The sequence below is a fragment of the Antennarius striatus genome, chromosome 14 (genome assembly GCF_040054535.1).
Source record: "Antennarius striatus isolate MH-2024 chromosome 14, ASM4005453v1, whole genome shotgun sequence".
Taxonomy (NCBI): domain Eukaryota; kingdom Metazoa; phylum Chordata; class Actinopteri; order Lophiiformes; family Antennariidae; genus Antennarius; species Antennarius striatus.
The window spans coordinates 20836616-20980794 of record NC_090789.1 but is presented as its reverse complement, the minus strand read 5'-3'; the positions used below and the strand labels follow the sequence as shown (position 1 = coordinate 20980794).

The following is a 144179-nucleotide window of genomic DNA, read 5'->3' as shown; positions in this document are numbered from 1 at the left end:
CCTTTAAGGTTATTAACATATTTTTCATTCATTCATGCCGTAAAGCAGCTTTTGAGAAAAGACTGAAATAAAAAGATGATACAAGATGATTTGAAATTCACAAGGGATGTGGTAAAAAAGTGTATTTTCTTGAGACTGTAGAAAATAGCAAACCACACCCCCATGTCCTGTCTTGGATTTTTGGCTGCCGGGGAAGGGCCCTCCTGCGACAGCCGGAACCCATGAACAAGGACAATAGTTTTACTGATGATAGGAGAGAATTTTTAATTTGAAAAAATTGGTAATAATCCATTCAGAAACATGTCAACTCAAGCAAGAGAGAGAAAGAGTGGAGCATGAGATGTCGAGACGATGATAAAGTCCAAAAGAAATTCACGAAAACTACAGTTGCACTTAACTAAAGCTCAACCACAAAACTAACAGACTAACACCAAGACACAAATGATTTCTTGCCCCAACCTGGGCAGGGAGATGTGTGCTTGTGTGTCTCATTTCTCCCAATCAGATTTACGTGTTGGAGGCTGAGGTGATGACACGGTCACACCTGAGGTCATACACCGCGACACCAGAGGACAGTCCACTTTACACAGATGCTATTGGCATCCCAACTGGAGTTCCAGATGAGTATATAATGACTGATAAAATTGAAGGTGGTTTTGAGTCAATCTCTGTTTAAATCACCTCCGGAAAAAATAAATAAATGAATAAATAAAAACATTGACAGGATTAATTAGGTCCATCACAACATTCAATGTCTGACAAATTTCGCTAGAAACAGATTTGAAGCTGTATTTGATTAATTGTCTGCCACCACATTAGTTACTTATGAAAATAGAATTGCTGTTTGTTTTCTGTGGATGCTGTTAGTTTGCTTGCATTCAACAGTTGTTCCTAAGAAGCATCGGTCGGGCGGTGGGCAGACTGGAAACGCCCCCGTCATATCAGAAGGCAGAGCGGGAGGCCCTATTGGCGCCCGACTCCAACGAGAGAAACGCCGCAGACTTTACCTGTCCAGACATCGTCCATCCCTCTGTTGGAGAGGAGGGGCAGCTTAGTCAGGTTCTACAATTCACATTCACAATGTTGCTAATGCTAATGCTAACACATGATCATGCTGCTGCAGGGACAGTTTTGTTGGTAATTCTGTGCTCATTGCTCATGTGAGGGCTGTGGAGGTAAAAGGGTTGGTAATATTGTCTTAGCTACCACAGACCCCGATAATGAAGCTTTGCTGAGTCCCTAGGGCTCATAGGGAAGGTTAGCTTCCATTGTTCCAGCTGAAAACACATGGCTATAGACATTTCCATATTGTTACATACACTCTCCACTGCCTGTGGAGCGGGGTGTACGCTAAATCCCTTTGGGGGGGGGGGGAGCCACGTCCTCAGCAGTTGGAGTGAACATATAGGATACATATAGGATCGCCACACTGAGGTGAGTTGTTGGGAATCTCCATTTAACAATGGAAATGACCACAAAATGTATCTGCTTACACAAATATAGGTAACACAACACGTAGTTCTTGTCTACCACATAATTTTCTGAACACAAAAGTGGCACGAGCCACGGAAAGAAGGGCCATACACCGTGGTGGGGGTGACCCCAACAGCGGTCCAAGTCGAGGGAAGCACCACATGGTATCAACTGAGCCACTGCACCAAAGAGACTTTGCCAGAGACAAAGGGGAGAATGAAACTGAGAAACAATGAGGAAGATGATGTGGTTGTTGACAGGGGTCAGGGGACTGTTCTGAGGAGCCCGACTCAGATTCTGAAGCTAAAGAACAAGAGACATCCGCTGGAGTCACAGCCGCTCCAGGAAGCACCGCACAGCCATGATCAAGATGAGTATGATGCAACCACAAAATTCCCAATTCACACTGTGTTGAAGCCCATGCTGGCATTCTCATCTCATGTTCATGATGACACACAACCAGTGAACCAGGAGCAAGATGACAGGAGAAGTAAGAGATCTTCACACTATGTGGAAGTGGACAGGAACAGTGATCATTTCCGAAGAAATTAGAGAGAAGGGGACAAAATGTGAAATAAGTGTTGAATTAAATAAAACCATTTTATGTAGGAGGAAATCGGGGGAAGGGCAGATAAGTATGAACAACTTTTCATGCCACATAACAATTACCATAGATCAAGAAGCTCGAGATACAAGCAAAATTAGATAGGAGAATGAATCCTAATGATGCGTTCTTTGCCGACGTAAAATGTAGGAACGATGAGAGAGCCACAAACTTTCAAACATACACTAAACTGAGTCGAGTAGATAATATGGATCCAGTTTATCCGACAGAAGCAATGTTAGCAGGAACACAAGTGGGTAAGAGAATAACCTTAAAGATTCCAAGTAAGAACATAACTGCCAGTGTTACACGACGAACATTTAGGGTGTTGGAAAATGATATACTGAACCAAGAGCAGAATGTACTCTGTGGCACCACACATGATTTGCAAGCTAGTGTGGCGCTACGAGCAGCGTGGGGAATTGAACAATGTGGGACAACAGCAACATTTGAAAAAGGGTTTTGGCAGGTTCAGCTAGACACAAGTATTGTTAAGCCCAACATGACCTATGCGATGGAGATGATCATAACGGTTGAAGAGGGCCCCCGTTTAATACAAAAATCACAACAATACCTTTTGATAATATTGAGTGTGTAAAATGTTTGGAACACTTTGTTGTACATTTATCTCAAATTACAATTTATCACAGAGATCTCTCTGTTGCCATGAGAAAACCTGAAGCTTTTGAAGTTTGAAATGAATGACAATGCTGGTAGGGGTGGAAGCATTAAGTGGGATGGGCTAGAGGAAATTCTTGGAAAATGGGGAGCTGTTTTGGCTAAATCTGGAATAATTATACTGATAATACTGATACTATTCTCTTTATTGACATGTTGCATCATACCTATCCTGAGGAAATGGTGTGTGAGAACAATGGACGAAAGGATGAACCTCATTAAGGACACACAGGACGCATAAAATGCTAAGTATGCTACCAGCTGATGCACTGGTGCGCAGAATTCTTCTGACGCAGAGGAGGGAGAACATGCCAGATGTGTTCACAATCTCCAACTATGAGGAAGTACTGTTATAAGGAATGATGGACAATGGCTGATATGGATATACATTACAACTACATACGGATATATCATCAGGATATCACTATGACATTATTCTTACTATTCTGTGTAACCATTGTTTAATCATCAATTTTATCAGTTAGATCATTCTGTTTATTCTATATTCAATGTTGTGTTCTATAAAAGAAGAGGTAATCTAATTCATACCATTCAGAATTATTAGAATGACTTCTGTGTTTCAGTAAATGATTTCAGTGTGTGATGTATTTGGTCAGTCTGTTAGGATGTATTGTTTAAGGTCGCCCAGCGGGAAGGGGGCCATGGGGGGCTTTTCCTGGTTAAAAAACAGCCGCCAGGTTTTTCACCCTCATCAGGGAAGTGATAACAGATGACCAGTTATGTTAGTATATTCATGTTAAGTTCATATATCAGTAAATGGAATGTTTTTGTCGCTTATCACTATGTTTAGAGTTCACACAACCATATATTTAACCCTAAACTTACAGCGCCACCAATCCTAGTTACACACATACAGACATATAGGCTGATTCACCATACATTATTTCGACGTGTAGTTTATGATAATCTCATAAAGAGGAGGGATTATGTGGAAGCGAAATAATGCATGTGTGGGTCACATTTCAAATCAGAGGAAACACATTTTCAAGTTTGGCAGCGAATAACCAGATTGTCCGAAAAACAGGAAGACAGGAAGCGGGTCAACCTGACATGGGCTGGTTACCTAGATTTGGACAGTTGCCGGGAACAATTGGTTTCCTGTTTTCTCATGAATAGGACACGTACAAAGCTCACATACACACAAATGGACAACTGTGACTATAAAAGGGTCAGGAGACATGCATCCAGTGGCTGTTCCCAATTGATCTGTACTGATGATCTGCGTATCAATAAAAGAAGTCCCGTTTTGGCTGTAACATCATCCTCGTTGTACTTTGGTTTTATTTTGGTATTTTGCTGGACAAAACACTCTCACCACACTCTCACCACATGATCACATGTTTTGGGGTTGAATTGATGATCACCTGGTTCACGGTTAGATTGATAATCACATGGTTCAGGGTTGGATTGATGGTCATATGGTTCAGGGTTAGACTGATGTTCACCTGGTTCATGGTTCGATTGATGATCACATGGTTCAGGGTTAGATTGATGATCAAATGGTTCAAGGTTAGATTGATGACAACCTGGTTCAGGGTTAGACTGATGATCACATGTTTCGGGGTTAGATTGATGTTCACCTAATTCAGGGTTAGATTGATGATCACCTGGTTCAAGGTTAGTTTGATGATCACATGGTTCAGGTTGGATCGATGATCACATGGTTCAGGATTAGACTTATAATCACCTGGTTAAGGGTTGTATTGATGATCACCTGGTTCACGGTTAGATTGATGATCACCTGGTTCACGGTTATATTGATGATCACATGGTTCAGGGTTGGATTGATGATCACATGGTTCAGGATTAGACTGATGATCACCTGGTTCAGGGTTAGACTGATGATCACCTGTTTAAGGGTTATATTGATGATCACGTGGTTCACGGTTAGATTGATGATCACATGGTTCAGGGTTGGATTGATGATCACATGGTTCAGGATTAGACTGATGATCAAATGGTTCAGGGTTAGACTGATGATCACCTGGTTAAGGGTTATATTGATGTTCAACTGGTTGATGGTTAGATTGATGATCACATGGTTCAGGGTTGCATTGATGATCACATGGTTCAGGGTTAGACTGATGATCACCTGGTTCAAGGTTAGATTGATGATCACATGGTTCACGGTTAGATTGATGATGACATGGTTCAGGGTTGGATTGATGTTCATATGTTTTATTGGTTAGACTGATGATCCCCTGGTTAAGAGTTATATGGATGATCACCTGGTTCACGGTTAGATTGATGATCACATGGTTCAGGGTTGGATCGATGGTCACATGGTTCAGGATTAGACTTATGATCACCTGGTTAAGGGTTAGACTGATGATCACCTGGTTCAGGGTTAGACTGATGATCACCTGGTTAAGGGTTATATTGATGATCACATGGTTCACGGTTAGATTGATGATCACATGGTTCAGGGTTGGATTGATGATCACATGGTTCAGGATTGGACTGTTTATCACCTGGTTAAGGGTTATATTGATGATCACCTGGTTCACGGTTAGATTGATAATCACATGGTTCAGGGTTAGACTGATGTTCAACTGCTTCAAGGTTAGATTGATGATCACCTGGTTCACGGTTACATTGATGATCACATGGTTCAGGGTTGGATCGATGGTCACATGGTTCAGGATTAGACTTATGATCACCTGGTTCAGGGTTAGACTGATGATCACCTGGTTAAGGGTTGTATTGATGATCACCTGGTTCACGGTTAGATTGATGGTCACGTGGTTCAGGGTTGGATTGATGATCACATGGTTCAGGGTTCGATTGATGATCACATGGTTCAGGATTAGACTGATGATCACCTGGTTCAGGGTTATATTGATGATCACATGGTTCACGGTTAGATTGATGATCACATGGTTCAGGGTTGGATTGATGATCACATGGTTCAGGATTGGACTGTTTATCACCTGGTTAAGGGTTATATTGATGATCACCTGGTTCACGGTTAGATTGATAATCACATGGTTCAGGGTTAGACTGATGTTCAACTGGTTCAAGGTTAGATTGATGATCACCTGGTTCACGGTTAGATTGATGATCACATGGTTCAGGGTTGGATTGATGATCATACGGTTCAGGGTTAGACTGATGATCCCCTTGTTAAGGGTTATATGGATGATCACCTGGTTCACGGTTACATTGATGATGACATGGTTCAGGGTTGGATCGATGATCACATGGTTCAGGATTAGATTTATGATCACCTGGTTCAGGTTTAGATTGATGATCACATGGTTCAGGGTTGCATTGATGATCACCTGGTTAAAGGTTGTATTGATGATCACCTGGTTCACGGTTAGATTGATGGTCACATGGTTCAGGGTTGGATTGATGATCACATGGTTCAGGTTTAGATTGATGATCAAATGGTTCAGGGTTAGATTGATGATCACCTGGTTCACGGTTAGATTGATGATCACATGGTTCAGGGTTACATTGATGATCACCTGGTTCACAGTTAGATTGATGATCACATGGTTCAGGGTTGGATTGATGGTCATATGGTTCAGGGTTAGACTGATGTTCACCTGGTTCATGGTTCGATTGATGATCATGGTGGTTCAGGGTTAGATTGATGATCAAATGGTTCAGGGTTAGATTGATGATCACCTGGTTCAGGGTTAGACTGATGATCACATGTTTCGGGGTTAGATTGAAGTTCACCTAATTCAGGGTTAGATTGATGATCACCTGGTTCAAGGTTAGTTTGACGATCACATGGTTCAGGTTGGATCGATGATCACATGGTTCAGGATTAGACTTATGATCACCTGGTTAAGGGTTGTATTGATGATCACCTGGTTCACGGTTAGATTGATGGTCACATGGTTCAGGGTTGGATTGATGATCACCTGGTTCACGGTTAGATTGATGTTCACCTGGTTCAAGGTTAGATTGATGATCACATGGTTCAGGGTTGGACTGTTTATCACCTGGTTAAGGGTTATATTGATGATCACCTGGTTCACGGTTAGATTGATAATCACATGGTTCAGGGTTAGACTGATGTTCAACTGGTTCAAGGTTAGATTGATGATCACCTGGTTCACGGTTAGATTGATGATCACATGGTTCAGGGTTGGATTGATGATCATACGGTTCAGGGTTAGACTGATGATCCCCTTGTTAAGGGTTATATGGATGATCACCTGGTTCACGGTTACATTGATGATGACATGGTTCAGGGTTGGATCGATGATCACATGGTTCAGGATTAGATTTATGATCACCTGGTTCAGGTTTAGATTGATGATCACATGGTTCAGGGTTGCATTGATGATCACCTGGTTAAAGGTTGTATTGATGATCACCTGGTTCACGGTTAGATTGATGGTCACATGGTTCAGGGTTGGATTGATGATCACATGGTTCAGGGTTAGATTGATGATCAAATGGTTCAGGGTTAGATTGATGATCACCTGGTTCACGGTTAGATTGATGATCACATGGTTCAGGGTTACATTGATGATCACCTGGTTCACAGTTAGATTGATGATCACATGGTTCAGGGTTGCATTGATGATCACATGGTTCAGGGTTAGACTGATGATCACCTGGTTCAAGGTTAGATTAATGATCACATGGTTCACGGTTAGATTAATGATGACATGGTTCAGGGTTGGATTGATGGTCATATGGTTTCTGGGTTAGACTGATGATCCCCTGGTTAAGGGTTATATGGATGATCACCTGGTTCACGGTTACATTGATGATCACATGGTTCAGGGTTGGATCGACGGTCAAATGGTTCAGGATTAGACTTATGATCACCTGGTTCACGGTTAGATTGATGGTCACATGGTTCAGGGTTGGATTGATGATCACATGGTTCAGGGTTAGATTGTAGATCAAATGGTTCAGGGTTAGATTGATGAACACATGGTTCAGGGTTACATTGATGATCACCTGGTTCACAGTTAGATTGATGATCACATGGTTCAGGGTTGCATTGATGATCAAATGGTTCAGGGTTAGACTGATGATCACCTGGTTCAAGGTTAGATTGATGATCACCTGGTTCACGGTTAGATTGATGATCACATGGTTCAAGGTTACATTGATGATGACCTGGTTCACAGTTAGATTGATGATCACATGGTTCAGGGTTGCATTGATGATCACATGGTTCAGGGTTAGACTGATGATCACCTGGTTCAAGGTTAGATTAATGATCACATGGTTCACGGTTAGATTGATGATGACATGGTTCAGGGTTGGATTGATGTTCATATGGTTTCTGGGTTAGACTGATGATCCCCTGGTTAAGGGTTATATGGAAGATCACCTGGTTCACGGTTACATTGATGATCACATGGTTCAGGGTTGGATCTATGGTCACATGGTTCAGGATTAGACTTATGATCACCTGGTTAAGGGTTGTATTGATGATCACCTGGTTCACGGTTAGATTGATGGTCACGTGGTTCAGGGTTGGATTGATGATCACATGGTTCAGGGTTCGATTGATGATCACATGGTTCAGGATTAGACTGATGATCACCTGGTTCAGGGTTAGACTGATGATCACCTGGTTAAGGGTTATATTGATGATCACATGGTTCACGGTTAGATTGATGATCACATGGTTCTGGGTTGGATTGATGATCACATGGTTCAGGATTGGACTGTTTATCACCTGGTTAAGGGTTATATTGATGATCACATGGTTCACGGTTAGATTGATAATCACATGGTTCAGGGTTACACTGATGTTCAACTGGTTCAAGGTTAGATTGATGATCACCTGGTTCACGGTTAGATTGATGATCACATGGTTCAGGGTTGGATTGATGATCATACGGTTCAGGGTTAGACTGATGATCCCCTTGTTAAGGGTTATATGGATGATCACCTGGTTCAGGTTTAGATTGATGATCACATGGTTCAGGGTTGCATTGATGATCACCTGGTTAAAGGTTGTATTGATGATCACCTGGTTCTCGGTTAGATTGATGGTCACATGGTTCAGGGTTGGATTGATGATCACATGGTTCAGGTTTAGATTGATGATCAAATGGTTCAGGGTTAGATTGATGATCACCTGGTTCACGGTTAGATTGATGATCACATGGTTCAGGGTTACATTGATGATCACCTGGTTCACAGTTAGATTGATGATCACATGGTTCAGGGTTAGATTGATGACCACCTGGTTCAGGGTTAGACTGATGATCACATGTTTTGGGGTTAAATTGATGATCACCTGGTTCACGGTTAGATTGATGATCACATGGTTCAGGGTTGGATTGATGGTCACATGGTTCAGGGTTAGACTGATGTTCACCTGGTTCATGGTTCGATTGATGATCATGGTGGTTCAGGGTTAGATTGATGATCAAATGGTTCAGGGTTAGATTGATGATCACCTGGTTCAGGGTTAGACTGATGATCACATGTTTCGGGGTTAGATTGAAGTTCACCTAATTCAGGGTTAGATTGATGATCACCTGGTTCAAGGTTAGTTTGATGATCACATGGTTCAGGTTGGATCGATGATCACATGGTTCAGGATTAGTCTTATGATCACCTGGTTAAGGGTTGTATTGATGATCACCTGGTTCACGGTTAGATTGATGGTCACATGGTTCAGGGTTGGATTGATGATCACATGGTTCAGGGTTAGATTGATGTTCACCTGGTTCAAGGTTAGATTGATGATCACCTGGTTCACGGTTATATTGATGATTACATGGTTCAGGGTTGGACTGTTTATCACCTGGTTCACGGTTAGATTGATAATCACATGGTTCAGGGTTAGACTGATGTTCAACTGGTTCAAGGTTAGATTGATGATCACCTGGTTCACGGTTAGATTGATGATCACATGGGTCAGGGTTGGATTGATGATCATACGGTTCAGGGTTAGACTGATGATCCCCTTGTTAAGGGTTATATGGATGATCACCTGGTTCACGGTTACATTGATGATGACATGGTTCAGGGTTGGATCGATGATCACCTGGTTCAGGTTTAGATTGATGATCACATGGTTCAGGGTTGCATTGATGATCACCTGGTTAAAGGTTGTATTGATGATCACCTGGTTCACGGTTAGATTGATGGTCACATGGTTCAGGGTTGGATTGATGATCACATGGTTCAGGGTTGGATTGATGATCAAATGGTTCAGGGTTAGATTGATGATCACCTGGTTCACGGTTAGATTGATGATCACATGGTTCAGGGTTACATTGATGATCACCTGGTTCACAGTTAGATTGATGATCACATGGTTCAGGGTTGCATTGATGATCACATGGTTCAGGGTTAGACTGATGATCACCTGGTTCAAGGTTAGATTAATGATCACATGGTTCACGGTTAGATTAATGATGACATGGTTCAGGGTTGGATTGATGGTCATATGGTTTCTGGGTTAGACTGATGATCCCCTGGTTAAGGGTTATATGGATGATCACCTGGTTCACGGTTGCATTGATGATCACATGGTTCAGGGTTGGATCGATGGTCACATGGTTCAGGATTAGACTTATGATCACCTGGTTCAGGGTTAGACTGATGATCACCTGGTTAAGGGTTGTATTGATGATCACCTGGTTCACGGTTAGATTGATGGTCACGTGGTTCAGGGTTGGATTGATGATCACATGGTTCAGGGTTTGATTGATGATCACATGGTTCAGGATTAGACTGATGATCACCTGGTTCAGGGTTAGACTGATGATCACCTGGTTAAGGGTTATATTGATGATCACATGGTTCACGGTTAGATTGATGATCACACGGTTCAGGGTTGGATTGATGATCACATGGTTCAGGATTGGACTGTTTATCACCTGGTTAAGGGTTATATTGATGATCACCTGGTTCACGGTTAGATGATAATCACATGGTTCAGGGTTAGACTGATGTTCAACTGGCTCAAGGTTAGATTGATGATCATCTGGTTCACGGTTAGATTGATGATCACATGGTTCAGGGTTGGATTGATGATCATACGGTTCAGGGTTAGACTGATGATCCCCTTGTTAAGGGTTATATGGATGATCACCTGGTTCACGGTTACATTGATGATGACATGGTTCAGGGTTGGATCGATGATCACCTGGTTCAGGTTTAGATTGATGATCACATGGTTCAGGGTTGCATTGATGATCACCTGGTTAAAGGTTGTATTGATGATCACCTGGTTCACGTTTAGATTGATGATCACATGGTTCAGGGTTACATTGATGATCACCTGGTTCACAGTTAGATTGATGATCACATGGTTCAGGGTTAGATTGATGACCACCTGGTTCAGGGTTAGACTGATGATCACATGTTTTGGGGTTAAATTGATGATCACCTGGTTCACGGTTAGATTGATGATCACATGGTTCAGGGTTGGATTGATGGTCATATGGTTCAGGGTTAGACTGATGTTCACCTGGTTCATGGTTCGATTGATGATCACATGGTTCAGGGTTAGATTGATGATCAAATGGTTCAGGGTTAGATTGATGACCACCTGGTTCAGGGTTAGACTGATGATCACATGTTTCGGGGTTAGATTGATGTTCACCTAATTCAGGGTTAGATTGATGATCACCTGGTTCAAGGTTAGTTTGATGATCACATGGTTCAGGGTTAGATTGATGTTCACCTGGTTCAAGGTTAGATTGATGATCACCTGGTTCACGGTTAGATTGATGGTCACGTGGTTCAGGGTTGGATTGATGATCACATGGTTCAGTGTTCGATTGATGATCACATGGTTCAGGATTAGACTGATGATCACCTGGTTCAGGGTTAGACTGATGATCACCTGGTTAAGGGTTATATTGATGATCACATGGTTCACGGTTAGATTGATGATCACATGGTTCAGGGTTGGATTGATGATCACATGGTTCAGGATTGGACTGTTTATCACCTGGTTAAGGCTTATATTGATGATCACCTGGTTCACGGTTAGATTGATAATCACATGGTTCAGGGTTAGACTGATGTTCAACTGGTTCAAGGTTAGATTGATGATCACCTGGTCCACGGTTAGATTGATGATCACATGGTTCAGGGTTGGATTGATGATCATACGGTTCAGGGTTAGACTGATGATCACCTGTTTAAGGGTTATATTGATGATCACGTGGTTCACGGTTAGATTGATGATCACATGGTTCAGGGTTGGATTGACGATCACATGGTTCAGGATTGGACTGATGATCACCTGGTTCAGGGTTAGACTGATGATCACCTGGTTAAGGGTTATATTGATGATCACCTGGTTCACGGTTAGATTGATAATCACATGGTTCAGGGTTAGACTGATGTTCAACTGGTTCATGGTTAGATTGATGATCATATGGTTCAGGGTTGCATTGATGATCACATGGTTCAGGGTTAGACTGATGATCACCTGGTTCAAGGTTAGATTGATGATCACATGGTTCAGGGTTAGATTGATGATGACATGGTTCAGGGTTGGATTGATGGTCATATGGTTTCTGGGTTAGACTGATGATCCCCTGGTTAAGGGTTATATGGATGATCACCTGGTTCACGGTTGCATTGATGATCACATGGTTCAGGGTTGGATCGATGGTCACATGGTTCAGGATTAGACTTATGATCACCTGGTTCAGGGTTAGACTGATGATCACCTGGTTAAGGGTTGTATTGATGATCACCTGGTTCACGGTTAGATTGATGGTCACGTGGTTCAGGGTTGGATTGATGATCACATGGTTCAGGGTTTGATTGATGATCACATGGTTCAGGATTAGACTGATGATCACCTGGTTCAGGGTTAGACTGATGATCACCTGGTTAAGGGTTATATTGATGATCACATGGTTCACGGTTAGATTGATGATCACATGGTTCAGGGTTGGATTGATGATCACATGGTTCAGGATTGGACTGTTTATCACCTGGTTAAGGGTTATATTGATGATCACCTGGTTCACGGTTAGATGATAATCACATGGTTCAGGGTTAGACTGATGTTCAACTGGTTCAAGGTTAGATTGATGATCATCTGGTTCACGGTTAGATTGATGATCACATGGTTCAGGGTTGGATTGATGATCATACGGTTCAGGGTTAGACTGATGATCCCCTTGTTAAGGGTTATATGGATGATCACCTGGTTCACGGTTACATTGATGATGACATGGTTCAGGGTTGGATCGATGATCACCTGGTTCAGGTTTAGATTGATGATCACATGGTTCAGGGTTGCATAGATGATCACCTGGTTAAAGGTTGTATTGATGATCACCTGGTTCACGTTTAGATTGATGATCACCTGGTTCACGGTTAGATTGATGATCACATGGTTCAGGGTTACATTGATGATCACCTGGTTCACAGTTAGATTGATGATCACATGGTTCAGGGTTAGATTGATGACCACCTGGTTCAGGGTTAGACTGATGATCACATGTTTTGGGGTTAAATTGATGATCACCTGGTTCACGGTTAGATTGATGATCACATGGTTCAGGGTTGGATTGATGGTCATATGGTTCAGGGTTAGACTGATGTTCACCTGGTTCATGGTTCGATTGATGATCACCTGGTTAAGGGTTATATTGATGATCACATGGTTCACGGTTAGATTGATGATCACATGGTTCAGGGTTGGATTGATGATCACATGGTTCAGGATTGGACTGTTTATCACCTGGTTAAGGGTTATATTGATGATCACCTGGTTCACGGTTAGATTGATAATCACATGGTTCAGGGTTAGACTGATGTTCAACTGGTTCAAGGTTAGATTGATGATCACCTGGTTCACGGTTACATTGATGATCACATGGTTCAGGGTTGGATCGATGGTCACATGGTTCAGGATTAGACTTATGATCACCTGGTTCAGGGTTAGACTGATGATCACCTGGTTAAGGGTTGTATTGATGATCACCTGGTTCACGGTTAGATTGATGGTCACGTGGTTCAGGGTTGGATTGATGATCACATGGTTCAGGGTTCGATTGATGATCACATGGTTCAGGATTAGACTGATGATCACCTGGTTCAGGGTTATATTGATGATCACATGGTTCACGGTTAGATTGATGATCACATGGTTCAGGGTTGGATTGATGATCACATGGTTCAGGATTGGACTGTTTATCACCTGGTTAAGGGTTATATTGATGATCACCTGGTTCACGGTTAGATTGATAATCACATGGTTCAGGGTTAGACTGATGTTCAACTGGTTCAAGGTTAGATTGATGATCACCTGGTTCACGGTTAGATTGATGATCACATGGTTCAGGGTTGGATTGATGATCATACGGTTCAGGGTTAGACTGATGATCCCCTTGTTAAGGGTTATATGGATGATCACCTGGTTCACGGTTACATTGATGATGACATGGTTCAGGGTTGGATCGATGATCACATGGTTCAGGATTAGATTTATGATCACCTGGTTCAGGTTTAGATTGATGATCACATGGTTCAGGGTTGCATTGATGATCACCTGGTTAAAGGTTGTATTGATGATCACCTGGTTCACGGTTAGATTGATGGTCACATGGTTCAGGGTTGGATTGATGATCACATGGTTCAGGTTTAGATTGATGATCAAATGGTTCAGGGTTAGATTGATGATCACCTGGTTCACGGTTAGATTGATGATCACATGGTTCAGGGTTACATTGATGATCACCTGGTTCACAGTTAGATTGATGATCACATGGTTCAGGGTTGGATTGATGGTCATATGGTTCAGGGTTAGACTGATGTTCACCTGGTTCATGGTTCGATTGATGATCATGGTGGTTCAGGGTTAGATTGATGATCAAATGGTTCAGGGTTAGATTGATAATCACCTGGTTCAGGGTTAGACTGATGATCACATGTTTCGGGGTTAGATTGAAGTTCACCTAATTCAGGGTTAGATTGATGATCACCTGGTTCAAGGTTAGTTTGACGATCACATGGTTCAGGTTGGATCGATGATCACATGGTTCAGGATTAGACTTATGATCACCTGGTTAAGGGTTGTATTGATGATCACCTGGTTCACGGTTAGATTGATGGTCACATGGTTCAGGGTTGGATTGATGATCACCTGGTTCACGGTTAGATTGATGTTCACCTGGTTCAAGGTTAGATTGATGATCACATGGTTCAGGGTTGGACTGTTTATCACCTGGTTAAGGGTTATATTGATGATCACCTGGTTCACGGTTAGATTGATAATCACATGGTTCAGGGTTAGACTGATGTTCAACTGGTTCAAGGTTAGATTGATGATCACCTGGTTCACGGTTAGATTGATGATCACATGGTTCAGGGTTGGATTGATGATCATACGGTTCAGGGTTAGACTGATGATCCCCTTGTTAAGGGTTATATGGATGATCACCTGGTTCACGGTTACATTGATGATGACATGGTTCAGGGTTGGATCGATGATCACATGGTTCAGGATTAGATTTATGATCACCTGGTTCAGGTTTAGATTGATGATCACATGGTTCAGGGTTGCATTGATGATCACCTGGTTAAAGGTTGTATTGATGATCACCTGGTTCACGGTTAGATTGATGGTCACATGGTTCAGGGTTGGATTGATGATCACATGGTTCAGGGTTAGATTGATGATCAAATGGTTCAGGGTTAGATTGATGATCACCTGGTTCACGGTTAGATTGATGATCACATGGTTCAGGGTTACATTGATGATCACCTGGTTCACAGTTAGATTGATGATCACATGGTTCAGGGTTGCATTGATGATCACATGGTTCAGGGTTAGACTGATGATCACCTGGTTCAAGGTTAGATTAATGATCACATGGTTCACGGTTAGATTAATGATGACATGGTTCAGGGTTGGATTGATGGTCATATGGTTTCTGGGTTAGACTGATGATCCCCTGGTTAAGGGTTATATGGATGATCACCTGGTTCACGGTTACATTGATGATCACATGGTTCAGGGTTGGATCGACGGTCAAATGGTTCAGGATTAGACTTATGATCACCTGGTTCACGGTTAGATTGATGGTCACATGGTTCAGGGTTGGATTGATGATCACATGGTTCAGGGTTAGATTGTAGATCAAATGGTTCAGGGTTAGATTGATGAACACATGGTTCAGGGTTACATTGATGATCACCTGGTTCACAGTTAGATTGATGATCACATGGTTCAGGGTTGCATTGATGATCAAATGGTTCAGGGTTAGACTGATGATCACCTGGTTCAAGGTTAGATTGATGATCACCTGGTTCACGGTTAGATTGATGATCACATGGTTCAAGGTTACATTGATGATCACCTGGTTCACAGTTAGATTGATGATCACATGGTTCAGGGTTGCATTGATGATCACATGGTTCAGGGTTAGACTGATGATCACCTGGTTCAAGGTTAGATTAATGATCACATGGTTCACGGTTAGATTGATGATGACATGGTTCAGGGTTGGATTGATGTTCATATGGTTTCTGGGTTAGACTGATGATCCCCTGGTTAAGGGTTATATGGAAGATCACCTGGTTCACGGTTACATTGATGATCACATGGTTCAGGGTTGGATCTATGGTCACATGGTTCAGGATTAGACTTATGATCACCTGGTTAAGGGTTGTATTGATGATCACCTGGTTCACGGTTAGATTGATGGTCACGTGGTTCAGGGTTGGATTGATGATCACATGGTTCAGGGTTCGATTGATGATCACATGGTTCAGGATTAGACTGATGATCACCTGGTTCAGGGTTAGACTGATGATCACCTGGTTAAGGGTTATATTGATGATCACATGGTTCACGGTTAGATTGATGATCACATGGTTCTGGGTTGGATTGATGATCACATGGTTCAGGATTGGACTGTTTATCACCTGGTTAAGGGTTATATTGATGATCACATGGTTCACGGTTAGATTGATAATCACATGGTTCAGGGTTACACTGATGTTCAACTGGTTCAAGGTTAGATTGATGATCACCTGGTTCACGGTTAGATTGATGATCACATGGTTCAGGGTTGGATTGATGATCATACGGTTCAGGGTTAGACTGATGATCCCCTTGTTAAGGGTTATATGGATGATCACCTGGTTCAGGTTTAGATTGATGATCACATGGTTCAGGGTTGCATTGATGATCACCTGGTTAAAGGTTGTATTGATGATCACCTGGTTCTCGGTTAGATTGATGGTCACATGGTTCAGGGTTGGATTGATGATCACATGGTTCAGGTTTAGATTGATGATCAAATGGTTCAGGGTTAGATTGATGATCACCTGGTTCACGGTTAGATTGATGATCACATGGTTCAGGGTTACATTGATGATCACCTGGTTCACAGTTAGATTGATGATCACATGGTTCAGGGTTAGATTGATGACCACCTGGTTCAGGGTTAGACTGATGATCACATGTTTTGGGGTTAAATTGATGATCACCTGGTTCACGGTTAGATTGATGATCACATGGTTCAGGGATGGATTGATGGTCACATGGTTCAGGGTTAGACTGATGTTCACCTGGTTCATGGTTCGATTGATGATCATGGTGGTTCAGGGTTAGATTGATGATCAAATGGTTCAGGGTTAGATTGATGATCACCTGGTTCAGGGTTAGACTGATGATCACATGTTTCGGGGTTAGATTGAAGTTCACCTAATTCAGGGTTAGATTGATGATCACCTGGTTCAAGGTTAGTTTGATGATCACATGGTTCAGGTTGGATCGATGATCACATGGTTCAGGATTAGTCTTATGATCACCTGGTTAAGGGTTGTATTGATGATCACCTGGTTCACGGTTAGATTGATGGTCACATGGTTCAGGGTTGGATTGATGATCACATGGTTCAGGGTTAGATTGATGTTCACCTGGTTCAAGGTTAGATTGATGATCACCTGGTTCACGGTTATATTGATGATTACATGGTTCAGGGTTGGACTGTTTATCACCTGGTTAAGGGTTATATTGATGATCACCTGGTTCACGGTTAGATTGATAATCACATGGTTCAGGGTTAGACTGATGTTCAACTGGTTCAAGGTTAGATTGATGATCACCTGGTTCACGGTTAGATTGATGATCACATGGGTCAGGGTTGGATTGATGATCATACGGTTCAGGGTTAGACTGATGATCCCCTTGTTAAGGGTTATATGGATGATCACCTGGTTCACGGTTACATTGATGATGACATGGTTCAGGGTTGGATCGATGATCACCTGGTTCAGGTTTAGATTGATGATCACATGGTTCAGGGTTGCATTGATGATCACCTGGTTAAAGGTTGTATTGATGATCACCTGGTTCACGGTTAGATTGATGGTCACATGGTTCAGGGTTGGATTGATGATCACATGGTTCAGGGTTGGATTGATGATCAAATGGTTCAGGGTTAGATTGATGATCACCTGGTTCACGGTTAGATTGATGATCACATGGTTCAGGGTTACATTGATGATCACCTGGTTCACAGTTAGATTGATGATCACATGGTTCAGGGTTGCATTGATGATCACATGGTTCAGGGTTAGACTGATGATCACCTGGTTCAAGGTTAGATTAATGATCACATGGTTCACGGTTAGATTAATGATGACATGGTTCAGGGTTGGATTGATGGTCATATGGTTTCTGGGTTAGACTGATGATCCCCTGGTTAAGGGTTATATGGATGATCACCTGGTTCACGGTTGCATTGATGATCACATGGTTCAGGGTTGGATCGATGGTCACATGGTTCAGGATTAGACTTATGATCACCTGGTTCAGGGTTAGACTGATGATCACCTGGTTAAGGGTTGTATTGATGACCACCTGGTTCACGGTTAGATTGATGGTCACGTGGTTCAGGGTTGGATTGATGATCACATGGTTCAGGGTTTGATTGATGATCACATGGTTCAGGATTAGACTGATGATCACCTGGTTCAGGGTTAGACTGATGATCACCTGGTTAAGGGTTATATTGATGATCACATGGTTCACGGTTAGATTGATGATCACACGGTTCAGGGTTGGATTGATGATCACATGGTTCAGGATTGGACTGTTTATCACCTGGTTAAGGGTTATATTGATGATCACCTGGTTCACGGTTAGATGATAATCACATGGTTCAGGGTTAGACTGATGTTCAACTGGCTCAAGGTTAGATTGATGATCATCTGGTTCACGGTTAGATTGATGATCACATGGTTCAGGGTTGGATTGATGATCATACGGTTCAGGGTTAGACTGATGATCCCCTTGTTAAGGGTTATATGGATGATCACCTGGTTCACGGTTACATTGATGATGACATGGTTCAGGGTTGGATCGATGATCACCTGGTTCAGGTTTAGATTGATGATCACATGGTTCAGGGTTGCATTGATGATCACCTGGTTAAAGGTTGTATTGATGATCACCTGGTTCACGTTTAGATTGATGATCACATGGTTCAGGGTTACATTGATGATCACCTGGTTCACAGTTAGATTGATGATCACATGGTTCAGGGTTAGATTGATGACCACCTGGTTCAGGGTTAGACTGATGATCACATGTTTTGGGGTTAAATTGATGATCACCTGGTTCACGGTTAGATTGATGATCACATGGTTCAGGGTTGGATTGATGATCACATAGTTCAGGATTGGACTGTTTATCACCTGGTTAAGGGTTATATTGATGATCACCTGGTTCACGGTTATATTGATAATCACATGGTTCAGGGTTAGACTGATGTTCAACTGGTTCAGGGTTAGATTGATGATCACCTGGTTCACGATTAGATTGATGATCACATGGTTCAGGGTTACATTGATGATCACCTGGTTCACAGTTAGATTGATGATCACATGGTTCAGGGTTGCATTGATGATCACATGGTTCAGGGTTAGACTGATTATCACCTGGTTCAAGGTTATATTAATGATCACATGGTTCAGGGTTGGATTGATGTTCATATGGTTTCTGGGTTAGACTGATGATCCCCTGGTTAAGGGTTATATGGATGATCACCTGGTTCACGGTTACATTGATGATCACATGGTTCAGGGTTGGATCGATGGTCACATGGTTCAGGATTAGACTTATGATCACCTGGTTCAGGGTTAGACTGATGATCACCTGGTTAAGGGTTGTATTGATGATCACCTGGTTCACGGTTAGATTGATGGTCACGTGGTTAAGGGTTAGATTGATGATCACATGGTTCAGGGTTGCATTGATGATCACCTGGTTAAAGGTTGTATTGATGATCACCTGGTTCACGGTTAGATTGATGATCACATGGTTCAGGGTTAGATTGATGATCAAATGGTTCAGGGTTAGATTGATGATCACCTGGTTCACGGTTAGATTGATGATCACATGGTTCAGGGTTACATTGATGATCACCTGGTTCAGGGTTAGACTGATGATCACATGTTTTGGGGTTAAATTGATGATCACCTGGTTCACGGTTCGATTCATGATCACATGGTTCAGGGTTAGATTGATGATCAAATGGTTCAGGGTTAGATTGATGACCACCTGGTTCAGGGTTAGACTGATGATCACATGTTTCGGGGTTAGATTGATGTTCACCTAATTCAGGGTTAGATTGATGATCACCTGGTTCAAGGTTAGTTTGATGATCACATGGTTCAGGGTTAGATTGATGTTCACCTGGTTCAAGGTTAGATTGATGATCACCTGGTTCACGGTTAGATTGATGGTCACGTGGTTCAGGGTTGGATTGATGATCACATGGTTCAGGGTTCGATTGATGATCACATGGTTCAGGATTAGACTGATGATCACCTGGTTCAGGGTTAGACTGATGATCACCTGGTTAAGGGTTATATTGATGATCACATGGTTCACGTTAAGATTGATGATCACATGGTTCAGGGTTGGATTGATGATCACCTGGTTCAAGGTTAGATTAATGATCACATGGTTCACGGTTAAATTGATGATGACATGGTTCAGGGTTGGATTGATGTTCATATGGTTTCTGGGTTAGACTGATGATCCCCTGGTTAAGGGTTATATGGATGATCACCTGGTTCACGGTTACATTGATGATCACATAGTTCAGGGTTGGATCGATGGTCACATGGTTCAGGATTAGACTTATGATCACCTGGTTCAGGGTTAGACTGATGATCACCTGGTTAAGGGTTGTATTGATGATCACCTGGTTCACGGTTAGATTGCTGGTCACGTGGTTCAGGGTTGGATTGATGATCACATGGTTCAGGGTTCGATTGATGATCACATGGTTCAGGATTAGACTGATGATTACCTGGTTCAGGGTTAGACTGATGATCACCTGGTTAAGGGTTATATTGATGATCACATGGTTCAGGATTAGACTGATGATCACCTGGTTCAGGGTTAGACTGATGATCACCTGGTTAAGGGTTATATTGATGATCACATGGTTCACGTTAAGATTGATGATCACATGGTTCAGGGTTGGATTGATGATCACCTGGTTCAAGGTTAGATTAATGATCACATGGTTCACGGTTAAATTGATGATGACATGGTTCAGGGTTGGATTGATGATCAAATGGTTCAGGGTTAGATTGATGATCAACTGGTTCACGGTTAGATTGATGATCACATGGTTCAGGGTTACATTGATGATCACCTGGTTCACAGTTAGATTGATGATCACATGGTTCAGGGTTGCATTGATGATCACATGGTTCAGGGTTAGATTGATGACCACCTGGTTCAGGGTTAGACTGATGATCACATGTTTCGGGGTTAGATTGATGTTCACCTAATTCAGGGTTAGATTGATGATCACCTGGTTCAAGGTTAGTTTGATGATCACATGGTTCAGGGTTAGATTGATGTTCACCTGGTTCAAGGTTAGATTGATGATCACCTGGTTCACGGTTAGATTGATGGTCACGTGGTTCAGGGTTGGATTGATGATCACATGGTTCAGGGTTCGATTGATGATCACATGGTTCAGGATTAGACTGATGATCACCTGGTTCAGGGTTAGACTGATGATCACCTGGTTAAGGGTTATATTGATGATCACATGGTTCACGTTAAGATTGATGATCACATGGTTCAGGGTTGGATTGATGATCACCTGGTTCAAGGTTAGATTAATGATCACATGGTTCACGGTTAAATTGATGATGACATGGTTCAGGGTTGGATTGATGTTCATATGGTTTCTGGGTTAGACTGATGATCCCCTGGTTAAGGGTTATATGGATGATCACCTGGTTCACGGTTACATTGATGATCACATAGTTCAGGGTTGGATCGATGGTCACATGGTTCAGGATTAGACTTATGATCACCTGGTTCAGGGTTAGACTGATGATCACCTGGTTAAGGGTTGTATTGATGATCACCTGGTTCACGGTTAGATTGCTGGTCACGTGGTTCAGGGTTGGATTGATGATCACATGGTTCAGGGTTCGATTGATGATCACATGGTTCAGGATTAGACTGATGATTACCTGGTTCAGGGTTAGACTGATGATCACCTGGTTAAGGGTTATATTGATGATCACATGGTTCAGGATTAGACTGATGATCACCTGGTTCAGGGTTAGACTGATGATCACCTGGTTAAGGGTTATATTGATGATCACATGGTTCACGTTAAGATTGATGATCACATGGTTCAGGGTTGGATTGATGATCACCTGGTTCAAGGTTAGATTAATGATCACATGGTTCACGGTTAAATTGATGATGACATGGTTCAGGGTTGGATTGATGATCAAATGGTTCAGGGTTAGATTGATGATCAACTGGTTCACGGTTAGATTGATGATCACATGGTTCAGGGTTACATTGATGATCACCTGGTTCACAGTTAGATTGATGATCACATGGTTCAGGGTTGCATTGATGATCACATGGTTCAGGGTTAGACTGATGATCACCTGGTTCAAGGTTAGATTAATGATCACATGGTTCACGGTTAGATTAATGATGACATGGTTCAGGGTTGGATTGATGATCATACGGTTCAGGGTTAGACTGATGATCCCCTTGTTAAGGGTTATATGGATTATCACCTGGTTCACGGTTACATTGATGATGACATGGTTCAGGGTTGGATCAATGATCACATGGTTCAGGATTAGATTTATGATCACCTGGTTCAGGTTTAGATTGATGATCACATGGTTCAGGGTTGCATTGATGATCACCTGGTTAAAAGTTGTATTGATGATCACCTGGTTCACGGTTAGATTGATGATCACATGGTTCAGGGTTACATTGATGATCACCTGGTTCACAATTAGATTGATGATCACATGGTTCAGGGTTGCATTGATGATCACATGGTTCAGGGTTAGACTGATTATCACCTGGTTCAAGGTTATATTAATGATCACATGGTTCAGGGTTGGATTGATGTTCATATGGTTTCTGGGTTAGACTGATGATCCCCTGGTTAAGGGTTATATGGATGATCACCTGGTTCACGGTTACATTGATGATCACATGGTTCAGGGTTGGATCGATGGTCACATGGTTCAGGATTAGACTTATGATCACCTGGTTCAGGGTTAGACTGATGATCACCTGGTTAAGGGTTGTATTGATGATCACCTGGTTCAGGATTGGACTGTTTATCACCTGGTTAAGGGTTATATTGATGATCAACTGGTTCACGGTTAGATGATAATCACATGGTTCAGGGTTAGACTGATGTTCAACTGGTTCAAGGTTAGATTGATGATCACCTGGTTCACGGTTAGATTGATGATCACATGGTTCAGGGTTGGATTGATGATCACATGGTTCAGGGTTGCATTGATGATCACCTGGTTAAAGGTTGTATTGATGATCACCTGGTTCACGGTTAGATTGATGATCACATGGTTCAGGGTTAGATTGATGATCAAATGGTTCAGGGTTAGATTGATGATCACCTGGTTCACGGTTAGATTGATGATCACATGGTTCAGGGTTACATTGATGATCACCTGGTTCACAGTTAGATTGATGATCACATGGTTCAGGGTTAGATTGATGACCACCAGGTTCAGGGTTAGACTGATGATCACATGTTTTGGGGTTAAATTGATGATCACCTGGTTCACGGTTCGATTCATGATCACATGGTTCAGGGTTAGATTGATGATCAAATGGTTCAGGGTTAGATTGATGACCACCTGGTTCAGGGTTAGACTGATGATCACATGTTTCGGGGTTAGATTGATGTTCACCTAATTCAGGGTTAGATTGATGATCACCTGGTTCAAGGTTAGTTTGATGATCACATGGTTCAGGGTTAGATTGATGTTCACCTGGTTCAAGGTTAGATTGATGATCACCTGGTTCACGGTTAGATTGATGGTCACGTGGTTCAGGGTTGGATTGATGATCACATGGTTCAGGGTTCGATTGATGATCTCATGGTTCAGGGTTAGACTGATGATCACCTGGTTCAGGGTTAGACTGATGATCACCTGGTTAAGGGTTATATTGATGATCACATGGTTCACGTTAAGATTGATGATCACATGGTTCAGGGTTGGATTGATGATCACGTGGTTCAAGGTTAGATTAATGATCACATGGTTCACGGTTAAATTGATGATGACATGGTTCAGGGTTGGATTGATGTTCATATGGTTTCTGGGTTAGACTGATGATCCCCTGGTTAAGGGTTATATGGATGATCACCTGGTTCACGGTTACATTGATGATCACATGGTTCAGGGTTGGATCGATGGTCACATGGTTCAGGGTTGCATTGATGATCACCTGGTTAAAGGTTGTATTGATGATCACATGGTTCAGGGTTAGATTGATGATCAAATGGTTCAGGGTTAGACTGATGTTCAACTGGTTCAAGGTTAGATTGATGATCACCTGGTTCACGGTTAGATTGATGATCACATGGTTCAGGGTTGGATTGATGATCACATGGTTCAGGGTTGCATTGATGATCACCTGGTTAAAGGTTGTATTGATGATCACCTGGTTCACGGTTAGATTGATGATCACATGGTTCAGGGTTAGATTGATGATCAAATGGTTCAGGGTTAGATTGATGATCACCTGGTTCACGGTTAGATTGATGATCACATGGTTCAGGGTTACATTGATGATCACCTGGTTCACAGTTAGATTGATGATCACATGGTTCAGGGTTAGATTGATGACCACCAGGTTCAGGGTTAGACTGATGATCACATGTTTTGGGGTTAAATTGATGATCACCTGGTTCACGGTTCGATTCATGATCACATGGTTCAGGGTTAGATTGATGATCAAATGGTTCAGGGTTAGATTGATGACCACCTGGTTCAGGGTTAGACTGATGATCACATGTTTCGGGGTTAGATTGATGTTCACCTAATTCAGGGTTAGATTGATGATCACCTGGTTCAAGGTTAGTTTGATGATCACATGGTTCAGGGTTAGATTGATGTTCACCTGGTTCAAGGTTAGATTGATGATCACCTGGTTCACGGTTAGATTGATGGTCACGTGGTTCAGGGTTGGATTGATGATCACATGGTTCAGGGTTCGATTGATGATCTCATGGTTCAGGGTTAGACTGATGATCACCTGGTTCAGGGTTAGACTGATGATCACCTGGTTAAGGGTTATATTGATGATCACATGGTTCACGTTAAGATTGATGATCACATGGTTCAGGGTTGGATTGATGATCACGTGGTTCAAGGTTAGATTAATGATCACATGGTTCACGGTTAAATTGATGATGACATGGTTCAGGGTTGGATTGATGTTCATATGGTTTCTGGGTTAGACTGATGATCCCCTGGTTAAGGGTTATATGGATGATCACCTGGTTCACGGTTACATTGATGATCACATGGTTCAGGGTTGGATCGATGGTCACATGGTTCAGGATTAGACTTATGATCACCTGGTTCAGGGTTAGACTGATGATCACCTGGTTAAGGGTTGTATTGATGATCACCTGGTTCACGGTTAGATTGCTGGTCACGTGGTTCAGGGTTGGATTGATGATCACATGGTTCAGGGTTCGATTGATGATCACATGGTTCAGGATTAGACTGATGATTACCTGGTTCAGGGTTAGACTGATGATCACCTGGTTAAGGGTTATATTGATGATCACATGGTTCACGGTTAGATTGATGATCACATGGTTCAGGGTTGGATTGATGATCACATGGTTCAGGATTGGACTGTTTATCACCTGGTTAAGGGTTATATTGATGATCACCTGGTTCACGGTTAGATGATAATCACATGGTTCAGGGTTAGACTGATGTTCAACTGGTTCAAGGTTAGATTGATGATCATCTGGTTCACGGTTAGATTGATGATCACATGGTTCAGGGTTGGATTGATGATCATACGGTTCAGGGTTAGACTGATGATCCCCTTGTTAAGGGTTATATGGATGATCACCTGGTTCACGGTTACATTGATGATGACATGGTTCAGGGTTGGATCGATGATCACCTGGTTCAGGTTTAGATTGATGATCACATGGTTCAGGGTTGCATAGATGATCACCTGGTTAAAGGTTGTATTGATGATCACCTGGTTCACGTTTAGATTGATGATCACCTGGTTCACGGTTAGATTGATGATCACATGGTTCAGGGTTACATTGATGATCACCTGGTTCACAGTTAGATTGATGATCACATGGTTCAGGGTTAGATTGATGACCACCTGGTTCAGGGTTAGACTGATGATCACATGTTTTGGGGTTAAATTGATGATCACCTGGTTCACGGTTAGATTGATGATCACATGGTTCAGGGTTGGATTGATGGTCATATGGTTCAGGGTTAGACTGATGTTCACCTGGTTCATGGTTCGATTGATGATCACATGGTTCAGGGTTAGATTGATGATCAAATGGTTCAGGGTTAGATTGATGACCACCTGGTTCAGGGTTAGACTGATGATCACATGTTTCGGGGTTAGATTGATGTTCACCTAATTCAGGGTTAGATTGATGATCACCTGGTTCAAGGTTAGTTTGATGATCACATGGTTCAGGGTTAGATTGATGTTCACCTGGTTCAAGGTTAGATTGATGATCACATGGTTCAGGGTTGGATCGATGGTCACATGGTTCAGGATTAGACTTATGATCACCTGGTTCAGGGTTAGACTGATGATCACCTGGTTAAGGGTTGTATTGATGATCACCTGGTTCACGGTTAGATTGATGGTCACGTGGTTAAGGGTTAGATTGATGATCACATGGTTCAGGGTTGCATTGATGATCACCTGGTTAAAGGTTGTATTGATGATCACCTGGTTCACGGTTAGATTGATGATCACATGGTTCAGGGTTAGATTGATGATCAAATGGTTCAGGGTTAGATTGATGATCACCTGGTTCACGGTTAGATTGATGATCACATGGTTCAGGGTTACATTGATGATCACCTGGTTCAGGGTTAGACTGATGATCACATGTTTTGGGGTTAAATTGATGATCACCTGGTTCACGGTTCGATTCATGATCACATGGTTCAGGGTTAGATTGATGATCAAATGGTTCAGGGTTAGATTGATGACCACCTGGTTCAGGGTTAGACTGATGATCACATGTTTCGGGGTTAGATTGATGTTCACCTAATTCAGGGTTAGATTGATGATCACCTGGTTCAAGGTTAGTTTGATGATCACATGGTTCAGGGTTAGATTGATGTTCACCTGGTTCAAGGTTAGATTGATGATCACCTGGTTCACGGTTAGATTGATGGTCACGTGGTTCAGGGTTGGATTGATGATCACATGGTTCAGGGTTCGATTGATGATCACATGGTTCAGGATTAGACTGATGATCACCTGGTTCAGGGTTAGACTGATGATCACCTGGTTAAGGGTTATATTGATGATCACATGGTTCACGTTAAGATTGATGATCACATGGTTCAGGGTTGGATTGATGATCACCTGGTTCAAGGTTAGATTAATGATCACATGGTTCACGGTTAAATTGATGATGACATGGTTCAGGGTTGGATTGATGTTCATATGGTTTCTGGGTTAGACTGATGATCCCCTGGTTAAGGGTTATATGGATGATCACCTGGTTCACGGTTACATTGATGATCACATAGTTCAGGGTTGGATCGATGGTCACATGGTTCAGGATTAGACTTATGATCACCTGGTTCAGGGTTAGACTGATGATCACCTGGTTAAGGGTTGTATTGATGATCACCTGGTTCACGGTTAGATTGCTGGTCACGTGGTTCAGGGTTGGATTGATGATCACATGGTTCAGGGTTCGATTGATGATCACATGGTTCAGGATTAGACTGATGATTACCTGGTTCAGGGTTAGACTGATGATCACCTGGTTAAGGGTTATATTGATGATCACATGGTTCAGGATTAGACTGATGATCACCTGGTTCAGGGTTAGACTGATGATCACCTGGTTAAGGGTTATATTGATGATCACATGGTTCACGTTAAGATTGATGATCACACTGTTCAGGGTTGGATTGATGATCACCTGGTTCAAGGTTAGATTAATGATCACATGGTTCACGGTTAAATTGATGATGACATGGTTCAGGGTTGGATTGATGATCAAATGGTTCAGGGTTAGATTGATGATCAACTGGTTCACGGTTAGATTGATGATCACATGGTTCAGGGTTACATTGATGATCACCTGGTTCACAGTTAGATTGATGATCACATGGTTCAGGGTTGCATTGATGATCACATGGTTCAGGGTTAGACTGATGATCACCTGGTTCAAGGTTAGATTAATGATCACATGGTTCACGGTTAGATTAATGATGACATGGTTCAGGGTTGGATTGATGATCATACGGTTCAGGGTTAGACTGATGATCCCCTTGTTAAGGGTTATATGGATTATCACCTGGTTCACGGTTACATTGATGATGACATGGTTCAGGGTTGGATCAATGATCACATGGTTCAGGATTAGATTTATGATCACCTGGTTCAGGTTTAGATTGATGATCACATGGTTCAGGGTTGCATTGATGATCACCTGGTTAAAAGTTGTATTGATGATCACCTGGTTCACGGTTAGATTGATGATCACATGGTTCAGGGTTACATTGATGATCACCTGGTTCACAATTAGATTGATGATCACATGGTTCAGGGTTGCATTGATGATCACATGGTTCAGGGTTAGACTGATTATCACCTGGTTCAAGGTTATATTAATGATCACATGGTTCAGGGTTGGATTGATGTTCATATGGTTTCTGGGTTAGACTGATGATCCCCTGGTTAAGGGTTATATGGATGATCACCTGGTTCACGGTTACATTGATGATCACATGGTTCAGGGTTGGATCGATGGTCACATGGTTCAGGATTAGACTTATGATCACCTGGTTCAGGGTTAGACTGATGATCACCTGGTTAAGGGTTGTATTGATGATCACCTGGTTCACGGTTAGATTGATGGTCACGTGGTTAAGGGTTAGATTGATGATCACATGGTTCAGGGTTGGATTGATGATCACATGGTTCAGGATTGGACTGTTTATCACCTGGTTAAGGGTTATATTGATGATCAACTGGTTCACGGTTAGATGATAATCACATGGTTCAGGGTTAGACTGATGTTCAACTGGTTCAAGGTTAGATTGATGATCACCTGGTTCACGGTTAGATTGATGATCACATGGTTCAGGGTTGGATTGATGATCACATGGTTCAGGGTTGCATTGATGATCACCTGGTTAAAGGTTGTATTGATGATCACCTGGTTCACGGTTAGATTGATGATCACATGGTTCAGGGTTAGATTGATGATCAAATGGTTCAGGGTTAGATTGATGATCACCTGGTTCACGGTTAGATTGATGATCACATGGTTCAGGGTTACATTGATGATCACCTGGTTCACAGTTAGATTGATGATCACATGGTTCAGGGTTAGATTGATGACCACCAGGTTCAGGGTTAGACTGATGATCACATGTTTTGGGGTTAAATTGATGATCACCTGGTTCACGGTTCGATTCATGATCACATGGTTCAGGGTTAGATTGATGATCAAATGGTTCAGGGTTAGATTGATGACCACCTGGTTCAGGGTTAGACTGATGATCACATGTTTCGGGGTTAGATTGATGTTCACCTAATTCAGGGTTAGATTGATGATCACCTGGTTCAAGGTTAGTTTGATGATCACATGGTTCAGGGTTAGATTGATGTTCACCTGGTTCAAGGTTAGATTGATGATCACCTGGTTCACGGTTAGATTGATGGTCACGTGGTTCAGGGTTGGATTGATGATCACATGGTTCAGGGTTCGATTGATGATCTCATGGTTCAGGGTTAGACTGATGATCACCTGGTTCAGGGTTAGACTGATGATCACCTGGTTAAGGGTTATATTGATGATCACATGGTTCACGTTAAGATTGATGATCACATGGTTCAGGGTTGGATTGATGATCACGTGGTTCAAGGTTAGATTAATGATCACATGGTTCACGGTTAAATTGATGATGACATGGTTCAGGGTTGGATTGATGTTCATATGGTTTCTGGGTTAGACTGATGATCCCCTGGTTAAGGGTTATATGGATGATCACCTGGTTCACGGTTACATTGATGATCACATGGTTCAGGGTTGGATCGATGGTCACATGGTTCAGGATTAGACTTATGATCACCTGGTTCAGGGTTAGACTGATGATCACCTGGTTAAGGGTTGTATTGATGATCACCTGGTTCACGGTTAGATTGCTGGTCACGTGGTTCAGGGTTGGATTGATGATCACATGGTTCAGGGTTCGATTGATGATCACATGGTTCAGGATTAGACTGATGATTACCTGGTTCAGGGTTAGACTGATGATCACCTGGTTAAGGGTTATATTGATGATCACATGGTTCACGGTTAGATTGATGATCACATGGTTCAGGGTTGGATTGATGATCACATGGTTCAGGATTGGACTGTTTATCACCTGTTTAAGGCTTATATTGATGATCACCTGGTTCACGGTTAGATTGATAATCACATGGTTCAGGGTTAGACCGATGTTCAACTGGTTCAAGGTTAGATTGATGATCACCTGGTTCAGGGTTGGATTGATGATCATACGGTTCAGGGTTAGACTGATGATCACCTGTTTAAGGGTTATATTGATGATCACGTGGTTCACGGTTAGATTGATGATCACATGGTTCAGGGTTGGATTGATGATCACATGGTTCAGGATTGGACTGATGATCACCTGGTTCAGGGTTAGACTGATGATCACCTGGTTAAGGGTTATATTGATGATCACCTGGTTCACGGTTAGATTGATAATCACATGGTTCAGGGTTAGACTGATGTTCAACTGGTTCATGGTTAGATTGATGATCACATGGTTCAGGGTTGCATTGATGATCACATGGTTCAGGGTTAGACTGATGATCACCTGGTTCAAGGTTAGATTGATGATCACATGGTTCAGGGTTAGATTGATGATGACATGGTTCAGGGTTGGATTGATGTTCATATGTTTTATTGGTTAGACGGATGATCCCCTGGTTAAGAGTTATATGGATGATCACCTGGTTCACGGTTACATTGATGATCACATGGTTCAGGGTTGGATCGATGGTCACATGGTTCAGGATTAGACTTATGATCACCTGGTTAAGGGTTAGACTGATGATCACCAGGTTCAGGGTTAGACTGATGATCACCTGGTTAAGGGTTATATTGATGATCACATGGTTCACGGTTAGATTGATGATCACATGGTTCAGGGTTAGACTGATGTTCACCTGGTTCAGGGTTAGATTGATGATCACATGGTTCAGGGTTAGACTGATGTTCACCTGGTTCAGGGTTAGATTGATGATCACCTGGTTCACGATTATATTGATGATCACATGGTTCAGGGTTGGATTGATGATCATACGGTTCAGGGTTAGACTGATGATCCCCTTGTTAAGGGTTATATGGATGATCACCTGGTTCACGGTTACATTGATGATGACATGGTTCAGGGTTGGATCGATGATCACATGGTTCAGGATTAGATTTATGATCACCTGGTTCAGGTTTAGATTGATGATCACATGGTTCAGGGTTGCATTGATGATCACCTGGTTAAAAGTTGTATTGATGATCACCTGGTTCACGGTTAGATTGATGGTCACATGGTTCAGGGTTGGATTGATGATCACATGGTTCAGGGTTAGATTGATGATCAAATGGTTCAGGGTTAGATTGATGATCACCTGGCTCAGGGTTAGACTGATGATCACCTGGTTAAGGGTTATATTGATGATCACATGGTTCACGGTTAGATTGATGATCACCTGGTTCACGGTTAGATTGATAATCACATGGTTCAGGGTTAGACTGATGTTCAACTGGTTCAAGGTTAGATTGATGATCACCTGGTCCACGGTTAGATTGATGATCACATGGTTCAGGGTTGGATTGATGATCATACGGTTCAGGGTTAGACTGATGATCACCTGTTTAAGGGTTATATTGATGATCACGTGGTTCACGGTTAGATTGATGATCACATGGTTCAGGGTTGGATTGATGATCACATGGTTCAGGATTGGACTGATGATCACCTGGTTCAGGGTTAGACTGATGATCACCTGGTTAAGGGTTATATTGATGATCACCTGGTTCACGGTTAGATTGATAATCACATGGTTCAGGGTTAGACTGATGTTCAACTGGTTCATGGTTAGATTGATGATCACATGGTTCAGGGTTGCATTGATGATCACATGGTTCAGGGTTAGACTGATGATCACCTGGTTCAAGGTTAGATTGTTGATCACATGGTTCAGGGTTAGATTGATGATGACATGGTTCAGGGTTGGATTGATGTTCATATGTTTTATTGGTTAGACGGATGATCCCCTGGTTAAGAGTTATATGGATGATCACCTGGTTCACGGTTACATTGATGATCACATGGTTCAGGGTTGGATCGATGGTCACATGGTTCAGGATTAGACTTATGATCACCTGGTTAAGGGTTAGACTGATGATCACCAGGTTCAGGGTTAGACTGATGATCACCTGGTTAAGGGTTATATTGATGATCACATGGTTCACGGTTAGATTGATGATCACATGGTTCAGGGTTAGACTGATGTTCACCTGGTTCACGGTTAGATTGATGATCACCTGGTTCACGATTATATTGATGATCACATGGTTCAGGGTTGGATTGATGATCATACGGTTCAGGGTTAGACTGATGATCCCCTTGTTAAGGGTTATATGGATGATCACCTGGTTCACGGTTACATTGATGATGACATGGTTCAGGGTTGGATCGATGATCACATGGTTCAGGATTAGATTTATGATCACCTGGTTCAGGTTTAGATTGATGATCACATGGTTCAGGGTTGCATTGATGATCACCTGGTTAAAAGTTGTATTGATGATCACCTGGTTCACGGTTAGATTGATGGTCACATGGTTCAGGGTTGGATTGATGATCACATGGTTCAGGGTTAGATTGATGATCAAATGGTTCAGGGTTAGATTGATGATCACCTGGTTCAGGGTTAGATTGATGATCACATGGTTCAGGGTTACTTTGATGATCACCTGGTTCACAGTTAGATTGATGATCACATGGTTCAGGGTTGCATTGATGATCACATGGTTCAGGGTTAGACTGATGATCACCTGGTTCAAATTTAGATTAATGATCACATGGTTCACGGTTAGATTGATGATCACATGGTTCAGGGTTGGATTGATGATCATACGGTTCAGGGTTAGACTGATGATCCCCTTGTTAAGGGTTATATGGATGATCACCTGGTTCACGGTTACATTGATGATCACATAGTTCAGGGTTGGATCGATGGTCCTATGGTTCAGGATTAGACTTATGATCACCTGGTTCAGGGTTAGACTGATGATCACCTGGTTAAGGGTTGTATTGATGATCACCTGGTTCACGGTTAGATTGATGGTCACGTGGTTCAGGGTTGGATTGATGATCACATGGTTCAGGGTTCGATTGATGATCACATGGTCCAGGATTAGACTGATGATCACCTGGCTCAGGGTTAGACTGATGATCACCTGGTTAAGGGTTATATTGATGATCACATGGTTCACGGTTAGATTGATGATCACATGGTTCAGGGTTGGATTGATGATCACATGGTTCAGGATTGGACTGTTTATCACCTGGTTAAGGCTTATATTGATGATCACCTGGTTCACGGTTAGATTGATAATCACATGGTTCAGGGTTAGACTGATGTTCAACTGGTTCAAGGTTAGATTGATGATCACCTGGTCCACGGTTAGATTGATGATCACATGGTTCAGGGTTGGATTGATGATCATACGGTTCAGGGTTAGACTGATGATCACCTGTTTAAGGGTTATATTGATGATCACGTGGTTCACGGTTAGATTGATGATCACATGGTTCAGGGTTGGATTGATGATCACATGGTTCAGGATTGGACTGATGATCACCTGGTTCAGGGTTAGACTGATGATCACCTGGTTAAGGGTTATATTGATGATCACCTGGTTCACGGTTAGATTGATAATCACATGGTTCAGGGTTAGACTGATGTTCAACTGGTTCATGGTTAGATTGATGATCACATGGTTCAGGGTTGCATTGATGATCACATGGTTCAGGGTTAGACTGATGATCACCTGGTTCAAGGTTAGATTGTTGATCACATGGTTCAGGGTTAGATTGATGATGACATGGTTCAGGGTTGGATTGATGTTCATATGTTTTATTGGTTAGACGGATGATCCCCTGGTTAAGAGTTATATGGATGATCACCTGGTTCACGGTTACATTGATGATCACATGGTTCAGGGTTGGATCGATGGTCACATGGTTCAGGATTAGACTTATGATCACCTGGTTAAGGGTTAGACTGATGATCACCTTGTTCAGGGTTAGACTGATGATCACCTGGTTAAGGGTTATATTGATGATCACATGGTTCACGGTTAGATTGATGATCACATGGTTCAGGGTTAGACTGATGTTCAACTGGTTCAGGGTTAGATTGATGATCACCTGGTTCACGATTAGATTGATGATCACATGGTTCAGGGTTGGATTGATGATCATACGGTTCAGGGTTAGACTGATGATCCCCTTGTTAAGGGTTATATGGATGATCACCTGGTTCACGGTTACATTGATGATGACATGGTTCAGGGTTGGATCGATGATCACATGGTTCAGGATTAGATTTATGATCACCTGGTTCAGGTTTAGATTGATGATCACATGGTTCAGGGTTGCATTGATGATCACCTGGTTAAGAGTTGTATTGATGATCACCTGGTTCACGGTTAGATTGATGGTCACATGGTTCAGGGTTGGATTGATGATCACATTGTTCAGGGTTAGATTGATGATCAAATGGTTCAGGGTTAGATTGATGATCACCTGGTTCACGGTTAGATTGATGATCACATGGTTCAGGGTTACATTGATGATCACCTGGTTCACAGTTAGATTGATGATCACATGGTTCACGGTTACGTTGATGATCACATGGTTCAGGGTTGGATCGATGGTAACATGGTTCAGGATTAGACTTATGATCACGTGGTTCAGGGTTGGATTGATGATCACATGGTTCAGGGTTCGATTGATGATCACATGGTTCAGGATTAGACTGATGATCACCTGTTTCAGGGTTAGACTGATGATCACCTGGTTAAGGGTTATATTGATGATCACATGGTTCACGGTTAGATTGATGATCACATGGTTCAGGGATGGATTGATGATCACATGGTTCAGGATTGGACTGTTTATCACCTGGTTAAGGGTTTAATTGATGATCACCTGGTTCTCAAGTTAGATTGATAATCACATGGTTCAGAGTTAGACTGATGTTCAACTGGTTCAAGGTTAGATTGATGATCACCTGGTTCACGGTTACATTGATGATCACATGGTTCAGGGTTGGATCGATGGTCACATGGTTCAGGATTAGACTTATGATCACCTGGTTCAGGGTTAGACTGATGATCACCTGGTTAAGGGTTGTATTGATGATCACCTGGTTCACGGTTAGATTGATGGTCACGTGGTTCAGGGTTGGATTGATGATCACATGGTTCAGGGTTCGATTGATGATCACATGGTTCAGGATTAGACTGATGATCACCTGGTTAAGGGTTAGACTGATGATCACCTGGTTAAGGGTTATATTGATGATCACATGGTTCACGGTTAGATTGATGATCACATGGTTCAGGGTTGGATTGATGATCACATGATTCAGGGTTGGACTGTTTGTCACCTGGTTAAGGGTTATATTGATGATCACCTGGTTCACGGTTAGATTGATAATCACATGGTTCAGGGTTAGACTGATGTTCAACTGGTTCAAGGTTAGATTGATGATCACCTGGTTCACGGTTAGATTGATGATCACATGGTTCAGGGTTGGATTGATGATCATACGGTTCAGGGTTAGACTGATGATCCCCTTGTTAAGGGTTATATGGATGATCACCTGGTTCACTCTTACATTGATGATGACATAGTTCAGGGTTGGATCGATGATCACATGGTTCAGGATTAGATTTATGATCACCTGGTTCAGGTTTAGATTGATGATCACATGGTTCAGAGTTGCATTGATGATCACCTGGTTAAAGGTTGCATTGATGATCACCTGGTTCACGGTTAGATTGATGGTCACATGGTTCAGGGTTGGATTGGTGATCACATGGTTCAGGGTTATATTGATGATCAAATGGTTCAGGGTTAGATTGATGATCACCTGGTTCACGGTTAGATTGATGATCACATGGTTCAGGGTTACATTGATGATCACCTGGTTCACAGTTAGATTGATGATCACATGGTTCAGGGTTAGATTGATTACCACCTGGTTCAGGGTTAGACTGATGATTACATGTTTTGGGGTTAAATTGATGATCACCTGGTTCACGGTTAGATTGATGATCACATGGTTCAGGGTTGGATTGATGGTCATATGGTTCAGGGTTAGACTGATGTTCACCTGGTTCATGGTTCGATTTCATGATCATGGTGGTTCAGGGTTAGATTGATGATCAAATGGTTCAGGGTTAGATTGATGACCACCTGGTTCAGGGTTAGACTGATGATCACATGTTTCGGGGTTAGATTGATGTTCACCTAATTCAGGGTTAGATTGATGATCACCTGGTTCAAGGTTAGTTTGATGATCACATGGTTCAGGTTGGATCGATGATCACATGGATCAGGATTAGACTTATGATCACCTGGTTACGGGTTGTATTGATGATCACCTGGTTCACGGTTAGATTGATGGTCACATGGTTCAGGGTTGGATTGATGATCACATGGTTCAGGGTTAGATTGATGATCACCTGGTCCACGGTTATATTGATGATCACATGGTTCAGGGTTGGACTGTTTATCACCTGGTTAAGGGTTATATTGATGATCACCTGGTTCACGGTTAGATTGATAATCACATGGTTCAGGGTTAGACTGATGTTCAACTGGTTCAAGGTTAGATTGATGATCACCTGGTTCACGGTTAGATTGATGATCACATGGTTCAGGGTTGGATTGATGATCATACGGTTCAGGGTTAGACTGATGATCCCCTTGTTAAGGGTTATATGGATGATCACCTGGTTCACGGTTACATTGATGATGACATGGTTCAGGGTTGGATCGATGATCACATGGTTCAGGATTAGATTTATGATCACCTGGTTCAGGTTTAGATTGATGATCACATGGTTCAGGGTTGCATTGATGATCACCTGGTTAAAGGTTGTATTGATGATACCTGGTTCACGGTTAGATTGATGGTCACATGGTTCAGGGTTGGATTGATGATCACATGGTTCAGGGTTAGATTGATGATCAAATGGTTCAGGGTTAGATTGATGATCACCTGGTTCACGGTTAGATTGATGATCACATGGTTCAGGGTTACATTGATGATCAACTGGTTCACAGTTAAATTGATGATCACATGGTTCAGGGTTGCATTGATGATCACATGGTTCAGGGTTAGACTGATGATCACCTGGTTCAAGGTTAGATTAATGATCACATGGTTCACGGTTAGATTGATGATGACATGGTTCAGGGTTGGATTGATGTTCATATGGTTTCTGGGTTAGACTGATGATCCCCTGGTTAAGGGTTATATGGATGATCACCTGGTTCACGGTTACATTGATGATCACATGGTTCAGGGTTCGATTGATGATCACATGGTTCAGGATTAGACTGATGATCACCTGGTTCAGGGTTAGACTGATGATCACCTGGTTAAGGGTTATATTGATGATCACATGGTTCACGGTTAGATTGATGATCACATGGTTCAGGGTTGGATTGATGATCACATGGTTCAGGATTGGACTATTTATCACCTGGTTAAGGGTTTTTATTGATGATCACCTGGTTCACGATTAGATTGATAATCACATGGTTCAGGGTTAGACTGATGTTCAACTGGTTCAAGGTTAGATTGATGATCACCTGGTTCACGGTTAGATTGATGATCACATGGTTCAGGGTTGGATTGATGATCATACGGTTCAGGGTTAGACTGATGATCCCCTTGTTAAGGGTTATATGGATGATCACCTGGTTCACGGTTACATTGATGATGACATGGTTCAGGGTTGGATCGATGATCACATGGTTCAGGATTAGATTTATGATCACCTGGTTCAGGTTTAGATTGATGATCACATGGTTCAGGGTTGCATTGATGATCACCTGGTTAAAGGTTGTATTGATGATCACCTGGTTCACGGTTAGATTGATGGTCAAATTGTTCAGGGTTGGATTGATGATCACATGGTTCAGGGTTAGATTGATGATCAAATAGTTCAGGGTTAGATTGATGATCACCTGGTTCACGGTTAGATTGATGATCACATGGTTCAGGGTTACATTGATGATCACCTGGTTCACAGTTAGATTGATGATCAGATGGTTCAGGGTTAGATTGATGACCACCTGGTTCAGGGTTAGACTAATGATCACATGTTTTGGGGTTAAATTGATGATCACCTGGTTCACGGTTAGATTGATGATCACATGGTTCAGGGTTGGATTGATGATCACATGGTTCAGGTTGGATCGATGATCACATGGTTGAGGATTAGACTTATGATCACCTGGTTAAGGGTTGTATTGATGATCACCTGGTTCACGGTTAGATTGATGGTCACATGGTTCAGGGTTGGATTGATGATCACATGGTTCAGGGTTAGATTGATGTTCACCTGTTTCAAGGTTAGATTGATGATCACCTGGTTCACGGTTAGATTAATGGTCACGTGGTTCAGGGTTGGATTGATGATCACATGGTTCAGGGTTCGATTGATGATCACATGGTTCAGGATTAGACTGATGATCACCTGGTTCAGGGTTAGACTGATGATCACCTGGTTAAGGGTTATATTGATGATCACATGGTTCACGGTTAGATTGATGATCACATGGTTCAGGGTTGGATTGATGATCACCTGGTTCAAGGTTAGATTGATGATCACATGGTTCACGGTTAGATTGATGATGACATGGTTCAGGGTTGGATTGATGTTCATATGGTTTCTTGGTTAGACTGATGATCCCCTGGTTAAGAGTTATATGGATGATCACCTGGTTCACGGTTACATTGATGATCACATGGTTCAGGGTTGGATCGATGGTCATATGGTTCAGGATTAGACTTATGATTACCTGGTTAAGGGTTAGACTGATGATCACCTGGTTCAGGGTTAGACTGATGATCACCTGGTTAAGGGTTATATTGATGATCACATGGTTCACGGTTAGATTGATGATCACATGGTTCAGGGTTGGATTGATGATCACATGGTTCAGGATTGGACTGTTTATCACCTGGTTAAGGGTTATATTGATGATCACCTGGTTCACGGTTAGATTGATAATCACATGGTTCAGGGTTAGACTGATGTTCAACTGGTTCAAGGTTAGATTGATGATCACCTGGTTCACGGTTAGATTGATGATCACATGGTTCAGGGTTGGATTGATCATCATACGGTTCAGGGTTAGACTGATGATCCCCTTGTTAAGGGTTATATGGATGATCACCTGGTTCACGGTTACATTGATAATGACATGGTTCAGGGTTGGAGCGATGATCACATGGTTCAGGATTAGATTTATGATCACCTGGTTCAGGTTTAGATTGATGATCACATGGTTCAGGGTTGCATTGATGATCACCTGGTTAAAGGTTGTATTGATGATCACCTGGTTCACGTTTAGATGGTCACATGGTTCAGGGTTGGATTGATGATCACATGGTTCAGGGTTAGATTGATGATCAAATGGTTCAGGGTTAGATTGATGATCACATGGTTCAGGGTTAGATTGATGATCAAATGGTTCAGGGTTAGACTGATGATCACATGTTTCGGGGTTAGATTGATGTTCACCTAATTCAGGGTTAGATTGATGATCACCTGGTTCAAGGTTAGTTTGATGATCACATGGTTCAGGTTGGATCGATGATCACATGGATCAGGATTAGACTTATGATCACCTGGTTACGGGTTGTATTGATGATCACCTGGTTCACGGTTAGATTGATGGTCACATGGTTCAGGGTTGGATTGATGATCACATGGTTCAGGGTTAGATTGATGTTCACCTGGTTCAAGGTTAGATTGATGATCACCTGGTCCACGGTTACATTGATGATCACATGGTTCAGGGTTGGACTGTTTATCACCTGGTTAAGGGTTATATTGATGATCACCTGGTTCACGGTTAGATTGATAATCACATGGTTCAGGGTTAGACTGATGTTCAACTGGTTCAAGGTTAGATTGATGATCACCTGGTTCACGGTTAGATTGATGATCACATGGTTCAGGGTTGGATTGATGATCATACGGTTCAGGGTTAGACTGATGATCCCCTTGTTAAGGGTTATATGGATGATCACCTGGTTCACGGTTACATTGATGATGACATGGTTCAGGGTTGGATCGATGATCACATGGTTCAGGATTAGATTTATGATCACCTGGTTCAGGTTTAGATTGATTATCACATGGTTCAGGGTTGCATTGATGATCACCTGGTTAAAGGTTGTATTGATGATCACCTGGTTCACGGTTAGATTGATGGTCACATGGTTCAGGGTTGGATTGATGATCACATGGTTCAGGGTTAGATTGATGATCAAATGGTTCAGGGTTAGATTGATGATCACCTGGTTCACGGTTAGATTGATGATCACATGGTTCAGGGTTACATTGATGATCACCTGGTTCACAGTTAGATTGATGATCACATGGTTCAGGGTTGCATTGATGATCACATGGTTCAGGGTTAGACTGATGATCACCTGGTTCAAGGTTAGATTAATGATCACATGGTTCACGGTTAGATTGATGATGACATGGTTCAGGGTTGGATTGATGTTCATATGGTTTCTGGGTTAGACTGATGATCCCCTGGTTAAGGGTTATATGGATGATCACCTGGTTCACGGTTACATTGATGATCACATGGTTCAGGGTTGGATCGATGGTCACATGGTTCAGGATTAGACTTATGATCACCTGGTTCAGGGTTAGACTGATGATCACCTGGTTAAGGGTTGTATTGATGATCACCTGGTTCACGGTTAGATTGATGGTCACGTGGTTCAGGGTTGGATTGATGATCACATGGTTCAGGGTTCGATTGATGATCACATGGTTCAGGATTAGACTGATGTTCACCTGTTTCAGGGTTAGATTGATGATCACATATTTTGGGGTTAGATTGATCTTCACCTGGTTCAGGGTTAGATTGATGATCACGTGGTTCAGGGTTAGATTGATTATCACCTGGTTCAGGGTTAGATTGATTATCACGTGTTTCAGGTTTAAACTGATGTTCACCTGGTTTAGGGTTAGATTGATGATCACATGGTTAAGGATTACATTGTTGTTCACCTGGTTCAGGGTTAGATTGATGATCACATGATTTGGGGTTAGATTGATGATCATGTGGTTCAGGGTTAGACTGATGTTCACCTGGTTCAGGGTTAGAATGATGATCACATGTTTTAGGATTAGATTGATGTTCACCTGGTTCAGGGTTAGATTGATGGTCACATGTTTTGTTGTTAGATTGATTTTCACCTGGTTCAGGGTTATATTGATGTTCACCTGGTTCAGGCTTAGATTGGTGATCACATGTTTTGGGGTTAGATTGATGTTCACGGTGTTTAGGGTTAGATTGATTGTCACGTGGTTCAGGGTTAGATTGATGGTCACCTGGTTCATGGTTAGATTGATGATCACGTGGTTCAGGGTTAGATTGATGATTACATGTTTTGGGTTTAGATTGATGTTCACCTGGTTCAGGGCTAGATTGATGTTCACCTGGTTCAGGGTTAGATTGATGTTCAACTGGTGTAGGGTTAGATTGATGATCATAAGTTTTGGGGTTAGATTGATGTTCACCTGGTTCGGGGTTAGATTGATGATCATGTGGTTCAGTTTAGATTGAGGTTCACGTGGTTCCGGGTTAGATTGATGATCACAAGGTTAAAGATTAGATTGATGTTCACCTGGTTCAGGGTTAGATTGATGATCACATGTTTTGGGGTTAGATTGATGATCATGTGGTTCAGGGTTAGACTGATGTTCACCTGGTTCAGGGTTAGATTAATGTTCACCTGGTTCAGGGTTAGATTGATGGTCACATGTTTTGTTGTTAAATTGATTTTCACCTGGTTCAGGGTCAGATTGATGTTCACCTGGTTCAGGCTTAGATTGGTGATCACATGTTTTGGGGTTAGATTGATGTTCACGTGGTTTAGGGTTAGATTGATGATCACGTGGTTCAGGGTTAGATTGATGGTCACATGTTTTGGTGTTAGATTGATTTTCACCTGGTTCAGGGTTAGATTGATGTTCACCTTGTTCAGGCTTAGATTGGTGGTCACATGTTTTGGGGTTAGATTGATGTTCACGTGGTTCAGGGTTAGATTGATAATCACGTGGTTCAGGGTTAGATTGATGTGTGGTGGAAAGTTTTTAATACAATAAAATAATATAATAAAATAATATCATTTCTTGACCCAAAAATCTAGAGTGTGTGTTTCAAATCTTTCAGCACTTTTTTTTTAATTTAATTTTTAATTTTATATACTGTTTTGATCCCCGAAGGGAAATTAAGAATGCACACTCTAGCTACTGATTCAAACGCATGCATATATATATTAGTGTGTACAGGCCCCTGTAGCACACACACACATACACAAGGGGGCCTGTAGGCATGCATGGGAGGTAGAGTGGCAGGCAGCTCCATCTTGGTGCGCCTTAAATGAGCAATTTGTAAAGGGGACGGCACCTTGCTCAAGGGCGCCTCAGCAGTGCTCCAGAGGTGAGCTGACACCTCCCACTGTCAGCTCACCTCTGGGTATTTTTTTTGGGCGGGAGCGGGAATCGAACCGCCGATCTTGAAATCATAGGACGACCCGCTCTACCGCCTGCTTTACCACTGAGCCACTGCCGCCCCGCACTTGGGAGAAACTGCCCCAGGAAGTCTCGAGGTCATGAAGGATTCTGCAATAATGTAATCTGTTTTTAGAAGTGTTTGTGTAAATGTCAGTATCTGTTAATAATTTTGTCTGCACTAAATGTCTGTGTGACTGATTAGGTTATGTCCTCAGCCTTGTGAAACTGTCCACTAGACATCTCTGCTAAACTTCTTGAGGTCATGATGTACCTACTGAAACTGGGGGAGAGATGAGTGGAGAGCAGAGGGAATGAAGTTAAACAACTGATTCACACCTCCCATAGTTACGCCTTTAGAGTATAAAAAGAGATGTGATCCATTATTTTAGTTTGTACTTGAAGTTTTCATCTACCCAGAGTACTCTGCAACAACACACCGGAGGACTTTTTCATCACCCCCAGAGCTCTCATTATGCTTAGATAAGTATTTGTTGAACCTGTCTGTCTGTCAATATCATCGATGATGTTATTGGACTCATACTCAACCTATTGATGATATTATTGTACTGCTACTCAACCTAAACATGATTTGAATGGACAAATAAATATCTTGTATTTTACACTGTCTCCTGTCCTGAAAAACGAAACCCCAACCACAAAGTGGCGTCACGAACAGCGAGGGTTTCAAGACTCCATCCGCCGCCCATTTGCCCCTCTTTCAGGCAGACAGACTGCACTGTGCACACATATGAAGTAAGCTTTTTGGCTTAAAAATTGCATTACTGTCTGCCTGGAAGAGATGCTATGGATTCTGGTGAGATCTGTTTTCTAAATATAATTTTAAAATAAATTTGTTTAGTTAGTCTTCCCAAAACTACCTGTGTGGGTCATCATGGGTTGAGTATTTGTCTGAATACATGTTTGTCTGCTTAATATCTGTTTGCTTTGCATGAAAATATTTGTCTACTCTTTTCTCTTATTAAATGGGTGACTTTCAATAAACTTTAGAAAACAAAAACAAAAAGGTGAAGGTTGAGGTTTTAAAAGACAGTCTGTTCGGCGAGAAAGTTTTGTGAAGATGTCAGATCCAATATTGAATCGGTAAATTATGGGTCTTTGGTGATTGGCTGTCAGTCTATTTGTACACATAAATTATTTGTTTGACTGTTAATGTCCGACGTTTTCCGTCCTGGTGGGACACAGCGGTAAAAGCCCACGGGTGGCCTTTGTTTGAATCGTTAAAGAACAAACAAAGCTTTGAAAGCCACAATAAAATTAGAGACTTGTTTGCTGTTGAGGATGGAAGTTCAGATCGGGTGCTGCACGATTTTCTAACTTCAGGGTTGGTGGAATCGTGTGGAACTGCGCCTATGAGGCATGAGTCACAACGTCTTGTCGAGCTGATGATTGATGAAGAGTTTTGACGCCGTTCAGGCCGGTTTCCATAGGTGACGGGGTGAACACATGGAGTGCGTCAATGATCGATTCATCTCCGGTCGTTGCGTAGAGCCTTGAGCTGGATTCCCATGTGGAGTGTGAAGTACGGCCGGTCCACCTGAGATCTCTGTACATATTTGTCCGGACTGGGGTGGGATAATTTTATGTTCCTGTTAGACTCTTTCTAGTGCCATACAGATTGTTTAAGTGCTTGTGAAGATTGATAAATTGGTGATTTGCCTATAAATACCTGTCTATTTGTTCTTTGTCTGCTCTATTCTCTATTTGTCTCTCTCTCTCTCACCCCCTCTGCAGTTCTAGACAGGATGTCTCTGCTAGAGAGACGTGTCCGTGACCTAGAGCAGCTCTTAGCAGGTAATGTTAGCATAGATAGCACGGACACTGTAGCTAGCGTTAGCTGCCAGGACGTTAGCACGCCCGTTAGGCCCAGTGATAGTTTATCCTCGTCGGCAGTGGCTCCGCAGTTTGTCACTGTGGATCGGTGGGGGGGGAGCCGCCGGGGCCGGTGGTCTGGTAAGCGGACCGGTCCGCGCTTGTCTCCCCCGGCGGCTGGCCGGTCTGCGGTCCCGGCTCGCCCGGTTTCCTCGGCCTCGGCCTCCCCCTCTTCCGCCTAAACGCGGTCAGCCTAGACAGAGTAGCACATTAGTCATAGGCGACTCCATTACCCGCAATATTAGATTAGTGACGCCAGCAACAGTACGCTGTCTACCAGGGGCCAGAGCTTCCGACATAGAAGCTAACCTCAGGGTGTTGGCATCAGCTAGGGAGAAGAAGGGCAGTCAGAAACACTCCACCAATACACCTAGGAATATTGTTATTCATGTTGGCACCAATGATATTAGGCTCCGGCAGTCAGAGGTAACAAAGAATAGCTTGGTTAGGGCTCTGGACTGCGTTAGGAAGATGTGTCGGCATCCAGTAATAGTCTCTGGCCTCTTGCCTGTGAGGGGAATGATGAGACTTATAGTAGGTTAACAGCTATGAACTGCTGGCTGGCGCTACTGTAGGGAACAGGGTTTAGGCTTCGTAGATAACTGGCCTTCCTTCTGGGGCCGCCCCGAGCTGCTGAGAGCTGACGGCCTGCCTCCTGCTGGGGCAGGGGCAGCTCTTTTGTCCAGGAATATAGACAGGGCCTTACAGCGTCTTTAACAATAGCCATACAGCGCTCTGGCTGCAGGTGATTAGAGAACCTGCTAGGGTAGTTGTTGGTGCGGTTGTGGAGTCTAGACTAGGAAACCATCAGACTGATGGAATAGTTAGTAACACTGAGACTGTCTCCTTCCCTCAGATTTTTAATAAAATGGCCCGGGACATTACGCATGAGAATCTTACTTCTGCTCCTATCACCATTGACAATGTACTGTTCAGTGAAGCACCTGATCAGGTTATCCAAGACTCTATACCTGAAAGCATCCCAGTTATTGTATCACATCGTGTTTACAGGTCTTTACCTCCCAGATTTATTGAGACGCGGCATCTGATGAAGATTAATACATCTTCAGCTGTTAAACCATCTAACAATCATGTTAGTGACACTACCACATTTCAATTTGGCCTTTTAAATATTAGATCAATGTCATCGAAGGCCTTGCTTGTGAACGATTTAATTCTTCAGCATGGCCTGGATATGATTGCTGTATGTGAAACATGGCTAAAACCAAATGTCTTCTTACCGTTAAATGAAGCTTCACCACCTGATTTTACATATGCTCATGCCGCAAGGGCTGTTAAACAGGGTGGAGGTGTTGCTTTAGTCTACAAATCTATTCTGAACCTGACTTCTAATCTAGATATTCATTTTACATCTTTTGAGGCTCTTGTTCTAAAACGATCGCCTACAGCTGTAAACAGCAGGCTTTATCTTGTAGTAGTCTATAGACCGCCTGGTCCCTATTCTTTATTCTTAGAAGAATTTGGTGAATTCCTTTCGGATCTAATTACTCAATCTGATGAGGTTATGGTGACAGGTGATTTTAACATTCATTTAAATAACGCTAGTGATCCGTTGTGTAAAGCTTTCTTAACCCTCCTGGACATGTTAGGTTTCACTCAGTGGGTACATGAAGCAACTCATTCCAATGGTAATACCCTAGATCTGATTCTATCGCGTGGTATAAATGTTACTGCTGTGACTGTCTCTCCTCTTACGACAGTGATATCTGACCATTTTCTTATTACTTTTAAAGCAGCCTTTACTTGTCAAAATAGCATTACTCCTGATTTAGTCACTACTCGCCATATCGGCTTGTCAACGGTATCTAAACTTAGTGAGCTTCTACCTGAGGTATTGACTCCTTTTACTGTAGCATCAGGATCAGTCAAAAATTACACTAGTGATCTAAACTCAGCTCTTTCTAGTCTGTTGGACTCAGTTGCACCTCTAAAAACTAAAGCCATAGGGGTGCGCAGGTCTACACCATGGTTTAACGAGGAGACACGCGCTCTCAGACGGGCCTGTAGGAGTTTAGAGCGCAGGTGGCGTAAATCAAAATCTAAATTATGCTACATCTCTTGGCACGAGTGTGTCTTAAACTACAAACGTGCTCTGTCGACCGCTAAAGCTGCCTATTTCCCCAGATTAATAAGTAAAAATAAACACAATCCTCGATTTCTGTTTAATACTGTAGCCAGATTGACCCAGAAACAGCCAACGACAAGCAGCTTGTTATTGGCGGCTGATGATTTCCAAGATTTTTTCTGCCGTAAAATTGATAACATTAGACATAGAATTACTTCTTCAGCTTCACCTGGATCAAAATTTGATGTGGTTCCTTCTCTGGGTGTTAAAACCAAACTTCTCTCTTTAACACACTTTGAGACTGTCTCTCTGGAAGAATTATCGAAGTTGGTCTCAATCTCTAAACCTACTACATGCCTCTTAGACCCTCTCCCTGCAAAACTAGTTAAAGAATTATGGCCATTGCTGGGCCCTACTATGTTAAATGTAGTTAATCTTTCTCTTGCAACTGGCGTTGTTCCCATTAGCTTTAAGTCGGCCGTAGTTAAACCTCTGCTTAAAAAGCTACATCTTGACCAAGAGTCTTCAAATAATTATAGACCAGTTTCTAACCTTCCATTCTTATCTAAAGTACTAGAAAGGGTAGTATCTCAACAGCTCTTAGATTATTTATCATTGAGCGGTCTTTTCGAACCATTACAATCAGCTTTTCGGGCCGGCCATTCCACTGAAACAGCACTTACCAAAGATGTGAATGATCTCCTATTAAATCTGGACTCTGATGCCACTTCTGTTCTCCTTCTTTTGGATCTTAGTGCAGCGTTTGATACTATAGATCACTGTATACTCCTTGACCGACTGGAGAGACAGTTTGGTGTGTGTGAGTTAGCTCTGGCTTGGTTAAAATCTTATCTATCTGATAGGACACAATGTGTCTCCTACAATAATAAAACTTCTGCCTTCTCCGACGTCAAATATGGCGTACCTCAGGGGTCTGTACTTGGTCTTCTGTTATTCTCCCTGTATGTTTCACCTCTTGGTCAAATTATACGCAGCTTTGGAATAAGTTTCCACTGTTATGCTGATGACACACAACTTTACATGCCCATAAAAGCAGATGATCGATCTGAATTAATTAAACTAGAGGCCTGTCTTTCTGCCGTGAATATTTGGATGTCCAGTAATTTCTTGCTCCTAAACCCAGACAAAACTGAGATGTTAATCATTAGCCCTGCGCGACATATAAACCAATTTCAACAACTAACAATATCTGTAGATAACTGTCTTATAACCCATAGTTCAACAGTCAAGAACCTTGTAGTAACGTTAGATTCAACTCTTGCCTTTGACCAGGATATTAAAGAGGTGACAAAGATCGCCTTCTTTCATCTACGTAATATTTCCAAAATTAGGTCCTCTTTAGCCATGGCTGATGCAGAAATTTTGATTCATGCCTTTGTGTCCTCTAGACTTGACTATTGTAATGTTCTGTTATCAGGGTTGCCTCGGTCTAGAACTAGGGGCCTTCAGATGGTTCAGAATACAGCAGCAAGAATATTAACTAAAACTAGGAAATTTGATCATATCACCCCAGTTTTGGCTGCATTACACTGGCTCCCGATTCATGTTAGATCTGATTTAAAGGTACTCTTATTAACATACAAAAGCATTAATGGGCTTGCTCCAACCTATCTGTCTGATCTTGTTCAACCTTACACGCCGACTAGGGCTCTCCGCTCTCAGAATAATAATAATAATAATAATAATAATAATAATAATAATAATAATAATAATAATAATAGACCTTTATTGTCCCACAGTTGGGAAATTTGTGCGATTGTGGCAGCAGGGGGGGGGGTGTCAAACATAAATAGTTAAATAATATACATACATATTAACATCTGCAACATATGAAATTTACATATTCACATATTGGAAACATATTAACATATATCATATTATCTGAATGTACATTATATTCACACACCAAAAAAGAATATACACTACAGGCTGATGTTTACATTGTTCATCCAGAATTAGAACGTTTTGTTCTTTGAGTTCGGTGAGTTCTTGGAGTTCCCTGAGTTCCCTGAGTTCTTTGAGTGGTCTGCTGGGAGGACTGCTGGTTGTACAGTCTGACAGCCGTGGGCAGGAAGGACCCGCGATAGCGTTCCCTCACGCATCTCGGGTGAAGCAACCTATCGCTGAAGGAGCTCTCCAGTGATCTCAGTGTGCCCTGTAGAGGGTGGGAGTGGTTCTTCATCATTGATGACAGCTTGTTTGTCATCCTCCTCTCCACCACCACCTCCACTGAGTCCAGGGAGCATCCTAGGACAGAACTCGCCTTCTTAATCAGCCTGTCCAGTCTCTTCCTGTCAGTCGCAGTGATGCTGCTGCCCCAGCAGACCACCCCATGAAAAATAGCTGAGGCTACAACTGTGTCATAAAAGGTCTTTAGGAGCGACCCCCGCACTCCAAAAGACCTCAGCCTCCGGAGCAGATAGAGTCTGCTCTGACCCTTTTTATACAGAGAGTGAGTTTTGGTACTCCAGTCCAGGTCCAGGAATACAGGTCTCTTGTGTGTTCCTAGAGTTAAAAAGAAGTCAGCTGGCCAGAGGGCCTTCTCCTATCGTGCCCCTTTCTTGTGGAATAACCTCCCTATAGGTATTAGACAGTCTGAATCTGTAAATGTCTTTAAATCTAGACTCAAAACATATCTGTTCGACCTAACATATAAGTAATATCGGGGGTGGCAGTCTCAATGTTTAGGTTTAGCCTAGTCCTGCCGACGAGTCATAGGATTTCTTAGTTAGGTCCCTGCCTCCCATTAATCCTCTGCTATTCTGGTCCCTCTAGCACCACTATTGCCCCTGTTCTCTCTGTCTCTCTCCCTTCTTCTCCTGTTCTCTCTCTCAGGCCTTTGTGTGGTGGATCATCTGCAATCGGCTACCTCTGTCTGCTTCCGTGGCTGGCGATAACACAAGCTGTACAGTGGTCCTGTTTTCATAATCCATTAGGGGAGTCTGGTTCTGCCTCATTTGGTTCTGCTGTGGTTTTGGGGTTTTGCCAGAGTAACCTTAAACTATAACTTTTTTGAGATCAATGACTTAGGCACTGTCTGGTCTGTCCTCAGAGTGGTGGATCCTCGGCAATCGGTGACCTCTGTGTGCTTCATCGGCTGGTGGTGACTCTCTACTGGATGGATCAGCGTTCCTTTGTCATTCATTTATTATTGTTAATGTCATTTTTATTATTACTGTGTTGTTAATCTGTACATGCGGTATCTATTGCTTTGTCTGTCCACTCCTGGAAGAGGGGTCCCTCCTCTGCAGTCTTCCTGAGGTTTCTCCCATCCATATTTTCCCCTGTTAAAAGGGTTTTGGGGGGAGTTGTTCCTTATCCGATGCGAGGGTCGCACTGGTTGCAGTGCACAAAGGTCAGAGGGATATCGTCCATGTGCAGATTGTAAAGCCCTTTGAGACATTGTTTGTGGATCTGGGCTATATAAGAGTAAATAAACTTGAAACTTGAAACCCTCCCCCTGATCCCTCACTCTCTATTTCTCTGTTTATCTGAAAAGGAATTTGTGCGTGTGTGTGTGTGTGTGTGTGTGTGTGTGTGTGTGTGTGTGTGTGTGTGTGTGTGTATCTGGATTTGTGTGCGTGTGTCTTGGTGTGTGTGCGGTTGACAAGGATGGTCAGAAGTGAGATAATTGTGGATGGTTAGATCTGTGTGTGTGTGTGTGTGTGTGTGTGTGTGTGTGTGTGTGTGTGTGTGTGTGTGTGTGTGTGTGTGTGTATTGTTAGTGCTGAGTGATAAACCGTCATATTTTTATGTGTAATATTTTGGTGTAGTGGTATCGAGTGTGTAAAAGGTTAAATAGATTTTTGAGTTGTTGGTAACTAAACTTTAGATTCTTTCATGATAACTGTGGTGTGAATGAGCAGCGCTGCTATTTTTTTTTTGTTTTTTTGTTAGAGAAAGCTAATTATTGCCTTTCTCTCTTTGTTTGAGTTTTATTGCGTTAGACACAGTTAAGGATTTATCCAAAAAAAAAAAAAATTGATATTAACTGTTATCTCTAATATTTTCATTTGTTACTAAATTTATTTTTCAATTTTTTTCTTACTGAATATTCAGAGTAAGTGTGGAATTAAATTCTCTAATAGTGGATAAGGATTAGATGTTTGGCGTTGGAGGCTATCCAGCTTCAGAACACTGTTTGGGTTCATGTTGGAGGCTATCCAGCTTCAGAACACTGTTTGGGTTCATGTTGGAGGCTATCCAGCTTCAGAACACTGTTTGGGTTCATGTTGGAGGCTATCCAGCTTCAGAACACTGTTTGGGTTCATGTTGGAGGCTATCCAGCTTCAGAACACTGTTTGGGTTCATGTTGGAGGCAATCCAGCTTCAGAACACTGTTTGGGTTCATGTTGGAGGCTATCCAGCTTCAGAACACTGTTTGGGTTCATGTTGGAGGCTATCCAGCTTCAGAACACTGTTTGGGTTCATGTTGGAGGCTATCCAGCTTCAGAACACTGTTTGGGTTCATGTTGGAGGCTATCCAGTTTACAAACACCATCTAGTGAAAAACATTCATGTGGAGTTAAAAGTCATTTTTGTCAGAAAATTGGGTTGATTGATAAGTGTGTCACTTTATAGATGCTCACTGAGACAATTCTGACTGAGCTGGACACAAATTACCATAAACTAGCATATATTAGCATAGACTAGCATACATTGGCGTGTTAACATATTAGCTTAGCATGTTAGCATATCATTTTATCATATTGGCTTAGAATGATAGCATATTAGCTTAGGATGTTAGCATGTTATCTTATATTAGCTTAGGATGTTAGCATGTTAGCTTAACATATTAGCTTAGCATAAAATAGCACATTTAAATGAATGTACTTTAACCTAGTAGCTTTGGATAGCATAATAAGCTTAGCATTACTTAGCTTATCATTGCTAATTGTGAACGATTGGTTGTTTCGGTGTCTGGAGGAGCTGTGCTGGCAGCGTGTGTGCAAAGCTAACACAGAAACATCCTAGATACGTGTAAATTGACGATTTGTTCATTGTCTGTGGTTGGCTCGGGATATCTGAATACACATTTTTTAATTTTTGTAGTTATTATCGTGTGGCTTACATGGTTGATTGTGACTAATACGGTTACCCTCATAAAAAAAATAAAAATAAAAAGGGGGGGATGTGGTAGATACAGAGTCACACAACACAGAAATATACACCAAAATACACTATAATGCTTATACATAAACATCATATAGACACATACATACATTATTCTACATATTGCTTTTGAAAATATTAAAACTTTGCTACAGCGGGCGGCGGCTTTGACTCTTCCAGACTATGAGAAACTGTTCTAGTTGTTTGTGTCGTGTCGTCAGGGACATGCAGTGGGGATGTTAGGCCAGAAAACAGGTATAGGTACACATGCTCAACCAATGGCCTATCATTCTGTTGCACTAATGCCGGTAGAACTAGGTTTGCCAGAATGCTATCAGCACCTTGCTGCCCCTCATTTGTTGTATGACAGAGCATCAGCTCTTACTATGGGCTATTCGATAGAGATTTTATCACATCATAAGTTGATAAACTTAATTGAGAGAGGAAAATTTGTGTTAACCGCACAACGGCTGACTGACTATCACCGACTTCTTGAATACCCGGATGTGACATTGCATGTCTGCAGGGTGAAGAACCCAGCAGACTCCATTTCACTCCCGTTTGAGGGGGAACCACATGACTGTGTGGCTGAGGCAGAGAGATGCTAAACTAAGGTCTGACCTGAGTGCTATCGCTTTGGAGTCAGTCGACATGACTCTGTTGGTGGATGGCTCCTGCTACAGAGATGGGGAAGCCCTCAGAGCAGGTTGTGCAGTTATTGAGTTAAAACATGGCAAAACTGAGATTGTTCGAATGGAAGAGTGTGTGCAGCCGTGTTCCAGCCAGTTGGCAGAACTAAAGGCTTTGACGTATGCATGTGAGTATACAGAGGGTAAAAACGCTAACATCTACACAGATTCTGCCTATGCACATGGGGTGTGTCATTTGTTTGGTGCAGCGTGGAAGGGGAGAGGTTTCAGAAAAACTGACAGCTCTCCCATTCAGCACCGTAATCAGATCAGGAAATTATTAATGGCAATGATGAAACCAAGATCCTCAGCCATAATAAAGTGTGCTGTACATCAGAAAAATGATTCATGGTTTGCCAAAGGAAATGCAGCAGCAGATGAAGCAGCTAAAAGTGCAGCTTCAGTGAACTGATGCTCCCCCCTCCTGTGCTTCCTCTCCTTCCACCCCTGCCACTTCTCCCGAGCCCACTCCAAGAACTGCGAAGCTCAACGGCCCCACCTCAACCACTGGACTTCCAACCTCGCCACAACCTCCTGCTCCCACCACGACCGAGACCATCATCACTGCAGACCTGGTGACGACAACGCTGAGGAGGCTCCGTCCCTACAAGGCGGCTGGACCAGATAAGGTCTCCCCAAGACTCCTCCGAGCCTGTGCTTCGGAACCAGGGGACCCCCTGCAACAATTGTTCAACCTCAGTCTGCGGCTGGGGAGGGTCCCGTCACTGTGGAAGACCTCCTGCATTGTCCCTGTACCCAAGAAAGGACGCCCTACTGAGCTCAACGACCACCGACCAGTCGCTCTTACCTCCCACGTAATGAAGACCCTAGAGCGACTGGTCCTGGAGCTCATGCGTCCACAGGTGCAGGGTGCTATGGACCCTCTCCAGTTTGCCTATCAGGCCAAGGTTGGGGTTGACGATGCTGTCTTGTACCTCCTCCACCGCATACTCTCCTACCTGGACGCTGGGGGCTGTGCCGTCAGAGTGCTCTTCTTCGACTTTTCGAGTGCCTTCAACACCATCCAGCCCCAGCTCCTGCAGGATAAACTGACCTCCATGGCTGTGGACCCCTACCTCGTGAGCTGGATTACGGACTACCTAACGGACAGACCCCAGTACGTCTGTATGGGGGACTGTTTGTCTTCTATGCTGACCAGCAGCACGGGGGCGCCACAGGGGACTGTTCTATCCCCCATTCTCTTCACCCTCTACACATCAGACTTCAAGCACAACTCGGATACATGCCACATACAGAAGTACTCCGATGACACCGCGATAGTGGCATGTATCCGGGAGGGTGATGAGGGGGGGTACAGGGCATTGGTGGCTGACTTCGTGGAGTGGTGCCAACAGAACCAGCTCCAGCTCAACGTCTCCAAGACAAAGGAGATGGTTCTGGATTTCCGGCGGGCACCTCCCTCTCCACAGCCAGTGATCATCAAAGGCAGTGAGGTGGGGGTGGTAGGAAACTATCAGTACCTGGGACTGCAGCTAGACAGCAGACTGGACTGGTCACTCAACTCCAACTGTGTGTACAAGAAGGGGCAGAGCAGGATGTACTTCCTAAGGAGGCTGGCCTCCTTCAACATCTGTCCTAAGCTCCTTTTCATGTTCTATCAGTCCGTAGTCTCCAGTGTGCTGTCATACGCCATTGTGTGTTGGGGTGGGGGGGCCAGGAAAAGAGATATGGACCGTCTGAACAGACTCATCAGCAGAGCGGGCTCAGTGGTCGGGCTGAGCCTGGACTCTGTGGATATGCTTCTGGAGAGCAGGACCATGTCTAAAATTAAGGCTATCATGAACAACACCAGGCACCCCCTACACACCACTTTCTCCCAGCAGAGAAGCACCTTCAGCGACAGACTGCTGTCACACAGCGCCTCCACAGAGAGGCTGAGGTCCTCCTTCGTGCCCCGTGCCATCAGGGGGTACAATGACTCTCTCAGGAGGAGCGGGGGGGAGGTGGCGAGGTCAGCACGGGGTTGAAAATGGATTTAATTTAATTTAATTTAATTTAATTTTAATTTAATTTTATACTGTTATACATATATATATATATATATATATATAAATTTATTTATTTATTTATTTTTTATACTGTTTTATATTTTAATTCAATTTTGTACTGTTTAGATTTTATTTTATACTGTTAATATTTTAATTCTGTAATATTTTTAAATTTTATACTGTTTATATTTTAGTTATAGTTTAGTATATAAGTCCTGTTAGTGCTGCATGTGTCTGTCTGTTAGTGTAATGTATGTCTTGTGGTATGTCCTGTGATGTCAGTGTTTCCTTTTCTCCTGGTGTTTATCCAGTATTATTTGTTATGTAATGCCTGAGCAGTGGATATATACAATTTCCTCCGGGATTAATAAAGTATCTATCTATCTATCTATCTATCTATCTATCTATCTATCTATCTATCTATCTATCTATCTATCTATCTATCTATCTATCTATCTATCTATCTATCTATCTATCTATCTATCTATCTATCTATCTATCTATCTATCTATCTATCTATCTATCTATCTATCTATCTATCTATCTATCTATCTATCTATCTATCTATCCATCTATCTATCTATCTAACAATAAAGCTATAATGGTAACTCATGCTGTGGACCTTGAGGAACAAATAACTTCTAAAGATTTGATATTGTTACAGGAAGAGGCTCCAGAAGCAGAATGCCATTTATGGCTCCAGAGAGGAGCTTCTAAGGATGCTGAAGGATTGTGGAGAAACCATGAGGGGCTATTTGTTGTACCTGGTGGACTCCTACCTTTACTGATCAATGAGGCTCATGGGGTAGGCCATGAGTCTAGAGGCGAAGTGATGAGAAAAATTCGGGCAGCAGGGGGGCTCCTAAACTACATCAACATGTTGATGAAGTGATTGGCCGATGTGAAACATGCTTAAAAAGTAACATTCGAAAAGGAGAAACACCTCCTACTGGACATATTCCAGCACCTGAAGGACCTTTTCTACACCTGGTCATGGACTATGTTGATATGGTGAGACCAGTGCAAGGGAAGAAGTATATGTTGGTGGTGATTGATAGATTCAGCAGGTGGGTTGAAGCGACACCGTCCAAACACAAAAATGCAGAAACAGGTCAATGCCTTCTCCAATTTGTAACAGCCTGAGGGACCTTCTCTTGATATTTTGACAAATGACATGAAGTCGTATGTCAGACAAATGACTAACATCCACAGGAGCATCTCTGCTCTGTTATCTCATTACAGACAAAAGTGAGGAGACTCCACCTTCAGTGACACCAGGAGACTTGGTGTCCATAAAGGTGTTCAGACGGAAGTGGAACATCCCCCGACGGGAGGGTCCATACGAGGTGGTAAGAGCCACTTCCACTGCAGTGCAGGTCAAAGGATCCCCTACATGGTGTCATTTAAAGCATTGCTTAAAGGCACCCATTGACATTCTCAGTGACAAAGATGAAGGCCAGGGGAAGGATTCCCTGGAAGGGGGGAATGCTCCTTCTCTTCCTGGCTATGATAGGGATGATGATACAGCACAGTTTCCAGTTATTCAATTCCCCAAAGAGAAGTGAGACCAATAATGATGTTAATAATCTACAAGAACAGAATTAGAAGGGAGATAAGGAGTGGTCCTGGACGTCACTGAACTCTTCCACAGGCTGGATTCACACTAACAGACCTTTTCCAGCTCCTACAGCTCCATTGACAGCCAAAGGTGCTGAAGGCCCACCAGGCCTGAGACAACTAACTACCACTTTCTCCCATCTCACAGAAAAACAGGCGGATGTCTCCAGAGAAATGGATGTGTGTGAAAGTGTGTGTGGTTGAAAGTAACAAAACAAAAATGCTCTGAACCTAGGTGGACAGGTCCCTTCCAAGTGACTGAGCGAACAGGAACTGCAGTCCGTTTGCTGGGAAAGGGGGACACATGTTGCCACACTTCATCTACCAGACCAGCCAGAGCTGACCAAGGATCTGCTCTCCCTCCACCGGCTGGTGAAGGTGCCACTCCAGACCCTGATCTGGAAACAGAGGTTGCAGCCCTTGCAACCCCAGAGAGTTCCTCGGCTGAGGAACCAACAAAGGCAACGGCCTCAACTGAGAACATCGTGTGTTGAGTCGTTGAGGACGTCGGTTGTTTTGGTCTGAGAGGAAAAGATCCAGACAACTCATCCCAGAGGAAAAGATCCAGACAACTCATCCCAGAGGAAAAGATGAGTGAGGCGTCCCTCTACAACGCCCACAGCGGCGGTGGAGACTCCTGCCAGAACTCACCCACCGGTGTGAGGGGAAGTCTGACTACAAAGGGGGGTGGATGTATAGATTCCACTCGTCTCGATGTCAGTGAAGCAGGGAGATCCTCACACCATTAGGGGTTGAGCTCTGGGGGAATGTCCTTATTGCCATGCAGCCAAGTACGGGACGAGAACACTGTGAAGGACTGATAACTTTGTGTCACCAATAAGTTTTCAGTGATAATTCATAAACTCACTACTACATATTGTTCAGTTTTCCAGTAATCTTTGTTTTTTAGTAATCAGAATGTCATAATGCATCTATAGATGAAAGGGTCATGTTCAAATGTTTTGGAGGCTACTAAGTTTGGGTTGTCTTCTCTGCAGGCTAAGAAAGCGATCGCTCAGTGATGTTCAGTAAACATTGTTTACTGGAGAACATACACGTCAGTTACTTTTACTGAAGAAGTTCTGCAGTTAACAGTTGGTAAGGATGCAGCTCTGGACCTCTATAGTAGAGTCCTGAATGTTCATTGGATGTGATCTTTATAATGTTTGGGTTAGACTCTCCTGAAGGGATGAGCTAACCATCAGCCTGACTCAGCCTAATGTATATCAGTTATCTATGTGCTGTGTGTCGCGTGTTTAGAACATTATTTGGTGGATAAGGAAGTGAGTGTTGTGCCGTCTCTGTTGCTTCTATTGTGGAAGCAGTTTGTTGTCATTTCCATTGTTTAATGGAATTCTCAACAAACCAACCCCTTTCTTCAAAAAACCTTTCATGGCTCTGTCAAACAATTTATCGTTGTGTTTCAGATCCTTCAGCAAGTTTTTTTCTCTGGACATGGAGGCTCATGCTGAAAGCCGTGTCCGTCCGGTCATATTTCTGACATACGTTTTTAGACGCTTCAGTGTCGTGAATGAACGTTCAGCAGAAGCAGTGGACACAGGGATGGTTACAGCCAAAGAGGCCAATGCGTTAATTGCCCCATACTCTCACTCGGATTTTTGATCCGAAGAAAATCAAGAAGATCAGCGGGACTTTTCCCTTCAAAATCAGCCACTGCCTACATTACACAGTTCTGTTTTAAGTCGGGGGAAAATCAAACAGTATTCCATGGCTCTGTATTAAGCTAGAAAAGGCTGCTTGTGGAAATTTTTCCCTGTAAGTGTGAAAGTGCTGGGGGTCGAGGGAGAGAAACATCAACATGTTATGGTACTGAAATCGATTCCGTGACTGGGAACGAATGTTGTCTAGAATGCTGTGAGGGACTTTTTGGTAGTGTACGCGCATGCGCCCCGGCCTCTGTGCACAGCTGGAACACCTGAGACACGCACCGTTTCCTCATATGTGTCATTGAATTTTCGCTTGGCTTGCTCAACCTACTGACAAAACTCGTTCACCCTTGTCAACCAGAATTGTACATCCAACGTTTTTGTCTGCAGTATTGCAAAAAGCACAATCAGCATGTTCAAAGATCCCGTTGAATGTGCTGAGCAAAAAACAAAACTCAAAATCCTCCAGACGTGCTTTAAATCCATCTGCAGAAAGTGCAGTGTCCTCATTAAACTCGTCGTGATGTTCTAATACATGACCAGATCTACCTCTCTTCCTCCTTCAGCCATCGTGGGTAGCAGCGAATGTCCTGGTTCAGGTTCGATTTGTCACAGAATGACAAATGAAACCTAACCCAGCAGTTAGGTTTGAGGTAGCAAGTTAGGTTTACTCCACAAACCATTAGAGTTTTGTGTCCAAGCAGCAACGTTGTCCGCCACTGCCCTGCAATGACTCCTTTGCACCAGCAGGTGTCAACGTCATAGAAGGCTTCTAAACAGATAAGATAAGATAAAGATAAAAGACCTTTATTGTCCCACAGTGGGGAAATTTGTGCGATCGTGGCAGCGGGGGGGGGGGGGGGTCAAACATAAATAGTTAAATAATATACATACATATTAACATCTGCAACATATGAAATTTACATATTCACATATTGGAAACATATTAACATATATCATATTATCCGAATGTACATTATATTTACACACCAAAAAAAGAATATACACTACAGGCTGGTTTTTACACTGCTCATCCGGAATTAGAACGTTGTGTTCTTTGAGTTTGGTGAGTTCTTGTAGTTCCCTGAGTTCTTTGAGTTCTTTGAGTGGTCTGCTGGGAGGACTGCTGGTTGTGCAGTCTAACAGCCGTGGGCAGGAAGGACCTGCGATAGCGTTCCCTCACGCATCTCGGGTGAAGCAACCTATCGCTGAAGGAGCTCTCCAGTGATGTCAGTGTGCCCTGTAGAGGGTGGGAGTGGTTCTTCATCATTGATGACAGCTTGTTTGTCATCCTCCTCTCCACCACCACCCCCACTGAGTCCAGGGAGCATCCTAGGACAGAACCCGCCTTCTTAATCAGCCTGTCCAGTCTCTTCCTGTCGGCCGCAGTGATGCTGCTGCCCCAGCAGACCACCCCATGAAAAATAGCTGAGGCTACAACCGTGTCATAAAAGGTCTTTAGGAGCGACCCCCGCACTCCAAAGGACCTCAGCCTCCGGAGCAGATAGAGTCTGCTCTGACCCTTTTTATAAAGTGAGTGACTGTTGGTGCTCCAGTCTAGTTTATTGTTGAGGTGAACACCCAGGTACTTGTACGAGGACACCACCTCAATGTCCGTACCCTGGATATTCACCGGTGTAACCGGGCAGCGTGATCGCCTGCGGAAATCCACCACCAGCTCCTTGGTTTTACCCGCGTTGATCTGGAGGCGGTTCCGCTGGCACCAGTCCACAAAGTCCTGGGTCAGTTCTCTGTACTCTCTATCGTCCCCATCGGTGATGAGGCCGACGATTGCAGAGTCGTCAGAGAACTTCTGCAGGTGACATGTGGGGGAGTTGTAGGAAAAGTCTGCAGTATACAGGGTGAACAGGAACGGAGCCAGAACCGTTCCCTGAGGTGCCCCTGTGCTGCAGACAACTGTGTTTGACACACAGTCCCGGGTCCTCACGAACTGCAGACGATTGGTCAAATAGTCCAATATCCAGTCCGTAAGGTGGTGGTCCAGCCCAGTGATCTCCAGTTTGTCCCTCAACAGTGCTGGTTGTATCGTATTGAAAGCACTGGAGAAATCAAAAAACATGATCCTCACAGTGCTCCCAGGCCTCTCCAAGTGGGACAGTGCTCGGTCTAGGAGGAAAATGACGGCGTCATCCACCCCGATGGCAGGCTGGTAAGCAAACTGGAGTGGGTCCAGTGATGGGCTCACCAGGGGGCGGAGATGACAGAGGACCAAACGCTCCAGGGTCTTCATCAGGTGAGACGTTAGTGCCACCGGCCTGTAGCTGTTTAGGTCCTTGGGATGCGGGATCTTGGGCACGGGAACCAAGCAGGATGTTTTCCACAGCTGTGGAACCCTTCCCAGCTTCAGGCTCATGTTGAACATGTGTCCAACAATCCCACACAGCTGGTCTGCGCAGGATTTCAGGAGCCTGGAGCTGATGCCGTCTGGACCCGCAGCCTTCCTCGTCTTGATCCTCCGGAGCTGGTTTCTCACCTGGGACTCAGTGAGGGACAGGGTGGAGCAGGGGGACTGTGTGCTGGGGGGTGTGGGTGAGGGGGGTGGGTTGAAGAGGTGAACTGTAGGGGGTGGTTGTAATATGACCTGAGCAGTCGGGGGTGGCCGTGAGCTGATCTTTGTAGATGGGGAGGGGGAGGAGCTATTGTGGTGTTGGAGAGGGGCAGGGGTAGGGTGGGAGGAGGAGGAGGGGGCTACAGCGTGGAGGGCTGGGCTGGGGGGGGGCGTGGATGCCTGATCAAATCTATTGAAAAAATTGTTCAGGTTATCTGCCCACTTCTGGTCCCCAGTGACCTGGCGGTCGGGTCCTTTATGGCCTGAGATGGTCTTCAGGCCCCTCCACACCTCGCTGACGTTGTTCTGCTGCAGCTGGTCCTCCATCTTCCTCCTGTACATATTCTTCCCCTCTCTGATTTTCCTCCTCAGCTCCCTCTGGACAGCCTTCAGCTCGTCCTTGTTTCCAGACTTAAAGGCCCTTTTCTTCTCCTTAAGAAGGGCCTTAATGTCCGGGGTGATCCAGGGTTTGTTGTTGGGATAACACCGTACAGACCTGGTGGGTACGGTGTTATCCACACAGAAGTTAATGTAATCTGTGACGGTGTTTGTGAGACCGTCAATGTCCTCCTCATGAGAGTCACAGAATAAATCCCACTCTGTTCTGTGGAAACAGTCCTTCAAGGCATCTTCTGCCTCGTCGGACCATCTCCTCACAGTGCGGGACACAGCTGGTTGCCTTTCCACAAGAGGCTTGTAGACAGGCAGGAGATGAACCAGGTTGTGGTCTGCTCTTCCCAGGGGGGGGAGGGGTGATGATATGTATGCCTCCTTGGTGTTGGCATAGCACAGGTCCAGTATTTTACTGTCTCTGGTGAAACAAGTAACATACTGGGTGAAGGTGGGCAGAGTGGAGGACGGGGGGGCGTGATTAAAGTCCCCTGAGATGAGGATGAGGGCCTGTGGGTGCTGTGTCTGCAGCCTGCTCGTTAGGGAGAGGAGGACGTCGCAGGCTGCGTCCGCGTCGGCAGAGGGGGGGACATATGCAGCTATCACAATGGCGTGTGAGAACTCCCGCGGCAGATAGTACGGCCGCACGCCGACCGCCAACAGTTCTATGTCCCGACAGCAGTGCCGCTCCTTCACAGTGATGTGTCCAGGGTTACACCACTGATCATTCACGAACACTGCCAGCCCTCCTCCTTTCCTCTTTCCACTCTCCCTCGTCCTGTCCGCCCGCACCAGATTGAACCCATCCAGATGAACGGCCGTGTCTGGAATCGCCGCGCTCAGCCACGTCTCCGTAAACACCATGACGCTGCACTCGCGGAAGTCCCTCTGATGCCGGGTCACCGCCGCCAGCTCATCCATCTTGTTGGGGAGAGATCGTACGTTCCCCATGATGATGGACGGGAGGACAGGTCTGAATTTCCTCCTCCTGGCCCGGCGTGCAACTCCGGCACGTTTCCCCCGCTTCCTCCTCCTCAGCTCCCGGGGGATGTCGGGTTTCTCCTGGGGCAGCACCGCGTTGCTACGGAGCGCCAACAGCTGATCCCTACTGTAAACAATAGGGCCCTGGCTGCGTATGGGGTCCACAGACACGGTCGTGACCAGTGTAAAAAACAGCATGAAGACCAACGCATGTACAACAAACTTGGTCTCCATGGCACACTACTTAGTTACTTTAAAAAAAAATTGAAGAGAAAGAGGTAAGAAAAAAAAACAGTTAGAAGAGGAAACAAGACCGGTGTGGGAGAGCTGCCGTAATCAGTCGCCACTAGTGCAGCGCCATCTTGAAAAAAAAAAAAAAAAAAAAAGGACTGGCATAAAGGGCCTGAGGTCTGCGAGTCTGCGAGCTGATTGGTCCAAGCGCTGTACACTGAACAGGCTGTGTCCATTCATTACAGCAGGCAGAACCATCACTTTGGATTATGAAGGTCTGGCAGATTTCATGGCACCTGACAACGTTAGGTAGCTGAAATATGATTGGTTAAAAAGTTTTATCCAACTTTTTAAATGGGAAAACTTTTTTTATAAAATAAATAATATTACAATTTTATTTAAAAATATTTATGAATAAGTGTGTTTTACTGAGTATGTTTTAGGCCAGCAGAGAAAGCTTTGCTGGCCCTGACGGCCCACCACTGCTGATCTCCAACCTCCTCTCAAACTACAGGCTGATCTCCAACCTGCCATTCCTATCTAAGATTCTACAGAACATGGTAACCAAACAGTGAAATGACTATTTATTGAAGATCATTTGTTAGAAGACTTTTCATTCAGGCTTTTCAACAAAATAAGTACAGAAACTGGGTTCTGGGTTCTTCACAGGATTACTCTTCAAGTCCCTATCAGAAGAAACCAGCACTGAAATACTTCTTCTTCTTCTTTTCATTTCGGCTTTTCCCTTCAGGGGTCGCCACAGTGAATCAATTGTCTTCTGCATCCTCTTCTCTCACACCAACTACCTTCATGTCCTCCCTCACTACATCCATAAACCTCCTCTTTGGTCCTCCTCTAGGCCTCCTGCCTGGCAGTTCAGAACTCAGCATCCTTCTACCAATATATTCACTATCTCTCCTCTGGACATGTCCAAACTATCTCAGTCTGGCCTCTCTGACTTTATCTCCAGAACCTCTAACATGTGCTGTCCCTCTGATGTACTCATTCCTGATCCTATCCATCCTGGTCACTCCCAGAGAGAACCTCAGCATCTTCATCTCTGCTACCTCCAGCTCTGTCTCCTGTCTTTTCCTCAGGGACACTGTCTCTAGACCAAACAACATCGCTGGTCTCACCACAGTTTTGTACACCTTTCCTTTCTTTTTAGTAGAAGAAGATGAAGAGGATTTTTTTTTTGATTTTTGCAAAAACACTTTAATCTCATTCAAACATTTTGCAGTTTTACATCAGATGAAAGCATTTAAGTGCCTCAGAACATCTTTTCCAAACAAACTTCAATCACATTTAGAACATTTAGAACATATAGAACATTTAAAACATTTTACAAATTTTCATTAGATGAAATTTCAAAAACACTAAACACTCAAAAACATTAAACACCAAGAAACAAAGGGAAATACAATATAAGAATTAGTGCATTATAACAGGAAGTTTGCAAAAGTGAGGTGGTCATCAACTAAAGTGCATAGGACATTTTTGTAACACCAGATGTTCCTAAAGTTATTCAGGTCTTTTGTCAATTTATAGAAACCAAATTCTAGTTTTAAGCGACATCTGATGTTACAGCAAAAAACAGTAGCTGCTTCTTGAGTGTTGTTTTCAATTTTTCTCCTCCTGGTCACATGAATTGCAAGTTTTGCCTCCCCAGAAATAAAATTTAAAAGCTGCCACTTTCTCTGATTCGATCTATTGTACCCAGCACCGTAGATGAATTTCCTGATACTAAAGTTTTCATTGAACAAGTTAAAAACATTCGTTAGAAGAGTGAAGAGTACTGCAAGTCTCCCACACTCACTGAAAGTATGAAAGACTGTCTCCTGAAGAGGACAGAAGGGACACTGGCTGGACACCGCAGGGGCAAAAACAGAGACAAAAGCATTGGAACCGACGGCACCATGCAAAATCCTCCACTGGAGGTCGGCTGTTTTTTTCTTGAGGGGAGGTTTGTACAGAAGTCTCCACTGCGGGTCAGGTCCATTTCCCGTCATCTTGTTGGCCCAGGTAGTAGGTGCTCTGTTACACAGGTTTTTCTTGTTGATCACTTTTACACATTGTTTGTACAGTATTTTTTTGTTGGCCGTGTGCAGGCTGATCTGTCGTTCATCTCCGAGGAGAGGACCCTCCAGTTCTCCAAACAGTGGACTGATGTGGACCTCTGGGAAAGGATCTTTGCTGTCTGGTACAGTCCCTGTACTAAGATCGACTGATTTATTGAGAAGTTCTTAACACTTGGGTAAAGAGAGGAGATAAGCTGTCAAATAATCACCACCTGGCGGTGAGTATGATCAGGGTGTGTTGGAAGATGCCGGACAGACCTCGAAGCCCCACACTGGCTTCATTGAACAGTAACTTCCAGCTTGCACTGGACTGACTGGAATGAGGTTCAGAACCTCTAAATCTGAGACTGTGGTTTGGGCCAAAAAAGGGTGGAGTTCCCACTTCAAGTAGAAGGGGAGACCTTACCTCAAGCTGAGTTCAAGTATCTTGTGCTCACTCTTCCAATCTGTGGTGATGAAGAGATAAATGAGCTAGCCACAAGGCAAAGCTCTCCATCTACCACTCTGCTCATGTTCCAGTCCTCATCTGTTGTCAACACACAGGATGATATCACGAGTACAAGCAACTAAAATTAGTTTTCTCTGCAGGGTGGCTGGTTCAGACATCCAGGAGAAGCTCAGGTGGAGCCACTGTTCCTCCGTAAGAGAGGAGACCCAGAGGCACACCCAGAATTAGCTATTCGCTGCAAACAACACATAGTGGGTGGATCTTACCTGTAATGTTTAAACCGTAACTTAGGCAGGAATCTTGATTCCTACCTTAGTGTAGGAAGCTCAGTCGTCAGTTACTGCACCATGAAAACATTATTAGAAGTTATTCAGGTCTTTTGTCATGTTATAGAAACCAAATTCTAGTTTTAAGCGACATCTGATGTTACAGCAAAAAACAGGAGCCGCTTCTTGAACAGTATTGTTTTCAATTATCTTCTTCCTCGTCAATTAAATTGCAAGTTTTGCTTCTCCAGAGATAAAATTTAAAAGCTGCCACTTTCTCTGATTCGATCTATTGTACCCAGCACCGTAGATGAATTTTCTGATACTAAAATTTTCACTGAACAAGTTAAAAACATTCGTTAGAAGAGTGAAGAGCACTGAAGTCTCCCACACTCACTGAAAGCATGAAAGACTGTCTCCTGAAGGGGACAGAAGGGACACTGGCTGGACACCGCAGGGTTAAAAACAGAGATAAAGCATTGGAACCGACGGCACCATGTAAAATCCTCCACTGGAGGTCGGCTGTTTTTTTCTTGAGGGGGGGTTTGTACAGAAGTCTCCACTGCGGGTCAGGTCCATTTCCCGTCATCCTGTTGGCCCAGGTAGTAGGTGCTCTGTTACACAGGTTTTTCTTGTTGATTACTTTTACACATTGTCTGTACAGTATTTTTTTGTTGGCCGTGTGCAGGCTGATCTGTCGTTCATCTCCGAGGAGAGGACCCTCCAGTTCTCCAAACAGGGGACTGATGTGGACCTCTGGGAAAGGATCTTTGCTGTCTGGTACAGTCCCTGTACTATTGTCCAGGAGGAGGCTTCTCTCCTTCCCAGAGAGTCTTTGCCTCCACAGTTGTAGCCCCCTCTGAGCCCCCCTGGTGGACTGGATGTTCAGCAGGGAGCTCACAGCCTGGGCATCCGCCAGCGCTGGCCCGGCGTTGTCCACCAGCTGCTGGAGGGTCCTGGTCCTGGTTCTGCAAAGCGCTGCAGACAGCCCAGGTGTGGCTCCACTGCAGACATCCAGCCTGGCCCCATGCACTAGTGGTTCCCTCAGTAACCAGAACAGAGTCAGAGCTTTTTCCTGGGCTGCTTTTAAATAGGGCCCATGACTTAAAAACACCATGATAAAACGGAGGCAAACCTTCCAACTTTAGAAACTTGGAGTCCATTAAAAACAGACCAGCATCCAGGTCCAAGTTACTCACACGTCTGAATATGCAGCTGGACACCTCTCTCCACGTCAGATCTGCTGGTCCGGTCAGAAACCGCTGGATGAACTGTAATCTGAACGTGGCTGTTCTGCTAGCCAGGTGGATGAGGCCCTGTCCCCCCTCCTCTCTTGATAAAAACAACACTCCTTGAGGCACCTAATGCAGCCCATCCCAGAAAAAGTTGACAAGTTTGGTCTGGATTTGGGCTAGAAACCCTGATGGGGGGTCCAAACAGGCCAAGTGGTGCCACAGCTGTGAGGCCACCAGGTTGTTCATCACTAAAACTCGACCTCTGTACGACATTCTGGGGACCAACCATTTCCATTTCTTAAGTTTCCCTTCTATTTTTTCAATGACGCCTCCCAGTTCTTCCTGGTTGTTGTCTCATTTCCCAGGTACACACCGAGATATTTGAGACCATCAGTCTTCCAACACAAGTTTTGAGGAAGAACCGGGAGGTTGCCATGCCACTCACCAACAGCAAGGGCTTCACTTTGGCTCCAGTTTACTTTTGCAGCAGTTACAACATTGAATGAGTTTGTCAAACCCACCAGAACATCAACATCCCTTTGGTTTTTGATAAGAACATCAACATCATCAGCATAGGCAGATAAAAGAATGCTCTCTCTAACACCAGGTAAAATCAAACCGTCAAGAAAATGTTTTCACATTTAGAACATTCAGAACATTTGGAACATTTTACAATTTTTCATTAGATGAAACTTCAAAAACACTAAACACTTAAAAACACTAAACACCAATAAACAAAGGGAAATACAATATAAAAATTAGTGCATTATAACAGGAAGTTTGCAAAAGTGAGGTGGTCATCAACTAAAGTGCATAGGACATTTTTGCAACACCAGATGTTCCTAAAGTTATTCAGGTCTTTTGTCAATTTAACCATCAAGAAGAAGAAGAAGATATACTTTATTGATCCCCTCGGGGAAATTACATTTGTCACTCAGGTGTACATTTTTTTGTTACATTTTTGTGTTAGTTTTTCACAGTATGTACAGGCTCCTGAAACAACCACAGCACACAAGGGGGCCTGTAAGCATGCAGTTAGTACACACAATACACAACATCAAGCTGTACATCGGGAGGCAGCGTGACGGGCAGCAGCTTCCTGGAGTGCGCCCCAATAGAGCAGCTCGTAGGGGGGATGGCGCCTTGGTCAGAGCTGATCCCTGATGTAGTCCCACCTCCACCTTGAACTCCTCTGTCACACCTACAGCACACCTCACCACTGTCTCTACAGTCCTCATACATGTCCTGCACCGCTCTAACATACTTCTCTGACACTCCAGACTTCCTCATACAATACCACAGTTCCTCTCTGGGCACCCTGTCATCAGCTTTCTCCAGATCTACAAAAACACAATGCAGCTCCCTCTGGCCTTCTCTGTACTTCTCTATCAACATCCTCAAAGCAAATACTCCATCTGTAGTACTTTTTTTGGCATGAAACCATACTGCTGCTCACAAATGCTCACTTCTGCCCTTAGTCTAGCTTCCACTACTCTTTCCCATAACTTCATTGTATGGCTCATCAACTTTATTCCTCTGTAGTTGCCACAACTCTGCACATCTCCCTTGTTCTTAAAAATGGGCACCAGCACACTTCTCCTCCATTCCTCAGGCATCTTCTCACTATCTAAGATCCTGTTGAACAACCCAGTCAGAAACTCTACTGCCACCTCTCCTAGACACTTCCATACCTCTACAGGTATATCATCAGGACCGACTGCCTTTCCACTCTTCATCCTCTTCAGTGCCCTCCTCACTTCATCCTGACTAATCTTTGCTACTTCCTGGTCCACAACAGTCACCTCTTCTAGTCTTTGTTCTCTCTCATTTTCCACATTCATCAACTCTTCAAAGTACTCTTTCCATCTTCTCATCCCACTACTGGCACCTGTCAATAGACTTCCATCCCTATCTTTAATCACCCTAACCTGCTGCACGTCCTTCCCATCTCCGTCTCTCTGTCTTGCCAACCTGTGTAGATCAGTCTCTCCCTCCTTACTGTCCAACCTAGCATACAAGTCATCATAAGCTTCTTGTTTGGCCTTTGCTACCTCTACCTTCACCTTATGCTGCATCTCCCTGTACTCCTGTCTACTCTCCTCAGTCCTCTCAGTGTCCCACTTCTTCTTAGCTAACCTCTTTCTCTGTATACACTACTGTACCTCCTCATTCCACCACCAAGTCTCCTTATCTACTTTCCTTCCAGATGACACACCAAGTACTCTCCTACCTGTCTCCCTGATCACATTAGCTATAGTTTTCCAGTCACCTGGAAGCACCTCCTGACCACCCAGAGCCTGTCTTAACTCCTTCCTAAAAGTCATGCAACACTCTTCCTTTCTTAGCTTCCACCATTTCGTCTTCTGCTCTGCCTTTGCAGTCACTGATCTCCTTCAGGTTACACCGTCTACACAAGATGTAGTCTACCTGTGTGCTCCTACCACCACTCTTGTAGGTCACCCTATGTTCCTGCCTCTTCTGGAATAAAGTATTCACTACAGCCATTTCCATCCTTTTTGCAAAGTCAATTACCATCTGTCCTTCTGCGTTCCTCTCCTGGATACCAAACCTGCCCATCACCTCATCACCTCTGTTTCCTGCACCAACATGTCCATTGAAGTCTGCACCAATGACAACTCTCTCACTTCTAGGTATGCTCTGCATCAATTCATCCAAGTCCAGCCAGAATTTCTACTTCTCCTCCAGCTCACATCCTACCTGTGGAGCATACCCACTAACAACATTGAACATCACACCTTCTATTTCTAGCTTCAGACTCATCACTCTATCCAACACTCTTTTTACCTCCAGGACATTCCTAACTAACTCCTCCTTCAAGATAACTCCTCCTCCATTTCTCTTCCCATCTACACCATGATAGAACAACTTGAACCCTGCTCCTAAACTTCTAGCCTTGCTACCTTTCCACCTGGTCTCCTGTACACACAGTATGTCTACCTTCCTCCTCTGTATCATGTCAACCAACTCTGTACCTTTTCCTGCAATAGTTCCAACATTCAACGTCCCTACTCTTAGTCCTATACGCTTGGCGTTCCTCTTCTCTCTCTTCATGCGAACACACTTTCCTCTTCTTCTTCGACCAACAGTAGTCCAATTTCCACCGGCGCCCTGTAGGTCAACAGTGCCGATGGTGGTCGTTGTTAACGCGGGCCTCGACCGATCCGGTATGGAAGTCATAGGTTTGATTTGCATGTTTGATTTGGCAAAAGTTTTACGCTGGATGCCCTTCCTGAGGCAACACTCTGTATGTATCCGGGCTTGGGACCGGCACAATAAGACACTGGCTTGTGTCCTCTTGTGGCTACATTTGTCCTCTTGTGGCTACATACTGTACTTAATAACTCCTCCTCCATTTCTCTTCCCATCTACACCATGATAGAACGTTTCCGGTGCCAGGAAACGGGACACAGAGAGAATCCACAGGCTCATCCGGAGGGCTAGCTCTGTGATCGGTCAGGATCTGGACTCGATACAGACTGTCCTAGAGAGGAGGACTATGTCCAGGTTTAGGTCGATCCTGGGTAACACCACCCACCCCCTGCACACCACCATCACCCAGCAGAGGAGCTCCTTCAGCGGCAGACTGCTGTCACCAAGCTCCTCCACTGAGAGACTCAGGACCTCCTTTGTGCCTCGTGCCATCAGGGGGCACAACCACTCTCTCAGGAGGAGGGGGTCTGAAGCCGCAGGGTCATCAAGGTCGGGTGAGAAGGGATAGACGTGGGGGGTCTTGGACGCACTGTGGATGCGCTGTGGGACACTTTGTGGGGGTCCTTAACCAGTTAACAGCTCGGCTCATTCGCGTGTTACTCATCACACTTCATCGACTCCCAAAGCTCTTTGTTCTCTTCTTCTCCCATGTGCCTATGCTTCCTTCCTTTTATTTTAGGCTATTCTTTTTCCTGTTGTTATAATTATGTAACAGCAAGTATATAATGTTACTTATACTTTCTGTCATGTGTGTATTTATTGTATTTATTGTATCTCTTGCGAGCAGATGTCACCTGAATTTCCCTTGGGATCATTAAAGTATATATCTATCTATCTATCTATCTATCTAATATGTGAATATGATGTATTATTGAACCAATTAAATGTTCTTAGACATACTTCTTTCACTGTGGTAATTCTTCATAACAGAGTGTCAAGCATAAAATAAACTTTCTACAAACTGCTTTCAATTCAAAAAACTTTATTTATCCCCAATAGCCAATTGAAGGCACATGAAGCAGCAGCATTGGTGCAAAAGAAAACACGTTCAACCTTTATTTGATGTGGATCGATCTACTGGCGCCCTGATTTAATGGAATTAGAGTCCACGATTTATTTCAGTCCCGAGTGAAATGAAAAAAAAAAAGAAGTAGATTCTTCCTTTCTGACACAGTGGAGTTCTGAATCCATACCGTCATCCACAGCAGAACAAAAAACCTGGACGACTTCCTAGTCGGACGTTTTTTCTGGGGGACAACAAGCGGAAGTAAACAAATACGTGTCGGAGCGTAGCTTGTTCGTTCCTGAAGTCAGTGGAAGTCGGTTCTATCTTAGTTTTTGTGGTGTTTAGTTAAGTCAACAAAATGTCCTCATTAGACTCTTTGGTAAATTTAGTTGTAAATGGCCTAAAAGCTGCTGAAGACCAAGTTTTTGGAGCTTCAAAAAAAACTACCGTCAAGAACAAAGAAGAGAGAAATCATCAACGCCGACTGCTGGAGCTCTGCCTGAGGGCCCGACTGAAGCTCCACAGGATCGGTACACCACCCGACCCCCGGTCGGAGCGGCGGTCCCCCCGGTCGGAGCGGCGGTCCCCCCGGTCGGAGCGGCGGTCCCCCCGGTCGGAGCGGCGGTCCCTCCGGTCGGAGCGGCGGTCCCCCCGGTCGGAGCGGCGGTCCCCCCGGTCGGAGCGGCGGTCCCCCCGGTCGGAGCGGCGGTCCCTCCGGTCGGAGCGGCGGTCCCCCCGGTCGGAGCGGCGGTCCCTCCGCTCAGAGCGGCGGTCCCTCCGGTCGGAGCGGCGGTCCCTCCGCTCAGAGCGGCGGTCCCCCCGGTCGGAGCGGCGGTCCCCCCGGTCGGAGCGGGGGTCCCTCCGGTCGGAGCGGCGGTCCCTCCGCTCAGAGCGGCGGTCCCTCCGGTCGGAGCGGCGGTCCCTCCGCTCGGAGCGGCGGTCCCCCCGGTCGGAGCGGCGGTCCCCCCGGTCGGAGCGGCGGTCCCTCCGCTCAGAGCGGCGGTCCCCCCGGTCGGAGCGGCGGTCCCCCCGGTCGGAGCGGCGGTCCCCCCGGTCGGAGCGGCGGTCCCCCCGGTCGGAGCGGGGGTCCCTCTGCTCAGAGCGGCGCCACGGGGAACAATTGAGATTTTTTGTATTTAATTACTAACTGTCAGCATCACAGAACTGAACTCTCGACTGGGAACAACTCGGTTCGGACGGAAAAACTGCCTCCGTTTGTCATTTATTGCTAACTCGCGACATGCGGCTAACAGCGTCGCTAGGACCCCACAGCGCATCTTAGCTATCCTAATAGGTGCCTGACTAAAATAAACATCGCGATAACGTAATAAAACAGTGAATTTTCAACAACAACTGATTTCCTTGCGTTTGTGTCATGGTAGTAGTTTGTAGTCATAATAACATGATTTTCCTGTTGTTGTCCGTACAGATGACCCACGGTACCATGTCTGCAAGGAGGAGGAGGTGGAGGTTCCTGCTGACCAGCAGCTCTGGAACCAGGAGCTGAAGTCCAGTGTGGACCAAGAGGAGCCAGAGGTTCTCCACCTCAAAGAGGAACCAGAGGTTCTCCACTTGAAAGAGGAACCAGAGGTTCTCCACCTGAAAGAGGAACCAGAGGTTCTCCACTTGAACGAGGAACCAGAGGTTCGCCACTTGAAAGAGAAACCAGAGGTTCTCCACCTGAAAGAGGAACCAGAGGTTCTCCACCTGAAACCGGAACCAGAGGTTCTCCACCTTAAAGAGGAACCAGAGGTTCTCCACCTGAAACCGGAATCAGAGGTTCTCCACCTCAAAGGGGAACCAGAGGTTCTCCACCTGAAACCGGAATCAGAGGTTCTCCACCTCAAAGAGGAACCAGAGGTTCTCCACAGCAGTCAGGAGGGAGAGCAGCTGGTCCTGAAGCAGGAGACTGAAGCTGTTGTGTTGTCTCCTTCTCATGAGGAAAATGAGCAGAGTGGAGATCAGACTGTGTTCATGAAAGCTGAAGATGGTGCAGCACAGACAGAGTCTGTTGTCCAGCTGCCGGTGATCAGCTCTGTGGTGGGAGCAGCAAACATTGACCTGCTGATCTCTAACAGCTCTCATGTGTCCGTCAGCCGTGATGAGAGAGGAGAAACAAGCAGAACAGATGTTGAGAGTGAGGCTCAGTTTCAGTCCCAGAGAACAGGTAACACCAGGAAGAAGTCATATGTTTGTACAATATGTCAGAGGGGTTACACAAGACACAAGAGTTTGAAAGACCACATGCAAATCCACACTGGAGAGGAGCCTTACAGGTGTGAAACATGTGGAGAAAGATTTAGGTTGAATAGTGAGTGGATCAAACACACAAAAGTCCACACAGGTGAGAAGCCTTATGGTTGTATCACTTGTGGCAAACGTTTCATAAAGAAAAGACACTTGACTAACCACATGCAAACTCACACAGGGGAGAATCCATACAGGTGTGAAACATGTGGGAAAGAATTTAGCGCCAATCGTGTGTTGAGAAGACATATGGCAATCCACACAGATGAGAAGCCTTACAGGTGTGAAACATGTGGGAGATATTTTAAGTTAAACTTTGCGTTGATAAGACACACAAGAGTCCACACAGGTGAGAAGCCTTATGGTTGTAAAATGTGTGGGAAATGTTTCACATGGAAAACTTCGTTGACTTACCACATGAGAACCCACACAGGTGAGACACCTTACAGGTGTGAAACTTGTAGGATATATTTTATCACCAATAGTGATTTGAGACAACACGTGAGAGTGCACACAGGTGAGAGGCCTTATAGTTGTATCACATGTGGCAAACGTTTCATACAGATAGGACACTTGACTAACCACTTGAGAATCCACACAGGTGAGAAGCCTTACAGGTGTGAAACATGTGGGAAAAGTTTTAAGTTCAACTTTGCGTTGATAAGACACACGAGAGTCCACACAGGTGAGAAGCCTTATGGTTGTAAAACGTGTGGGAAATGTTTCACATGGAAAACTTCGTTGACTTACCACATGAGAACCCACACAGGTGAGACACCTTACAGGTGTGAAACTTGTAGGATATATTTTATCACCAATAGTGATTTGAGACAACATGTGAGAGTGCACACAGGTGAGAAGCCTTATGGTTGTAAAACATGTGGCAAATATTTCACAAAGAAAGCAACCTTGACTCGCCACATGAGAATCCACACTAGCGAGAAGCCTTATGGTTGTAAAACATGTGGCAAACATTTCACACATAAAAATAGCTTGACTATCCACATGAGATTCCACACAGGAGAGAAGCCCCATGGTTGTAAAACATGTGGCAAACATTTCACACAGAAAACAAACTTGACTCGCCACATGAGAACCCACACAGGTGAGAGGCCTTATGTTTGTAAAACATGTGGCAACGGTTTTACAATGCATGGTGACTTGACAAAACACATGAGGTCCCACACAGGAGAGAAGCCCTATGGTTGTAAAACATGTGGCAAACATTTCACACAGAAATCAAACTTGACTCGCCACATGAGAATCCACACTGAGATAGAAGCCTTACAGTTTTGAATGGAGAAGAACGTTTAACATGTCCACCCTGTTGTGGTAAAGTTTCATTGTTTTGGAATGTACAGGTAATATTCCGTTCTTTCTGTATTGTTCACCAACCAATATGTCTCAGAACCATGGCGTTTGAACCAAAAGGAAATGTTCTTTCCTAAAGCCTCCTGTGCAGTTTAATCCTAAGACACAATATTGATGAATCTGTGGAAGTACATTTGATCTTAAGTCAAACTAAAGTAATTGCGTCCCCAAATATTTTTTTTTGTACATGCTCCGGTGGAATGAATGAAAATAGATTATCCCTTTCGATCGATTTGAAACAGTCAAATTTCGGATCCGTACTGTCAGCTCCTGTGAAGTTTCAAGTTTATTTATTTTTATATAGCCCAGATTCACAAACAATGTGTCAAAGGGCTTTACAATCTGCACATGGAGACAAAAATAACCTTGGATGACTTCCTAGTCGTAGGTTCTTCTGGGGTACAACAAGCGGAAGTCAACAAATTTATTGGAATTTTTTGTGGGTGGGTAGGTACCTTACATTCATTGTCATTAAATATTCTCTCACATTTACTCAATTTTCAAATTGAAAATAAATCAAATGTCACGTTTGGGTCAAAGTTTTTTTCGTTTGTGTCGCGTTGAGTGGGATTGTGTAGTTTATAACGAGGGATCGAGAATTTCCAGCTTTAGAAATTGATGTTAAACATTTTGTGTTTATTTCTAATGTCTTGATTATCTAGGGTTCAGTGAATGTGTGATGGAAGAATTCAGTTGTTTATTATCATTGCTTCATTATTGTTTCAGGATTTCATCTTTAATCGCTCACATATATGATAGTTACAGTTTTTTTCAGTCGCTAACAAGCGTTTGTCCAAACAGTAGTCACATTTTCTAAACTCTTAACACAGGCTCCCACCTAGAAAGCACAGTTGTCCAAATGGTTAATTTTCTTCTCAAAAGCACATTGTGTTAAATAAACACTAACTCTTCCTTTCAAAATGGAATACATCTTTTTCTGTACATTTTATATTCGACTCAAAATCAAGTTACTGTGTCAAACAATAATGCTTGTTTTCACTTCATAAGATACATGCAGTCAATCAAAGTACAACAGGTTTCAAAATACTGGGTATCATTAACATTTGAAAAATTACATAGACTTTTATGTTTGTTTTACCGGTATTTGCATAAAAAATGTCCACAAAATTTCTTGGTTGGGAACTTAATGTCCACATGTAATGTTCACATTCAAAAGCATTCCAGTAGAGAGCAAATCAGTTTTTTCCTTTTTAGTTTATTACAGTAGGTACAGTGAAAATACTGTTTGATGGAACAGAAAAAGCTTACAGTGAATAAAATATTCATGAAAACACACAAGAGCATTCTGAACAACAAAAAACAATGACAGCAAAAAGCCCAGAAAAAAAAGGGGGGGGGGGTTACATAAAAAAACACAAAATTAATGTCTGATCTCTACGATCTCTGATATCATCCAAGATGATGCACCTGGGATTGAACCTATTGGTATGCAGGATCCACCCAATGATCAGCTGTGTGTCAATGGGGGGGCAGTGACTCAGTGGTAGAGCGGGTCGTCCAATGTTCGAAGATCGGCGGTTCGATTCCCGCTCCCACCCAAAAATACCCGGAGTGAGCCGACAGTGGGAGGTGTCAGCTCACCTTTGGAGCACTGCCGAGGCACCATTGAGCAGGAGGCCGTCACCCTTACAAATTGCTCATTTGGGTGCACCGTAAATGAGTGGCCCACCACTCTACCTCCCCCTGCATGCATACAGAACCCATGTGTGGGTGTGGATGTGTGGGGGAGTGTGTGTTTTCAAGGCCTGTACACACTTATATATACATGTTTGAATTACTAACACTAGAGTGTGCCACTAATTTCCCTTTGGGGATTAATTGAGTATATAAAAAAAATTTTAAAAAGAATTTAAAAAATATATATATTCAATTGTTTGTTTATCAGCTGTGATATATTGTTTTTGAACTGATGATATTGCAATATTCCAAGGTTTGGAATATTGTTGCTATTGTGGGATGTTGTGTGTTACCATTCGAAAATAATAGAAAATCCACAATTTTGTTGGGAGGTATAGTTTGTTTGTTAAGAAAATGAAAGCAATGTGGAAATGTGTTCACTGACTGCATACTGTGTGAAAGCAACCTGAAATGTGTGAATGGTATGACCCCAAATGACCGATGCTGTGCTAATTGTGTTTAGAGTTTTGAAAATGTGACTGCTGTTTGGACAAACCGCTTGTTAGCAGCTGGAAAAAACTGTAATCAATCACATATAACTTGAGGTTCCCATTACACCTGTGATGATTTTCTTGTTTGATGATCTATATGTAAAACATGTAACCTCCTACTTCAACTATTCAATAAAACACTGCAAGAGACGCCAGTATTCTGGAGAGGTGATCACACTGCACTGGGTCTACTGGTGTCTCCCCTGCAGTAGAGAAACTTGTGTCTGCCTGCGTCTGTGCGCATGTCTGATTGTTTCTTACAGGATGTCTGGAGCTTAACTCTGACATACTACTTGGGGCGGCAGTGGCTCAGCGGCAGAGCAGATGTCTTGAAGACGGATCGCCCGGCCATCCCCTGGAGTGTGAGCTGACAGTGGGAGGTGTCAGCTCACCTCCCAGCCACTGCCGAGGCGCCCCTGAGCAAGGCGCCGTCCCCACCACAAGCTGCTCATTGGGGCACGACCTCCGAGCACAACCCGTCACTCTTCCTCCCCTGGACTGGACCAACTGCATGATTACAGGCCCCAGTGTGCTGTGTTTCAGGGGCCTTGTTCACAACACTGTGTGTGATGTGCTGAAAAACTAACAGAAATGCATGCATAAGAGTGTAAAGAGAATTTCCCCTCTGGGGATCAATAAAGGTTTGAATTATTATTATTATTATTGGTCCTTCGAGCCGGATTCCTAAATACTCGTGAACCACCAAGCCGGGACAAGGAGACTGAAAATGTGCATTATTCTCCCAAGGGGAGGTGAAAGTTGTCGTGGATTGAATTCTCCCGCAGCCAGCGGATTCCTGCCTCGGCTCGGGGGAGTTCAGGTTGATGGAAGTCCGAACAGCGAATCAGCACGACATCAGCAATAAGGTAGAACCAATCTTGTTGTTCCGCGTGAAGTTTAATGAGTTGTTCCACGTGAGGTATAATTAGTGAGCTCTAGCCGTCTAAAAGAGTCAGTAGACTTTTTATTCAACACTGGGCTTGCGCGAGCCGATCACCACTACGCCATAGGCAAAGTAAATCCCAAAGTGGCCACAAGGTTTTTAGCCTGTGTAGCCACATTGGCCTTCTTATTTTTAGGAAAAAAAGGCGCGCATGCCGAAGGAAATAGCCGAAGTGACCCGAACGCTCCCAATCATTAAATATGCACTCGGGTCATGACCGCCTCTCGTCCAATGACAAAACAAGGATTCAATTTTACAAGCTAAACCTGCGAATTGTGTACGGCGAGATCGATTGAAAGAAAAATGAGAATAAAGTGTTTTATGGTAGAGTTTGTGTTACAATTCTAATTGAACAACAAATGGTTAATGCTGAGAGGGGGGAGGAGTGGTGACAGACCGATCAGAAGGTCAATGAAAGATATTATCAATACTTGTTTGTAGTCTTAGACTTTTGATCCCTATGACCAGCAGGAATAACCAGCGATGATGTAAATGTGTTTTCACCTCACTTGATATTTTTCATGCCTTTTTAAATTGAGATGAAAAATCATGTTATCGAATTAAAAATAAATAAACTATAGCATACCAGTGGTGGTGGTGGTGGGGTGTTCCACGGCAGGATACCCCCCTCACACAAAATCATACTTTCGAATATTGAGAAAAAAATATTAGGACAAAACTGAATTCAAAGTTAAAGGGACAATAAAGTTATTTTTAAGTGACATACTTATATTATTCATCATTATGAAAAATAGAAGAAAAATAAATTTTACATGTGTAGCATCATCGCTTTGGTAAGAAAAGCTTCAAATCTTTGCTGCAGCAGCTTCGCATTCAGTGGTCATGTGCACGTCATACGTCACTGGAGCCAAAGGTAGCTTAGCAGCCATAAGAATGCATTTCTAGACACGATTAACACCAAAAATATCATGGTTACCTGCGCGGTGAATGGTTGTGTCAACAGAACATCAAGAAGACACAAAGACAAGGACCTGTCGTTCTTTAGAATACCTTCTGGGAAGCTAGGAAGTTCAAGTTCAAGTTTATTTATTTTATATAGCCCAGATTCACAAACAATGTCTCAAAGGGCTTTACAATCTGCACATAGACGATATCCCTCTGACCTTTGTGCACTGCAAGCAGTGCGACCCTCGCATCGGATAAGGAACAACTCCCCCCAAAAACCCTTTTAACAGGGGAAAAAATGGATGGGAGAAACCTCAGGAAGACTGCAGAGGAGGGACCCCTCTTCCAGGAGTGGACAGACGAAGCAATAGATACCGCATGTACAGATTAACAACACAATAATAATAACGGTAACAATAACAGTAACAATAAATGTATAACAAAGGCATGCCGATCCATCCAGTAGAGCGAGTCACAACCAGCCGATGAAGCACACAGAGGTCACCGATTGCCGAGGATCCACCACTCTGAGGACAGACCAGACAGTGCCTAAGTCATTCAGCTCAAAAAAGTTAAAGTCAAGGTTACTCTGGCAAAACCCCAAAACCACAGCAGAACCAAATGAGGCAGAACCAGCACTCCCCTAGTGGATGGTGAAACAGGACCACTGTACAGCTTGTGCTATCGCCAGCCATGGAAGCAGACAGAGGTAGCCGATTGCCGATGATCCACCACACAAAGGCCTGTGAGAGAGAACAGCAGAAGAAGGAAGAGAGACAGAGATAGCAGAGATAGCAGGGGCGAGAGTGGTGCTAGAGGGACCAGAATAGCAGAGAATTAATGGGAGGCAGGGGCCTAACTAAGAAATCCTATGACTCGTCGGCAGGACTAGGCTAAACCTAAACATTGAGACCGCCATCCCCGATATTACTTATATGTTAGGTCGAACAGATATGTTTTGAGTCTAGATTTAAAGACATTTACAGATTCAGACTGTCTAATATTTATAGGGAGGTTATTCCACAAGAAAGGGGCACGATAGGAGAAGGCCCTCTGGCCAGCTGACTTCTTTTTAAATCTAGGAACACACAAGAGACCAGTATTCTGAGAGCGGAGAGCCCTAGTCGGCGTATAAGGTTTAACAAGATCAGACAGATAGGTTGGTGCAAGCCCATTAAGGCTTTTGTATGTTAGTAAGAGTACCTTAAAATCGGATCTAACATGAATCGGGAGCCAGTGTAATGCAGCCAAAACTGGGGTGATATGGTCAAATTTCCTAGTTTTAGTTAATATTCTTGCTGCTGTGTTCTGAACCATCTGAAGGCCCCTAGTTCTAGACCGAGGCAACCCTGATAACAGAACATTACAATAGTCAAGTCTAGAGGACACAAAGGCATGAATCAAAATTTCTGCATCAGCCATGGCTAAAGAGGACCTAATTTTGGAAATATTACGTAGATGAAAGAAGGCGATCTTTGTCACCTCTTTAATATGCTTGTCAAAGGCAAGAGTCGAATCTAACGTTACTCCTAGGTTCTTGACTGTTGAACTATGGGTTATAAGACAGTTATCTACAGATATTGTTAGGTTTTGAAATTGGTTTCTGTGTCGTGCAGGGCCAATGATTAACATTTCAGTTTTGTCTGGGTTTAGGAGCAGGAAATTACTGGACATCCAACTATTCACAGCAGAAAGACAGGCCTCTAGTTTACTCAATTCAGATCGATCATCTGCTTTTATAGGCATATAAAGTTGTGTGTCATCCGCATAACAGTGGAAACCTATTCCAAAGCTGCGTTTAATTTGACCAAGAGGTGCAACATACAGGGAGAATAGTAGAGGACCAAGGACAGACCCCTGAGGTACGCCATATTTGACGTCGGAGAAGGCAGAAGTTTTATTATTGTAGGAGACACATTGTGTCCTATCAGAGATGGAAGGAGATGGAGAGCACAGATAAACCGGGTCAATGTGACCCAGGATCCGAGGATCTTCATGAACACTTTACCTCGGAGGATTTCAAAGAGATTTGAAGGTAAGATCGTTTTCAGACAACCCATAGTATTTATTCTCAATTCCCAATGTTTAGTGGATAATTAATTAATGTCTGGAGCTACCGGAGGTATTGTTTTTATGACCAGATTATCACGCGATTATGGCACTCGTGAAAAGTAAACAATATCAAAAGCGACAGACAGGTCATTTTCAGCCTGTTGCCATCAAATAGGAGACTGCAGAGTCTGGGCCAGAACCAGCAGGCTCAAGGACAGTTTCTTTCACCAGGCGGTCAGGAGGCTCAACTCCCTCCCTGCTCTGCCCCCTACCATAGCCTTGACCTCTACTCTCACACTGCCCTGCCCCCCCCAGCACCTGACTACCTCTTTCTTTCTCCCCCGTCAACTCAGGGACTGGTCACACATCACTTCCTCTGCAGGATTGAAGAGTGTGTAGAGATGTTTACCATCCCTTTGTGTCTCGTTATCAGGGCTTTGAACAGGTTCATGGAATGAAACAAAAACCAGAAACGTTTGGTATTTTTCCAGGAATGAAAAGGAAAACTTTGTATTTTTTAATCTTCTAGAATAGAAAAGGAACAAAGAATTATTTTAACTGGTTAATACCATTTTGTTTTCTTTAGTTTTTGAAAAAAACAACTGATCTTACGTTTCCCTTCCTGTCATTCACTCAATGTCTGCATGATGATAGCAGAGAAGTTGAGGTAAATCAGCAACAGTTAAGGAAAAAAAATCTCCCAACCTCGATTGTATTCATAACTGGTAAACCCTGCAGTCTGTTAATCTGGATTATATTCATAACAGGTAAACACTGCAGTCTGTCAATCTGGATTATATTCATCACAGGTAAACACTGCAGTCTGTTAATCTGATAAATGTTTGATTTAGCCATTAACTCTTTGGCTGCCAGTCATTTTCAGTGGAGTGGTTGATGGTTGATGTAGCATGCTTTAGCTCACTAGCATTAGCCACAGGTGTGCTACAGTCACCATTCACCTGGACTGCAGATGTGTTGCTAAGCTAACCTGTTTCTAACCGGTAACCTCTGATCCAGGTTAGTTACCACACTGGTTAGTTAGCAGCTGATCAATGAAAATACTTCAGCTGCTCTAACAACTCATGACTCACCAGCAGGGGCTCTTCTGATTGGCCGCTCTGACACACAGGGACAATGTGGGACATTCCTCAAACTGGTGTTGCGTTCAGGCGCTGCAGGACGTCTTTGTGGTCCGACTGGTCTGACGACATTCACCTGAGGAAGAGCAGGAGCTCCTCCAGCGCCACGTCCAGAGTCAACAGGAAGTAGTCTGTAGTCCACTTCCTGTTGTTCCACACCAACAACGGGTTGTGAAGGCGAGGTTCACATCTGACCAATCAGGATGGAGATCAATCACTTTCAGCTGGACGCCATCGATCACTTTGACGTCTCACTCCATCTCCTCTAGACATCCCAGCAGAGCACACGGAACACGCTGTCTCACAACAGTATTGATTATTGATCAGTTCATGCGGGTCCAGCAGTAGCAGCCTGTCTCTACCTGGTGACTGATGATGTCATCATTTTACTCAATTCTGGTTGGCTGTTCTCTTTTGACACTTCAGCTGCTGTGCAGTTGTCACCAGTCTTCCACTGACGGTTCCCAGGATCAGACAGGTTCAAGTACAGGGAGGTGAAGACGAAGATAAAAATGATGAAGATGATGAAGATGATGATCCTCCTTCTGTCCTCGGTCCTCTGTGTCTCTGTTGACAGTAAGTTTATATCTCTGTAAGTCACATTAAAACCTGAAGACAGGTAGACAGACAGACAGGCAGGCAGAAAGGCAGGTAGACAGACAGACAGACAGACAGACAGACAGACAGACAGACAGACAGACAGACAGACAGGCAGGCAGGCAGGCAGGCAGGCAGACAGACAGACAGACAGACAGACAGACAGACAGACAGACAGACAGACAGACAGACAGACAGACAGACAGACAGACAGACAGACAGACAGACAGACAGACAGACAGACAGACAGACAGACAGGCAGGCAGACAGACAGACAGCTGAACTTGTGTTTATATTTTCAGGTCAACACGTACACTTTCGTATCGTTGGATGTTCAGCCTCTGAAGGAGAGGTGATGTATTCTCTGGACAGTGAAGAGCTTTGGTACGCAGACTTCATCAACCACAGAGGAGTCATCGCCCAGCCCGACTTCTCTGACCCCATGGGCTACGACGGGTTCTTTGATAGCGCTTTGACCAATCTAGACATCTGCAAACGTAACCTGAATACGACTCTCGCTGCTCTGAAAAACCCAGCAGTTCATCTCGGTAAAGATCACTTTAAACTTCAGAACAAAACTCTTCTTCCTCTGTCGTCGTGCGTGTTCCGTCAGTCCAGTGTTCAGGTTCTCACATGTTTCAGCTTCAGGTTCTTCTCTGTCCTCTCTCGTTCACACACCAACTCCTCGAGGGAATAACAGTCCTTGTGTTTCTGTCCAGATCCTCCAACCCGTCCAGTCATCTACCCCAGAAACAAGCCGGAGCTGGGACGGCCCAACTTCCTGGTCTGCCATGCCACTGGCTTCTACCCCGCTTCTATAAACATCTCCTGGACCAAGAACAACGAGGAGGTGAAGGAAGAAGTCAGCATCAATGTTCCCGTCCCCAATGACGACGGTTCCTTCAACCAGTTCTCCAGGCTGGAGTTCACCCCAGAGCAGGGAGACGTTTACAGCTGCACCCTGAACCACAAGGCCCTCAAGCAGCCGCTCACCAGATTCTGGGGTGAGAAACCTTCACTGCAAAGCCCTCACACTAGTGTTCTCAGCAGAAAACAGGAAGTAGCAAACCAGCAGACAGGAAGTGAACAAACAACACCTGAAAGGCAGAGAAACAGGAGAAAGTCAGGATGGAAAGAACCTGAATGGATGATGATGGATGATGATGATTGAATGTTGGCTGGATGACAGTTGGATGATGATGGATGATGATGATGGATGATGGTTGGGAAATGGTTGGATGATAGCTGATGGATGGATAGATGCATGATGGATGGATGATGGATGTTGGATGATTGATGATAGATAGATGGATGGATAGAGTAGAGAGTAGAGTAGAACTTTATTTATCCCTTAAGGAGGTTCAGTCAGTTCGCACTACACACAGCACAGTGAGTACACAAATACCAGATAGAAAGAGTAATAAATACCCCATCAAGAAAATACAAATAGAAAATCATAACTAGTCATAGGAATAAAAAAAATGATGATGGATGACAGTTGGATGACAGATGATGGTTGATGGACCTCCGTGTCTCTGCTTCCAGAAGTGGAGGTGGAGCAGCCCGGCATCGGTCCAGCAGTTTTTTGTGGCGTGGGTCTGACGGTGGGTCTCCTGGGCGTGGCTGTAGGAACCTTCTTCCTCATCAAAGGAAACGAATGCAGCTGATTGGCTTGGACTTGTGATGTCATTATAAGCAGTTGTCTCTAAAGCAGTTGTGACCTCTTCATGTGTCCTTTATGCTGAACGTTGTCCTTCTGTTGAACTGGTTCACCAGATAAAGGACTAATCAATCTGATAGCCAATGAGGGCCTGAGTCATTCTTCATCAGGGCTTTGAACCAGATTTTTTTGCCACTTGGTTCGTTCTGAACAGAAACGAACCAACGTTCCACCCATGAACTGACGTTCCTGAACCGGTGAGAATAAAAAAATATAGTTCCCGAACCAGTTAATAACTTTCCTTGTAAATATAAATAGGTAGATAGCTTTAGGACTTTTAAAATTGGCAATTAAAGCAATTAGTTTACATACTGTAGATATGTCCCTACATTAAACAGAGCAACACTGATCCAGTTACAGAACAGAGGATATTCAAGAAAAAGAAAAAAAAACCACTATTATCCAGTTACAATTATTTTCTGTTCCGATTCTGTTTCGGAACATTAAAAAATATAAAGTTTTTGTTTTTGTTTTTGTTCCTGGAAAAATACTAAAAGTTTCTGGTTTGTGTTTCTATCCATGAACCGGTTCAAAGCTCTACAGTAGCTGAGAGGACGATGATGATCAACATCATCACATGACCCAAACAATTCACGTGAATGACATCATCACACATCTGTAGAAAATGGGAAATAAAGCTACCAGCTGAAACAATCTTTGTGAATGTTGAATCTTCTTTACTAAGTAAGAGGTGGAGTCTGCAATGACCAATCAGCAGCCAGCAAAGAACGACTCCAAGAACACAAGGTCTTTATCTCTGGACGAGGTTTGGTGCTTGTTCTTTAACACTTACCATCTCTGATGACGCGACGCATCAGAAGAAGCAAGGCATTGTCTCCAAGACACACAGGTACAGATGGAGGAGACGTCAGACGTGTCCTCAGAGGAGAACCAGAGACCTGTTGGAGGACAGTAATGAAGGCTTGATCAGCTGAGTCTGACCGCGGTCCTCCAGTCCTTCTGAAGTCCACTTCCTGTCCAGCCTGGGTGGACATCCTTCTCTGAGCCGTGATGTCCTCCAGGTCTAGACTGGGTTACAGCACAAATGGCCAAACACATCACATTCCTCTGTGCAGGCAGCAATACACAGAGGGGTTTCCATGGCAACACTGGTCTACCACACATCTTGGGGGTAACTGACCCCACCCACATGTGCATTAGGGCCAAACTGCAGTTCAAGACAACATGGCGGTTGGTCGGCTGGTGGAACCTTCATCCACCAGAGCAGCACAGGAGGACGCGTTTGGAGACGGGGCTTTGGGAAACTGAAGGCTTGTGGGTAAACAATATTTCTATTACGATCAAATATGAACACATGCTTGGTCTGTGCTGATTGCTTGTTTTGATCCGTCAGGTGACCGTGGACATGGTGTGAACTCCTGGCTGGTGACTCCATTAGCCAACCAGCAAGCAGCCTCCAGTTACATCCATGTGAACGCAGCTGCTGCTGACTGACTGGACTGGGAGGAGAGAACACATCTGTCCTGTCCGAGCGTCACTTCATTGGCTGCAGATTAATCATAGAATACAATTCAAAGTGATCACATGTAAAGCTCCCCACTGTAAGGCTCCGTCTAACATTGAAGATCTTATTGAAGTCTATCACCCCCCCAGGGCCCTTCGATCAGAGGATGCAGGATTTCTGGTGACCCGTCGGGTTTTTAAGAGTAGAACAAGAGGCAGAAGCTTCAGCTATCTGCCCCTCTACTCTGGAACGACCTCCCAGCCTCAGACCGGGGGGGGGGGGCACCCTTAGCTTATTTAAGAGTAGACTAAAAACCCTCCTCTTTGATAGAGCCTACAATTAGAAATAACACCCCCCCACACACACACTAGATATGCTAATATAGGCCTAGGCTGCTGAGGGTATTTTTCTCCGTCTCTCCCGTTAAAGGGAGATACTCTGGAGCTTCTGTCACTTCTTTCTTTATCTTTCTATGCTCCTAGAATTTATTACTACTGTCAGATCACACTCTTCACACCATGTCCACACAATGCCAGAACTTTTTCAAAACTCTCAAAACTTTTTTCACCCTGGAAAGAAAACGATTCGCGTCCACATGACAGCGTTTTCAAAACTATTTCCATGCACTTGTAAACGCATCAGTACGTTGATCAACACGTGTATCAGCAGAACAACTCCGAGAACGACAGGAGAGAGGACCGAGACGTGTGGAAATTCACACCATTCCTCCTGGAGGAGACCTCCATCACAGAGTTCTCCCACCAGCAGGCAGGGCACCCCGGTCTGACCCAGAACTAGCGTCGGCGTGTTGGATGAGGAATGTGAATGAATGAATAAATAAATATATAAACTTTATGACATATAAATAAAGAAACAGACGAACAAATATTTAAGTGCAAAGCATGTTTATCAACACATCTTCGACATGGAGCTGTTAAACGTCAGAAAATAGCCAGTTTTAGCTCCACATGCATGACGTCACAGCGGTTCTCGAAGCAGGGACACACCCCCCGGATAGAAAAAGTTGCAGAAACAGCGTCTGCACGACAACGCAGACGCAGTGTTTTCAAAAAATTCCACCTTGGCCAGTGTTTTCAAAAAGTTGCGTTTTCGTTCCGGATATTTGCGTTAGGGTTAGGGTTGTTCTGCAAGATACTGCCGCTGTCTTTGTGCTTCTGTTCAACAGGTGGAGAGCGTGGATGGAAGACTGGATACCCAAAGGCCTGGAAATCCTGCCCCCTATTCAGCGACAGATCACTATAGACATTAAACTCAAACTGACCTATCTGCCTCTCTCTCTCTCTCTCTCTCTCTCTCTCTCTCTCTCTCTCTCTCTCTCTCTCTCTCTCTCTCTCTCTCTCTCTCTCTCTCTCTCTCTCTCTCTCTCTCTCTCTCTCTCTCTCTCTCTCTCCTTTACTTGACCTATCTCTGACCCCAGTGTATTTTTTTATCCAACCAGGTAAAGATGGATGACCCCCCTCCAGAGTCTGGGTCCTGCCCGGAGTTTCTTCCTCAATGTGGGAGTTTTTCCCACCACCGTCGCTTATGCTGCTCTGGAGGGAATTGTTGCCTTTCTGTCTGTGAAGCGCTTTGAAATGTCTTTCTTTACAACCTCAAGCCCGACGACCAGAACCCTCCTCCCCGTGGAACCAAAGGGTTCTGAACCCAGGTGGGTCTGTGTATGTGGGAACCCTTCAGGATGTCAGAACCCAACAGGAAACGTTGTGACATCACGTCTGTCCAACAGAAACAAATCAGATCGTGGTTTCCTTTTGAACAGCTAGAAAATTATGTATTTATTTTCACATCTTGGAGCAGCTTATGTTGTGAAAAACAGACAGATGGAGGACAGAAGAGGGTCCGGTCCTGGTTTATTGTCATACACCCAGAGAAGAAGACCACCAGGACGTGTGAATCACCGGGTAGCAGACAGGCGCTAGGAGTGTTTGACTTCTGTGAGACTCGTCTGCCCGGCAACAGGTGATGAGGATGAGCTAACGCAGTCACTTCCTGGTTTCAGTGTTTTCAGCCAGGCTCTCAGATCGGTGTGTGTATGAACATACAGACATGGCTTCATCCCGTCTCGTGCTCTGCCTCATCTTCATCAGCCTTCAGGCAGCAGGTAGCTCTATGAACTGTTCATACTGTTCTCTTGTTTCTGTTGGGTTGACTGATTGATTGGTTGATTGATTGATTGATTGATTGATTGATTGATTGGTTGATACTGTCGATCTGTTGCTGAACTCACAGACTCTCTTTGCTCCACAGGTGGATACTTGTATTATTTTGTAAATAACTGTAACTTTAACTCGTCTCAACTTGACGACATTGAGTACATTGAATCTTACCATTGCAACAAAGTGGAGCTCCTGAGCTTCAGCAGCAAAATGGGTCACTTTGTTGGTTATACTGAGTTTGGTATATACCAGGCAGAGTACTTCAACAACCAATCAGATATACTCAATAGTAGAAGACAACAGAAGGAGGCTTTCTGCCAACACAACATTAACATCTTCACCAAGGCTATTCTGGACAAGTCAGGTGAGTTTCTGTGACACTGTCAGATGATCATGTGTGTCAGTAATATTACTGATTTTTAATTATTTATTGAAGTAATTATTGATTAAAGACCATCTGAGGGACCAATCACATGACAGTGATATCATCGCAGGGAGGCGGGGCTTCTGCAGTACTTTCTGTCATTATGCTTCAGAACAACGACTGATGGACTGAACAGTAGCTTTTGTAGTTGAGGAACGTCTGTTGTTGTTTCCATGGTAACGTGTTGGACTCTGTTCGATACAGAGCTCTGTTCGCAGTGTTTCATGCTTTTTTGGAATGTTAGTCTTCACAGATCTGAATTTTAAAGCCTCACATCTGAAACGTTTCTTCCTCTCTTCCTTTTCCGGAGCACTTCATGCTTTTGATTTAGAGAATTCTGCCCCCTAATGGCGGCACTGACACCTGCAGCGTTAATAATCACATTCCTGGTCGTTCCAGTTGAACCCAATGTGACACTGTGGGCTGTGACGCTGCCCGACGGCCGACATCCCAACATGTTGGTCTGCAGCGTCTACGACTTCTACCCCCCCCAGATCAGCGTCAACTGGTTCAGAGACGGACACAAAGTCACCGCAGATGTCACGTCCACCGACGAGCTGCCGGACGCTGACTGGTACTACCAGATCGAGTCCCGCCTGGAGTACACTCCGAGGTGAGTCCAGGTCCAGACACACATCCTGGTCCAGTCCAGGTTCAGGTCACAGGTAATGTAAAAGGCCCTGTGATGCGTTTATCAGGTCTGGAGAGACAATTTCCTGTGTGGTGGAGCACATCAGCCTGAAACAACCCCTGGTCATCACCTGGGGTAAATACCTGTCTGTCTGCACACCTGCCCACCTGTCTGTCTCGCAGTCTACCTGTCTCTACCTGTCTGTCCTCAGACCCTTCCATGCCCGAGTCTGAGAGAAACAAGATTGTGATCGGGGCTTCAGGACTGATCCTGGGTCTGACGTTGTCCCTGGCTGGATTCATCTACTACAAGAAGAAGGCTGGAGGTCAGGGCAGTGCACAGTCTCAAACCAGTTCAGATCCCTTCAAACCAGTTCAGACCAGTTCAGACTGGCTCAAACCAGTTCAGATCAGTTCAGACCACTTCAAACCAGTACAGACCAGTTCAAACCAGTCCTGACCAGTTCAGACTGCTTTAAACCAGTTTAGACCGCTTCAAACCAGTTCAGTCCAGTTCAGACAGACTCAAACCAGTTCAGACCAGTTCAAACAAGTTCAGACCAGTTCAGATGGAGTTTCCTCCTGAATGAGGGAGATTTTCCCCGCCACTGTCACTTATACTTGCTCTGGCATTGTTGGCTTTCTATCTGTAAAGCGCTTTGAAATGTCTTCAGATGTGATTGAGCGCTATATAAATAAAAGTTGATTGATTGAAACTAGTTCAGACCAGTTCACACCCCTTCAAACCAGTTCTGACTTGTTCAAACCAGTTCAGAGCAGCTGAGACCACAGTCAGTACTGAGTGGAAGCAGGACCATAGGCCTTATGGTGGACCAGCTTAACTCTGTCTGATCTCCTTGATCCAGGACGGACGCTGGTTCCCACCGACATCTCCTGATCCTGATCCTGGAACCCTTCCTGTGACTGGATCTCCAATTGATCCTGGATGGGAGCTGATCCTGGACCCAGTCCTGATTCCAGTAGGCTGTCTCTGTCCCCCCCCCGCCCCCGATGGAACATTGTGGATCTGTACTCTAATGCTGAAACGGACTAAACCTGGTCCAGGACTAAGTCGGTTCTTGCTTTAACATGTGTGTGTCGGAGTCTGTCTGACAGTCCTGGACCAGGTCTAGTCTGGGATCTGGTCTGGGTTCTTCCCCATCTGATGCTTCCTGTGTGGTTTTCTCTGAACTCCAGCAGAATTCAGTTCTTGAATCGTTTAGCCTGTGTGAAAATTAAATATCAATATTTTCTGCACTGAAACGTTTTCTCAACATTTTCTAATGTAATAAACACTTTGAAGCTCACTGTGGGTTTATTGATCACTAAACAACAATACAGCAGCTTCTGGTTCTGCTGCTGTATTGGACCTGGATCAGAGCTACACACTGATCTGGATTGATTTAAACAGCTGTGGATAACCATGACCTGGATAACTGAGAACCTCCACGGACATTCAAGGCTGTATTACTTTTTCTTTTTTTTTGTCTTGTCTGCATGTATTCTCATAGTTTAACGCCATAGAAGAGGGTCAACCTTTTATGAGATTAATGCTTATTTTAGTCTTGCAGCAAAATCTTTTATATATTTTAATGCGTGCATGTGACTGTCACCAGTCCTCTCTGGGAACTAAATTGTCAGTCTTTATTAGAATGTCCTATTGTGAGCCAGAGAGGGGGGGTGCTGCACCTCTGTGCGTTGAGGGGGGAGCAAAAAGAGACAGGGAGAGAAAACACAGACAGGGTGGTGGATAGAGAGGCAGTGCTTTTGGAGTGAAAAAGGTTTAGGCTGTTTTATCATATTTTAGAACTGATATCTCAACACCAATGTTACAAAACACCAGACTAGTGGAGGTCCTGACAGTATAGACCACCAGAGGAGACCAGTGTAGGAGGAAGATTTATTTATTTATTTAACCTTTATTTAACCAGGCAAGCAATTAAGAATAGGTTCTTATTTACAAATGCTGCCTGAGCTAAGAGCAGTGGCTCTTAAAGGTGTGGGGGTGGGGAGGAAGGCTAAAATAAACACAAAGACATACACTATACAGAAAATATCAGAAAAATAAATACAAGACAAAAGAGAACGAGAAAGAGAGAGAGAGAGAGAGAAAGAGAGAGAGACACTCAACAAGTGCAGCTGTCAGCTACAATTTTATGTAGGTTTTGTTTAAAAGCAGTGAGTGATATGGGGACAGTGAGTTTGAGGGTGTTTTGAAAAGTGTTCCAATCATTAGCTGCAGCGAATCGAAAGGCACTGCGACCAAAGACAGTACGGGCTTTAGGGATGGAGAGTTTGATGAGCTTACTGGACCTAAGATTGCGGGCAGGACGGAAGTGGTGTAGAAGGGAGGAGAGGTAGGGAGGTGTTTTTCCAAGTATAGAGGGCATCAGATTGTGATGACTGCAGTCAGACTCATCACATTCTGAAGGGACCCAATGGTTCTCAATAATTGGACTCGACAGGAGCTGGTAAACCCTGACCCAACATGAATGTGTGTTGAAACCAACACCCAGATAGGCTACCAGAACCCAACAGGGCCACGCTAGCCGAGCAACCCCAACCCCAGCAGCCAGGAGCATCCAGAAGCCATCACCCGAAGAGCCACCGGGGGCACCAAGAACCACGTACACCCAGGGACCCAAAGGAGGCAACGGCCGCCACCGCCAGGGCGCACAGGACAGGCCCAAGGGGCAAGGGGCAAGGAGTGCATGTGTCTAAAAGTTATCATGTATTGTGCAGCGTGAGATATGTGAAGTGAACATTAGGAGGCAATCTGGTGGGGCCCCGGACCACATGAACAGGGCCGTAAGGGGGACCAGGATCACAGCCGCCCAACCAGTCCGAGCCCGCAACCCGGCCCAGCCACGACCACCAGGGCATCAAGGCTAGCGACGACCAACCCGCAATTGGCCCAAGCCACCAACCCGCCCCGAGACAACAACAACCCAGAGGTGCACCACCACGGTACCACAGAGGGGAATGAAGGCGATGCATTCCCCACCCCACCAGGCCCGGCAGCAGGGCCAGAGAGGGCCAGCCCCGCAGGACCGAGGCCAGCGAGCAGCCCAAAGCCACCACAACATCCAGGGGAGGCAGCCGCCAAACAGCCAGTTGGAGTTGGTTCACAAGAAATTTGCCTGATATATTTTATGCTCAAAGTTGTTATATCTCAGTTGTTGTAAGAATTCTGTTTTCTTTGACAGGATGTTATTAAGATTTAGTTTAGCATTTTGTAGTTCAGACCATAATTTTTCATTTGTATTTACAGCACAATCCTGAGTTAGACGTTTGAGTTTTTCTCCCATTTCTGTTTACATTTGTTGTTCCTGTTTCTTTCTTTTTTTGAATGAGGAGTGTGATATTATTTTACCCCTGATTACAGCCTTCCCAGTTTCCCAAAGTAAGGAAGGAGAGGAATCAGGAAATTCATTACATTTTAAAATTTCTGTCCATTCTTGTCTTATTATTTTATCAAATTCTGGATCTTTAAGCAGAGAAATGTTGGAAGCGCCAAGTCTGTAGAGGTTTATGGTGGTTAAGTGTTTGTAGCCTGGGGGATATCGGTGCATGGTCACTAATAATGATTGGATGAATTCTAATAGAAGATTTATGCGATATAGAATTATTTGTGAGGAAAAAGTCAATCCTTGAAAATGACTGATTCACCACAGAGAAGAAAGTGTATTCCTTTTTTGTTGGGTTTTTAAAGGGGCCCTATTATGAAAATCACACTTTTTCAAGTCTCTACATATACATAGTGGTCCTCCCTAACCCGACCTGTTAAGAGACAATGTTATATTGTATCCTCATTTTCTGTAATGCTGTAATGTGTTCTGTATGGGTGTCCTGCTGATGTGCGGTATGGTATTTGGGGTGGAATACTTGTACGTATCAACCGATGTGGCAAACTAAGCTACGACGTCACATCCTGTCTCCCACCCGGCGCCAACGTGCAGTTGTTGTTGTCCAGTGCTAAGTAGAGAAGCGGCTGCTCTCTGTGTAGCCGGCAAATAAACATGCTATGCATTTATCTCAACGTCATTATTGTGCCAAACGTATCGCTAGATAAACCGCTGAATCCGAACAGGTTATGGGCCCAGAAGACGTTCGGGAGATAAAAGAGAAGCCAGTGTGTCCAAGTGTAGAGCAGCGGTGAGCTAACGCGGCTATCGCTAACCGGCTGAAAGAGCAGACAACAGCAAAATGGATCGAGGAGTAGCAAGTAGGCCATCTCGACTGGCATTCAACAGAGATGAAGCAAAGTAGGAGATATGGGAAACAAAAATGCTCTGACATTTTCAATTGTTGAGACTAAAGAAGACCGTGCTAGGAGAGCTGGCGACAAGCCCCGAAAGAGCGACGGATGCGGAGAAAAACGCCAATGCGTATGCCGAGCTGATACAGATGCTGGATGACAAAAGCCTCTCTCTAATCATGAGAGATGCACCCGACGATGGAAGGAAGGCTCTGAAGATATTAAGGGAATATTATGCTGGGAAGGGAACACCACGGATAATCAACCTGTACACCGTGCTCACGTCGCTTCAGAAGGGGAACGACGAAAGTGTTACGGACTATATCATCAGAGCAGAAACCGCCATCACAGCACTGCGGAATGCAGGTGAGACTATGGGAGATGGACTACTTGTTGCCATGGTATTAAAAGGACTACCTGAAAGTTTTAAGCCATTCGCAATACATGTAGCACATACAGATGATAAAATCACGTTTGCAGATTTCAAGACTAAGCTACGAAGTTTTGAAGCAACTGAGAAGTTAAACGCTGAGTCAGGCGACAGTGTGATGAAGACACAAGGACGAGTTGGGCGGCGGCCCGCCAAAACAAACACCTGTGAGTGGTACAAGGATGACACAGATATGGTGTGTTTCAAGTGTGTAATCAAAGGCCACCGAGCAAAAGAATGTCGACAGAAGACATGGTCCAGTCGTTGTAAAAGCAACACACACTAAGACGCTACGTGTAGGCGCAAGGAAAAAGATAATAAGGACAGACGAGATGACGCGATAAAAGTATCAGAAGATGGAGACGCCGACAACGTGTTCAAGACGAGGGATTGGCGAGACCGGTTCCAAGGAGCAGTCAGACAGCGGCATCCAGAAGAGAGGACTGATGGTGGACATGGGGGCCACTTCTCATATCATCACCGACGTGACCATGTTCAAGGATTCAGGCCGGAAAAACACAGTGTCGAGTTGGCAGACGGCACTCAATGCAACGGGGTCGCACAGAGGAGGGGTAATGTGGAGGTTTCTCTAATAGACAGCAAAGGACAGCGACACAAGGCGACGCTGAGAGACGCTTTATATATCCCTTCATACCCCCAGGATATCTTCTCTGTGAAGAAGGCGACCACCAGCGGAGCCACAGTGGTATTTAAAGAAGGCAAAGATGCACTGATTACTAAAGATGGTACCAAATATGATATATATGTGTATGGCAAGTTGTATTATTTGCATAATAAGAGTGAGTCTAATGACAAATGTAATACATGTCATGACATACAGGCATGGCATGAGATATTAGGCCACTGTAATTACGATGACGTTCTAAAATTGCTAAATGTGGTTGATGGCATGCAGATTAAGGGAAAAGCATGTAAGCCTGAACAAGAGTGTGAGGTGTGTAATCAGGGAAGGTTTGCCCAAAGTAGAAACAGGGACCCTGATACCAGAGCAAAGGCTCCCTTAGAGGTGGTACACGCAGACCTTGCAGGTCCTATGCGCACTGAATCTATTGATGGTCACAAATATGCAGCGTCATTCACTGACGATTACTCAGGAGAAATGTCAGTTTATTTTCTAAAGAAGAAAAGTGACACAGTACAAGCTACGGAAAAGGTCCTAGCAGATGTATCCCCCTATGGGAAAGTGAAGCGTATGAGGTCAGATGGGGGAACAGAGTACACATGCAATGATTTCCAAACACTGATGAGGGAAAACAAAATCAGACATGATATGTCAGCTCCTTATTCGCCTCACCAGAATGGAACAGAGGAGAGGGGCTGGCGTACTCTTTTTGAGAAGGGAAATTGTATGCTAGTAGAAAGGAAGCTACCAAAAGAGCGTTGGCACTATGCAATACAAATGGCAGCGCATGTACGCAACAGGTGCTTTAGCAGGCGTACAGGGCAGACTCCCTATAAGTTGCTGACCGATTAATGTGTCCAAGCTGCAAAAATTTGGGTCTGTATGCTACACATACGAACAGGACAAGGGAAAGCTGGATTCCAAGTGTGACCAAGGGTTTTTTTGGGGTATGATAAATATAGTCCAGCGTACCTGGTCTATAATCCAGACACAAACTGAGTACTAAAACACAGGCTTGTGAAGTTTGTGAGCAAGGCAGCTGTGGAGAAACAGACACAGACAAATGAGACAGATCCGAATGAAGATTATGACAATATGAGAAGGCCTAGGACTAGTGAGATCACTCAGGAGGTCAATAGGAGGGCAGAGAGTCCCCAAGAGCCAAGTGTACAAAACAGGGGTACACATAATGGCAGTCCAGGTGCAGAGATGAGGCCTAATGACCATAGCCTAACACAACAGAGTGACACAAGGGATGAACCCGAAAGTAGAAGGTATCCTACTAGACAAAGGAAGAAACCTAGTCACTTTGATGATTTTGTGGATGATTACAGTGATAACGATGGGGCTCATACCACAGTGGACTACTGCTACAGAACGGTGTGTGTGGTGTTCCATAAACATATGCAGAGGCTATGAGGTCAACTAACTCAAAACAGTGGGCAAAAGCTATGGATGAGGAGGTCCAGTCATTAAATGACAATAATACATTTACCTTAACAACCCTACCAGTGGGCAAGAAAACAGTGGGGGGTAAATGGGTCTACTCTATCAAAAGTGATGTAGATGGGAGAGACAAGTACAAAGCCCGGCTTGTGGCCAAGGGTTACAGACAGGTGAAGGGAATAGACTATGGGGAGACGTTTTCACCAACTGCAAATCTAACAAGTGTAAGAGTGGTGCTACAAAAAGCAGCTCAGGAGAATATGCTCCTTCACCAGATGGACGTGAAAACGGCACACTTACACGCCCCTTTAGAGTATGATATTTTCATTAATCCACCAGAAGGTTATGAAGAGAAAGATGATGGTCTAGTGTACAAACTAGAAAAATCACTTTACGGTCTCAAACAATCAGGGCGAAACTGGAATAGAGTCTTACATGATTATTTAACAGATAACGAGTACAAGCAAAACCCAGCCGACCATTGTATTTATGCTAAAGAGTCAAAAGGTGACAAGGTGATCATAATCATATGGGTCGATGACTTGATCATTGCAGCCAGCAATGAAATGGTTTTGAAAGAGGTGAAAGAGATGCTCTCGGTAAAGTTAAAAATGAAAGATCTTGGCACACTCAAACATTTTCTGGGTATCGATTTCAGTCAATCTGATGGATGTGTAAAAATGTCACAGGAAAAGTACATTGACAAAATACTACAGCGTTTCAATATGCAAGATTGTAAGGTCAGAGAAACACCCTGTGAACAAAAGCTGGAATATTCTGATGGTGCAGTGGAAATGAGTGATGTCAGGATATACAGGGAAGCGGTAGGAAGCCTGATCTATCTAACCACCTGTACCAGACCAGATCTAAGCTTTGTGGTAAGCAGGTTATCACAGCATTTTACTGAGCCTACAGAGGAGCAGTGGGTCACTGTGAAACATGTTCTAAGGTACCTCAAAGGCACTTCTGAAAAAGGTTTGAGTTTCAAAAGAGATGACAGTGAGAAGCTAGGCATACAAGCCTACAGTGATGCGGATTGGGCATCTGATGCTAGCGACAGACGCAGTACCACAGGATACTGTGTAAGTCTCAGTAAAAACAGCTCTTTAGTTTTTTTGGAAAACTAAGAAGCAGCCTACGGTTGCGCTCTCCACCTGTGTGGTGGAATATATGGCTTTGGCTTCATCAATACAAGAGTGCTTATATCTAGAGCAGTTACTAGAGGCTATTGATGACTACCAATACACAAAAACAACTGTACTTGAGGACAACCAGGGAACAATCCTGTATAATAGACAAAGATGTAAGCACGTGGACATAAAGTACCACTTTATCAGGTCCACAGTTAATGAGGGTAAAGTAAACTTGGTATACTGTCCTACTGAAGTCATGATGGCTGACATTATGACTAAGCCAGCAACTAAGTCAAAGCTGATTGAGTTTGCACCCATTCTCTTTGGGATTTGAAATGTGTAAGACAGAGGGTCCACGTTGTTTTCTGTTTTGCTTTATTTAATTTTGTTTGCATGACAGCAAACTGAGTATAAGTGGGGGTGTTAAGAGACAATGTTATATTGTATCCTCATTTTCTGTAATGCTGTAATGTGTTCTGTATGGGTGTCCTGCTGGTGTGCGGTATGATATTTGGGGTGTAATACTTGTACGTATTCAGCCAATGTGGCAACCCAAGCTACGACGTCACATCCTGTCTCCCACCCGGCGCCAACGTGCAGCTGTTGTTGTCCAGTGCTAAGTAGAGAAGTGGCTGCTCTCTGTGTAGCCGGCAAATAAACATGCTATGCATTTAGGCTAAACTAAGAACTCATCTCTACGTCATTATTCTGCCGAACGCATCGCTAGATAAACCGCTGAATCCTAACACGACCAACTCCTAGAATCTGGTAAACAAACACTTCCTGCATCAATAGATATTTGGAGTTTTAGGAAGTCATGGCTCTGAACGACTCGAATCGATCATAAAGCGCTAGAATAGGTATTCTTGACGTCAGACTTTGCACTCTGTGCTATTGGACAGAGTATTGGACGATACGGATTGGTTGACACGCCCAAGGGCGTGGCCATCCCCAAGACTGAGTTCTTTGTGTCGGAGGTGAGGCAGCAGTCGGTTGACATGGCTTTGTGAGAAGGAGACAAGGTAGTTGTACAGTTGTTGATTGTACAAATCAACACCAGTGTTTATTTTTAAACCCATCAATGAAGAACAGAACAGACCGTGGTTACATTTCATGTTTAATGTCTCTGTGCAGCTACATCTCCTGCTCGTTAGTTTGTGTGTGAACCACTTCACTCCAGCCTGTTTTAGAAACGAGGGTCAGTCCAGACGGGGCTTTGTCTGAGACTGATCCTCATTCAAGGATCACTCCCAACCATAGGGACCAAGGACCTGCACCCTGGACCAAGGACCAAGGACCTGCACCCTGGTTACAGGTAAGTCTCACCACATTTATCTTTTAGCAGTTGTCTGTTAGCATGGGTGATCGAGTGCTATTTGGCTAATTAGGTGGTGCTGCTTTGTTTCGTGTTTGCGTGTGTGCGCTCCAACGTGTGTGTGCTAAACCTACAGTATCTACTGTAGGTACAACGTGTGTGTGCTAAACCTACAGTACCTACTGTAGGTACAACGTGTGTGTGCTAAACCTACAGTACCTACTGTAGGTACAACGTGTGTGTGCTAAACCTACAGTACCTACTGTAGGTACAACGTGTGTGTGCTAAACCTACAGTATCTAGGTACAACAAGTTGGGCTCACATTTTATCTTTTTTCTGTTGTCTGTTAGCATGAATGAAGTCATGCTATGCTAGGCTATGTAGGGAGGTCTCCTTTGTTTCACGTTTGCGTATTGCGTGTGTGTGTGTGCACTCCCACATGTGTGTGCGTTGGTCCTACAGTAGGTACAACACATAAGTTGGTCTCATATTTTCTTATTGTTTGTTAGCATGTAGTCATGCTATGCTAGGCTATGTAGGGAGGTCTCCTTTGTTTCACGTTTGTGTATTGCGTGTGTGTGTGTGCGTGCGCTCCCACACATGTGAGCGTGCCGGACCTACAGTATAAAGCTAAAACACAGTAAGCTGGTCTCATGTTTTCTCTCCTATTATCTGTCAGCATAAATAAAGTCAGCTAATGCTAGGCTAAGTAGGGAGTTGTGCTTTGTTTCGTATTGTGTGTGTGCGTGCGCGGTTGTTTGCTGGTCGTCATAGCAACAACACACACAGGTCTGTCCTCCTTGTCCAAAATCAGAACATTGGTGTCCTGAAATTAGTGTCCCTCTTCCTTGTGCATCCTTTCAGCCCACAGCTTGAAGGGACGTGGGGGGCCAAACTGACCCAGTGGACACCCATACTGTTGGTACACAGCTGTCCTGCAGGACTCTTCATTCCCACTATTGAAGTAAAGGTATGTACAAGTCATATTCCATACAATGTTTTAATAAAATTGGTTAAATAGAGTAATTTTCTAAATATAGTTGTCTACAGGTGTTAGTGAGTGCACATGTGTTGATAGTAGTTCAGTAAAAAGATGATAGATAGATAGATAGATAGATAGATAGATAGATAGATAGATAGATAGATAGATAGATAGATAGATAGATAGATACTTTAATAATCCCGGAGGAAATTGTATATATCCACTGCTCAGGCATTACATAACAAATAATACTGGATAAACACCAGGAGAAAAAGAAACACTGACATCACAGGACATACCGCAAGACATACATTACACTAACAGACAGACACATGCAGCACTAACAGGACTTATATACTAAACTATAACTAAAAAATAAGCAGTATAAAATTAAAATATAAACAGTATAAAATTAAATAAAAATATAAACAGTATAAAATTAAAAAAATATAAACAGTATATAATTAAATTAAATTAAATCCATTCAACCCCGTGCTGACCTCACCCCCCCCACCCCCCACCCCACTGCTCCTGAGAGAGTCATTGTACCCCCTGATGGCACAAAGGAGGACCTCAGCCTCTCTGTGGAGGCGCTGTGTGACAGCAGTCTGTCGCTGAAGGTGCTCCTCTGCTGGGAGAAGGTGGTGTGTAGGGGGGGGGGGTGTTGTTCATGAATAGTAATTATTAATAGTAATAGTGTTGGGTATTAGAATATTCCAGCAAGACAGTAAGTGAAGATTTTAACATAACATTTTTTGAGACAGATTCATGTATGTCATGTATTGTTTTGGCTCCTTATGTCGTTACGTTTGGTGTACCCCTCTACAAGATCCACTTTCCAAAGGCTTTGAAGGGACGATGAGGAGTCAAACCTCACAAGACAGAGCCAACATTCTGTTAGTGTTGCAATATTTTAATATTTCAAACAAACATGTTTTGAAATTCTGTTGGTAATTGTTCACAAAACACAGTAAAAAGTAACCATACAAATAAATAAATTAGTAGCAAGTACCAGGATGTATTTTGAACACAATTTTTCTAAACAAAGAAGTGAATCAAACAGTATCAATAACAGTAAAGATCTATCTTTGTGTTTTATTGAACAGGTTTTGTAGCTGACATGTTGGACCTCATATGTAACAAAGTCTTGGTGGACCCCGTGCCATACACACCTGAGATGTTGTCCATTCCTCTCCCCGAGAATCTGTCTGCCCAGTGTGAGCGTCCTGACAAGGAGGAGGTCATTGCCAGCTACATGACCAGGTTCAACCAAGACTCGGTCTAAAACCAGCGTAGTGGCCTTCGTCTTCAGGAAACTCCTGGCGTATGTGAAGGACCACACAGGCTGGGGTGACGACCCGGATTCTGTGTCCTAAGTAGCCCCAGCACCAGCCAACAAAGGGGCCATAGGCCAGATGTCTGCACCGTCTACAGAAGGAGGACACAAAACTATTTATTTCACAATGTTTTCAATCCTGAGTATTACAACTGTTGTTGATCTCCTGACAGGATGGCTCTGTGTTCTCATTATTATTATTGGATGTATTGTTTTATGTAAATAAATGCTTATATATGTCAACAGAAATGGATTGTGAATACCAAAAAATGTTCAACATGTCTATTAATAAGAGAAAAATCAAGGTGTCGCAAATACAATAAAGTAGACTTTGTTGTACCTATACTGTATATGTCATGTTACTGCATTAATGAAGGAATGCCTGATGAAGTAAAATAAGACATAACTAGTTTTTATTCTGACATTTTTCAAAGAACGACTTAGCAATGTATTTGTCTCAGACTGAAGGGTTAGCTGTGAGCTTGCTACCTGTGGTATCTCCAAACAGATGTTTACTGCTGTTGGCATCCGTTCAGTGTCCACAGGAACACCTGTACAACAGGTGAAGACACCTGTACAACAGGTGAAGACACCTGTACAACAGGTGAAGACACCTGTGCAACAGGTGAAGACACCTGTGCAACAGGTGAAGACACCTGTGCAACAGGTGAAGACACCTCAAAATAGAGTAGATAAAGGCATCACTGCAGTATGGTTCCATCACTTCACCATTAACCTGGTGTGATGGTAGCAGGTGTCAGCTCCGTGTGTCTCGTCACAGAGGACTGCCTCAAACATTTAGCAGCTTAGTAACTGGTTAAATCAATGTGATAGAAAAATAAAGTCACTTAGCCGTGAGCAGAAGCTAGCATTAGCCACATGGTAATAACTATCAGAACCACCATCAGACTTTACTGTCACTTATAGAAATACAGCAACATGTTAGCAGTAAACACATCTGTACACATACTAAATACATAATAAGACATGTGACATTATTACTGTGATGAGAGGCGGGAGTAGAAACTAAAGCAGCTACCGGACGATGCTAACGTCCTGTGATGACGTAGGTTACACAACAAAACAACACAGAACCAACTAAGTACCGTTCACACGGACTAACCAATCAGAAACGTCCTGCTGCAGCCGCACCGTCGGTGTTTCTGTAGGAGCTTCTGGGTCCGACTCAGGGTCATGAATGTACGGCGACACGACGGGTCCTCCAAACGCCATAATGATAACAAACGTAACGCCGGTCAGTGTCCCGTTAGCCTAACGCTCTACGTCAGAGGGGCGTGGCCCAGGTGAAGGAGGCGGGGCCCAGGTGAAGGAGGCGTGGCCCAGCGGAGCTCATTAACATACTGCAGCAGGAGGCCTGAAACGACGCGTTTTGTGAGGAGCTCAGATGAGCGATTTTGAAAAGCTGATATTTAGGACCACAGATCACTTTAGGTCAGAATATTTAGAATACAGTCTAGTTGGACATCTGGCAGCTGAATGACATTAAGTTAGAAATACAGAATATGGGACCTTTAAGTCTCCAAATGTCATCTAATCCAAAGTCTTTCATACAATCCTGTAAAACTTTAACTGATTGTAGTTGTTTTGCTGGTATTATTATTCAGAACTATGTTGAAGTCCCCACCAATAACAGTTGTTGAGTTAGCTGATAGGTCAGCTAAATGAGAGAAGACTGTATGGAAAAAGCTGGATCAACTTTATTGGGTGCATATAGATTACCGATTGTGTATAGTTTATCAAAGATTGTTGCCTGAATAATAATGTATCTTCCCTCAGGGTCTAAAACTGTACTGTTTAAAGTGAAACGAATAGAGACACCTCTTTGCCTGTTGTTATAACAAGATGAGAAGATGATATTATAGTTTGGATCAGTGAGACATTTTTCTTGAGATTGTAGTAAATGTGTTTCTTGTAGGAGGAGAATATCTGCTTTTAGTTTGGAGACTTAGTCCATAATTTTAATTCTTTTTGTCTGTGAGCGTATGCCGTGTACATTCCAGGAAACTAAATTTAAATTAGTCATAAGAATAAATGTTCTATCTTCAGATTGATGATGTAACGTAATTTCATTGCCTGTCTGAGTGATCTTTCTGACTTATGCACATCATGATGTTGAGGTGTCAGATGTTGGATCCAAGATATGTGTATGTTGTAGATAAACATATACAGCAGATTGAAATGTATATATACATTGAAACAAAGCACAGCACTGTCTGATAAACTAAGAGTCAATACATAAAAAACATATCATAATAAATAAATGGGGTAGGAAGAGTTAGGGTGAGAGGGGTGAGTGTGTAGGAGGGGGAGGGATGGGGATACATATAGACAGAGACAAATAAAAGGAGAGGGGGGGTGCCTAGAGGTGGGAGAAGTTTGGGGAAGTGCAACATTTATATTTATATGTATCATTAATAATATTATTATTATTGTTGTTATTATTATTATTATTAATATATTACCATATCAGAGCCGTTCATGAATACTTATCTGACCCATCAGAAAAGTCAGGGGGTGGTGGAGGGCTCACGGAACAGCTGGCCATTGGTAGGTAAACGGACTTTTATCCCGAAGTCCACCCAGAGCAGTTGTGTGTGTTCAAAACCGGAAGGAAGAACAAGAAACAAACCGTCTCGTTTATCAAATGTGTATTTTTACCCTAATACAATATTTCTAAGCAGATCTGGGTTCTCTGTCCCTAACACAAAACCTGGTGTTGTCTGAACCGTGACAAGGAGCAGGAACAACACATTCCAGAGAACCTCAGATATTTATTATGCCTGTCTCTGGCTCCACCTTAAGGATGAGCCGCTGTACATTAACACTTATGCATCGTGTCTTTCTCTGGCTGGTTGTTTTCCCTTATATGGTTCTCCAGTGTCAGTCACCAGTACCAGTCTCCCGTACCGGTCACCAGTACCAGTCTCCCGTACCAGTCTCCAGTGTCTCCACCTACAACAAAGAGCCAAACAAATTACACAGTCGGCGTCCGCCGCTAAACGGGGGACGCCCATTACACAACGTATTTAGTTATATCATTATTAGGTTAAATACAAAGTAAATACAAAACCTGAGAATATATTTGATTATATTTCCTTCACCATCGATATAGAGTTTATCCACGACCAGAGCCGTCCGTTTACCTTCTGTCTGCTCCTTCATGATGGGATGGAGCATTTTAGCCTCTCATTGATCTCCTTGGGGAACTGGTCGTTCATCCCGTACGTCGTGCACTTCAGCTCCCGACCTTTGCTTTTAACAAACACTTTCTGTTGAAAGTGCTCGAATTTCGCGATGATGGGCCGGTGACGGTCTCCTCTCCGGGGTCCGAGCCGATGGACGTGGTGGAACATGATGGTTTTCAGTCTCCTCCGGGATTTTGAGGGTGGACTTCAAAAAGTTTTTGATCTGGGACTCCGGGTTGTCCTGTGTGGACTCTGGGATGCCCGAAACGATGACATTGTCCCGCATGGTCCTCGTCTGGATTTCCAGGATGGTCTCTTTTAGGGATTTGTTCTCTTTTTGTAATATACTTTCCTCGGTTGACACAGTCGTCGGCGCAGAATGAAGCTCGGAGTTGTCCCGCTGCAGGTCGGCTATCTGCTGGGGGGTGAACTCCAGGCTGGCTCTGAGTTCTTTTATTTCCTCATGGAGGATCCCGAGGACATCGAGCTTTTTGTTAATCGACTCCAGGACACTGAGCTGGCTGCCCGAGGTGTCCAGGTCCTGGGTGTCAGTGGAGGAATCCTTCTTTTTTCCTCTTGTTTGGATTCTCCCAGGAGGTAGCGACGGTAGGACTTTCCATGGCACACCGGTAAAAATACTCAATAAACTTTTCCAATTCTCCACTGTGAGTAATTCTACGTACAGTTACCTAGTTAGATTTTCACCTTACTATCTGAATTTTTTTTTTTTTGTATTTTATATACTGATTATAATCCCTGCAGGGAAATTAGTAGCACACTCTAGTTAGTTCAAATCAAATCATGCATATATATACATGTGTACAGGCCCTGAAAACAAACACACACATGGGGCCTGCACGCATGCAGAGGAGGTAGAGTGGCGGGCAGCTCCTTTTATTGGTGCGCCCCAAATATATAAAACGGCTATTTTTGAACAATGTGATTCTAGCAGCAGGGGGCCGACATGTTGAATCTCACTTCCTTGTGACGTCGTTCAGTGTGTCATCACGCCTCGTTCCGTTCAGTGTCAAGACTGTATAACTGATATTGGTAGACGTTATGCTCACATTAACCTACCAAGGGGCCCGGTAGGTTAACGTAAGCACCGCCACACGACCGGTGGCCACTGGTCCCGGTCCGACCACCACTCTGGGCCCCCCCATGAGCCAACACCCCCATCACTACAGCTCCATCAGGAGGGTCTCACCTGCTGCTGGAGGCTCCTCCAAGAGGAAGGCGCTCCGGGTCTTCCTCTGGCCCCCCCGGACCGGGACTGTGGGGGGGGACGTCCTGCAGCTCCATCAGCGAGCTTTACACACACCTGCTGGTTAACGTCAGCTTTACGCACACCTGCTGGGTGATGCCAGGACGCTGGTGCTCCAGGTGCTGCACGTTAAAGACAATCAGCCAATCAGAGACTCAGGCTGGAGCAGCGAGAGGCTTGAATTCTGCTGCGTCCTGAAGTGAAGCTTCCAGAGCTGCGTGGAGGACAAACCCGCGTTAACGCTGACCTGAAGGCGGTGAACCGAACTCTGTGTGCCGACTGACGTCACCCCTGTGTTTGAGACACCAAATTTGGCATGAACCAATCAAATCCATGCCCATCCATCAGCCAGTCATCGTGGTCTCGCGGCTCCAGGCTGCAGCTACTCTCATCATTAGTCTGTGATCTTCTTGAGTCCACCGACACAGCGCACATGCACAGTAGAAGGTGTTCACGTCCAACATGAACTGTTATTTGTCGGAGCCCTGAATGGATTTATGGGTATTCTGTAGGTCTTATGATGGTTTAAACGCTGTGTTTGTTGTTGTTTGTGATGTTGTTTGTGTGATCACATTAATGAGGGAATAAGTGGGTCACATGGATGTGGGCGTGAATGTTAATACAGGTGAAGTAGGGGCACCTGCTCACCTGTGTGGAGAGGGGGGGGTGAGCGGGGTCGCTGTTATTTTTCTTGACTGAACGCTATTTCCGCTCTGATCGCTCTTATCGCTACACTACATTCTGTGATCACTTCTATTATGAGTTTGTGCAGTTTCATGAATTGATTATTCTTTTTCGTTAATAAAAAGTTAAACTTTAGTATGGCAGTGATTTTTCCTTGAAGCGCGTCTGACAGAGGAAGGCCCCGGCGTCAGCCTCTCAGACACTCTTTGGTTTTTGAAGTCGCTACCAGTTGTGTTTCTGAGGATTCATTTCATTCTTGAACAATTACAAAGTCCTGAACTAAAAATGTGAATAAAGCTCAAAGCTGAATATTTCAGAAGAATCACAGCAAACATCACGGAGAACAGGAACCAGAACAAGAAACCAGATTTAATATCTAAACACTGACCCTGGACATGAGGGTCAGACCAGATAAATTAGAACCGGTTCTACCTGAAGTCCTGACACCAGTGACCCTGGACATGTCAAGGCCGGTCAAGTTTTTCTATACGTCCATCTGATCATGATGGCAGCGGATAAAGGGCATTCGAGACAAGTCTCACCCCAGCAACCTGTTCCAGTTTCTGCAGGAGGATCCTGAGTTGTTCCCAGACCAGATGAGGTTCCACTAAGTTCTGGGTCCAGACCAACGTCTCCTGTCCAAACGTTCCTGGACATCTCAAAGGGAAGGAACTCAGGAGAGATTTTAATGAGATGCCAGAATCTCTACGGGCTCCTGTCAATCTTTGTAGTTGTTGGAGTTCCTCACTCGGCCTCTGAGGATGATGTGTCATTAAGCCAAGCTTATGAGGCGACATAGTGATTTGTTCATAACGAGGTCAGTCTTTCCACCATCAGAGGGCAAACAGGAGGGGTTGTTTTTGCTGTTGGACAGTAGCAGTAAGAACTATCACAGTCTTTGACCATTGCAGGTACTTTTTATGATACCTGTAATATCACTGTCCAATCAGCATCAAGGCGGGGTCGTGCCCACTGCAGGTGATTTTAGTCGTGTTAAAAATGGTCCAAGTTGTCCTAAGGAATTTTAAATAAAGTCAATTTTGGCTTCATTTATTTGTGTAACCTCAGCATCCTCTTCCCCTTTGGCCTGTGCAAACACAAGCTGGACCAGTCGGACTCAAAACACACACACACACACACACACACACACACACACACACACACACACACACACCAATACAGGTGCATCACGCCACCCCCACCCCCGACGGCTCTTCTGTTTGTCTGCGACTCCCCCCGCTGATTGGCCGGCTGTGCCTGTGGGTCTTCCAGGTGGAGACACCCCCAGCCTGTCACAGAGGTGAACCCTAACGTCCCTGTCAGCCCCCATGGCGAGACAGGAGCTGACCACCAATCAGATTGGGCCCCTGGCAGAGAGGGAACGCCCCACCCCCACCCCCCCGTGTCACTTTGATATTCTGAAATTTTACTCATTCTGTACAAGAGTAAACCAGTCCTTTTGAACCTCTTCTTGCATCTGTAATTTTCAAGAAAAGCAACTAACAGACAACTAAAATGATGTGTTTTTGGAATGGAATAAATCTGTTCTGAGGAGCCAGAATATTTTCTCCATGTACAATTTCCTCCGGGATCAATAAAGTATCTATCCATCCATCTACTTTTTATTTTGCCGTTTGATTTTTAAAGAATTTGAAAATTCACTCTTTAGAAAAAAGAGGGTGAAAAATACAATTAGTAAAATTATTGCCTTCTTGCGGCTACATTAATTTAGTAAAATTATTTATTTTTAAAATTAGCATGCGTCCACTTTTATTTTGAAGGCCGACACTAAGTGTTCCGGTGTAGGTCTGTGTGAAACATCTGAAGCTGGACCCGTGTCCAGGGGTGGTGTGTGTTCATGTCAGAGCTGGGACGTGTGTGTGGAGGCCGGGCTGTGTTCGGTCACACAACCCCCTGCTGGAGGGCAAAGTCTCCCCCGGACCCGGGACATCCGGTCTGATCTCCTCCCGAGACGCTCCGTCTGACGCGGCCGCGGTGAGACGCTCGGCCGGTGCGTGGAGCGTGTAGCCCGGCCTGAGGACAGCGTGTAGCCCGGCCTGAGGACAGCGTGTAGCCCGGCCTGAGGACAGCGTGTAGCCCGGCCTGAGGACAGCGTGTAGCCCGGCCTGAGGACAGCGTGTAGCCCGGCCTGAGGACAGCGGTGGGGGTGTGTCACGTCTTCATGTGTTCATTCCCGTCCTCATCGCTGGCTCTTCCTTTAGCGCGCCAGGCCGCACCGAGCCCGGCTCCCTGACGTACCGGAGGCTCCCTGACGTACCGGAGGCTCCCTGACGTACCGGAGGCTCCCTGACGTACCGGAGGCTCCCTGACGTACCGGAGGCTCCCTGACGTACCGGAGGCTCCCTGACGCGCCGGAGGCTCCGTGATGGGGGGGAGTCTGGGCTGCCACCGCTCCATCCCCCGGGATCCGACGGACTTCAGCTGTGCGAAGCGTAAATACAGCGCTGCGTGTAACTTTGGCCCCATCCTGGTGAACCAGGAGCGGATAAACATCAACGCCGCCACGGAGGAGGAACTCATGACTCTCCCGGGAGTCAGTCGCGTTGTTGCGCAGAATATCGTGGAGTATCGGGATTGTATCGGGGGCTTTAAGAAGGTGGAAGACCTGGCTCTGGTCAGCGGCATTGGAGCCACCAAACTGGAGTCGATCAAACTTGAGATCTGCGTCTCTAGTCGGACCAGCTCGTCTCAGCACTCCCCATCCTCCCTGCGCAGAGATCCAGATCCCCAGTCCAGTACCGGGGTGAACATCAACACTGCCACCGCGGCGCAGCTCATGAGCATCCGAGGAATCTCAGAGAAAATAGCCAAGAACATCGTGGCGTACCGGGAGGATCACGGCCCGTTCAGGAACATCGAGGACCTGGTGAGGGTGACCCACATCAACGGATCCCTCCTAGACAGAATCCGCTTCCAGGTGTTTGTGGAACGCTCCCGGTCGCCATCCATGAACACCAACGGAGGGATGACCTGCACCACCACGTTTCAGTCCAGCCCAACTTCATTCACTGTGAGCGACGACGTGGACCTCCCACCGGGGGGTCCGGGACAGATCGTGTCCATTCGCCCCAACGTGGAACCTCCGCCCGTTCTAAGGGACGGGAAAGCCGTGGTGCGCCTCGCCACCTGGAGCCTGCAGGGCTGCTCCTGTGAGAAGGCCAACAACCCGGGGGTCCGAGAAGTGGTGTGCATGACCTTGTTGGAGAACGAGTGAGTAAAACCTCCACTGTTTCGATGCATGATGGGAGATGACAGGTTCAATCCTTTGTGCTGCGCCCACATGTCAGAGGAGAGACCAATCAAACACACCCTAACCCCGAACCCTAACCCCTAACCCAAACACTAACCCCGAACCTTAACGCCTAACCCAAACCCCTAACCTAAACCCAAACCCTAACCCTGAACCCTAACCCCTAACCCTGAACCCTAACCCCTAACCCTGAACCATAACCCCTAACCCTGAACCCAAACCATAACCCCTAACCCTAACCCAAACCCAAACCCTAACCCTTACCCCTAACCAACACGTCAGGAGTAAGACCAAACAAACACCAGAACTCCTTGTGTGGAGACAAGTCACATCTCTGAAATCCATTGTTGTCAAGAAATCATTTAGTCTCTTTATTATGATAGGAATCAATATACTGTAATCAGGCTAATCAAGTATTATACAACATATAAGGAAAATCTGGCCGGCTCCTTTCACGCTCCATCTTCCTACATTCATTTATTTATTCAGTTCATTTTTTTTCTTTCCAGACATGTTATTACAACATATTTCACTTTCATCAGTGTTGAAACATCATCCGCAACATCCGAAAAGAAAAAAAAAGGGTTGACGGGTACAAGCCATTGGCTTGTAAGGTTCCCGTCCCCTAAATCATCAACAAAACATCTCTCTCATTAGAATATGTAATCAACAAACTCAGACATTAAAAGTCTTCAACCAGCTCATCCAGTGAATTTTGACAGACGTTCATACCCTTATCCACTTCCAGACATTAGCCTTTACCCTAGAGTATAACCATGGTTACATTCTTCCTAGGAACACAAGGTTTGTTAACATCATGGATAGTCAAAACTAGAAGTTGACCTTACCAGTGTTCTCCACAAGAATATAATGATCATATTAACCTCCCTCAGCAGACAGTGTTCATACAAGAATTAACCAGTTTGTCACACTTTAACAGTTTCACATGGTATTATATTGTCAAAAGATATCAACATGCTCTTTAAAGTCTCAAGTTAATGTTACCCCATGTTATCACAAATACATGTTGTTGTTTTTTGTTCATTAGTCCGTGTTTCTGACATCAATGATGATGATTTTTTCGACTTTTCTATGAAATACTTGACGTGTCCGAAATCGTAGAGCTCCCAATATTGAAGTGACTCTGTTGTACTGATCTCTGGTGTAGTAACAACTCTTGTCCGTCTTTATTGCTCATATTTCACCAACTCCTCTGCTCTCCTGATCACCATTGTTTTCATCTGGTCCGGAGAAAGCCCCTTTGTTCTGATGAAGATCCTGCAGTTGTTCGTCCAGGTGTTGTCGATCAGCCCATTCTTCTTCAGTTGTCGAGCTTTTTCAGCGATATCAGCATTCTTTTAGTGAGATTCTCATTAATGTAGACATTTTCTCCTTTCAGTTTGAAGCCTTGTTTCAGAAGAGCTATCTTGTGTTTACGATTGTTGAATTTTCTCACACTGCAGGTGGTCTCCTACCTCCAGATGGTGATGGGTAACATGTCTCAATCTGGTCTGATCTATAGTTATCACCAGACCCCTCAGTTGAGAACTCACTTGTTGCTCCAGAGACTCGATGTCAGCGCTAGCCATAGCATTTCTGTAATCCCTCAGCTTGATGTTGATTCCAGTGATAATCACATCATTTATACGAATGCTTTGTTCCAAATCATCCATTCTTTGTTGTCCCTCTTCCAAAACAACAATTTTTCGGTCTTTTTCATCCATGTCTTTCTGCATTTTCTTCATGTCGTCCTTCATTTCTTCCAAGGCATCTAGCAGCAGTTTGAGCTTTTCTTCCAACTTTTTATCAAAGTCACTCCCTAACTTATCAAAGTTGCTCTTTAACTCACTCTTTAACTCTTTCATAGAGACCATCTGGTCTTTAGTATCCTCCGATTTTCCTTTTGGTTTCGTCATTTTGCAGAGAATCAGTGAGAGTCAGTCTGGATATGAGTTAGAGAGATAGTGACAACAGGAGACAGAAGGAAGACGTCTGCTCTCGTTGAGAGACGGAAGGACTTCATAACTTCTATAAAGAACAACAAGCCCAGAAGAAGGAGCAGGCCTACCTTAAACAATCTGTTTATAAAGAACTGATATTAAAGCAGTAGCTTCTGGTTTAACCCAGTTTTAAAGTCACAATGCATACAACACCTTGTGGAGAAAATTAATGTATTAAAGCAGATTAATCTGCCCAGATAATGTCTTAACAGTTCTTCGGTGTCAGGTTCCCCAGTCAGTGGATTCTGAGTGTTTCTGTTTCACACCAAGCTGCTCTGACCTTCTTGTCTAACTTAAACATGTGATCGCTGAGCATGACATCACGCGTTCACATCCTTCATTTATGTTTTGTTCATAATACTTGAGCAGGGTGTGACCAGACTGTTGGCACCATGCTGGGTTTGTCACATCAGCTGGCAGGAGCTGGACTGGTCCGTGCTTGTATGGGCAGAGAGGCAGGGAGGTCCTGGGAGGGCATTCATGTACTAAATACTGTCATATCCAATAAGTAAAGAGAGTGTGCTTTGCAACATCACATGACCCACGTCAAAATATGCTCTTCTGCCCCCTAAATATTTGTTTCATGTACCAAACTCTATTGCAAATAGTTTATTTTATTGGGGTTTTTTTTTTTGGGGGGGGGGGGGGGGGGTTGTTGTTGCCAAAATCACACAGTTTTCATTGAACCAGTCAAGGAGGATGACTGCCCTCCAGAGTCTGGCTCTGCCTTCCAGAGTCTGGGTCCTGCCTGGAGTTTCTTCCTCAATGAGGGAGTTTTTCCCTGCTGCTGTCTTTTGTGCTCTGGAGGGTTCAGTTGGGTTTCTCTGTCTTGTTAAAGCACTTTGAAATGTAATTAATTATGTAATCAAGCACTATATAAATAAAGGTTGATTGATTGAATCAACCACTGCATGAACAAGTCATGCAGCGGTGCCCATGTATCGGAGCAGAGTTCATTACAGATAGGACCACGGCAGCACACTACTCCATGTATTCACAACCTTTGTCTTCACTTCAATGAGAATAAAAATAAAGTAAGTAAATAAAATATAGAAGTGTTGCTGAAGCAGATTTCTGGATTGGCTGCAGTAATCTGTGTAACCCTAACCCTAATCCTAACCCCACAGACAGTTGAGAAACAGCTGCAAAATCATTGGAGCAAATTTAGGATTTGACATCATTAATTTTTTCATGGAACTCCCAAAATATGAGATATCTAAGTAGTTGCCTTATCATCTTAAAAACGATCATGTTGGTGCTGGAGCTTTCTGCCTCACAGGACAGTCAAGAAAGGGAACAGATCCCAACACGGTTTTCAGTATTGTTACTGCAGAGGTGATCGTTTATCACTAAGCTGAAGAACAAAGGTGGAGGTTCTCATTCAGGTCTTTGCGGGTTTCTCTTTAGAATGAAGTCAGCTGGACTTGAAGCAGGAGGACGTTTCACCTCCATTCCAAGACGCTTGGTGGGGTCACAGAGAGTTAGCCTTGTGGGGTCCGTCGTGGTCGTTGTGTCTGATAATGAAAGTCTTTGAAACCTCAGGGCTGTACAGTTTACCCCCACCCCAGGGATGAGGGGGTCAACTGAATGTTGTTTGAATGACGGTTAGTTAGTTAGTTAGTTAGTTAGTTAGTTATTCATTTATTTCAGGCAAGGCAAGGCAAAAACAAAAAAGACAAAAAAAAACCCAAAGAACAAAATAATTTCATAAGCAAATATATAAGCAAAGATCATAACTCAAGAATACAATTCTGCCTGAAGGGGAGTAGGAAGGAAATTTATGTAATCCCACCCCAGTTCCTGCTTCAGAGATCAACACACTGAGCTTCATTGCTACTTCATTTAAGGACAACCACACAATAATTGCATCATGATGGCATCACCATGGGCAACAATAATTATCACATTGCAGTAGCAATTCCACACAACAATGTAAAGAAGGCACTATATACCAACAATGGTAATGTACAATATACCAACAACAGTAACCGACAAATACCAACAATGGTAAAGAACAGTTGAGCTGTTGAGTCGTGATTCTTATAGTTGGCTTCTTCAACCTGTCTCTCAGTGCACCTTTCTTCCCAGCTGTGCTAATGCTAGCACATGTGCAGCTAACATTGTTGTCTTTATTTGGGAGGCGAACCCTTCACGTACAGCAAGACTCCAAATGGGGCATCAAGGCCTTAATGGACAGTATCATAGAATTAAAGGTTTGCTTTTCCATTTGAGATAACTGGGTGTTTGCATTATTTAGGCGCGACCGTGGCTCAGTGGTAGAGCAGGTCGTCCAATGATTCAAGATCGGCGGTTCGATTCCTGCTCCCGTCGAGTCATTTGTCGTTGTGTCCTTGGCCAAGACACTTTACCCTCCTTGCCTCCAGTGGGGCACTCGCTGGTGTGTGAATGTGTGTGGTGGTCAGAGGGGCTGTATTCGCAGATTGGCAGCCATGCCTCCTCAGTCTGCCCCAGGGCAGCTGTGGCTACGTACCTAATTTACCACCAAGTATGAATAAGGTGTGAATGAATAATGGATCCAATGTAAGTGACTTTGAGTGTCCAGACAAGAAAGCGCTATATAAATCTAATTCATTATTATTATTATTAATAGCATTGCCTCACTTCACACACAGACTCTGCTGCATGCAAATAAAAAGTTAGTTGGATTAGGCAGACTAGTTGCTGCACTAGCATGTTGCTATTGTGTGCATGATCCTTCCAGAAGTTCTGTAAGTATTTTCTTAAATCAATACTCTGCTGATATTCCATCCGTATCGTTTTACGTATCCTGGTTTAGTTGACGAGTTCCATAAATAGCTTTTTCTGCATAGAAATACCAGTGTTACCACAGTTCAGCCAGACAACTCATTTCACAAGTGTTCATGACAGCAGCAGAACACAGTGGACTTTTGGTGTGGAGAGCCTGACTTTATCATTCTCATAAATTATGTTTGCATAAAGATATTGGTGGAAGATGAGCAACCTTATAGATTCCATTAGCGGGAGCCTAAAGTTGGATGCTGGATGGTGGAAGTGAGAGACATTGACTGGCAGACGGACTAATGAGAAATCTTTGTATTTTAAGTATCCTTTCAAAGTAGGAGGGAGGAACGAAAATGAACTGGCTCAAATATGTATTCAATGTCTTATTGAATTCCAGGTCCTTTAGCATTTCTGCTTGTTTTTTAGGTGAATGCCTCTAGGCTGACACAGCCTTGGTATCACAGAATATTAAATTTATTGAAGGGTTTAGTTTGTTTGATTTTCCTTATTTAATGATTTACTACCTGCAGGTAGCAGGTGGACCCTTGCGTCCATTGTGTGGTGAGCGTTTATTAGGGCGGTATCAAAACTTTGGAGGCATTTTGGATCAATGCTGTTTATTTCTGCCACTTCCTGTGTTCCCAAGCCTTGTGTAACAACCATGATGCTGTATCATGGTTTTCATTTTCATGAGGACGAGGCTGTGGTGGAGATACGGTGTGTTTGCACACGGCTTGGATCCTCTGGGAGCTATCACAAGATCAGGACTCCAGTTGACACACTTGTTGGCTTTCCTCCAGGCACAAACAGAGTCACTACAGGTCAATGAACTCCTGTTTGACTCACACTGCAGCAGAGACACCCTGTTAGTCCTATCAGCTGTCAGGAAGCCTCACACACTGGGCTGAGGGGAAGTGAAAGAGGGACGAGCTCTTAACTGTGGGGGGGGACATGGAGCAGGAAATCAGAAAGACTTCAAACTATTGTTCTTCAATATTTAGTTACTTTTGACAGTTCTGCAAAACCAGTGACGTCCCTCGTTATGTTTCTTCATCACCTGAAGAGACAGAAATGAATTACCATCCAGTCACTGGAGCTTCTGTACTATGTCAGAGATGACTCAGATATTGTTGTATGTAGACTGTGTTTACGTCAATCAAATGAACTACTGTAGATCTACCGTTGAAGAAACAACATTTTGCTATGAAGAAAAGTTCTCTCAAACGTGACCCAGACAATTCATTAATTAGGTCCTTCTCATCAAACGGACGATCCATAGATCCTGTTGTCCAAATACAATGTTGTGGGGACTTTAACTTTAGGCATTGCTTCTCAGTTCTGTGAAAGCTGAGAGCAGCTGATGGCTCCATCATCAGCCACGGTTTAGACAGATGTAGTTCCTGGTTACAGCAGAGATTCACCAACTTCAATCCATGAGAAGAAGAGATATTGATGAGCCGGACCAATGAAGAGATGTCTGCTCACACATCCAGACAGACGGCAGTCTGCTCTCATCTGTCTGCTGGTTGTTACTGCTGAACACTGCAGGTACTGCTGGATAAACACGTGTCCCTGTCTACCCCCCGATGGCAGCACGACCGCTGCAGCAACATGCTGAAAGTGTTTACACCTGCTTAACTACAGGATGACCACTAACAACACCAACACTAACAACACTAACACTGGGCCCGTTTCACAAAGCCAGTTTAGTGGAAACTCTGGGTAAGTTAACCCTGAAATCAGGCAAAACCAGGGTTTTTGGTTTCACAAAGGGGGGTAACTTAACCCAGAGTTGGAGCAGTAACCCTGGCCTGTTTCACGTAGCGAGGTAAACTGAACCTCTGGGTTTGTTACCGCAGTAACAGACTCTCTGAACATAACCTGGTCGGGAGCAGGTTTTACAGTATTCCACAAACCCACGGTTTCTTTTGACTCCGCCCCCTTTCACCGCCGCTCGCGCGGCTTCATTTCCTGGTTCTGTCGGACGGACAGTCTGACCGAAGTAAGGTTTAATAAATAACTCTGTATTTTAGAGGTATTTTAGAGGTGAACATAGCATGTTCGTTTGACGAAGAGCCCCTTGATGGAGTTTCCGCATTAATTCACATAGAAATATATTTGTATTGCAGATTTCCCGTCATATCCAGACAGTTCTCTGTATGATCGATACTGATTCACGTCCCAACACACACACACACACACACACACACACACACACACACACACACCTGATCCATCCTCACATCTGCAGCAGCGCTGCATGTAGCGCTCCGTTCAGTTTTTCAGTTTTTATTTGCAAACGGTAATTTTCCTATATAATGTGGGAGATGCTCAGTGCGCCTCGCCTTTAAACTTTGACCCCAGTTTTTCTGTTTCCCTGGAGAACAAACCGTCAGAATCATCAAGGAGGAGTTCCACAGGACTGCAGGTGAATGATGTAGAAATCTGATCAATTCATTTGAAAGTATGTTCTCTTAATGATATTGTGCTCCAATGTTAGTAACATTAATGTCTTTTCAGATGTCCCAATGTAATCCGCTGCCATAGATGGTACCCACATTCCCATCAAGGCTCCCTCACATAATGAAGGTGATGATGTGAAGAGGATGTCCATTCACAGAAAATATATGCAGGTACAAGTACATTGACTACTGTTTCTACACGTTAGACTGCATCATAGATAAACTAACATCTGTCCGGATCACATGTGATGCTGCAAACTACATTTTCCACCTTTATTTAAATAGCGCCTAATCACTTCATCAGACATTTCAAAGAGCTTTAACAGACAGACACCCAACACAACCCTCCAGAGCAAGCATAGCATACTGATGTGGAGATGGAGCGGTCCTGATCGGTTCCTGACTCACAGGTGTATGATAAGTCTCACCTGAGCAACAGACTAATGCAGTAACTAAAGATTAGCACAATAATTCACTTGTCTCCATCGTTTAATCCACTCTAATGAATCTACTTTCCATCACAGGAGTCTGATGGTTGTTTTCTGGGGGACAGGGGTTACCCATGCCAACCGAGGCTGCTGACCCCTTACTAACCCAGGTCCCCAATAGAACTTCAGATGGGTTCACCGCAGGACGAGAGCCCGGGTGGAGATGATCATAGTTCTGCTGAAAGGCCGTTTCCAGTGTCCATGACACCTCAGGATGATTCCTGAGAGGACCTGTGATGCACTTCTGGTCTTCATAGTAGTATTGCCGCTATCAGAGGAGAACAGCACCCTACCCCACAAACTGAACAGCCCGATAATGACCCCGTCCACCTGCCAGCTATCCAGGGTGGTAGAGCAGTGACTCCATCTGCCAGAATCATTTCAGAGTCTGTGTAACTCACCATCACCACAGCGGGCAATAAAAACATACAATATACATTCCATTTGGTCATCTTTATTACTTACAAATACAAAATCATTTCTTAGATCGTTTCAGTGGTGAACATTCTAATATTCAACATGATTCACTTGTGAACAACACCCACCTCTAACTTGTGCTCCACTATTTGTATGTTCAAATCTGCCCTCCTAATCTGGAGGTCCAAAGAAACCATTTTTTTATCTGTTGTCTGTATTTCATAGAAAGTGAATTGGATAAACTTCTGTAACAAATAGCTGGAAATACATGAGGAGGACATCAAAACATACAGTTGCATATGAATGCCAGAGAAAGAACCGCTGGTGTTCACTGAGCGTCTATCTGTACATTGGATGTGAAGGACTGTCCAGCTTGATCTGTTAAAAAAAGATGAGAAAGTGTTGATCCTTCAGTGGAGGCTAAATGTCACTCTGTATCGCACCAGAATGCTAAGGAATAGGAACAATCGGTAATAGAAAATATTTGACCACCTTTCTTTTCTTCAATTTCCTGTTAATTTCTTTTTCTTTTTATCAATTATGTATAATTTGACTAAAAGACACAGAGAATTAAACATGGAATGTCTGTAGATGAGATCACATTTATGTGTGTGACAGGAGCATTCTGTTGGCGATAAAACTACTGAAAAGCCTGAAGTCCACTTATTATTTACTGTACAATGTCATTATGTTATAATGAGGAAGAGGAGGATCCCTAACGAGATGATGCAGAAGTCTGACCTGTGTGAAAGATGTTTTTAAACTTCGTTCTCAGCTGTTGACATGTGCGCTTCTCCCCCGCTAGATTACATCTGATAAAATAATTTAATAAACTATTATTCAAGTCGTTTACCTCTGTAATTTTACCGTTTCTCCAACGGACTACGTTTAGACGTACGCATCGACTTCTTTACAGCTGCAACGCTGTTCCTCTTTTCATAACATGTCCTCAAAGTCTAAATACACGTAGATTACAATCTGTACTTCAACAGCGTAAAGTCACGCGGAGCGCGTCTCGTCCGTCGTCATGGTGACTCGTTGAATCTGGGCTCCATTGATGATGGCTTTTTAAAGTGGCGTCGCGCCTGTTAAACTGCGGGTCAACTTACCCTGGGTTACAAAAATTAACCTCGAGAAGCGCTTGTGAAACCGAAAACCCTGGGTTTCCGAGTTCAGGGTGAAGGTAACTTAACCCAGGGTTAAAGCAGTAACCCTGACCTGTTGCATGACGCGAGGTAAAGTGAACCTCTGGGTTTGTTACCGCAGTAACAGACTCTCTGAACATAACCTGGTCGGGAGCAGGTTTCATTCCACAAACCCAGGGTTTCCTCTGACTCCGCCCCCTTTCACCGCCACTCGGGCGGCTTCATTTCCTGGTTCTGTCGGGCGGAGAGTCTGACCAAAGTAAGGTTTCTATACATAACTCCATATTTCAGAGGTGAACATGGCATGTCCGTTTGACGAGGAGCCCCTTGATGGAGTTTCCGCATTAATCCACAGAGATTTTAATTTTTTTGTATCACGTTCAGATGTCCAGTCATAGCCCGGCCAGTTGATCTGTTGAAGAAGTTTATAGAATTTACTTTCTAAAAAAGTACAGAAAATAGAAATGGTTTACTAGAACCTCCAGATTAGGAGGACAGATCTAGACATAGAAGTACTGGAGCACAAGTTAGAGGTGGGTGATGGTCACAGGTGAATCATGTTAACTAGTAGAATGTTAAGTAGTGTAACGATACAAAAATTACTTTGTATTTTTCAGAAATAAATATGCCCACAGGAAATGTGTATTGTATGTTTTTATTGCCCGCTGTGATGGTGGTGATGGTGACTCTGAAATGATTCTGGCAGATGGAGTCACTGCTCTGCCGTCCTGGATAGCAGGAATCACCCTGAGGTGTCTTAGGCTCCCTCCTGTAATGTATAGTGGATTCATTAGACTGGATTACACAATGAAGACAAGTGAATTATTGTGAAAATCTTTAGGATACTGACCACATTACAGTCTGCTGCTCAGGTAAGAACATACTGTATATCCAAGAGCTCCGCATCAGAAGTGTAGTCTGCAGCATCACACGATCTGTACAGATGTTTATCTATAATGCAGTCTTGAACATGTTGAAACAATGTTCAGTCTACAAGTACCTTGATGGGGATAGATAGATAGATAGATAGATAGATAGATAGATAGATAGATAGATAGATAGATAGATACTTTATTAATCCCGGAGGAAATTGTATATATCCACTGCTCAGGCATTACATAACAAATAATACTGGATAAACACCAGGAGAAAAAGAAACACTGACATCACAGGACATACCGCAAGACATACATTACACTAACAGACACATGCAGCACTAACAGGACTTATATACTAAACTATAACTAAAATATAAACAATATAAAATTAAAATATAAACAGTATAAAATTAAATTACATTAAATCCATTCAACCCCGTGCTGACCTCGACACCTCCCCCCACTCCTCCTGAGAGAGTCATTGTACCCCCTGATGGTACGAAGGAGGACCTCAGCCTCTCTGTGGAGGCGCTGTGTGACAGCAGTCTGTCGCTGAAGGTGCTTCTCTGCTGGGAGAAGGTGGTGTGCAGGGGGGGGGCTGGTGTTGTTCATGATAGCCTTAACTTTAGACATGGTCCTGCTCTCCAGAAGCATCTCCACAGAGTCCAGGCTCAGCCCGACCACTGAGCCCGCTCTGCGGATGAGTCTGTTCAGACGGTCCATATCTCTTTTCCTGGCCCCCCCACCCCAACACACAATGGCGTATGACAGCACCCTGGAGACTACGGACTGATAGAACATGAAAAGGAGCTTAGGACAGATGTTGAAGGAGGCCAGCCTCCTCAGGAAGTACATCCTGCTCTGCCCCTTCTTGTACACACAGTCCCAGTTGAGTGACCAGTCCAGTCTGCTGTCTAGCTGCAGTCCCAGGTACTTATAGTTTCCTACCACCTCCACCTCACTGCCTTTGATGATCACCGGCTGTGGAGAGGGAGGTGCCCACCGGAAATCCAGCACCATCTCCTTGGTCTTGGAGACGTTGAGCTGGAGCTGGTTCTGTTGGCACCACTCCACGAAGTCAGCCACCAATGCCCTGTACCCCCCTCATCACCCTCCCGGATACATGCCACTATCGCGGTGTCATCGGAGTACTTCTGTATGTGGCATGTATCCGAGTTGTGCTTGAAGTCTGATGTATAGAGGGTGAAGAGAATGGGGGAGAGAACGTTCCCCTGTGGCGCCCCCGTGCTGCTGGTCACCAGAGAAGACAAACAGTCCCCCATGCGGACGTGCTGGGGTCTGTCCGTTAGTTAGTCCGTAATCCAGCTCACGAGGTAGGGGTCCACAGCCATGGAGGTCAGTTTATCCTGCAGGAGCCGGGGGTGGGTGGTGTTGAAGGCACTTGAAAATTCAAAGAAGAGCACTCTGACGGCACAGCCCCCGGCGTCCAGGTAGGAGAGCACACAGTGGAGGAAGTACAAGACAGCGTCGTCAACCCCAACCTTGGCCTGATAGGCGAACTGGAGAGGGTCCATAGCACCCTGCACCTGTGGATGCATGAGCTCCAGGACCAGTCGCTCTAGGGTCTTCATTACGTGGGAGGTAAGAGCGACTGGTTGGTGGTTGTTGAGCTCAGTAGGGTGTCCTTTCTTGGGTACAGGGACGCTGCAGGAGGTCTTCCATAGTGACGGGACCCTCCCCAGCCGCAGACTGAGGTTGAACAATTGTTGCAGGGGGTCCCCTAGTTCCGAAGCACAGGCTCGGAGGAGTCTTGGTGAGACCTTATCTGGTCCAGCCGCCTTATAGGGACGGAGCCTCCTCAGCGTTGTCGTCACCAGGTCTGCAGTGATGACAGTCTCCGTCGTGGTGGGAGCAGGAGGTTGTGGCGAGGTTGGAAGTCCAGTGGTTGAGGTGGGGCCGTTGAGATTTGCAGTTCTTGGAGTGGGCTCGGGAGAAGGGGCAGGGGTGGAAGGAGAGGAAGCACAGGAGGAGGGAGCATAAGTGGAGCAGTTTGCAGGACCGGAAGAGGCCTGGGACAAGGAGCCGGGAGTGGTGGGGGAGCTCCTACACCTCCTTGGCCTCCTTCAGGCAGAGTCTCACTTCCTGCTGGGCCTTCCTCATCTCCTCCTCGTTCTTGCTCCTGAACGCCCGCTTCTTCCTGTTCAGGACAGCCTTGACTTCCTTTGTTACCCTGGGTTTGTTGTTGGGGTAACACCTGACTGTCCTGACAGGGGCCACGGTGTCCACACAGGAGTTCATGTAGTCTGTAAAACACTGAGCTCCCCCCTCAATGTCCTCCCCATGTGAGCCCACAATAACATCCCAGTCGGTGGTCTGGAAGCAGTCCCTCAGCATCTCCTCTGCTTCCGGGGTCCACCTCCTGACCTGCCGTGTGGTTGCTGGCAGCCGTTTCACCAGCGGGATGTAGGTGGGCTGTAGGTGCACTAGGTTATGGTCTGATTTACCTAGTGGAGGGAGGGGTGTGGCGGTGTATGCCTCCTTAGCATTAGTGTAGAACAGATCGATGGTTCTGTTCTTCCGTGTGGGACAGTCTACACACTGGACCATTGTGGGGAGAGATGAGTCCAAGGTGGCGTGGTTAAAGTCACCGGTGATAATGACGAGCGCCTCCAGGTGCCGGGTCCGAAGAGCAGAGGTGGTCCCACAGATGGTTTCTCGTGCCGTCTCAGGGTCCGCCCGTGGAGGGATGTAGACAGCAAGGACAATAACGTGTGAGAATTCACGCGCCAGGTAGTAGGGTCTGATGCTAACAGCTGTTAGCTCCAGATTGCGGTTACACAGTGTTGATTTCACCGTCACATGTCCCAGATGGCACCATCTATCGTTGGTATAGATGATTAATCCACCTCCTTTCTTCTTACCGGAGGTGTTCGTGTCCCGGTCCGCTCGTACAGAGGAGAAGCCGGAAAGGCCGACGTTAGCGTCTGGCACATCGCCAGTTAGCCACGTCTCTGAGAACACAAACAAGCTGGTGTCCCGGTAGCGCTGTTCAGTCCTGCACAGCGCCGTCAGTTCGTCCAACTTGTTCGGTAGCGAGTTCACGTTCCCCATTATGACGGAGGGGACGGAGGGCTTGACTCTCCTCCGGTTAGCGGCTCTAGCTGTTAGTCTAGTCATTTCAACGCCACCCGCTCGGCATCCGCGATATCGCCATCGGAGCTCAGTGGGGATGAGATTGCGTGTTGCTGGGTCTCCTTTGACCCTCATGGACATCAATTCCTCCCTGGAGTACACCAGCATATTACTGTACATTATCTAAATTTACGTAAAAAACAGAACAAAACACAGAGACATGGAAAAAAACGCAAAATTATGCATAACAAACTCGCTCTGAGCAAAGGAAACTGGAGCCTGCTCCCGCATGCGCAGATGAATGTGTGGTACCATCTGTGCAGCCAATTACATTGGGAAATCCTAAAAGAAATTGAAGTTAATAATCCAATTTTGAGGTTGGAGCACAATGTCTTAAGACAATATCATTTGACATTCATTCATCAGATTTCTACATTATTCACCTGCAATCCTGTGGAACTCCTCCGTATTCTGTCGGGTTTATCTCCAGGGAAATAGAAAAAGTGGGGTAAAAGTTTCAAGGCAAGGCGCACTGAGCATCTCTCACATTGTATAGCAAAACTACCGTTCGCAAATATACAATAAAAAAATAACCGGACCACTACCCACACACAGCGCTGCTGCAGATGAGAAGATGGATCAGGTCGTGGATGTGTGTGATGGATAGACGTGAATAAATCGTTACCGATCATAAAGACAACTGGACATCTGAACGCGATACAAAAAAATTAAAATCTCTGTGGATTAATGTGGAAACTCCATCAAGGGGCTCCTCGTCAAACAGACATGCCATGTTCACCTCTGAAATATGGAGTTATGTATAGAAACCTTACTTCGGTCAGACTCTCCGCCCGACAGAACCAGGAAATGAAGCCGCCCGAGTGGCAGTGAAAGGGGGCGGAGTCAGAGGAAACCCTGGGTTTGTGGAATGAAACCTGCTCCCGACCAGGTTATGTTCAGAGTCTGTTACTGCAGTAACAAACCCAGAGGTTCACTTTACCTTGCGTCATGGAACAGGTCAGGGTTACTGCTTTAACCCTGGGTTAAGTTACCTCCCTTTGTGAAAATGAAAGTCCTGGTTTTCCCTGATTTCACGGTGAACTCACCCTGGTTTTCCACTAAACCGGCTTTGTGAACGGCCCCATGTCACGAAGCAGGGGTAACGACCCCCAAGTACAACCTGTGGTTCTGGGTTGCTTTACCTTGAACTTGGAAACCCAGGGTTTTCGGTTTCACAAGCCCTTCCCAGGGTTAGTTTTTGTAACCCAGGGTAAGTTGACCCGCAGTTTAACAGGCGCAACGCCACTTTAAAAAGCCATCATCAATGGAGCCCAGATTCGACGAGTCACCATGACAACGGACGAGACGCGCTCCGCGTGACTTTACGCAGTTGAAGTACAGATTGTAATCTACGTGTATGAAGACTTAGAGGACATGTAATGAAAAGAGGAACAGCGTTGCAGCTGTAAAGAAGAGAAAGATGACTTGAAACTGCTGCTCAGGTCGATGCGTACGTCTAAACGTAGTCCGTGGGACTCACGGTAAAATTATGGAGGTAAACGGCTTGAATAATAGTTTATTAAATTATTTTATCAGATGTAATCTAGCGGGGGAGAAGCGCACATGTCAACAGCTGAGAACGCAGTTTAAAAACATCTTTCACACAGGTCAGACTTCTGCATCATCTCGTTAGGGATCCTCCTCTTCCTCATTATAACATAATGACATTATACAGTAAATAATAAGTGGACTTTCAGCTTTTCAGTTGTTTTATGGCCAACAGAATGCTCCTGTCACACACATACATGTGCTCTCGTCTATAGGCATTCCATGTTTAATTCTCTGTGTCTTTTAGTCAAATTATACATAATTGATAAAAAGAAAAAGAAATTAACAGGAAATTGAAGAAAAGAAAGGTGGTCAAATATTTTCTGTTACTGATTGTTCCTATTTCTTAACATTCTGGTGCGATACAGAGTGACATTTAGCCTCCACTGAAGGATCAACACTTTCTCATCTTTTTTTAACAGAGCAAGCAGGACAGTCCTTCACATCCAATGTACAGATAGACGCTCAGTGAACACCAGCGGTTCTTTCTGTGGCATTCATATGCAACTGTATGTTCTGATGTCCTCCTCATGTATTTCCAGCTATTTGTTAAAGTTTATCAAATTCACTTTCTATGAAATACAGACAACAGATAAAAAAATGGTTTCTTTGGACCTCCAGATTAGGAGGGCAGATTTGAACATACAAATAGTGGAGCACAAGTTAGAGGTGGGTGTTGTTCACAAGTGAATCATGTTGAATATTAGAATGTTCACCACTGAAATGATCTAAGAAATGATTTTGTATTTGTAAGTAATAAAGATGACCAAATGAAATGTATATTGTATGTTTTTATTGCCCGCTGTGGTGATGGTGAGTTACACAGACTCTGAAATGATTCTGGCAGATGGAGTCACTGCTCTACCACCCTGGATAGCTGGCAGGTGGACGGGGTCATTATCGGGGTGTTCAGTTTGTGGGGTAGGGTGTTGTTCTCATCTAATAGTAGCAATACTACTATGAAGACCAGAAGTGCATCACAGGTCCTCTCAGGAACCATCCTGAGGTGTCATGGACACTGGAAACGGCCTTTCAGCAGAACTATGATCATCTCCACCTGGGCTCTCGTCCTGCGGTGAACCCATGTGAAGTTCTATTGGGGACCTGGGTTAGTAAGGGGTCAGCAGCCTCGGTTGGCATGGGTAACCCCTGTCCCCCAGAAAACAACCGTCAGACTCCTGTGATGGAAAGTAGATTAATTAGAGTGGATTAAACGATGGAGACAAGTGAATTATTGTGCTAATCTTTAGTTACTGCATTAGTCTGTTGCTCAGGTGAGACTTATCATACACCTGTGAGTCAGGAACCGATCAGGACCGCTCCGTCTCCACATCAGTATGCTATGCTTGCTCTGGAGGGTTGTGTTGGGTGTCTGTCTGTTAAAGCTCTTTGAAATGTCTGATGAAGTGATTAGGCGCTATTTAAATAAAGGTGGAAAATGTAGTTTGCAGCATCACATATGATCCGGACAGATGTTAGTTTATCTATGATGCAGTCTTTAACGTATAGAAACAGTAGTCAATGTACTTGTACCTGCATATATTTTCTGTGAATGGACATCCTCTTCACATCATCACCTTCATTATGTGAGGGAGCCTTGATGGGAATGTGGGTACCATCTATGGCAGCGGATTACATTGGGACATCTGAAAAGACATTAATGTTACTAACATTGGAGCACAATATCATTAAGAGAACATACTTTCAAATGAATTGATCAGATTTCTACATCATTCACCTGCAGTCCTGTGGACCTCCTCCTTGATTATTCTGACAGTTTTCTCTCCAGGGAAATAGAAAAACTGGGGTCAAAGTTTAAAGGCGAGGCGCACTGAGCATCTCCCACATTATATAGGAAAATTACCGTTTGCAAATAAAAAATGAAAAACTGAACGGAGCGCTACACGCAGCGGTGTGTGTGTGTGTCTGTGTGTGTGTGTGTGTGTGTGTGTGTGTGTGTATGTGTGTGTGTGTACCGATCAGTATGATCGGTACCGATCATACAGAGAACTGTCTGGATATGACTGGACGTCTGAACATGATACAAAAATATTTAATTCTCTGTGAATTAATGTGGAAACTCCATGAAGGAGCTCCATGCCAAACGAACATGCTATGTTCGCCTCTAAAACACTTCTAAAACACCTCTAAAATACGGAGTTATTTATTAAACCTTACTTCGGTCAGACTCTCCGTCTGACAGAACCAGGAAATGAAGCCGTGCGAGCGGCGGTGAAAGGGGGCGGAGTCAAAAGAAACCCTGGGTTTGTGGAATAAAACCTGCTCCCGACCATGTTATGTTCAGAGAGTCTGTTACTGCGGTAACAAACCCAGAGGTTCAGTTTACCTCGCTACGTGAAACAGGCCAGGGTTACAGCTCTAACTCTGGGTTAAGTTACCACCCTTTTTGAAACCGAAAACCCTGGTTTTCCTTGATTTCAGGGTTAATTTACCCAGAGTTTCCAGTGAACCTGTTTCGTGAGGCTAGCTTCCGAGTCTGTTACTACGGTAACAAACCTAGAGGTTTACTTTACCTAGTAGGTTAGGTCTACTCCTCTGACTCTGGATGAATTTACCTTCCTTTGTGAAACCGAAAGCCCTGGTATTCCCTGATTTCAGGGTTAACTTACCCAGGTTTTCCACTAAACCGGCTTTGTGAAACGGGCCCACAAACAACACTAACACTAACAACACCAGCACTAACAACACTAACACTAACAACACCAGCACTAACAACACTAACACTAACAACACCAGCACTAACAACACTAGCACTAACACCAGCACTAACAACACTAACACTAACAACACCAGCACTAACAACACTAGCACTAACAACACCAGCACTAACAACACTAACACTAACAACACCAGCACTAACAACACTAACACTAACAACACCAGCACTAACAACACTAGCACTAACAACACCAGCACTAACAACACTAGCACTAACAACACCAGCACTAACAACACTAGCACTAACAACACCAGCACTAACAACACTAACACTAACAACACCAGCACTAACAACACTAACACTAACAACACCAGCACTAACAACACTAACACTAACAACACCAGCACTAACAACACTAGCACTAACAACACCAGCACTAACAACACTAACACTAACAACACCATCACTAACAACACTAACACTAACAACACCAGCACTAACAACACTAACACTAACAACACCATCACTAACAACACTAGCACTAACAACACCAGCACTAACAACACTAACACTAACAACACCAGCACTAACAACACTAACACTAACAACACCAACACTAACAACACTAACACTAACAACACCAGCACTAACAACACTAGCACTAACAACACCAGCACTAACAACACTAACACTAACAACACCAGCACTAACAACACTAACACTAACAACACCAGCACTAACAACACTAACACTAACAACACCAGCACTAACAACACTAACACTAACAACACCAGCACTAACAACACTAACACTAACAACACCAGCACTAACAACACTAACAGTAACACCACCAGCACTAACAACACTAACACTAACAACACCAGCACTAACAACACTAACACTAACAACACCAGCACTAACAACACTAACACTAACAACACCAGCACTAACAACAGGATGAACACTAACGATCAGAAAGGGAAGTGACGGCTAAGCAGTTTACGTAGGGTGGAGGGTGGAGACTGATTGGGCGATGGGCTTCAGGTGATTGAGGAGACACAGGGGAATTTGATGACTTTCATTGAGTTTAATGAGGAGAAGGATCTGAAATGCAGGAAGACACAAAGACTAGACAATAAACTCAGGTGTAAGCAGTTGTCATCAGAATTTCATGTTTGTCATGCCTTGAGTGATACTCTCTCCGTGAGCTCACTCACAAAACATGCCAACAAGTCTATTCATTTAAGTCTTGAAGAACAGGTGGACATGCCATAAATGTCAGCAAAATGTGGATTTAGATCATGTCCAGCAATCATTTGCTCAGTTATATGAAGCTTTAAGTCTCTTTATCTCATTAAGTGTCATGCGGAAAAGAGCTTTTAAAACCAACACCTTTCACTTTCCCAGAGTTGCACGTATACGTTATGACTTCAAGTGGTGAATAAGCCCTGCTAACTTGTGTTAGCCTGCCCCACTTAGTCATCACTCACACGCCTCAGCATGTCAGTACGTTCAAAGGCCTGTCGGTCACACTGGTAGTAGTGGTTGAGTTCAACCCTCACCTCTGTTCTTGTTGCCTGGGAAGGTTTCCGTCACGGAGACTCTATCCCAAACTCTGCAGTTTCTCCTGTTGGCACTGACCATGTCTGACACCAAGGTGAAGTGGATTTGAACAGTCTCCCCATTAAGAGCAAAGTGTGGATTCAAACAGAACAGATTTATGATAAGCACAAAACAACAAAAGGTGGTTTATTTATTCGCCTTCTGCCTTAATAGTTCTTGAGTTTTCCACAGTATGGACACACTTCTGGTTAGTTTCTTACATGAGGTTTCCAGTTTAGCATGTCATCTATGTTCACCCCCAGCATTTTGTCTTCAGCAACCCACTCAATATTAACCTCATTCACCTTGATATTAATGTTGTGTTTGCAGATTTTTTTACAAAATAACATATATTTAGTTTTTGTTACATTTAGCAGTAACTTGTTTAGGGTTAGGGTTTGAGGAATTTTATCTGGACATTTTCAAAGTGCCGATAGAATTTATTGCACCATTCATATCAGCTCAGCTCATTGTCAGTTTAAAACATTTTGACCCAAACACAACTCGAGGTGAAGTGACCTTGAGAAAACTGTAAATTGTCTGGTTCTAGCAATCTTTGGGGTTGTCTTTTTTATGCAGATGAATACTCATGCTTGAAAGCATTTATACTTATCAATCAATCAATCAACCTTTATTTATTTATTAATACAATTTCCTCCGGGATTAATAAAGTATCTATCTATCTATCTATCTATCTATCTATCTATCTATCTATCTATCTATCTATCTATCTATCTATCTATCCATCTATCTATTTGTATAGTGTTTAATCACATCAGCAGATGTTTCAAAGCGCTTTAACAGACAAACCCAACAGGAGCCTTACATTAACGTGATATGATATTACTATGACAGAGTGGCTTCATTGTGGTTTGTGGATGTTTTGCTTGGTGTCGATATTTTTGCATTGGTTTTTATCAAAATGTGAATATATTTAAATAAAAGGCATCCCCTTTGTGTTTCCAGCATCAAGTTACTGGCAGTGCAGGACCTGCTGGAGCCAGAGGCTCTTGATAAGGTAACGTGGATCCGTCACCTCAGTGGTCTCCGTCTAGAACCCCTACGTTCAGCTGACCAATGCGTTCAGCTGCAGGACCGTGAATGAAGCGGCTCGCTGCTCGTGGCACCAGGAAATGACTCGTTTGTTTCCATTCATTTACTGTGAAGCTGCTCATTCCTGCCATCACTGCAAGTTTGTGTGCGAGTCCTCATCTCTTGATTGTAATTGTCTGCAATTTCTAGATCCATATTTTAAACTCCATTAGGACTGCCCAGTGCTTTCACTGCTATAAATACAGCAGGTGTTGCTGGGGGGGTGAAGGATTGTTCAACCACATTACTGATCAAGAGAAGTCAGACTATTTGAATAAAGAACTGTCAAAATGTGTTTCTTAAAGTTTTAATGACAAAAAGACATTCTTTTCCAGTGATGGATAATTCCATAGATAACTTGCCAAGATGCCGTTATGGGGTTTGTTTTTTTAAATCAAATTCTCTTCAGTCTGAGCGTCAAGCTTCTCATTTTTGGACCTCATCATGCCAGTTTTGCCAGTTTTTAATTCCATACTGCTCATTGATTCTGCTGCCCCATTGTGGGCCGTTACCTACCCCTACCACGACAACACGTTGTATCCATAAAGCGCTCAGAGTCGTCTGCCAGTACTTTGTATTCCTGGTCAGTCTATATCGTGTTCGTTGCAATTACACTTTATTCTGCTACAACAATGAAAATTAAAACAATAGTTTTGCCATAAACATTCCCTGGATTTCTTTACCTATCATGGTCTGGATTGGAGTGTATTATCAATTTTTTACAGCCCTTACCCTTATGAAAAACAATAAAAAATGACCTTTAACCCTGGCTCGTAAAGCCCATAATGTGACACGTTTGTCTTGTCATGTCACTACAGAATGAATACAACAGTAGAATGAGTTTTTTAAATGTTATGCTGGGCATCATGGAGTCTTTGTTGGACTCCACCCGGGCCTTTCTGTGTGGAGTTTGTATCTCCTCAGGTGTGTGTGGAACTTGTATCTCCTCAGGTGTGTGTGGAGTTTGTATCTCCTCAGGTGTGTGTGGAGTTTGTATCTCCTCAGGTGTGTGTGGAGTTTGTATCTCCTCAGGTATGTGTGGGTTCTCTCCGGGTTCTCTGGCCTCCTCCCACCACCACAAACATGCAGTGAGGTGAAGTGGTTTAGGTATTATTGTGACTGAGTAGATGTCTGTCTTCTACGATGAACTGGCGATTTGCCCAGGATGTACCCTGCCTCTAGTCCATAGTCAACTGGCTTAGGCTCCAGTATAAGCCATGACCCAGGTGAAAATGAGATGGTAATGATCTTCTCATGTTCTCTACCTGCTGTAGGTCATAAAGTCTCTGTGTGAATGTGATGTCAGTTTTCTGTCTTTTTCATTTAGTCTTTCTATTAATTAATTCTGAGGAAATCGATGACACTTGCAGGACTAACATAGAAGTACTTAGATAAATGAAGTGACACTGATACCTAAGTGCTGACAACTTTGCCTTTCTCATTTGTTGTAGTTTTGTGTGGAGTTAAACAAAGGAATGCTGGCCAGTGTACGGAAACATAAATGGCCCCGTGGACTGTGGAAAAGTGTTGTGCAAGAAAAACCCACTGGGCTTCCCAACAAGGTGAGGCATCTTGAATACCATTGGTATTTTTAACTGGTATTTTATAGTAACGATATCGTTATATAGATGGATAGCTAGCTAGATAGATAGATAGATAGATAGATAGATAGATAGATAGATAGATAGATAGATAGATAGATAGATAGATAGATAGATACTTTATTAATCCCGGAGGAAATTGCATATATCCACTGCTCAGGCATTACATAACAAATAATACTGGATAAACACCAGGAGAAAAACAAACACTGACATCACAGGACATACCACAAGACATACATTACACTAACAGACAGGCACATGCAGCACTAACAGGACTTATATACTAAACTATAACTAAAATATAAACACTATAAAATTAAAAAATAAACAGTATAAAATTAAAATATAAACAGTATAAATTAAATTAAATCCATTTAACCCCGTGCTGACCTCCCCCCCGCTCCTCCTGAGAGAGTCATTGTACCCCCTGATGGCACGGGGCACGAAGGAGGACCTCAGCCTCTCTGTGGAGGCGCTGTGTGACAGCAGTCTGTCGCTGAAGGTGCTCCTCTGCTGGGAGAAGGTGGTATGTAGGGGGGGGGCTGGTGTTGTTCATGATGGCCTTAATTTTAGACATGGTCCTGCTCCCCAGAACTGTCTCCACAGAGTCCAGGCTCAGCCCGACCACTGAGCCCGCTCTGCGGATGAGTCTGTTCAGACGGTCCATATCTCTTTTCCTGGCCCCCCCACCCCAACACACAATGGTGTATGACAGCACACTGGAGACTACGGACTGATAGAACATGAGAAGGAGCTTATGTAGCGCCCCTCTAGAGTGGTTTTTCTATTAGCGAGAAGTGGCTAACCTGTGTTCTTTATTTAATATGGTTTCTATAGTATATTAGTTAGGCTTATCTTAATTTTACTCTTAATTTTAACTTCAACTTATTTATGTAATTTAAACTTAAATTGATACCTCGATCAATAAACACAACTGTTGTATGAAAATAAAAATATTTACTTAAGGTAGAAAATCATATACTCCAATATCATAAACAACCAAAATTCACAGTTCAATAGTCAATATACAGTATAAACACATTAACAAAATAAGGCCCCAATATAATAAAACAAAACAGCATTAAAGGCAGTTCAAGTTCAACTTAAATAATGCAACCGTTGCAGGTCCGAACGTCGCTTGTATGCAGTGTAGCCTCAAACAAATGGTTGCTTCACCTTTCAGATAAAATAAAAAGAGAAAGAGGTACCTTCCTTTAGTGTTGGGTTTCTCAGAGGCACAGGGTCCCAGACAGAAGCAGACGGAACGATGGTGGCCGATGTAAGGGAAACAATGGTGGCAGGTGTGGTGAAGGCGATGGTGGCAGGTGTGGTCCTTCCACACAGACTTTGCTCCTCAAGGTTGTTAGTTGCTAGCTTCCTCACAAAGTCTGTGTGTCCGCATCTGTTGCTGAGCTAGCAACTACGTTCACTGGTTTCAGTTTCGGCGTAAAATAATCCACTCACGCTAATAAAACTATTGTCGGAACCTCCAGGCTTTTCCCTTCAGGGGTCGCCACAGCGAATCAATTTCCTCCATCTAACCCTGTCCTTTGAATCCTCTTCTCTCACACCAACTACCTTCATGTCCTCTTTCACTACATCCATAAACCTCCTCTTTGGTCTTCCTCTAGGCCTCCTGCCTGGCAGTTCAGAACTCAGCATCCTTCTACCAATATATTCACTATCTCTCCTCTGGACATGTCCAAACCATCTCAGTCTGGCCTCTCTGGCTTTATCTCCAGAACCTCTAACATGTGCTGTCCCTCTGATGGACTCATTCCTGATCCTATCCATCCTGGTCACTCCCAGAGAGAACCTCAGCATCTTCATCTCTGCTACCTCCAGCTCTGTCTCCTGTCTTTTCCTCAGTGACACTGTCTCTAGACCAAACAACATCGCTGGTCTCACCACAGTTTTGTACACCTTTCCTTTCATTTTAGCTGAAACTCTTCTATCACACATCACACCTGACACTTTCCTCCACCCGTTCCATCCTGCCTGGACACGCTTCTTCACCTCTTTTCCACACTCTCCATTGCTCTGGACTGTTGACCCTAAGTACTTCAAATCCTCCACCTTCTTGATCTCTTCTCCCTGTAGCCTCACTCTTCCACGTGGGTCCCTCTCATTCACACACATGTACTCTGTCTTACTGCGGCTAACCTTCATTCCTCTCCTTTCCAGGACAAACCTCCACCTCTCTAGCTTCTCCTCCACCTGTTCCCTGCTCTCACTGCAGATCACAATGTCATCTGCAAACATCATAGTCCATGGAGATTCCTGTCTAACCCCGTCTGTCAGCCTGTCCATCACCATAGCAACAAGAAGGGGCTCAGAGCTGATCCCTGATGCAGTCCCACCTCCACCTTGAACTCCTCTGCCACACCTACACACACCTCACCACTGTCTTACAGTCCTCATACATGTCCTGCACCGCTCTAACATACTTCTCTGCCACTCCAGACTTCCTCATACAATACCACAGTTCCTCTCTGGACACCCTGTCATCAGCTTTCTCCAGATCTACAAAAACACAATGCAGCTCCCTCTGGCCTTCTCTGTACTTCTCTATCAACATCCTCAGAGCAAATACTGCATCTGTAGTACTCTGTTTTGTTCAAGTTGTTTCTGTGACAAAGAATGATTCTAGGAAAATAACTTTATTTCTAAAGCATTTTAAAAAAATTAAATTATAAAATGCTGCACACAAAAAGGATTTTAGGGGCTTTGCACCCACATGACTTCTGAGTCAGCTGTTATTGTGTGGTTGTAATGATTATGAGGGGGTTGATCTCAGAAGAATTTAAATATCTGTGTCTCTATTCCACACCAGCCGGTCCCAAATTGCCCGTAGGAGTGTGTGTGTGTGTGTGTGTGTGTGTGTGTGTGTGTGTGTGTGTGTGTGTGTGTGCATGTGTGTGTGTGTGTGTGTGTGTGTACATGGTTGTTCGTCTTGTGTGTGGCTCCGCGGTGCACTGGCGTCTTGCACGGAGTGTCCCCCGCCTTACGCCCTATGCCAGCTGAGTTAGGCTCCAGCTCCCCGTGACCCGCTACGGCGGATGAAACGGCAGAAGATGAATGAATGAATGAATGAATGAATGAATGTATTCCACACCAGCATGTCAGAACTGAAGAAGTCTGTTAAAGAATTAGAAGTGAAATTTCTTCAAATACAAAATAAAACTTCGATTGCTTTAGATGCAACGTTCAAGAATTGCTATGACCTGGATTAATGAGCGTCCATACCATCACACAACTCAATGCAGACTCAATCATGTTAGAATGTAAAAGACAGTTTTCATGACAAAGATGTAAGAGTACCTTCAGGTCAGCCGTCGGTTCAGGCCGTACTGGAATGTGAAAATCTGTTTTTAAAAATGTGACCTATGTGCCATGATCCTCTTTTCCCACAGGACCTAAAATATTCTGGCTATCTGTGGGACAGTTCATCTGGGATTGAGTTTAGGGATGCTGTTGTTCTTGACTCTCCTGTCGTCAATGGGAATAACACCAACCATGGACTCTATCTCGCCCACTTTCTGGTGAGTAATTCTCCAAACCAGAATGTGTATTCACAACATGTGGAAAATATTTTGTCATTTATCTGCTAATTGGATGATAGTCAGTTTTAATACCTGCACTAAAAGTCTAACCCTAACCCTAACAAGACATTATTTGAAGCGCTGTGACTTTGATTAATCATTATAGATTACGGACAGGACCTCTATTGCTAAAAAATCAGAAGCATAAGCAACAAAACTTTTTCTCTGAAAAACATTTGCTGGAACAGGATCTGTTTTTTGAGACTTCATTTTCAACAGATATAAAGACTTTAATTTCTTGCACTCAACCATTGAAATAAATCATTGAAAATTCATGAAAACGTTCCAAGGACAATGGCCAGTTAAAACCAAATGAAGAAGAGTTCGGTTTTAATCGGAATATATTGTTCTTCTAAAAAATGGCCTGTGAAAAAGTTCTTTGCTGTTATCGTACTAAAGAGGGGAAGTTTTTCTGTCTCTACTATTGTATTGTAATAATCTTGGTTAGGGCCTTCCCTGGTTTTCTTGTTGTTTGCTTATAAGCCAGGGTATTTTTTCTGCAACAGGTCAAGAAAAGGTAGACAGTCTGGTTAGGGATGTTTCCGATTGGCTGACTCTGGTGTTTTTTATATGTCTGTGTTATTTTCATTAGCCAGGAAGGCTCACCAAAGGAATGTGCGGGCTCACGGAAATGAAGACACTAAAATAAAGAATTCAGAGAATAAAGAAAGAGAGAAGCCATAAACTATAACTATACTAATGACAGAAATGGACCGACCTATGGAAATTAAACCCAACTTATAATAATCTGTCTGATATTAGGCATTTTTGAACAAGAGGAACATTTTTATAGTTGAAGAAACTCCCTTTTTCTTGTATCCACACTTCAACACCTTCTCAGATGTGATTTCATTAGATGACTCTATAAATACTGTCCTACCACCAGAGAAACCATGATGTTCGTCACCAATGGGAGAAGACTAACTCACACATTAGCCACATCACTGACCTACATTTGTAAAAACCTAAATATGTAAATATATAAATTGTGATATTATAGCTTTACGTTTGTTGTTACTGTCTGACACATGTTATAACAGCCTGCTAGTGGAATCAGTTCAACCAAAAAGATATTATTGGAAGTTATTTATTGCTTAGACTCCGCTGAATTTTTTGGTCTGACAATGTCTTCAAAAATCAGAAACTACAAATGTTATAACAAAGTTAGATAGAAACCACACACCGCCCCCTAACGTGTTCATGTTACCCCGGAACACGGCTCCACTCATGTCCCTGAGTTTGGTGTCATTATCAACTGGATTCTGACTGAAATTAAATCTTTGATTTTTTCAGATTGGTTCTTACGACCTTTCAGTGGTGAACGTTCACAAGCAGAACACAGCTGGATTGGGGGAGTCTAACATCAGGAACAACAATACAGATGAAGGCAATAGACACCCCCTCTTCTCCGGCATTCAGGAAACACTCAAAGGTTGGTCTCTGGTTTCACCCAACAGACCCGGTTCCCCTACATAGACCAGCTTTAGTACTCAACTCAGGCTGGTATTGGTTATTGGATGTTTTCCTTCAGATGATACCACCACATCAGCTTGGCTGGTCAATATAGTGATGTTTAAACCTCTCATCAACTACCAAAGACAGTAACCTGAACTTCCTGTATAAAACAGCAAAACGTTTTTTTTTTAAAGTACAGCCTTTAAATCCAGTTTAAATAAAGATGAAATCACAGTTTTTCTCTGATCGTTCTGTGTTCTGCATTGTTAACCCTTTACCTTCTACCTGCTCAGAGGAGGTGAGACCAAACAGTTGGTACAGGTAGAGCAGACTTGGTACCACAGAGTAGAAACGTAGCTTCAGAGTCTTCTCCACATCACATCATGTGTCATGCCTTGTGGATTGATTCTCATCGTTTGTGCAGGAAAAGAATAATCAATCAACATATTCAAGGATAATGAACAAGTGAACATATCCCACGTATTGAAGTATCCTCGGTCTCTGCATGAAAATGAAGTACGACAATCATCGCCTCCTGAACGCTGATCTGTTTCTTCAGCTGAGAAGGAGTTGGTGGTGCTGGGGGACTTTGGTGGACCCCCTCAGAGTCCAGAGATGGATGTCCTGAGGAAAGAGAAGCTGTGTCCCCTGTTGCCCTCCAGCCAGTTCACCAACATCAGCACACGCTCCCCACAGGGAACACGCTGTCTGGACAACATCTGGCTGAGCCGTTCCCTCAAGAGGATCTATTCTGGTGAGATGAAGTTAACCTCAAATGATTTGGAAAAAGTCAGAGACAAATGCATGTAAAACTTATACAAAGTCAATTTAGAGAAATGATCAAGTCTAAGTAGTTTCATTCACAGTAAAATAAGTCTTGGTTAATTCTGTGACTGCTTGAGAGTCCATGTGAAGTTCTGGGTCATTCAGGATAAGTCAAATCTGAAGTCGTAACCAATTTAAAATCAGGATTAAAATAAGGTCACTCAAGAAAATGACAAGTCAAATCTTGAATCATTCAAAATGAATCTTAAGTAAAAATTCCAAAGTGAGCAGCTGTTTAAGACGAATCCATGTCCAGTGAACTCTGAAGTCTTAAACTAATTAAACTTTATGAACATTTATTTTCGTATTTCTTCCTTCTGTTAACACAGAGAAATTGGACTCGACTGTTGACGTGTGCTTGTTGAAACGCTCACCGTCACCAGTGGCGTCTCTTGTCCGTTGACTGGTGGTCTGCAGACCCTCATTGTGTTTCTGTGACAGGTCACTGCGTGGTCATACGGGAAGGCCTGACCAACCCCTGGATCCCAGACCGCTGGTCCTGGGGGGGTGTGGCGTCAGACCACTGCCCTGTGGTGGCTGAGTTCTATGCGGACATGTCCCCTAAGGTGCTGGGCGGGCCGGGCGTGGCAGTGGGCGTGGCAGTGGTGGACAGAGACGTCACGCCCAAACACGAGCGGTGACACCAACACAGTGGACGGGTGGAAATGATCTGTCCTGAATTTAGCAGCCAATCGTTGAAGCCGAGAATTTTCTGATGAATGTGAGGAAGTTCTGAGATTGACCCGGACATGAAATTAAATGGTAACTTATGAAGCCATAAAATATTCAGACAAATCATTCATAATTTACTTTGAAAACTAATGTGCCAAACATTTTCTATATGTATATGGAATAAAGACATTAATAGAATTTTCAGCGGTGTCTCGGCTCTCATTAACAACCCCCCTCAAAAGAAAAAACACCAGTATATACTCAGTTGAAGGGGTCATAAGAACGAGAGGTGGGGTACATCCTGGATGAGACAGCAGCCCCCACAAAAGACAACCTGTACCCTAATACACTGACGGTGTAACACACACTGATGGTGTAACACACACTGATGGTGTAACACACACTGACGGTGTAACACACACTGACGGTGTAACACACACTGATGGTGTAACACACACTGATGGTGTAACACACACTGACGGTGTAACACACACTGACGGTGTAACACACACTGATGGTGTAACACACACTGACGGTGTAACACACACTGATGGTGTAACACACACTGATGGTGTAACACACACTGACGGTGTAACACACACTGATGGTGTGAGCAGTTCACCCATTTCATTACTGTAGACATTAAGCTGGTGTGACCCTGTTGAAATTTATTAATTTGAATAAATAAATTAATAGATTGAATAAATAAGTTTGTAGTTTAATAAAAAGCATTTAAGGTTAAAATCGTTATCGTTGTCTGTGAAGAGGAATGTTATGTTGATGTGTTAAAACACATTTTGGCCATTAACACATTTCTTTACGGTCACTGCAGAAAATCCCACTTCACAGAGACAGGAGGTTGGAAATGGAAGCAGGGATTAAGATACTTTCAGGGCGATCTCAGGATAATCTGCCTACACTTTAATCCAGAACAATGGACCGGTTGTGGGCGCTTCATTTAGGGGTAACGGCTGGTAACCTGTCACGTGACAGAGACCTGTCAAGCAGGACAGACACACGTATTTGTGGGTCATTCAGCACAGACGTCACTTTAAAAATAAAACATCTTTTGTCTGGTAATCAATAAAAAAGAATTTAAAAAAAGTCAAACTCTTTGTGTCGCCCGGTACCTAATGTCCCGCGACCAGGTACCAGGTCGCGGCCCGGTGGTTGGGGACCACTGACGTAGACGGATGTAACAGAGGATCAGGTCATTTTTCAAAATAAAACATCTCTCAGACTCCGAAATAAATAAAACCGATGTAATGTAAATTATTTTTTCATCCTCTGCGGCCCAGCACCAAATGACCCGCATACCTGATTCGGGTCCACGGCCCGGGGTTTGGGCTCCCCTGCTCTAGTTCAAATATGTCAAAGACAAAGCCGGCGGGCCGCATTTGGCCCACGAATGAAGTATCTCTGGCCCCTGGATGATATTCAATCACTATCTAGTGTAGTATGGTGCGGGGATTTTAATGCTCTCAATACTTTATGGGGGAGTATGAATACAGACTTCAATGGAAAAATAATAGAAGAATTCATAGATGATAGCGAGATGGTGTGTGTAAATCACGGTAGAGGCACTCGATGCAACACATCTAGGAATACGGAAAGTGCAATAGATCTCACTTTAATGTCGGCTGGGATGGCAGAAGTTAGTACATGGGAAGAATTAAAATGCACAACTATGGGGAGTGATCATTATCCAATAATAGTCAAAATTGGAATTAGGCCAATACAGGATAGTGAGGACAGACCGCCAAAGTGGAAGCTAGAAAGGGCTAATTGGGAAAGATTCAGAGAAATCAGTGAAATTAAATGTGAGGAAATAGATGAGGAAAGAATAACGAATGAGGATGAGTCTAATGAGAAAGTGGTGGGAGCAATAAGGATAGCAGCAGAAAAGTCAATTCCGCAGATGAAGGGAAAAAGAACAAGGAAAAACGTGCCATGGTGGAATGAAGACTGTAGCAGAGCAATCAAGGAAAGAAATAGAGCATGTAGGAAATTAAAAAAACATCGTACTCTGGAGTCGTTGACTAAATACAAGAGAGCACAGGCAGTAGTGCGCAGAGTTATACGGCAAGTGAAGAGGACATCATGGAGACAGTACTGTAATACGATAGGGCGAGAAACAACAGAAACTACGAAATCCCAGGGCTACGGGTCGATAACCAAATAATAGTGGGGAAAGATAGAGCGGAGGTTCTAGCAAAGACGTTTGTCAGGGTACATAGCTCTGAAAACCTAACTCCGAATGCTAAAACTATTAGAGAAAAGATGATAGAACAAACCAGGGTATTGTTCTATCACATTTATTCCCTCCCTAGGGAGGGAATAAATGTGCCGTTTAGGATGCTTGAGATAAAGAGAGCAGTAGCTAAAGCAAAGCAGACGACACCAGGGAAGGATGGAATCTGTTATGGTACGCTGGCACAGATGAGTGAGAGAGCTCTCAATACTGTGCAAAAGTTGTACAATAAAGTATGGGAGTCAGGCAAAATCCCAGCCAAGTGGTAGGAATCAATTATAGTCCCTATACCAAAACCAGGGAAAGACCAGTCAGACCCAGCCAGCTATAGACCCATTGCACTGACATCTCAGTTGGGGAAAGTAATGGAGCGAATGGTTATGGAGCGGCTAAATTACTATTTGGAGACCAAAAACCTCATGTCACAGTACCAAAGTGGTTTTCGCAAAGAAAGAGGGACTATGGATAATGTATTAGTGTTAGAGTCAGAGGTTAGGAAAGCTCAAGCTAATAAAGAACTAGTTCTAGCAGTCTTCTTTGACGTTGAAAAGGCAGATGATATGATGTGGAAGGAAGCTCTCCTCATGAAAATGAGCAAACTGGGAATCACAGGAAATATGTACAACTGGGTGTTGAGCTTTCTGTTTGAAAGGAAGATTGAGGTGCAGGTGGGTACAAATTACTCCAGACAGTACAGTATAGAAAATGGAACTCCCCAAGGAAGTGTGTGCAGTCCAACATTGTTTAATTGTATGATAAATTATATCTTTGAGCAAATACAACCAAGCGTAGGGAAGTCATTATTTGCGGATGATGGGGCTCTGTGGGTTAGGGGGTGAAATATACAATATTTACAGCAGAAACTGCAGAAGGCTATTGGGAGAGTAGGACGGTGGGCAGAATGTTGGGGATTTAAATTCTCAGTGAGCAAGACACAGACAATATGCTTTGCGACGTAAGGAAGTGGAATTATATCTATATGGACAAAAAATAGAAGAGGTTGAAACAGTACGATTTCTGGGGTTGTGTGAAGAAATACACTCCTCAATGTCAATTATTGTTTTTAATGACAACGATGAAGAAGCCCTGCAGTGAAAACACAAAACAAAATACAAGATACTTCCCAAAAGTAAATACAAGCATATAATTCTTTTTAAATAAGTAAACAGAATAAAGTAACAAACTGCATAGTTTCAAAAATACTGTGACCAAAGAAAAGACAAACTTACAATAAAAGAGCGGGAACAGCTAAAAAGCTTCCAAGCTCCATGAGAGAATGTCCATCTGAACGTGAACCTCATAACAGCAACAGTGCAGCAACGGAACGGCTTGTATCACATGACAGCCTGGTGTCACATGACTCTGACACAAGAGAACAAGGAACCTAATATAGCACTGCCCCCTTGTGGCTGGCAGAGAACTCTTCATCCCCCCTAGTCCGGCAAGCTACAATAGATCAAAGGACTCAGTTCACCACCCAACGGCCAGTCTCAGGCTCGTAGTGCTTAGGCGGTCTCCTAGTGCGGCACAGTTGCGCAGACAGGGGTGGAGGCTGAGGCGGAGGCGGCGGCGACCGCGCCACCCGAGGTGACGCAGGTGGGACGACGCCGGAGGGAACAGGGTCGCCCTGGGGTCCGAGGTCGGAGGCCACCTCATCAGACGGCAGCGGAGGGGAGGAGCTGGATCCGAGGCCGGACGTTAGCCCATCAGACGGCAGCAGAAGGGAGGGGCCCAAACCTGCATCATGGGGCTTCGCCGGGCATGGGCGGACAGGCAGAGGCTGGCAGTCCGGAGCCACAGGAGGCGGCAACGGAGCCACAGGTGGCAGCGGGGAATAGGGGGTGGCTGACGTATAGCCACGGAGGAACCGCCGGTTGCGTATAGTCAAGCGGCCCGATCCATCCACTTTAACCGATCTGTCCCACTTGTTGGTGCTCGGACCCTGCTGATTCTGGAGAAGCACCCTCGTACCGGGTGCCAACGGGCAGAGCGGCCTCGAGTGAGTCCTCAGGGATTCGGCGGTACGGGACATCCGGGTCCGAAGGGCATCCTCCTTCGCCGCCCACGCCTGGCGCCAGAGTAGGCGGACACGAGAGTCTGAGAACTTCTCAAGCTTGGTGGCAAAGGAAAGCGAACCACGAAGGGGGCGACCATAGACAATCTGCGCCGGTGAGAGGCTGCAGTCAGGGTCAGGCGTGTTGCGCAACTGTATCATGGCACGCAGAAAGCGGCCGTGATTGAGACTGCCAGTCGGGCCAGTGTTGGACATCAGGAGGCGCTTCGCAGTCTTAACCGCGACTTCCGCCCTCCCGTTCGACTGCGGGAAAGCGACGGAGGACACACGATGCTCGACTTTCCACAAGCGGAGGAAGTCTTGCATCTGGCCCGCCATGAACTCTGGGCCACCATCGCTAGAAAGTTTCTCTGGGACGCCAAAGGAGCCAAAGAACAAACGAAGGTGGCGAACCAGGCCAGCCGAGCCTCCCATATCAGTGCCCGCAGTGGAGCACAGGACCTCCACCCAGCCTGACAGACGATCCCCGACAACAAGATAGTGGCGGCCCCCATAGAGAAAGAAGTCAGCAAACACAGCCTCAAACGGGGTGGACGGCGGTGAGGACAGCAGGGGGGGTGTGGCTGTCTGTGACGGCGCATTGCGGTTACAGTCCGCACACCTATACCTGGTGGCTCGGATGCCCTCTGACATCCCAGGCCAGTAGACAATGGCACGGTTGCACCGCTCCATCGCAGAAATCCCCTGGTGGGCTGCATGGAGGTTCCGAAGGACCCAGTCACGGAGGGACGGCGGGACCGCGACACGGTCACAATACAGCAGGATGCCATCCTGTGCGTAAATGGAATCGCAGATCGTAGACAGACTCGCCAGGGCGGGGTCGTTCACATCGACTCTATCCTCGTGCTCAATCAAGTACAGAAGGCGGCCGAGGCATGCATCGGCCGTGGTCTCCCGTGCGAGGAGGGACCAGGAGATGGCACCGAGCCCCTCAGCATCGTCGTGGATGGAAGCCATATGCGCGGACTCCACATCGTCAGGCATGCCCGGCAATCCTAGTGAGAGGCCGTCCGCTGAGCTCGAGGGAGAAGGATGTCTGGAGATTGCATCAGCGGCATGGTTGCTCTTGCCCGGCAGGTGCAAAGTATCGAAGCGCCACGGGAGGGTGCGCTGCTTGAGTCTAAACAGGCGTGAGTTCGTAATTTCATACAGCGTGCGGTCGCCGAAAATCTTCACCAAAGGCTTATGGTCAGTAACCACGACAAGGTTGACAAGGTTGACAAGGTAAAGTATCGTGTCTGCTCCAGACCCCAGGCCATGGCCAGGGCCTCCCCCTCCACGGCTGCATAGCGCTGCTCCGCCAGGGACAGGAAGCGTGAACCAGCGAGGGTGATCCTCCATCCTCCTGGGCAACAGTTCGGCACGCTCAAGACGCAGCTGCAATGCTGCTGGAGCAGAAAGTAACTAATACCACGCCTGGACCAGTCGGGACGGAGGCAGGTACGCCGCTGCATGTCGTAGATCTCCACGCCCTCACGGATGGCCTCAACAATGGCGCATTTGGACAGGCGGAAGGCTTCCTCTAATTCAGGCGACCACGAGAACTTACAGCGCGGGCTGGGGAACGGCTTGAACGGAGCCATCGTGTCGCGCAACTGGTCGTAGTTAGCCACCTGGTTGACAAGGCGGAACCAGCTCCTGATATCCGTCGTAGACTCTGGGGCAGGGAAATCCCGGATAGCATCCAAGTATTTGGGGTGTGGCTCGATGGTAGCATCCGACACCCTGAATCCAGCGAAATCAACATCTCCGCAAACTGGAACTTATTCGGGTTCAGCACAATGCCTGAGCGACCAACACATGTCAAGAAGTCAATCGTCCTCCACCAGTGCTGTTCCAGATCGGTGTCGTAGTGAATAGTATCATCCACACAACCTTCCTTGTGCTCATAGTCTGAGAGGACAGCATCAAAAACGGCGGTTGTAGCCATCCCCCGATGACAGGAAACCTTGTGGAGCCCTTGTGTAGCGCCAGCGGCCGAAGGGAGTGATAAAGGTGGTCAGATGACGATCTGACTCACGCAGGGGCACACTATGGTAGCCGTTCCAGGCGTCTGTGACAGTCTTCCATGTGCCTTTCGGGATCCGACGTGCAAGGTGGAACGGAGACTCAGAGGAGAAAGTCTCCCGCCGGCAGAACTTGTTGAGAGGGGAGAGGTCCATAGTCCTGCGGGGGGAACCGTCATGCTTCCGAGTGACCACCATACGATGGCACCAAGACACCGGTTCGCCATATGGCACACGTTCAATGACCCCAAGGGCCTCGTCACGCAGAAGGTCATCGTGGACTCTCTGCTGCCAGTGCAGAGGCACCACGGCCGCAGTGTGACATGCCTTTGGCGTGGCGGCAGGATCCACGTGTATCTCTATGGGTGGCCCCTCCATGCACGGCAGCGCTCGATGTGGGCAAGCATAACTCTGGAGTAGCCATTCCTTCATCTGGCTGTTGTTCTCTGGCATGCAAGGGAATGGTAGGGTCACAGGGCGTGCCGGAGGAACCATGCGCTGGGGACATGAACACTGGGAACCAAGAGGGTCACTCGGGTCGGTGCAGCCACCGCTGGTGGATCGTATGGCAGAGTTAGATAAAGGGTGGCTCGGTGTGTGCACAATGACGGGCCCAGACTCACCTCCGGGTCCCCTGCCAATGTCACCCAACGGAAAGGAGACTTCACCACTGCCGGAGGTAGTGGAGAGCCTAGCGAAAAAAGCGCCCTCGACAGCGATGGGGGACTGGTTGGCGGCTGACATGCTGACGCGGACGGGACGCAGGTCGTCACGCGAAAAACCACAGGCCAGGAACTCCTCAAGAGACCAGAGGTCAGACTGCACACCAGTGTCCGCGATGGCAGATACCCTCGCCACATTAATCGAGCCCTGGCCGTCAGGGCCGCCACACAGACCGCCTGACCTGTCAACAGAGATGGTGATCTGTGCTCGAGGATGG

The 144179-nt window shown here is 44.3% G+C and overlaps 4 protein-coding genes and 1 long non-coding RNA gene across 7 annotated transcripts; 4 read left to right on the top strand and 1 right to left on the bottom strand.

The window, feature by feature from the left end:
* The first annotated feature begins 70732 nt into the window (after nucleotides 1-70732).
* On the top strand, nucleotides 70733-78156 carry LOC137606951 (zinc finger protein 345-like). Its single transcript, XM_068332310.1, has 2 exons — nucleotides 70733-71223; nucleotides 72123-78156. Exons 1-2 carry the CDS (start codon nucleotides 71052-71054, stop codon nucleotides 74234-74236), a joined length of 2286 nt encoding a protein of 761 aa, XP_068188411.1. The 5' UTR covers nucleotides 70733-71051; the 3' UTR covers nucleotides 74237-78156.
* Nucleotides 78157-78464: 308 nt separating this feature from the next.
* LOC137606953 (uncharacterized) lies at nucleotides 78465-82591 on the bottom strand. Of its 3 annotated transcripts, none has more exons than XR_011037941.1 (4): nucleotides 82452-82591; nucleotides 81903-82107; nucleotides 81493-81805; nucleotides 78465-79161 (listed from the first exon to the last, which is right to left on the bottom strand). It is a non-coding gene; the product is annotated as an uncharacterized lncRNA (long non-coding RNA). The 3 variants fall into 3 exon arrangements; XR_011037942.1 differs by having other exon boundaries at nucleotides 78468-79161; nucleotides 81493-81730; XR_011037940.1 differs by having other exon boundaries at nucleotides 79022-79161; nucleotides 81493-82107.
* LOC137606952 (HLA class II histocompatibility antigen, DP alpha 1 chain-like) lies at nucleotides 81980-84511 on the top strand. Its single transcript, XM_068332311.1, has 4 exons — nucleotides 81980-82116; nucleotides 82440-82685; nucleotides 82857-83141; nucleotides 83683-84511. The coding sequence occupies exons 1-4, from the start codon at nucleotides 82053-82055 to the stop codon at nucleotides 83802-83804; spliced, it is 717 nt and encodes a 238-aa protein (XP_068188412.1). The 5' UTR covers nucleotides 81980-82052; the 3' UTR covers nucleotides 83805-84511.
* A 2747-nt stretch (nucleotides 84512-87258) lies between these two features.
* Nucleotides 87259-89860, top strand: LOC137607267 (H-2 class II histocompatibility antigen, E-S beta chain-like). Its single transcript, XM_068332911.1, has 6 exons — nucleotides 87259-87444; nucleotides 87591-87863; nucleotides 88323-88536; nucleotides 88622-88689; nucleotides 88766-88879; nucleotides 89420-89860. Exons 1-6 carry the CDS (start codon nucleotides 87390-87392, stop codon nucleotides 89449-89451), a joined length of 756 nt encoding a protein of 251 aa, XP_068189012.1. The 5' UTR covers nucleotides 87259-87389; the 3' UTR covers nucleotides 89452-89860.
* A 17209-nt stretch (nucleotides 89861-107069) lies between these two features.
* Nucleotides 107070-137106, top strand: eepd1 (endonuclease/exonuclease/phosphatase family domain containing 1). The gene is made up of 7 exons (XM_068333004.1): nucleotides 107070-108482; nucleotides 128625-128676; nucleotides 130202-130312; nucleotides 133768-133896; nucleotides 135250-135388; nucleotides 135971-136165; nucleotides 136678-137106. Exons 1-7 carry the CDS (start codon nucleotides 107638-107640, stop codon nucleotides 136875-136877), a joined length of 1671 nt encoding a protein of 556 aa, XP_068189105.1. The 5' UTR covers nucleotides 107070-107637; the 3' UTR covers nucleotides 136878-137106.
* The last annotated feature ends 7073 nt before the right edge of the window (nucleotides 137107-144179 follow it).

Coding starts and splice junctions, on each gene's coding strand:
- LOC137606951 (XM_068332310.1), top strand. CDS start 71,052: ATGTCCTCATTAGACTCTTTGGTAAATTTAGTTGTAAATGGCCTAAAA. Junction 71,224..72,122: donor ACTGAAGCTCCACAGGATCG/GTACACCACCCG, acceptor TTGTCCGTACAG/ATGACCCACGGTACCATGTC.
- LOC137607267 (XM_068332911.1), top strand. CDS start 87,390: ATGGCTTCATCCCGTCTCGTGCTCTGCCTCATCTTCATCAGCCTTCAG. Junction 87,445..87,590: donor CATCAGCCTTCAGGCAGCAG/GTAGCTCTATGA, acceptor TTTGCTCCACAG/GTGGATACTTGTATTATTTT. Junction 88,880..89,419: donor CTACAAGAAGAAGGCTGGAG/GTCAGGGCAGTG, acceptor TCCTTGATCCAG/GACGGACGCTGGTTCCCACC.
- LOC137606952 (XM_068332311.1), top strand. CDS start 82,053: ATGATGAAGATGATGAAGATGATGATCCTCCTTCTGTCCTCGGTCCTC. Junction 82,686..82,856: donor AAACCCAGCAGTTCATCTCG/GTAAAGATCACT, acceptor GTTTCTGTCCAG/ATCCTCCAACCCGTCCAGTC. Junction 83,142..83,682: donor GCCGCTCACCAGATTCTGGG/GTGAGAAACCTT, acceptor CTCTGCTTCCAG/AAGTGGAGGTGGAGCAGCCC.
- eepd1 (XM_068333004.1), top strand. CDS start 107,638: ATGGGGGGGAGTCTGGGCTGCCACCGCTCCATCCCCCGGGATCCGACG. Junction 128,677..130,201: donor AGCCAGAGGCTCTTGATAAG/GTAACGTGGATC, acceptor CATTTGTTGTAG/TTTTGTGTGGAGTTAAACAA. Junction 135,389..135,970: donor CATTCAGGAAACACTCAAAG/GTTGGTCTCTGG, acceptor CTGTTTCTTCAG/CTGAGAAGGAGTTGGTGGTG.